This window comes from Hippopotamus amphibius, chromosome 3, assembly GCF_030028045.1.
Source record: "Hippopotamus amphibius kiboko isolate mHipAmp2 chromosome 3, mHipAmp2.hap2, whole genome shotgun sequence".
Lineage (NCBI taxonomy): Eukaryota > Metazoa > Chordata > Mammalia > Artiodactyla > Hippopotamidae > Hippopotamus > Hippopotamus amphibius.
This window is the reverse complement of record NC_080188.1, coordinates 174,615,474-174,759,652: the sequence shown is the minus strand read 5'-3', so window position 1 is coordinate 174,759,652 and position 144,179 is coordinate 174,615,474. Positions and strand designations below refer to the sequence as shown.

The 144,179-nt window shown below is 45.5% G+C and overlaps 1 protein-coding gene across 1 annotated transcript; it reads right to left on the bottom strand.

Annotated features, from left to right (window-relative positions):
* Positions 1-30,747: 30,747 nt before the first annotated feature.
* Positions 30,748-103,948, bottom strand: TNR (tenascin R). Its single transcript, XM_057728123.1, has 20 exons — positions 103,868-103,948; positions 96,965-97,124; positions 93,535-93,650; positions 91,118-91,268; positions 85,461-85,730; positions 79,786-79,971; positions 68,733-68,822; positions 67,392-67,655; positions 66,508-66,777; positions 65,224-65,343; positions 64,174-64,320; positions 61,433-61,552; positions 58,560-58,703; positions 57,755-57,885; positions 56,825-56,957; positions 42,599-42,750; positions 41,040-41,136; positions 36,624-36,785; positions 31,794-31,957; positions 30,748-30,867 (listed from the first exon to the last, which is right to left on the bottom strand). The coding sequence occupies exons 1-20, from the start codon at positions 103,946-103,948 to the stop codon at positions 30,748-30,750; spliced, it is 3,078 nt and encodes a 1,025-aa protein (XP_057584106.1).
* Positions 103,949-144,179: the final 40,231 nt, after the last annotated feature.

The following is a 144,179-nucleotide window of genomic DNA, read 5'->3' as shown; positions in this document are numbered from 1 at the left end:
CCTCCAAATTGTTTTCCATAGTGGCTGTACCAACTTACATTCCCACCAACAGTGCAGGAGAGTTCCCTTTTCTCCACACCCTCTCCAACATTTGTTGTTTCCAGACTTTGTGATGATGGCCATTCTGATTGGTGTGAGGTGATACCTCATTGTGGCTTTGACTTGCATTTCTCTGATGCTGAGTGATGTTGAGCATCTTTTCATGTGTTTGTTGGCCATCTGTATGTCTTCTTTGGAGAAATGTCTATTTAGGTCTTCTGCCCATTTGTAGATTGGGTTATTTGCTTTTTTGGTATGAAGCTTCATGAGCTGCTTGTATATTTTGGAGGTTAATCCTTTGTCCGTTGTTTCATAGGCAATTATTTTTTCCCATTCTGAGGGTTGCCTTTTAGTCTTGTTTATGGTTTCTTTCGCTGTGCAAAAGCTTTTAAGTTTCATGAGGTCCCATTCATTTATTCTTGATTTTATTTCCCTGATTCTAGGAGGTGGGTCAAAAAGGATGTTGCTTTGATGTATGTCAAAGAGTGTTCTGCCTATGTTTTCCTCTAGGAGTTTGATAGTGTCTGGCCTTATATGTAGGTCTTTAATCCATTTGGAGTTTATTTTTGTGTATGGTGTTAGGAAGTGTTCTAATTTCATTCTTTTACATGTTGCTGTCCAGTTTTCCCAGCACCACTTATTGAAGAGGCTGTCTTTTTTCCATTGTATACTCGTGCCTCCTTTGTCAAAGATAAGGTGCCCATATGTGTTTGGGCTTACTTCTGAGTTCTCTATTCTGTTCCATTGATCTTCCTTTCTATTTTTGTGCCAGTACCATACTGTCTTGATCACTATGGCCTTGTAGTATAGTTTGAAGTCAGGAAGCCTGATTCCACCAACTCCATTTTTCCTTCTCAAGATTGCTTTGGCTATTCGGGGTCTTTTGCGTTTCCATACAAATCGTAAGATTTCTTGCTCTAGTTCTGTGAAAAATGCCATTGGCAATCTGATCGGGATTGCATTAAATCTGTAAATTGCTTTGGGTAGTACAGTCATTTTCACGATGTTGATTCTTCCAATCCAGGAACATGGTATATCCCTCCATCTGTTTATGTCATCTTTGATTTCTTTCATCAATGTCTTAAAGTTTTCTGCATACAGATCTTTTGCCTCCTTCGGCAGGTTTATTCCTAGGTATTTGATTCTTTTGGTTGCAATGGTGAATGGGAGAGTTTCCTTAATTTCTCTTTCTGCTCTTCCGTTGTTAGTGTATAGGAATGCAAGAGATTTCTGTGCATTAATTTTGTATCCTGCTACTTTACTAAACTCATCAATGAGTGCTAGCAGTTTTCTGGTAGAGTCTTTAGGGTTTTCTATATATAGTATCATGTCATCTGCAAAGAGTGATAATTTTACTTCTTCTTTTCCAATTTGGATTCCTTTAATTTCTTTTTCTTCTCTGATTGCTGTGGCTAACACTTCCAAAACTATGTTGAATAACAGTGGTGAGAGTGGACACCCTTGTCTTGTTCCTGTTCTTAGAGGGAATTCTTCCAGTTTTTCTCCATTGAGAACAATGTTGGCTTTTGGTTTGTCATATATGGCTTTTATGATGTTGAGGTAATTTCCTTCTATGCCCATTTTCTGGAGAGCTTTGATCATAAATGGATGTTGAACTTTGTCAAAAGCTTTTTCTGCATCTATTGAGATGATCATATGGTTTTTATCCTTCAATTTGTTGATATGATGTATCACGTTGATTGATTTGCGTATATTGAAGAATCCTTGCATCCCAGGGATAAACCCCACTTGATCGTGGTGTATGATTTTTTTAATGTGCTGTTGCAGTCTGTTAGCTAGTATTTTGTTGAGGATTTTTGCATCTATATTCATCAGTGATATTGGTCTGTAGTTTTCTTTTTTTGTGACATCTTTGCCTGGTTTTGGTATCAGGGTGATGGTAGCCTCATAGAATGAGTTTGGGAGTGCTCCGCCTTCTGCAATATTTTGGAAGAGTTTGAGAAGGATAGGTGTTAACTCTTCTCGAAATGTTTGATAGAATTCGCCTGTGAATCCATCTGGTCCTGGGCTTTTGTGTGTTGGGAGATTTTTAATCACTGCCTCAATTTCTGTACTTGTGATTGGTCTGTTCATGGTTTCTATTTCTTCCTGGTTCAGTCTTGGAAGATTGTATTTTTCTAAGAATGTATCCATTTCTTCCAGGTTATCCAATTGATTGGCATATAGTTGCTTGTAGTAGTCTCTCATGATGTTTTGTATTTCTGAGGTGTCCGTTGTGACTTCTCCTTTTTCATTTCTAATTCTGTTGATTTGCATTTTCTCCCTTTTTTTCTTGATGAGTCTGGCTAATGGTTTATCAATTTTGTTAATCTTCTCAAAGAACCAGCTTTTAGTTTTATTTATTTTTCTTATGGTTTCTTTCCTTTCTTTTTCATTTATTTCTGCTCTGATCTTTACGATTTCTTTCCTTCTGCTCACTTTGGGGTTTCTTTGTTCTTCTTTCTCTAGTTGTTTGAGGTGTAAGGTTAGGTTGTTTATTCGATCATTTTCTTGTTTCTTAAGGTAGGACTGTATTGCTATAAACTTCCCTCTTAGAACTGCTTTTGCTGCATCCCATAGGTTTTGGGTTGTTGTGTTTTCGTTGTCATTTGTTTCTAGATACTTTTTGATTTCCTCTTTGATTTCTGTAGTGATTCCTTGGTTGTTTAATAGTGAATTGTTTAGCCTCCATGTGTTTGTCTTTTTTGCAGTTTTTTTCCTGTAATTGATATCTAGTCTCATGGCGTTGTGGTCTGAGAAGATGCTTGATATGATTTCAATTTTCTTGAATTTGCTGAGGTTTGATTTGTGACCCAAGATGTGATCTATCCTGGAAAATGTTCCGTGTGCACTTGAGAAGAAAGTGTAGTCTGTCGTTTTTGGATGGAATGTCCTATAAATATCAATGAAGTCGAGATGGTCTAATGTGTCATTTAAAGCTTGTGTGTCTTTATTTATTTTCTGTTTGGATGATCTGTCCATTGATGTAAGTGGGGTGTTCAAGTCTCCCACTATAATTGTGTTACTGTCGATGTCCCCTTTTATAGCTGTTAGCATTTGCCTTATGTATTGAGGTGCTCCTATATTGGGGGCATAGATATTTACCATTGTGATATGTTCTTCTTGGATGGATCCCTTGATCATTATGTAGTGCCCTTCCTTGTCTCTTTTAATAGTCTTTACTTTCAAGTCTAATTTGTCTGATATGAGTATTGCTACTCCAGCTTTCTTTTGACTTCCATTTGCATGGAATATCTTTTTCCATCCCTTCACTTTCAGTCTATATGTATCCCTTGGTCTGAAGTGGGTTTCTTGTAGGCAGCATATAGAAGGGTCTTGTTTTTGTATCCATTCAGCCAGTCTGTGTCTTTTGGTTGGAGCATTTAATCCATTGACATTTAAAGTGATTATTGACATGTGTGTTCCAATTACCATTTTCTTAATTGTTTTGGGTTTGTATTTGTAGGTGTTTTTCTTTTCTTGTGTTTCCTACTTAGAGAAGTTCCTTTAGCACTTGTTGTAAGGCTGGTTTGGTGGTGCTGAATTCTCTTAACTTTTGCTTGTCTGGAAAGCTTTTGATTTCTCCCTCAAATCGGAATGAGATTCTTGCTGGGTAAAGTATTCTTGGCTGTAGGTTTCTCTCTTTCAGGACTTTCAGTATATCCTGCCATTCCCTTCTGGCCTGCAGAGTTTCTGTAGAAAGGTCAGCTGTTATCCTGATGGGTTTTCCCTTATATGTTGTTTGTTGCTTTTCTCTTGCTGCTTTTAATATTTTTTCTTTGTGTTGAATTGTCGTTAGTTTGATTAATATGTGTCTTGGTGTATTTCTCCTTGGGTTTATTCTGTATGGGACTCTCTGTGCTTCTTGGACTTGGTTCATTATTTCCTTTCCCATGTTGGGGAAGTTTTCCACTAGAACCTCTTCAAATATTTTCACAGACCCTTTCTTGTTTTCTTCTTCTTCTGGGATGCCTATAATTCGAATGTTGGTACGTTTAAGGTTATCACTGAGGTCTCTGAGGCTGTCTTCTAGTCTTTTTATTTTTTTATCTTTTTCCTGCTTTGTGGCGTTTATTTCTTCCATTCTATCTTCCAACTCACTTATTCGTTCTTCTGCCTCAGTCATTCTGCTGGTTAGAGCATCTAGAGTATTTTTAATTTCAGTTATTTTGTTATCCATTGCTGTTTGTTTTTCTGAGTTCTTATGAACTGTTTCTTGTACTTTCTCTAATTTGTTATCGAGATTTTGTATCATTTTTACTATCATTACTCTAAATTCTTTTTCAGGCATTTTTCCTATTTCCTCCTCATTTATTTGGTCTTGTGGGTTTTTTTCCTGCTCCTTTGCCTGCATGGTGTTTCTTTGTTTCCTCATGGTTGTCCAAGCTTTTGGGGTTGCTTGTCCTGGTGATAGAGGTGTTTACAGAAGACTGTCCAAGCCTCAGACTAATGTCCAAGTATTGGATTAGATGAATATTCAGTCTAGGAAACACATACATGTATAAGACACACAATTATTGAATCCGTTAGGACATAAGGCTCTAGAAAGACCTGACAGAACCCCAGTGTGCTATCAGATATTCAGAGAGAAACCCAGCAGAAATTGACAACTGAAACAGAACAAATCAGAGACAAAAGCAAAAGCAAACAAACAACAAATAACACCCTACACATACAAACATCAATCCAGGGAGATTTTGTAAGCTAGGATCAAATATAGAAATGAGCTGGAGTACCACCAGAGAGAATGGAGATTCTCAGAATGTAATTAGACAACTGTACTAAGAACTAAGATAAAGACAAAAGCCTAATATTAATACCAAGGCAGTGCATCATCTGGAGAATAGAGCAAGGAGTCTGAGCAGACCGATAGTGTTGCTTATAAGTATGTTAAGATAAAATACACTTAAAATGGCTGGAAGAAAGGGGAACAGAAGAGCGTAATGTGGTTGGAAATATGCAAAGAAAAAGAAAGGAATAGAAGTGTATAAAAGAAAGGGATGAAAGGAAAGTATGAAAGATATTTTGTCCGTACTACCAAAAACTTAGCTAGATATAGAAGTATTTTAAAAGGCAAAAAAAAAAAAAAAAAAAAAAAAAAAAAAAAAGAGTAAAAAATATCCTTATAAAATTATGTTGTAAAACTTGTAGATCCCTTAGGGCTAAGATCGTATTTAATAAATCAAAAAAAAAAAAAAAAAAAAAAAAAAAAAGAGAGAAAGGGAAAAAAAAAAATCCAGAACTGATCCCCGAATGGACCAGTTCAATAGGTATTGATACTACTATTTCTGTTTCCTTAGCGTCTCAGCTGTAAGTGTCCTTTTCCTTGCCTTGGGTTTTTTTTTTTTTTGCGTTATTCTGTGACCAGCAGAGGTTCCTTTATTGTTCGTCTGTAAGCCTCGGTGTGTGGGGAGGGAGAGGGTGCAATAGTGGCTCCTTCTCCTGGGAGGGAGTGAGCAGTGGCGCACTGTTGCTTCTGTCAGGCTTGGAGGTGCCTGTTGCAGAGGGCGCTGGTGGCTCAGGCGTACACAGAAAGTCTTAGAGTTGGGCCTCTCTCGGGTTTTTTTCTTTTTGATGCTGGTTTTTTTTTTTTTTTTCTCTCGGCAGCCTCCCTGCTGCTGGCGTTGCAAGGAGTTTTAATCTAGCCCCGCCCGAGCGCCTGAGGGTGCTTGTTATCCCTGAGCGCCTTATGTGGCCCCGCAGGGCGTCTCTCCGCTGCCTGTTGCAGAGGCGCAGAAAGAGAGAGAGAGGCTATGCGCGCGGCTCCTCCCCCCCGCCCGGGAGCCTGCAGCCTCCAGCCGCCATCATGGCCGGGCAGCTCTCAGGGATCGGCACTCCTCTCCGCGGACCTCCTCCCTCCTGTCCTCTCGGTCCGTCACCCTACCGGCAACAATGTTTCTCCCCCGAACCAGCTCTCCGGTTCCCACGCTCCCGCTCCTGGACCCTCCGTTCAGCCGCGGATCGATGTCTCGGTCCGGGAACGCTGAGCTGCGCTGCGGACCCTCCGTATGTTTCTCACTCCCTCCCGTCTGCCACAGCTCCGCCGCTTCACCCTCTTTGAGCCCTCGTGGATGCCTCCCTACCGGCTATGTCAGGTTCTCCGCAGCCCTTTCCGGTGTCCGAGGCCGTCTGCTGGTGTTCAGCTGGTTCTCTGTGGGAATGACTGTGTCCTTCCGTGCATTCCCAATGCATCTGTGGAGAGGGATGCACTCCACGTCTCTCTACTTCGCCGCCATCTTTTTCTCCTTCTGTTTCTAGATTTTTTGATGATGGCCATTCTGACTGATATGAGGTGATACGGCATTGTGGCTTTACTACCCAAAGAAATTTACAGATTCAATGCAATCCCTATCAAATTACCAATGGCATTTTTTGCAGAACTAGAACAAGAAATTTTATGATTTGTATGGAAATGCAAAAGACCCTGAATAGCCAAAGCAATCTTGAGACAGAAAGACGGAGCTGGAGGAATCAGGCTCCCTGACTTCAAACTACACTACAAGGCTACAGTGATCAAGACAGTGTGGAACTTGCACACACACGCAAAATATATATATATATATACACACACATATATATATATCAGTGGAACAGAATAGAGAGCCCAGAGATAAACCCAGGCACACATGGGCACCTTATCTTTGACAAAGGGGGCAACAATATACAATGGAGAAAAGACAGCCTCTTCAGTAAGTGGTTCTGGGAAAATTGGACAGCTACATGTAAAAGAATGAAATTAGAACACTTCCTAACACCATACACAAAAATAAACTCAAAATGGATTAAAGACCTAAATGTAAGGCCAGACACTATAAAACTCTTAGAGGATAGGCAGAACACTCTATGTTTTCAAAGCAAGATCCTTTTTGACCTACCTCCCAGAATAATGGAAATAAAAAAAAAAAACAAACAAAACAAAACAAAAAAACACATGGGGCCTAATGAAACTTAAAAGCTTTTGCACAGCAAAAGAAACCATAAACAAGACAAGAAGACAACCCTCAGAATGGGAGAAAATATTTGCCAATGAAGCAACTGACCAAGGATTAATCTCTAAAATATACAAGCAGCTCATGCAGCTCAATATCAAAAAAGCAAATAACCCAATCCAAAAATGGGAGGAGACCTAAATAGGCATTTCTCCAAAGATGAGATGTAGATGGGCAACAAACACATGAAAAGATGCTCAACATCACTAATCATTAGAGAAATGCAAGCACTGTATTTTAGTTGATAAAGTTGCTTCCCAGAGAGGTACAGGTTAGAAATTCTGATACTGGTATATGTGCATGCTGGAATTGAAGAATTAAGTACATGATAGCAAATGGTAGGAGGCTGGTTTCTCACTTATTTACCAATAAGTATGCGGAGGAGGCTAGAATCATTCAGTTGGTAATTAGAGTTGGAGACATTAGTAAGAACTCATGTCTAACCTAATATAAATACAAATGGTGACATACCATTGACACTGGTTAATATACACACATATACAGTGTATTTCTTTGTTTTATCAGCTGAAAGGGCTTAAAAGAAATGATGCCCTAGTAGTAATAAGCATACCTAGTGCCCAGATTTGGTTGTAATACTGTTAATCCAATAAAAGGGGCCAGACTTCTTGGAGAAATGGCTGATTCTAGGACTGGGGCAGGAAATATACAAGATGAGCTGGGAGCATCTTAGAGTGCCAGAAAGTAAGGACATGCTCAAAAAATGCACAAGCAAACAAACACCTCATACTGATGTAGGTATATCAAAGGGGAACAGGAGTAAACTAAAAGAGCTCCTAATGGCCAAAGCTGGAGCAATTTAAGCAAGAGATAAAGTAATATTTGTTTATAACCCAAACTATAAACAAATATCCATGAGTCTGTATTGACATAAATACGTGATAGAATAAATACATAAATGGGATAGAAGAGAGATTTCTCCTATGCAGAAACATTTAAAATAATTTATGTAGATACTGTGCCCTCAAGGAGGTGACACATGAATCTCTACTCCTTAAGCATGGGTGGCACGTAGTGACTTCCATCCAAAGAATACAGTATAGATGGGGGAGAAAAGAGTAACTTTATTTATGTATTTATTTATTTATTTGTTTATCTTCATTCTTTCCCCCTTTGTGTGTTTTTTTTTTTGTTTGCTTTTTTTCCTTGGCTGCGTCAGGTCTTAGTTGTGGCACCCGGGATCTTCCTTGAGGCATGCGGGATCTTTCGTTGTGGCACGTGGGCTTCTCTCTAGTTGTGGCATGCGGTTTTTCTCTCTCTCGTTGTGGTGTGCAGGCTTCAGGGTGCGTGGGCTCTGCAGTTTGTGGCACGCAGGCTCTCTAGTTGCCCTGCGGCTTGTGGGATCTCAGTTCCCCGACTAGGGATTGAACTTGCGTCCCTTGCATTGCAAGGTGGGTTCTTCACCACTGGACCACCAGGGAAGTCCTGAGAATAACTTCATAGTGGAGAAAGTTGATAAAAATTATCTCCATCAAGGGATCAAGGTCAGCATCAACAGTGACGTCATGCTGATAGCAGGTACCCTTGATCTGATGTGATGAAGACGGCACCACTGCTGTGCTATTCATCCCCGAAACAAACTACCCCAGGATAATCATGAGCAAGACAATCAGACAAATCCCAGCTGAGAGACATTCTACAAAACACTAGATCCGTTCTTATGAATACTGTCAAGGTCATCAAACACAGGACAAATCTGAGAAACCATCAGAGCGAAGAGAAGCTGAGAAAAAATTATAACAAAATGTAATGTGGTATCCTGGATGGGATTCTGAAACAGGAAAAAGGTGTTGGGTAAAAACTAAGGAAATCTGACTTTAATAATAATGTATCAATATTGGTTCATCAGTTATAACAAGCGTACCATATGAATGTAAAATGCTAACAATAAGGGCAACCAGGTGTGGGAGACATGAAAACTCTCCACAGTATTTTTGCAATTTTTCTGTAAATCTTATACTGTTTTTAAAAATAAAGTCTATTAATAACAAAAAAGGAATGAGTGCTACAGTTAAGAGAAAAAAAAAGGTCTGATTGGGTGAAATGCAAAAACAATCATGTTCTATTAATAACAGAAACATCCAAAATAAACAGATGTAGAAAGAGTGAACAGAAAAAAGTAGTAAAAAAAAAGATATATTGGCCAAAATCTAACCAGAAGGAAGCTGGTGCAATTGTTTTAAGATCAGAAAATATAGACTTTAAGCCCAGATCCTTACTAGTGCTGAGGACGATTACGTCGAACAAAATAAGTTCAATTCCCCAAAAAGGTGTGATTTAAAATTATGTGTACCTTAATGACAAAACTTCTAAATATTCCAGCAAGTAATGATAACCAGAAGGAGTAATAGACAAATCTACAATCATAGTGGGTCATTTTAATACCCCTTTCTCAGCAATTGATTGGACAAGCAGATAAAAACGTTAGTAGGAATACAGAATGTTTGAATAACATGAAAAAAAAACTTGATTTAATGGGCAGGCATGTGTAATTGACTTGACTGGGATATGCAGTTTTTTTCAAAATACCCAGAATATTTACAAAGAACTGGCTGTATACTGAGTCATAAAGCAAACCCTAACAAATTTAAAAGGGCTGAATAATGTAGATTGGGTCGTCTCAGCTCAATCCAATTAAGAAGGAATCAGTGATAAAATGGTAATTTAAAAAGTATGCTTAGCATTAGAAAACACACTGCTAAATAACCGGTTCAAACAAGAAATGTTTATAGAAATTAGAGAATAATTTAAACTGAATGATAATAAAAAATACTGCCAATCAAAATGTGTGAAATGAAGCTAAAGCAGTACTTGGAGATTTTATACTTCAAATGTCAACATAAGCAAAAAGAAAGGCTCATCAAATTTAACAGCGTATAAAAATGATAATATATAATGACAAAGTTGAGTTTATCTCAATAAAGCAAGGTTTTAACATTGGAAAATTAAATTTGTTTTAACATTACCAGATGAACAGAGGGAAATCATGCAATAATTTTAATAGTTGCAGAAAATTGTTATCCATTTATTATAAATGTTCAGCAACCTGGAAATAGAAAGGAATTATTTAATTTAATAAAGCGTATTGGCAGAAATAGGGGAAGAGGACTAGAGAAAGCATCATTTATAATGATAAAACGTGAAAAACTTTGAGATAAAGAATGAGATAAGAGTACCATCGTCACTTCTCTCAACATTGCTCTAATTTAGCCAGTGAAACATTTTAGCCAGTGAAATAAAGCAGGAAAAAAATTAAACAGAATAAAAGATATAAAGTTTGAATCAAAAGAAACAACATTTCATTGTCAAAAATGATGATTTTATATGTAAAAATCCTTTAGAATCCAAGGATAAGTTATTAGAATTAATGAGTTTAGTAAGATTGCTAGTACATTAATGTGCAAAATTCAATTATATTACTTTATATCAGCAACAGACAAAAAATGAAATCTTTACAAGGTTATGGGAAATACTGTTGGGAGATCCTCCTCTAGGAGTCTTTCACACTCCTGCATGTTCTGCTGGATATGTCAAGAATGCATGGCCCTGACAACTCTTACCTGAGCCTGATCTTAAGGTTGTTTTTGCATCAAGAGTTCTTGAGGGATGAAATAATGTTTTCCTTTGGGCAAAGAGCAAGCTTGCTTATTGATTTCAATAAAATAATGGGTTTCTCAAGCTCAGTGATCCTTAACTGTAAAGCAAACCCACCACATAGATAGACTTTATCTGGGTTCTTCGTGGGACTTGGATCAGGGAAAACCAACGCACATGCTTCTTGTTGGGAGTAATAAGAGTTTTCATTTCTGTAGGAGTCTCCTGTCTTCTACCAGTGTTCGTGAAACAATAATAGGCCAATGTTAGCTTGTAAGGACAGTGAAATCAAATCTCAGAGCCAAAAAGTACCTGGCAGTAAATCTAATGAAAGATGTGTAAAACCTCTTAAGAAGAAAATTATAATCCTTTACATTAGAGACATTAAGGAAGGTATAATAAGGTGAGAGAGATTATGTGTCCACTGGCTAGAGGACTCAAACTGTGAAGAGGCCCATTCTTCCAAATTAATGTGTCAAGTCAATGTAATTCCAAGAAAAATATCAGTTTTTTTGGTGGAAGTTGACAAACTGATTCTGAAGTTTATTTGGAAGTGTAAAAAGTCAAGAATAGCCAAACTCTATTGAGGAAAAGGAACGAGGTGAAAGGTCTTGTCCTACAGATATCAAGTTATTTTAAAGCCATAATAATTGAGATGATGTGATATTGGGTCTGGGATAGACAAAAAGTCTTGTATTAGAAAGGTGGCATTGTAGATCAGTGGGCAAGGATAGACTTTTAAATACATAGTACTGGGAAAAATTTTATTCATATGGAAAAAATGAAAATATACCTCTGCCTCATGTCATATATTGTGTTGAGCCATAGGGAACTACTATTTTGTAGGTCAAATATAGGCAATTTCATATAATTCTACCTAATTAAAAATTTCAGGGAGCTTAAAAACCTAAATGTAAAAGGTAAAACCACAGGTAACACAGGAGAATATATTCATGTCTCAGAAAACAAGACCAGCAAACACCATTAAGGGAAAGATTGATAAATCCAATTACATTGAAGTCAGAAACTCTCTTTATCAAAGACACCGTAAATGAGTGGAAAAACAAGCAACAGAGTGCAAGAAGAGATTTGAAATGCACTTAACTGATAAATGCTTTCTATCTAGAATATATAAAAATAACTTCGAAGATCAATAGGAAACTAACATAATAGAAAACATAAATATAATAGAAAAACCATCCAATGAGTTATGTAGATATTTCAAATTTGACATATTTCATTATACAAAATCAAACAGTCACACTTTTAAACATTGCCACTGATCTCATCAGCAACATTCTTAAGTATTGGGAAGCTGTCAAGCTCAGCATGGTGGATACAAGTTTTTCAAAATTCTAATTTTCTCTTGAGAGCTCAATTTTTATCACTAGCTACAAATACTGTCAATTGTTTTCCTCAAAATGACAGGCTTACTTGGCTCATTTTTAAGAAAAGTTCTGTCAAAGTCTGAAAATCCATAGTTGGTCTGTCAGTTGTTCTTTCAAGTAAAAATGGCATTCCGTGAAAAAAAAAACAACTAGTTCAGCTGGCGACTCAAACAATTGCACGAGTTCTTTTCTTTGAGTCAATTATTATACTCGGGTGTGCTGCAGAAGTGCTTGATGAGTTCTTCCCATTTAGTCACACAGAATTAAAAAGACATGCACTGAGGATCAAGATGCAATAAAATTAATAATTTTTATTTTTTTGTCAAGGACATTCTTAAGTGAAAATGACTCTTTTTTACTGTAAGTAAAAAAAAATACAGCTGTGAGTATAGTTTGTTGCCATTGCCTTGATTTGTGCTAAGGTGCCTGTGGTTTTACCACCATCAATGCAAATGTCAATGTAATGAAAAAGGTAAATAATATCTTAGTATTCTTATAAAAAGAGTTTGGATTTTGGGAGTCCCTTGAAAAGCTCTCATTGACCTTGAAGATCTGTGGACTACAGTTTTTGACAACAGCTGCCCGAGATGAGTGATTTCCCCAATGTCAACAGCAAGGCAATAATATAAATGTCCAGAATTTAAGTGTCCATTTATCTTTCTTTTGTGCTATATGGGGGTCTCTCAGGACCATTCTGGATGAGCTGGGCATCAAGGATATTTTGATGGGTGCTATCTGATGGAACCCTTTTGACATTATCCATTTGAGTAAACAACTGACATGACTTTGGGGATGGACACCGTTGAGGTCAAAGATGGAAAGAGGCAATTTCAACTTTTCTAATTTTTGTTTCAAAATTAGAAGTTATTGGTAGGTATTTTTTAGACTGAGTCAAAAATTTTCTGGGGCCTAAATGTCATGAACCTACTTACCATATTTTCTAGGTTAAGATTCTTTTAGTATCAAATAACAGAAAAACCAACTGAAACTGAAACAAAAAAGAGGATGTATTCACAAATCTAGGTCAGACTGGATTCTGAAACTTAACTATGTAATCAGAACCCAGTTTCTTTCAGTGTCTCTGCTTAGTCTCATCTGGTATTAGGTTCATTCTGTGCCTGACTTTTTTTCATGGAGACAAAAAGGATGTACTGGTTCCAAGAGTCTCATCCATATACCCCATAATTCAGAGGGAGTGAGAGTTTTATTCCTGGAAGCTGCCAAAAATGTCCCAATCTTCTGGGACTGTTGGGACTTGTGTTCACCTTGAACCACTAACTGTGGGCTGGGAGGGGATTGTGCTGCTTGGCTTAGGTCTGAACAACTCACTGTGCCCTGTCCTTAGAGCAGTGATTTTCAAGGAGCAGGGGATGATTTTGCCCCCAGGGGACAGTTTTGGTTGTCAAAACTGGTGTGTGTGTATGCGCGCGCGCGTGTGCACTTGTGCTTGTGTGTATGTGCGCAACTGGTATCTAGTGGGTAGAGGCCAAGGCTGGTGCTAAATATCCCACAGTGCTCCAGTGCTCAGGACATCCTGGCCCCTCTCCCTACCCCCAACAAATGCTGGTGGTTAGGGCTTCAACATATGAATTTTGGGGGGAATATAATTCAGCCCATAATACAGGTTAAGTATGCCTGATGGAAATTTGGCATCCAAAGATGTGCTGTAAAGTGTAAAATATATACCAGAGTTTGAAGATAGAGTAGAAAAAAGGAATGGAACATCTTTTTAAATAAATTCTTTTAGATTACATGCTGAAAAATAGTATTTTGGATATATTGGCTTAAGTAATATATATTATTAAATCTATTTTACCTGTTTTAATGTGGCCACTAGAAAGTTGAAAATCATATATGTGGCACTCATCCTATTTCTCTTGGCCAGTGCTCTTCCCTAAATGGCCTCCCACTGCTGGGCTGATCTCATTTCCTGCTAGTCTCCTTCAGGCTCTACACCGGCCTCACTAGTGCACCTAGAACATGAGCTAGCTCCCTTAAGGTCTTTGTCCTTGCCATTCTTTCCACCTGGAACACTTCAGTTCCAGATATCCTCATGGCTTGCTCCCTCACCTTCTTCATATTCAAATGCCATTCTTTCATTGAGGCTTTCCCCAGCCTTATATGTTTATTTTTTTTAATGGAAAATAAATTGCTGTTATTTAAGCCACCCAGACTGTGACGTTTTGTTATGGCAGCTTGAGCAGACTAATACATCCCCCTTATTTCTTTATTTTCAGAGGCCTGTTACCAGTTCACATACTATATTTATACTAATTTGTTCGCTGATTTCCTCCATCTACCATGATATAAGGTCCACGAGGACAGATATTTTTGTCTCTTTTGTTCTCTGCTATATCCCCAGTGCACAGAACAATGCCTGGAACACACTGAGTTCTCAATACATATTTGTGCAATGAACAAATGAATCCATGTCTTGAGCTTCAGTTACTCTCAATATCCTTCTTGATATCATGATATATGTTCAGGACCCGCTTTACAGTTTGCTGGACTTTATGCAAAATGAAAATGTGGATCCCCTTGTCCAAAATTTCAGGGTGGTGACAGCAGAGCATTAGACCAAGAGTGGGGCTCTTCTAAGTGTGGGGCCTTGTGTGACTGCATAGGTCACATGTCCGTGAAGCTGGCCCTGTATGTAATCCTTGGGGAAATATCTCTAACTCAGGCCTCTCCTTGAACTTAAGACCTATACATGCAGCTGCCCTCTTACTTGGATATCTCAGAGTGCCTCTATCTGACACGCAAAATGGAGCTCCTGCCTTTGGCTCTCACCTAGTGCCTTCTCCCATCCTGTGTGGCTACTGCCCATCCAATCATGCCATCCAGAATCTCATATGCCATCTTTGTGACCTCAGTGTCCTTCACCCACATGTTTGAGTTCTGTCCATTTATGCCCTAAACATCTCTTGAATATGCCTATCTCCCCAACTCTGCTAAAGCCACTTGAGCCCAAGCTATCCTAATTTCTCATCTGAACCACCTCTGACTTTCTCCCCAAGTCTTGTGCACCCCTCATCATTTTGTGAGAGCCACAGCCAACTCTTTAGAATGCGTGTGTGACCATGTCACTCTCCTGTTAGAATCCCCCCCCCATGGCTTCCCACCACTCTTAACAGCAGATCAGAATTCACGTGGGTCTTGCAAGGCCCTGTCTGGTGAGGCCCTGCCCTCCTTCACAGCTGCATCTGTGTTACCCACTCACCGCCCATCTGAGCTCCAACAGCCCTGGCTTTCCACCAGCTCCTTGCACCGTGAGGGCAGACGGGGGGTGTTCAGTGACTCTTTGTTGAACGAGTAAGGGAAGGAATGACTGCACAAACGAGTGAAAGAATGAGTGAATGAACGCTCAAGGTCAGGAACGCTTGGGGGGCTCAGATGAGAAGCTGCACTGAAGGTCAGGGGCTTCCTGTCTGCCCTGCGGGGACTCTTTGGCAGCGGGCTTTCTGCGTGGGGACACGCGCTCTTGCTGTCAGCATGCAGTACTGTGCCTTGATGGGGGAAAACAGCAGCAGAGAGGCTCCAGTGCCCCAGCACATCTGCCACAGTCCATATGCCACCACCAGAGTGAAAACAACTGGCTTGATGAACCACAAATTTGTCTGTGCCCCTGGGTGTAAGCAGGAGCTGAGGACTCAGTGTATATGCGGTAATTTCTGTTCCTCTTCTTTTTTTAGGTCAGGACCTGGGACAGATGAGTGGCTCTGAAGGTGGCTATGAGCCCCTTTCGCCCTATAGCACCAGGCAGAATCAGAGCTGGATGGTGACAAGCTGCGGTCCCAGTTCCATGTCTGGAGCAGGAAGTGGGGGAGAGATGAGTGCTCAGCTCCTGGGGTGGGGAGGGACAGGAGTCAGGCAAGGGCCTTCTCTGAGACACGAAGTGTCTGTCAGTGGGACCTTTCGGGCCCATTCTAAGGAGCAGAAACAGACACTCTTTCCTATGTGCGGTTTCTTTTCTTTCTTTCTTTTTTTTTTCTGGCTGCATTGCACAGCATGTAGAACTTCCCCGATCAGGGATCGAACCCATGCCCCCTGCATTGGAAGAGCAGAGTCTTAACCACTGGACCACCGGGGAAGTCCTGTGTGGGGTTTCTTAGCAAAGTTTGAGGGCAAGGCTGGGTTGAGACGCAGGCATCCAGAATAATGGCCTCTTCAAGTGAATAGTCTTCAAACATGGGTTTCATGTTTAGGTAGACGTGGGGCTGAGGGCCTGAGCCCCATGTCGGGGGAACGCGGAGGGGCTGACGGCAGCGCTCAGCCTCTCAGTCCCTTGGGCGGTTCGGGTCTAGCCCCAGACACCCCACTCAGCAAAACTGAAGCCCACAGCCCCTCAGAAGCCAGATGGGAGCCCCCTCCCTAGAAGTCATCGTCTGTGCTAATGAAGCATAGATGGGGTACTCTGGGGAGCCAGTGCCTGAGCCCAGCAGGCTTCAACCACAGCCAGGTGCGGTCCTCTGGGAGGAGTTTTGATAAATACAGGGTCTCAGTGAGGAGCCATCACCCACACATCTGAGAGAGTGCTATTAAGCATCTCTGGTGGCTGCTGAGCGCCTGCTAGGGTCTCTCTGATTCTGATTCTACGTCCCAGGGTACAGTCTGGTGGGGGAATGAGCTGGAACCAGGCTGTCCTTAGACAGTAACTCTGGAACATACTGGGTTGGCTTTCAGCACAGCCTGATCCTCTTCACCTCTCTCCACCAGAAGAGTCACCGGTGGGGCTGACCAGCTGTGGCTGCTTTGTTCCATTCTTGTGTCCTCTGTTCTTTGTTCTCTGGTTTCTCATCTTTTCGCCCCCTCCTGTTCTCAGGTAGCCATCGGCTGACCTATGGTAGCAAGCTGATGCTCTTACTTTGCCCGGGGCATTTTTTTAAGGCAATAAATTGCTTTAGGGAACTAGGTTAGTGACGTTTTAGATCATAACACTGCTGGGAAGGCATTTGAGGTTTAAGCATGTTTTCAACATTTTTATACCTTCACTAAGTTAGCACATTTCCAGTAGGGAGGACACCTACTTGAGAGCATTTTCTGCACATGTTAGAGTTTGTCTCTCACAGTAGTCTGTGAAGTAGGAAGGACGGCTATTCGTGTTCCCATTTTAGAGATAAGGACACTAAGTTTCAGAGAGGCAAAGGGACTTACCCTGGGGCATGTTACCAGTAAGTGGCAGAAATGGTTCGATCACATAGGCCTCTGACCTAATATCCAGCATTCTTTCCTCCGTTCCTCAAATAGTCTCAAAATATGCTCTTTTAGGGATCTACAGTGAATTTTTACATAATTAAAGCTGTTAATTGAGTCTCTTTTATACACAGATGATAGGACTTATTTGATTCAGGTTACATCAGTTCTATGTTGAGTCCATACAGAGGCCTGGGCTAAATTCTGAGAAGAGAAGTGGAAAACCCAGGCTCTTCCCTCAAGGAGCTCACAGATGAGGGCGATACACTTCTCAGTGGTACTTTCCCAATCCCTTTCCAACCCCCTCCAAGCCTTTGGAAAGAAAATACGCTCTCTACTCTGCCAAACTGGAGGGCTGACTCTTTGGAGTGGCTTGGTCTTAGAAGAGTAACAGATGATCTGGAAATCTGACAAAGTCAGACCCTAATGGAGAGGCACTTTTTGAGCTGCTGCAGTGGCTCTTGATCTGGAGGAAAACTGTAGTGGAAAAGACCATGGTGGAGAGCAGCACAGCTCCTTTGGCACCCAGATGGCAGCCCCACAGTGTCCTGCCTTGCTGTGAGCTCTGCGGCCCTGCACATCCCTGCAGGAAACGGACCTCATCAGAATCTCTCGAGAGACTGAACCAGACCCGGCCCATGGCACCAAGAGAGCTGTCAGTCACGCTTATGTGTTGATCCTCTCCTGATCCCCGACGACCTTTACGAGTAACATAAAAGTACAGAGATCCACGACGGTAGCTGCTTTTTCTAAGCACAGAACTAGGCCAAGTGGCCACACAGGCATGACTGGGACACCAGGGAAGAAAAATCAGCGTGGTGGCTCCTCTGAAAAATCTGGAGGTAAAAATGGCATCTCTCTTTGCATCCCCTTTCCTGTTCTGGAAGAGCTTGTTTGGGAGGGTGAGTTGGGGGAAGGGGTTTAGTGGTAGGCGTGCTTCTCGGCCACGTGTTGCGGTAGATTTCTTTCATGGACGACTATCTATTTTTCCCTTTTGCTCCCTTTCTATTCTTGTGACACAAAGTTCTCCCTGGCTAGGGGTCTGGTTAGCCTTTTGCTTTCCCTAACATCACAGAGCTACCTCTTAGGCAAGTGACTTTGATACACACATTCTCCTGGGGAACATAGGCAGTGATACTGGCCTGCCTTGCTTATTTGACCAGAATCCTGAACCTAAGCAGAATTTTGCGACAAAAACGTCCCTCCTCCTGTCTTTGCTGTCCAACTTCCTCTTGATTTCTTTTTTCTTAAGAAATCTTCAGGACATAGGAAATTGCGAAGTATTTGGGGATCTTGGACAATCAATACCATTTATTATTGTCCTTCAGGTGGAGCGATAGAGCCATAGGTCTAATTTCCTAATGACCCTAGATTTAAAACTTAATTGATTCTTGGAGAACCATGACAAATTGAACCATTGTAAGTCAAACTCTCATTGTCAGTAAGCACCATCTTATAAATTCTGCTTTCTACCTTGGAATCTAATCTTCTCCCATAAAAATACCCAGAGTAATTCCAACAAGATGAAACTAAAACAAAACACAGATATATGATTTTCAAACATTTATAAATTATATAAAAAGAAATTCAATAGGAAACCTACAGCAATGTTCCATTTGGGCGACTCTTTTGTCTTCTGGATTGAAGTGGACTGGCTGAAACTTCTGAAAATGTTGCTTCAGTGAAGTCATCTTATTTTGCGATAAATCTCCCTCGACAGTGGCTGTCAGCTGAGGGTGATTTTACTCTTGAGGGGGCATTTGGCCACGTCTGGAGATATTTTTCTGGGGGGGGGGGTGGTCCTACTGGAATTTGGTGAGTAGAGACCAGGGACACTGCTAAATATTCTGCGCCGCACAAGGCAGTTCCCTGCAACAAAGAATTACCTGATCAAAATGTCAACCGCATCACTGTGTTGAAACCCTGCCCTATAGCAAGGATGGGCATTTCAAACTGAGTTAAAATTCAGGTCATTTCTTTGGGGGAAAAAAAGGGTCAAAAGTAGATTGACATGAGTGTCTCTCAGGATACATGATGGGGCTGGGGGTGAGGAGGAGGGCAGGTGGTTCCACCTTGACCTTTTCCGTGGTGCCTCACTCATCTAAATTAGTAAGGCAGCTGAGTTGCCTTTAATAACAATCCAGGTTGTCATTGCCGCTCACTGTTTCAGTGTTGCTTTGGTTGTAAATACAAGTTTTGGTTATTACTCTGTGGGTTTTATTTATGTGGGGGAAAAAGTCATAAAAAGTGAGTGTGGGTCACAAATCACGCCAGGTATTGCCTGCACGCAGACATAATTTACACATTCCCCCCGAGTTCTCTCTGTTTTCCTTGGATCTTTACATTTCCTGTACAGCTAGCATATTGAATTTTCATAATTGCCACTGCATTTCTTTTTTATACTCATTTCCCAGAAACCTCTAAAGGGCTTGTTGTTTGTCATGAAGAGCAGACCCAAAGCTTTTACACAAGCTATGAATGAGTGCTTAGCAGTCACCTCTGAGCGTAGCAAATCTGACTTAAGGCATTAAAGGGCATCCACATCCGAAAGTACCAGAAACTTTTCTAATGTCCTTTCCCTCCTGCCCCCTCCCAAGGAAGATGCTGTAGTAATTAGTCCTTTCAGAAGGTTCTGTTAGCTTTTTGGATTCAAGAAGTTCCTTAATTGCCACATTTCTTAGTGTTTGAAGTATTTAAAATGTGTCTGAGTTAAAAAAAAAATGTCAAATTTGAAAAGACAGCTCTCATCCTAATTGACAGAATGCTTTTACTGTATATCTCTTTCCAGTTCCTCATGAACACATAAACATACATTTGGAAAACTTACTCTATTTTATTTTAAAACTTTTGAAGCGAGGGGCTTTACTCACATATGTGTGGAACGTTGATGGGGGAGTAGGCAGTTCAGTACCGGTGGATGGAAACAGAAAGAGGCAAAAAGAAGCCAAATCTCTTCAAGGGGGAGGCAGTCCTTTCATCTCTGCACATCCAGGGCCAGCATTGGATCTGGTCCATAGCAGGTGCTTATTGAACTCAGATGGTGAGATGAGGGAAGAGGAATAAGAGATGCAGTTATGGGCCGATTTACGAGTCCAGCGCATGTTTCTTGAAAGCCTGGGCAATGGAGACTGTTGTACGTATCACATGAAAGGAGAGATGCAGGCCCCTTGGGCTCTTACTCCGTGATGATGTCTTACTGCAGACTGGCAAAGAGGTCACTGCTGGGGACGTTAGGGGAGAGAAGATGCTACTGTGTTTAGGTCGGGTTCTTGGTAATCACACTGCTTACTAATGCTGCTAACATTTCTCTTGCTTAATAACCCACTTTTAATTTTACCCGTGGCAGTTCTTCGTTCCCACAACACAGCAATGATTAAATCTGTGTTCAGATGGTTGTAAATGCACCCGGAGGTCTTAAGCAATGGGTGAATTATGCTCATTTAAGTTAGAACACAACGTTTGCATCCAGCCACCTCAGGAATAAATACTAATTACTGAAAGGCCTTTGGGTTCCATTATATCCCTTTAGTTTCCTTTTCCCACATAACATGCAGGATGAGATTCAGGGGATGGGTTTTATCCAAATATTATAAAGATCACTCCTCTGGTAACATAATCCTGACATATGGGTTTCCAGGGTGGCTTATTTAAAATAGGACCAGGAAATGTGGCTTTAAAAAAAAAAAAAAAAAAAAAAAAAGGGCCTCTCGTCTGATATAATAGAAATCTGCTTTTGGGGAAATGAGGCAAAGGAAAGACTAAGAAGAGTGTTCTGCCCCCAGTTTGTGTAGGGTGGCTTCCGTGGGAGATTGTCATGCGGTTGGAAGCTGGGGCGTTTTGCAGCCCCAGGGTTGAGGGGAGCCTGCTGGTGCCTAGAAAAGACTAGGAGAAATAAACCTCCTAAAAAATTATTTCCAAGGCTGGGAATCTGTCCCTTTTTTAAAGTATACTCTATGTCTCACTTTTATTTTATTTAATTATTTTTTTATAATTTATAAAAAAAAAATTATTTATTTGACTGTGCCGGGTCTTAGTTGCAGCATGCGGGATCTAGTTCCCTGACCAGGGATGGAACCCAGGCTCCCTGCATTGGGAGCGTGGAGTCTTAACCGCTGGACCACCAGGGAAGTCCCTGTCTCTCTTTGAGTATGGGGGTGTGGAGGAACGTCTCCCCCTGTTGACCTTGGGATCTGGCAATGCTCAGTCTGTCCCTGTGAGCAGCTCTGTCATCAAACTCCCGCTCAGGGCCCCAGGGAGCCAGGCCAACCTGACTTCTCAGCACTCCTGGCCCTGCCCTTCCGTGCCCTCTGACTCTCATTCCCGCTGTTCCCGCCTCATCTTTCCCTTGGTTAATTCCTACTGTCGTGAGGCCCAGCCAGGTTGACCTCCCCACACTGTCTCCTCCATGCCCCTGCCCCGCCCAGCTGGGAGGAGCCTGTCTGGGTTTATGTCGCCGTCATCTCTACGTCCCGGCTCTGCGTGCCTGTGAAACTGAACTGCGTGGGAGTTTCCCTCATGACCCCCGCTCTTGGGGCTGTTACTTGGCTGGGTCTCACCTAATGTTACCTGGAGGTTAGAGTTGATCTGACAGTGTGCACTGGGTCTGTGTTCAAGGGAGAGAAAGGGAACATGTTATCCCAGGTCACCAAGTCTAAGAGGCAGGTGGTCACAGGAGCTGGAGACTGACTGAGCCAAAGGGAGGCAGGCTCAGCACGCTGGGCCTGTTAGGTATTCTCCACTGGTGCCCATAGATGGCGCTAGAGCCTTGGCCGTCTGGCTACCACTGGGCACTCCAGGCTTGAGGGAGCTGGACGATGAGTCAGTCTTTGTAGCTGCTGAGGGCTCAAAGTTACAGATAGGACCGGTCCGGGTGATGCTGGGGCATCCAGCAGTGACTTTTCCTGATGATAAACACAAAGGGTGAGATGGAGAATTCAAAGTGAGTGGGAGATAGGGAAGGAAGAGAGAGAGACAAAGAAAGGAGAGAGGAGGAGGAGGAGATGGGGAGAAGGAGGGTGGGCAGAGACAGCAAGGATATGATGAGAGAATAGAAACAGGGGAGGGAAGGAACGCAGATGGAGTAGCAAGACGTTGGGGATGTCAGCCTACCTGTGTCACTGTGATTTATAATAAATAAATTATATATTTATTTACATATGTGTCTCCAGGTCCACCATTCCTGGCTCACAGTTCCTAAAACCCTTGGGATTTCCTAATAGTTGAGACGTGATAAAGGTGTCTTTTGTTATGTGAGTGAGGTGACTTTTGGAAGCACCTAAGGATGGGGGCTGGTTGCTAGGAGAACCAACAAGGTGATTTAGAGGGTTGGAACTTTCAGTCCCACCCCCTGGCCTCCAGAGAGGGGAGAGAGAGAGGCTGGAGGTTGGAACAGTCGCCAATGGCCAATGATTTAATCAATCATAGCGATGGAATAAAAACCTAAAAGGACAGGGTGCGGAGAGCGTCCAGGTTGGTGGAGCTTTGGGGAGAGCGGTGTGCCTGGGGAGGCATGGACGCTCCGTGCCCCTTTCCCCATGCCTTCTCTATGTATCTCTTCCACCTCCTGTTCCTGAGTTATATCCTGTTATAATAAACCAGGGATCTAGTAAGGAAAATGTTCGTCTGAGTTCTGTGAGCGGCTCTGGCAAATTAATCAAACCCAAGGAGGGGGTCGCTGGAACCTCCGATTTGTAGCTGGTCGATCAGGAGCACAGGTAGCAACCTGGGCTTGCGATTGGCCTGTGAAGTGGAGGGCGGGCTCCTGGGACTGAGCCCCTTGCCTGATTCTATTCCCGGTTGATAGTGTTTGAGAATCATTTGCAGTGTGGGGAAGGCTCCACACACGTGATGGGATTGGGTCCAGGAACCCCTTCACTACCCAACAGGGTGATGCAGAGAGGATACTTCGGCAGAAGCGACGGGGGGACCTGAGGGGTGGGGGAGGGGGCCCGAGCAGAGGAGAAGGCCGGCCAGTCCAGGTGGGAAGAAAGGCACACCTCCGAGCTTCCCCACAGGACGCGGCAGGAGCATACCATTCCTTCAGGATCTTTTATTAACGTATAGAAAATGTGTTTAAAAAAGGAACTATACAGAGGCTAAAAGCAACCAGGACTAAAAATACGAGTTAACAATGGTTAACAAGCAGAGATTCCAGACTTTGAGCTACAGGGCCATGGAGGGATGAGGGAAGTGGTTTAGTCCTCTCCCTTCCTGTGTCTGTTCTTAACTTTATTTTAGTTCACTGAAGTGTGCATCACCTGAGGAGTCTGTACTCCATTTCCTCTTGTTTTTTTTTTTTTTTCTTCCTTCCAGTCTTTCTTTTAAGTGAATGCTTTTCCAGGCACATTGTAGCTACAAAGTGAGTAAATCGATCTTTGTTATTTTTACCTGAAAAGGCTGTTAAAGGTTAAAACGACAAACTCAAATTTGGAGGGACTGGAGGATTTGGTGTTTATGATTTCTCAGAACAACAGTCTAGAGACCACCAGGGTGGGTTCCAGCTGCCAAGCCCCAGGTAACAGCTCCCTCAAAGGCACGGTGACTTGCTTAGGGTACCTGGGAATTCCTGTGGGCCTGGAGTGTCTTTGAGGTTGGAATGATGGGATGGGGAAGTCTGTGTGTTAACAATAGCTCATGTAGATTCTGAACCTTGGTCTGTGTGGCCATGGTGTGAGTCCAGGCATCAGGGAGGGCGTGGGTGGGGACAGAGAGTTGGCAGGGGAGCACTTGCTTGGCTGACATGTTTTTGGAAACCATGGTGTCTGCTGCATCTAACACCGGGGTGTCACTGCTGCCCAAGCAGCCCCCGCATGGGAGAGGACACTAATGCAGAGCTGTCTCGCAGGAGGTCTATTCCTTTACATATAAATGTTGTTCAAATAAGAGAAAGGGGCTCATTTCTGGAGTTTGGGCCAGGCAGTGAGAAATACAAGTTACCGAGTACTGATTTCCTTCTAAATTCCCCAAAGTAGCAAAGAGAGCTGAGATTATAGCCACTCACCTCTGAGCCCCGCTGCCCACTGGGTGGTGGGAGCAGGTAGGGAAAAGGATAAAGAAACCAGGGAATAAGCAAAATTATCTCCTGCCTTCTTCTAGCCTCGTTCCTCAAAAATTTCCACTGATGTGTCCCTGCAAGGAACCACCTAGGTCCTAGTACCCCTGAGAGCCTGGAAGGAGGAAGCCCAAATCAGTCTATAACTTGCAGGTTTTAGCCTAAAAATTCTTGGCATTTCTGCGTTTGATGCCATCTGCATTGGTTTGAATACATGAATAGTATAATCCTTTTCCTCCCAAATTCAAGAGTAAAACTGACACTCCAGGAACATATACCATGTTTACTCTGGGGCACCCCCTCCCCAGTCCTGGCCACATCTTCTGCCTCAGTTTGAAAAGAATGAGTCTGGAGTTTCCCACTCTTCAAATGTGGGGTGAGACAGAGGCTGCATATTCTCCACGGAGTGGGGTGGGGGAAGCGGGCTTTGTGTTCTGGTCTTTATGTTCCCCTCCCAACCCACTGTGACCCTCTCCTTCACCTCCCAAATTTAAAAAAAGGAAAAGGAAAGTGGCCAGAATGTTTCTTACTTATGATGGTGAGGCTGAAGGTACCCTGGAGTATGTGGAAGAACAATGCAAGAACTCCCTTTCCTTAAAAGAAAGAGAGGAGAGAGGAAGTGGCAAAAGAAGCCCCTCTGTGAGAACATTAGTAAATCCATGATGGTGGCCCCTTGGCTAAATAAATGTGAAGGACGGCAGCCTCATGAAGCAGCAGAAGCATGGACTTTAGAGTTAGACGGAGGGCTTCCAGTTATGGCTCTGCTTAGCAGCTGTGTGACTTTGGGTGTGTTACTTAACCTTTCTGTTCCTCTATGCACTCATCTGTAAAATGATTAAACTTGAGCCAAGGTGTGGTGAAGATTTAACAAAGTCATAGACGTCAAGCTCCTAGCACAGTATCTGGAAAATAGCAGGTATGCAATAAATACCATTTCTCTTCGTCTTCATTTGGGGAGAGAAGACTGTAAAAGCCTATGCCAGATTTGATCTCAGCTCTGTTACTAATTAGCTATGTGAACTTGGGCAAGTTGCCTAACCTTTCTGGGCCTCTGTTTCCCGGAGAATGAAATGAGAGGGATGGGTTAGATGATCTTCAGAGTCCCTTCCAGCTCTGAAGGTTCCCAACATTTGCCTTTTGGAGGCTGTGTTGAGCATATTAGTGTCAAGGACAAGATGTTAAAAAACAACACAAGGTCTTCTTGGGGGCTGCCAAACTGATGACGGGAAGAAAACAATAGTTCTCATCCATTCACTTGCCTCCTGGCTGTGCATCTGGCTCAAACCCTCTCTTGTGGCTTCGGTGTTCCAGGCCTTATGGCATGTTTGCCCTGCCTCCCACGAACCCCTGGTGCCAATGAGCCAACGCCAGTACCTGGGAGAGCTGAGCCCATGGGCCCAGAGGGGTTAAATGAACTGGAAACTTAGCATCAGCCCGGCCTCACAGCCAACACTGTGGAGCTGTTTCATGATGTTAACAGCAGACAGGGGTGTTCTCAGGAACAAGAGCTGTGTTCTGTGGATGCTCTGCAACAGCCTTTTTAAGCTTGGGGAAGGAGGGAGGATTTCCGGTGGGGAGAAAGAGTAACACTGTCCAAAGACCGCGAGGTTTGCCAAGGACATTTGGACAATGGCGTGCTGCAGGTGCAATGAAGTCATGCTTCAGGCTGGGGGTGACCTTGAAAAATTAATCAGAAGTGCTGGAGATGGCAAATCGGGCTTGTGGCTGCTATGAAGAAAGAGCGAGGTCCAGGCAGATGGGTTGAGCAAGCAAAGAAAGCCCTGCTGCTTCTCATCTCTGTGTCGTGAAGGCCTCGGTGCCTTCGTTTCTCCTCAGGTGAAGTGGATGAACTGACAGCAGCTCTGGGGGGAGGTTGGGGGCCAGAACTCAAGGAGCTAATGCTGGTGCCTTTGCTAGGCGCCTCACGCCTGCTCTCCGGTTTTTTTTGTTTTTTGTTTTTTTTTACTGTGGGGCCATCTGTAGAAAGCTGGCTTTTAGTCTCCAATGATCCATCAGCTTCTTTTTAATGTTATTTTGTATTTTACACCTAATTTTTTTCTTCCCAGCTGTTTCTCAAAGCTTGAAGAGCCCAGAATGGACGGAAGTAAATCCAGTGCGGATACAATTAGGATGAACCAGAGCCACTCTTGCAAATCGGACCTGAATCTACACCAGCCCAGCCTTTATCCTAGAGTTTTCTCCTTATTTGTTTTTAGAGGTTTTCATTTGGCCTGTGAGTGCTCATTTGGCCTAGTAGTGCCAGAATGTTCCAGTACTGTTGAGGGAAACCTTATCCTATCTGTGTGGGATTGAGTTATAGAAGAAACAAAGGTTTAGGGAAGCATTTAGTCAAAGATCTTCAGGGTCTTGGCCGAGGGACCCTGAGGTAGAGCCAGAGAGATGCTACAGGCACAATGTAGAGGCCAGCCCTGTGACTCACCTTTCCTCAGAGCAAAGAACCTCTCTGTCATTGCTACTGGGAGGAAAACAGACCACCCTGGGAGGCTAAGCAGAGCTGAGTCAGCAGCTTCTGGTATCTGGAGTTTTGTGCAAGAGGCAAGCCTCTGAAATTTCAGATTCACGGCAGCCCTCCGAGGTCCCAAAGCTCTTCTTGCAACATGGAAAGTTTGAGGCAAGTGAAAATAGATTACTCTACCCTCTTGGGATTATTGAAACGGAACTGAAGTGTGAATCTTTCCAAGGTTCCTCATCAAAGTTTGAAAAATGGACAGTGAGATGCAAATATAGCGCCCCCTTTGGAGGGAAAGAAATTGAAGGGATGAGATTGGATCTGGTGGTAAGAAAGCAAGCCTGGAAAAGCACATGTCCTGAGTAAGTGGCTCCCCCTTTCCTGAAATTCTGGGTGGAGGTTAAAAAAGAAAAAGAAAAATGTTTTCGTGCCTCAGGAGTATTTGCACATCCAGGCCTCCAGCTAGGCTATTTCAACCCCCTCCGCTTGGTATATCCGCAGGGTCCATTTATCCTCTAGAGGAGAGGATCAAGAGGAACTCATAAACCCTCTCTCAACTGATGCTTTTAAAAGGGCTCTTTGAAAAGATTCCATAATGACATTTTGTCCCTTAATCTACAGCTCGGTTCTGGGACTGGATTTTGAAAGTATACGTGTGATTAAGGATTGTTTGGTTTGGCATTGAGCTCATTGGCAACCTTGGTTCTTCAGGTTTGTCTTTGAAATAACAGCCTCACTGTGCAGAGAGCTGGTTGCTTCCCAGGCGGGAGGGCACAGGTGTTGGGTGTCTTACTACTCCTTAAGTAGTGGAGTCAGGGAGCTGGTAGGTGAAGGGTAGGGTGGATTTAACTATAACTATTTCTAAAAGTTTGCTTTGCATTTTCTTCCTGCCATTTTTGTTGTTGTTGTTTCATTTACAAATCAGTTGGCCAGTTTCCCTAAGCCCTGGTTTGGTATGAGTTCTGAAAACCTGGAGGCACTGGACATCCTCAACCCTGCCATCAGGAGGTGACTGAGGGTGGTAAATGCCACCTTGTGGTCACACTTAGCAAGTCTCCCTCCTCCAGTTAAATCTGTCTAAAGGCCAGCAGACGTTTTCCACAGATTTGTCGTCTGCCCACTACCTCCACCCCTTCACCTTCCAGAAATAACCCTGGAGAATGTGAGTTTACTGTGTTGGAAATTATCTTGATCTGATGGGAAAATGCAAAAAGAAGAAACTGGACCTCGGGTCTAGGCAGTGAGTCTATTGTGGTCGCTGGTGGTAGGGTTTTGTTTGTTTGTTTTTGTAAGTATACATCCTGATGTGTCTGCAGTTAAACTGGCTCTGAACAGGGTCTGCTTCTATTCCTTCTGAGTCCCGGGAGGGAAACTTTGGTGTGTGAGGGTGAGTGCTTTAGGGGTATAGCTTAGTGGGTCCACCCTTGGGAAGAGCACAGGCGCTTGGAGGAACAGGATAAGCAGGAATCTGTGAGCCCAGTTATAAAGCTTTGAGTCAAGTTGACCGTGGGCCTTGGGGAGGTAATGGGGCACGGTGTCTCTTAAAAATGCTGAAAACTTGTGAGAAGATCACTCTGCTTAATAAAAGGAATCTATAAATCCTTTTATAGAACGTTGGGTGAGCTAATCTTTGAAGTTCCTTTCTAGCCTTAAAATTCTTTCACGTGAATCTAGGCAATACTGCTGATGCTGTTTATAAAAATGTTCCATAAGGTAAAATGGTTCCAATAAAAGACAGATTTTGGTTTCCACTGATGTTTCTTGGCTTTCACCCGACAACATGAGGACTCATAATCTTTTTCCGTTTCAGTTCCCTCAATGAGGTGGGCTGTACTGGCACTACACAGGTCCCTGGGATCTGCTTTTACGGACAAAATGAGTTCAGCCACTTACTTGGCACAGTCTTTTCTGCAGTGTTTTCTTTGTGTGTGTGTGTGTGTGTGTATGTTTTACTGATGACTTCTGAATCTTTCTTTCTTTCTTTCTTTCTTTCTTTCTTTCTTTCTTTCTTTCTTTCTTTCTTTCTTTCTTTCTTTCGTCTCTGTCTGTCTGTCTGTCTGTCTCTCTCATAAAGCAGGGCTTCTGGTGAATTTTCATTACTTAATTGTGCTCTCTCACCAATGCCAGTTCCCATTTTCAGATCAGAGACTAGCCTTATTGACTGTCAAAACTGAGAGGGAAGTTAGAAGCCATTCTAGTCTAAGCTTTCATTCAGCAGGTAAGGAAACGGAGGCCTCAAGAGGTGAAACAAACTTCTGATGTCATAGCCCCAACAAAATGGCAGAGCTGGGCCTACCCCTGAGAGCCCAGGTTCCTCATTCAACGTGCTTCCTATTGTTCATTGGTGGCCCACTCTCCAGCTAAATGGTATTTAATGAATAGCATTAATTTGGTTAGATTGTGGATGATTCCATTAGAAAACTGCCAACTCTCAGGCTCATCCAGTAATTGGTTGGGAAGGGCCCAGGATGCCCCAGTTTGACTAAATGTGGGCGTTAACAGAAAACAGAACTGGGGCCTTAAGGAAAACGAGAGGAAAGGGAAAAGGCAGCTGCGGAGACTGGGATGGATTTTGGCAGACGCTGCAGGGAGGCTTGTAGCTGACATTTGAGTGGAGAAGTTGAAGGGTCATGGCTTTTAGAGCCTGCAGCTCTCCTGGGTTTAAAAATCAAATCATGCTGGCAAAGAGAGCACCTCTCATAAAATGGAAGGTAGGCCCACACTCCTCCCCTCTTCACCTTTGGATTTCTAGATGTAATTTCCTCTGGCACTTTTCATTTTTCCTGTGAAAGGCAGAATAATAAAAGAAGATGGAGAAAGGCTTCTCATGAGCTCACCTCATTAAGGAGGTCATTCCTGCTTCTCACAGGACCAAAAAAGAGGAGAAACCTGAAACCAAAACCCTAAAATTCCACCTCTTCCCAGGGATTATCAGTCAGGGGAATGACTGCCTGATGGTATAACTTCTTCTGACTCTTACTAAGCCACCCACCCTAAGGAGAGCCTGACTGAAGATAGAAATGAGGCCTTTAGTTTGCAATTCAGGGAAAAAAAATATCCATGACAAATAGGACCAGACATAGGGAAAACGGAGCTAGGTAAGATCCGTGTTCCCCATGGAACAGGTAATCTCGAGGGCAGGGGCCCTGATTTCTACTTCTGGTCTTTCCTCCGTGCCTGACCCCAAAGTGCTATGAACCGCAACTATCTCCCCCTCCCATCTTCAAAGAAAGTTGCTGTCTGACCTGGGGGGGGGGGGGGTAGGGTCTTATGACCCACAGGCACACAGCAGCTGTGCAGCCCAGGCCAGGTGCAGGCAACACCTTGGGAGCTAGAATCCAAAAGAATGCTTGGGCTTGTAGGGCTGTGGGGGTCTAAGTGTAGGATGGAAATGGGCAAAGGATGGGTTGGCTGGAAAAGAGGCCACTACTCTTGAAAGGTGACAGAGGACCCTTGACTGTAAGAGTGTCAGATGAGAATCTTTGGCCCATTACAAAGGACTTGGGTTGTTGGGATGGGGTGAGGTTAATCTATTTCCTTTTAAGGGGACTTGTTGGCAAAGCTTTCTTGCTGAGGCTTCTTCTCTGGGCTGGTATGAGAACCTAGCCATCCAAGGCAGTGACCAGAGCACAATACCTGGAAGTGAAGGGCATCTCAGAAGGAGGGCAGGAAAGAAGGCACGTGCCTGTCACCATCACAGTCTGACTCCAGGATTTGCCTTTGAATTGGTCTTTTAAGAAAACGCCTCACTTTTCCTCCTTGGTGGGAAAAGGGGGGAAGGTGAAGGATGACTGGGCAGGAAGGAGCATGGAGACAGAGGGTCAGGCCCCGGGGCAGCAGAAACCATGAGCTGCAGATTCTCAGCTGATTCCTGCTACATCCTGCTTCCTTCAGACACTCTTAATATGTTGCAAAGCACATTACTATGTCCGCCACCCCTTGTTTCATATTATAAAATACAAACAAATGACAGAAAAGGTCAGTTGGCTCGCAGCCGCCCACTGCTTAGAACTGCAAGGACCGCCGTTTCCTCCCCGCCACGAGACGGTGGCTGTAGGGGCGCATCTTCATTTCCACGAAGGGGATGGAGAACTCATGGCCTTTCCAGTGGTACCAGTTGATCCCCTGGGAAGGAGAAAGATAAGCGTGTCAGATCACCCTTCCCCCTCAATGGAACTGCCAGCTTGAAAAGAAGGGGGTTGATGAGAGCAGGGAATCCAGGATGTGCATTTAGCCAGTTTCCATTAACATGAAGCCTTGTGGCTGAGTTTCCAAAAAGAGCAAAAGAGCAAAGATTTTTTTTTTTCTTCTATCTTTTCTCTTTAGACATGCCCGTGGCCTGGGTCTATAATAGGAATGTGTTGCAGGTCATTCCTTATTGCTGGCTTTCTGGTTTTGGCTTTCAGGATTTGCACACACCAGGTAACTCGTGTTGAATTTCAAATTCCCAACAGTATAGAAGCATCTTGAAGAGCATAAGTGTGTTTGACTGCTCACTCCAGATGGGAGGGTCAGGTGGTTTCCACCTATCAGGTGACCAAGCATCTTTGTTTACCCAGGACTAAGGGATGCCCCTGGCTGCTGGCGTTTCAGTGCTAAGACTGGAGAGGTCCCAGTTGGCCCAGCTGGCTACCCTATCACCCAGCCCAGCCTATGGACCTATGGTCTTTCATCAGGAAATACGGTCCCATTTATACCCGTTTACACTGCTATTTCTGACCTCTCGCTTCCTGGGGCACTCCCTAAGGTCTTTACGGGATAGTCTAGATGAGGAAGTGAGATGGGACTTCACTGGTTGTCAAGGGCTTTGCTGGGTGTGTTCCAGCTCCTGAGTCCAGGTGCTTCCCTCTTCTTCCTCTGGCTTCGACTCTGTCCTGCTTTTATCCCAGTGTCTGCATGACTCTCCTCTTTATGACAGTCCTTCCTTGACACTCTGAGTGTATCTTTTTAAAGGGGAAACGTAAGACCCACCTGTGCACTGAGCACATAAAGCCAAGGGACGTGGGCTGCACGGCTCTGGGTCATTCGTGCAGCAACAGAGCTTCACCCACCTGACTGTGCCTGGACTCCCCGTATTTCCCGTTGAGGTTGGTCCGGTGGCAGTTCTTGTACCACCAAGCCCCCTTGTATGACATGGCACAGTTGGTAACTGCTACGTCATTGTCTCTGTCCTCTGTGGAGAAGGGGCGGCCCTGATGATAGCTGAGGGAGTCCCCTGGAAAAAAAGACACATTCATGAGGCCATCCAATCTGTGGTTCTCTTGTCAGGATGTTCTGGACAGTTGACCCGTTCCCAACAAACCTGGCCTCCCCTTAAGAGATTTCCACTCCCCTCTCTGTTCCTATCCGGCCCCTCAGCCTGGCTGTGCTGAGCTCCTACTCCACCTACCCCTTGGGGGCACTACTTCCGTGCTGTTCTCTCTAACTCATTACAGTAAGTCCCCTACACACGAACCTTCAAGTTGCAAACTTTCAAAATGTGAACGTGTGTTTGCAGGTCCAATCATGTAAGTTAGTTCACGTGTCTGGCGTACATTGTCACACGCGTGCATCCTCTACAAGTGGTTGTGCTTTTGTATACGTTACAGAACTGTCTAGAGCACAGTAATGCAGTATCTAGATTTCTTGCCTGTTCACTCGATGGCAGCCCTGTATGCCAGCTGTTGTACTGTACTCCTGTACTTTTCAAGGCACTGTACTGTAAAATGAAAAATGTTTTCTTTTTTTGTGTGTTTGCTTGCTTTTTATGTATTATTTGTGTGAAAAGTATTATCACCCTATTACAGGACAGCTATATAACCGATTGTGTTAGTTGGGTACCTAGGCAAGCTTTGTTGGACTTAACGAACAAATTGGACTTACGCTCTTGGAACGGGATGCATTCGTATGTAGGAGACTTACTGTATGCCTCACTCCCCTGGCCTTCTGCTCAGAACTCTGTCCACTCAGTGCCACCTCACCGTCCACGTCTGTTTCTTCTGGGTCAGCACTGGGACACAGACAGTCACGGCAACTTTTGTCTCAGAGGAGACAGTGAGGAGCCGTGGTGACCTGCACCAATCTGGGTCACCCCCGTGCAGCCTGGCTTTCTCCATGACTCCTCAGGCCCAGTCAGCTCACACCCAGTATCCTGCCGGTCAGAACTTGGGGCCACACGTGAAGAGGGACATGAGCTAACGAGAGTTCCTGTCCATAGGAAACAGGATGATAAGAAAACCCTAACCATGTCAGAGGAGAAGTGGCTGGGAAAACCAAGGTTGTATCTTGGGGAAGAGCAGGCTTGAAGGGGGAAACAAGGTCCATGCTCACTGACTCCAAATACTTGATGGACTATTGAGTAAACAAACAAACAAACCAACTGCCCCAAAACAAAAACTCTTTGGGAAAGTATGAAGATCGGTAGGTAGAGACTGCAAGGTGGCATATTTTGGCCAAATATATGAGGAGAAATTGCCTAAATATTAGAGCTGTTTATAAATGGGATAGACTACTTGGAGATATGGGGAGATCTCTATTCTTATAGGCTGGGTATTCTCTTGTTGGGATGTTGTGCAGGGGACTCATATGAATTGAGTATTTGAGGTGAAGTATCAGATTGAAATTAATTTATAACTATTGGCCAAACTTCCAGCAGAATTTGTGGTTAGAGATGTTGTGAAGGGGCTCATGCTATTAAATGAATGTTGTCTTAGATGCTTCTGAGGTCCCTTTAAGCCAGGAGAGGTCATAGTTCTGATCCCGTGGCTTCTGAGTCCACACTCATAGTGGCCACTCAGTGCCTCCAAGTGCTTCTGGCCACAACTCAACTCTTAGGAGGATGAGCTTTATTTTATGGGGAAGCCTGATCCCTTCAGGCCATTTGGGTCCCTAAGTCCCTATGTCATTATTTCTATCCCATTCTTTTCACCTTCCCCTCCCAGTGTCTAAAAAACCAGGCTTTGTGTCCACCCAGAGCTAATCCCACCACCTGCGATTCATTCTTTCCCATCTCTTCCAGGTCCTGGAGAAGGCAGAAAAGATGTCTCATTTTCCCCTTTTTTCACATATTTGTATTTTAGCATTTTCATCTCCTCTCACCCTAAACCGTACTCATATCCTTTGTCTTAAAACATCTTGAATTAGTCCTACTCTCTCGAGACCCTTTCTTTACCATCAATTCCCCGATAGGTTGTCTCTACCCACGTTCATATCTTCGCATCTCCTGCTTACCTCCCTGTGATCTAGAAGCTGTCCTCATTACTCCCTTGGAACAATTCTCTTCCGCTTCCACGCTGATGCAGCTTGCTGCTGTCTCAGGTATGATCCTGATGTTTCTCTTTGTCCCCTCCCCAAATCTGGCTCCCCCTCCCATTTCTGCTTCATATATCTACCTCATATATTCAGTACATTATCTGAGTCTTGATTTTTCTCTCTCAAACTGCTGTTCAGGTTTATACTTTTCTCTTAATTCCTAATATCAGTCAAGGCGCCTATGATCTCCTACCAGGATTAATGCAGCAGCTCCAGCTGGTTGCCGTTCTTCACTCAGATTTACTTTATCCTATTTATGGCTGTCACTTTGATCTTCCTAAAACCCCACTTCCATTGTGTCACTGAGGACCCACCATGGCTCCCCACTGCCCACCATATTAAGACGGAACTCCTCTGCCCCCTCGGTTTTCATTTCCTTCAGCATCTGGTTCTACCCTCTTCTACCCACTTTCTTTCTATTCTTTCTGAACTCACACCCTGTCCTGGGCAGCTAGGCCCTTTGCATTTTCCTTCCCTCCACAGTAACTGCTCCTTCTGTGACTTTTCTCCCTGTATTTTCCTTCCCTGGTATGTTTCCCTTACCATCGGGATACCAGCAGCCGCTTTCATGAAGCCTCCGTCAACCACCCAGACGCCCCTTTCTCTGAATGCCTGTTAAACCGGGAGTGAGTACCATTCATCCTGCGGTGAGTTGCTTCTTAATGGTTTGTTTTTTAGATAGATGTTTAGTTCTTGCAGAGGTCATGTCTTATGCTTCTTTTGAGTCCTCACAATTCACACAGTGAAATTTTAGGAGTTGCGCAACAAAGCTTTTATTGATAACTTGACTTGGAGCTTTCAGTTCTAATCCAATTAGAATCCTGGTTAGAGGCTTGGATTTTTGTAGCCTTGAGAGCAACGGAGATGGGAGAAGGGGCTGAACTTGGAATTGGAGGCCATGGGGATGGATTGCTACCAATAGGGCCAGTAAAGATGAGCGACGTATAAGATAAAGGCCAGGGGACTGGGACAACAGTAAATGCCAGAAAGAGGATGGGCTTCTCCTTTCTGGAGACCTTCCCCGTCTGGAAAGAACAACCGTTATGTGACATTGCCCAGCGAAGGGGGCAGCCTCCATAAGCCTAGTTTCTCATCTTTTGAAGAAGATGAACTGCATATATGACATAAGAGGTCGGACTGAAATTCATTTATGATGATTGGCCAGATTATTGGTGGGACCTGCCTCTGAGACGTGAGAGTAGATGCAGTCCAACAGTTATGACCTCCATGGGGCCTGGTAGTGAGACAGAACTGCAACAGAGGCCACAGCAGCTGGGCCCAGGTTCAACAGGTAACGCATAGGCCTGGAGCAGGTGAGGAAGAGGGAGGGAGGGAGGCCATGTGAGGAGGTGGGAGGGCTCGCTTCTCTTTCTGTGGGAGAAATAAGAACCGCTCTTCTGCAGGCACGATTCTAATCTTAGGGAGTGGTTGGTATCAGGTTATTTTTGAAATGATTTACTCCGACATTTTGTGTAATACACTCCATTTCAGTGGCTATTTTATGCCCAAATCGTGGTAAATTGGATCTTTTGTTGGGATACTTCGGGCAGGTCTGATTGCCATTGGGAACGATCTCCCTTATGAACAACAGCTAAGGGAAAAGGAGTCCTCTCTTTGGAGTGACAATACCTGGCTGAGCAGAGAAATAACTGAGCAGACGCAGGGGAGGCAATATTTTGATGATCTTCCTAATTCCAAAAGTCATAAAAATGTTGCTAACTTTAAATCCTAGCATTTAGCCCTGTAACTGGAGTTAATGAAAGGACCAATAACTCCATGTACCGAATAGTGGAATATTTGGCAAAACCGGCTTTAGGGCATGTGCTGTATGAGAACCCTGGAAATAGATTGGCAAAGCCTAAGAAGTAGACTGGATGTTATGTTCTGATAAAACTATGAATGCAACAGAGCTTATAGAGATGGTGGTTCTACGTAGTGGAAGTGCCACAAAAATCTGTACAGAAAATGTGACCATGTATGGGGTTCTTGTGGAGGAATGAAAAGAAATACAGCCCATGGGGAACATTTAGAGCTGTTGTTTGCTTTTTGATGGAGGTGTTATGATGACTGCTGATGGAGGGGGTACAGCTCACAGTGAGGGGGGATCGGTCTTATTTTCATTAGTTCAAAGATGGTTTTCCTAGATGTCATTGCAGGGGAGATTTCTACCAGACAATAGATGATTATGCTTTCACTGGATAAGCGCCCAGATTGATTAATCTAGACAAGGAAAATAATCCTTCACTCTCACATTGTACTTTTTTTTTTTTTAACTTTAAAAGCACTTTCACTCTATTTGTCACATTTTTTTTTCCCCGCCTGCTCTGTGAACTAGGGCATGCATCATTATTAAGGTTTTCCAGATGAGGAAACGGAAGTCCTGAGAAATTGATTTCAGGTCACCTGAGTGGTGAGGGGCAGCCTGGCCCAGAGCCAGTGCTTCCAGCCCTGCACCCTCCGCCTTGGCTAGCAGGGAATTCTCCAACTCTGTGGGCGCTGCCGCGGCCCCGTGTAGCTCAGGCCTAGAACGTGAGGGCCCTGGTCCTGCTGCACACCCACTGCCCTTGAGGGCTGCTCGGGGGCCCAGGTACCTGCAGTGCCGCTGTAGCCTCCTATGCGGAGTTTGTACAGGCTTCTGCTGTCCTCGACAGAGAACTTGTCGTAGGAGGCGAAGGCAGCCTCCTGGCCATCACGCATGTCCACGCGCAGCTCGTAGTGGCCCTGGGACGTGATCCTGTGTATGTTGTCCAGCCCTATGGAGAAGAGCAGAGAATGCAGTGAGCCTGGCCTCAGTGGCTCTGGAAATGGGAGGCAAAATGCAACGATGGCCTCAAAACAGATGTTCTGGGAAAGAGGAAGGGTAGTGGCATTGCCTTCAGCCCTTCCCAGGCTGTTATCAAACAGGCCCTACCAGACTCTGAATCTCTTCCTGCAAAAAGGCCAGCCCAGTTCTGCTGATGAGTTCCCACCGCAGGTCAGCTCAGGGGTCCTAACATCTAGTCATGACCCAGTACCCGACAAGCCCTGAGCCTCAGGATTCTGGGCCCTGTCCCCCGCCACCTCCCATTCCAAACCATGGTGTTAGTTGAAAATGACAAGAGGCATCACGTGGGTGTGAATCCTAGGAAGCAAGAGGTAGGAACACTGATCAGAGGAATTCAGAGGAGGCCCTCGGGCTGTCTGGACATCCTACCATCCTACCAGGATATCTGGACGTCCTACCGTCTCCTAGTAGGAGCAGGTTCTGTCCACCTTTAGGTACACTGCCTCTCCTTCTCTCAGCCTCCTGAGTCTCCCCTAATCGGGTCAGAGAATATTGTCACCTATCTTCTGACTCCAGTTCCTTTCTCTCTGATTTACTTGCTGTATCTTGCACTGCTGCCTCTTCTCTCGTCTTTCTGGGCAGTTACTCCCCCTCACCCACTCTCTCCTTGGCCTCTAATCTTCCTAGGCCTTGGTCTAGTAGATTCTTGTCAGGTGCAGACCCCGTGAGTCCAGAGTTGAGCAGAGCCCAGATGCTCCTTGGTGCTATTTTCTCGTATGTATTTTCTTGTCTCTTTGCCCTTGCCTGGCTGTGCTCTGGGACTTTCTGATTTTGACTACCTACCCAGACTTTGACCCACTCCCCTTTCATTGCTGGTGATCTTTGAGTCCTGATTTCTACCTGCTTACTGAACTGGAGTCCTCTTACTTTGCTGTGACCTTTGATGTCTATCCGAGCTAGTCTCTTTGTTTTGTGGAAAAGGAAGCTGAAGTCCAGAGAGGTGAAATGACTGGCTGAGGGTCACCTGGGTCTTTCTGTTTTCCTATCCTGTTTGAGAGTTAAAGCTTTATGTTTATTATATGTTGAAAGCTGCTTGCTATTTGCTGTTGGCCGGGTTGCTGTCACCCTAGACGTGTGCTTGTGTGAATACGGTGGATCCCGGCGGTGTCCTGCCCAGATGCCCTTTAATTGGACAGTGGACATAGCCCCCAGCTGCTACCAACTCACAGCTGCCTCCTCCTTGGATCATCATCCTTGACCGAACAGGAGTTGCTTCACTCTGGAAGTTACCCTCTCCCTCCCCCAAGCCTTGGGGCTGACCTCCATCAATACCTGATGCAGGGGGTACCAACTCCTGGCCCCCTTGCCCCATTGGGGATCAACTCTGAGGAGTAATTCATGCTCCAGGGCTTCCCTGAGGATCTGACTGAGGCTAATCTCCCATCAAGAACACATTGCTGCACTTTTCCGCTGCTCCATCCTATTCCCCCCACCCCCCACCCCCGAATAAGCCACTTGAACAAGAATCTCTGTCTCAGGCTTTGCTTCTAGGGAACTCAACTTCAGCATAAACCATAGGTCAGAGTGTTACCCCTAACCTGAGTATTGCCACCAAACGACACATCACCAGGATGTGCTTCTATTTAAGAGCTCTCCTTGGCCCCCTATTACCTATGGCGTTGAGTCAAACCTTTTCTTCCCCACTTTAGGTACCACAACATGCCTTCGTTCAACACACCTTACCGCGTTCTCTTCTTTCCCTGAGCTGCATCATTGCTCTGGTTAGATGGTTTTTTCATTGTCCTGTTTGTACATGTCAGAAGGCTCCCTACCTTCCCTCTTTTCTTGTCCCTTTCCCGCCTACATTCTTCTCACTCATCCTTCAATGCCTTCTCCAGGAAGCTGACTCTTCCTTCTCTGAATATCTGTGTCCTTCTTGTCAGTAGCTCATAGATTAGTACAGTGTTTCCCAGTGTGGGAAGGCGTCTCTGATGATATGAGTGGTATCTGAGGAATGAGGACTAAATAACTTTGAACATGTTGGGAGAAAGATATTTCCAAATTCTTTCTTTTTCTTAATAGATTAAGGGGAAACCTTAACCCTGACCCTAACCATAACTCTGTCTCAGTTTGAATCTAGGACTTTGTGGTTTAACACCCAACACTTGGTAATCTCCATTTTTAATATCACCACCGCCAGCAATAACACCTGTCATTTAATAATATTTACACTGTTTTCTTTTCATTGCATTTATTTATGAGGCTCCCTTTTATTTATGGTACATGATGACTAGTTTTCTGATGCTGTAAAGTTTCTTCCACAAAACAATCAATTTCATTAAAAAAACAAGTGATATATTGAAAATTCAAGTGCATGATAGTTCAGATTTCCCAGGATATGATGAAAGTCGTGAATGTGTGTGCAGCGGCTGAGGTCTGGGAAACAGGAGCACTGCCTGCTGTGGGTGCATTGATCCCTGTGCTTTGCACTTATCTCCCAAGCTGTTTGCAAACTCGTAGAAGGTAAGGATATTTTCCTATTTACTTGACTTCTCTTTCAATGTTTTTACATGATTTTTACCTTATATTTTTTATTACGTTCATCAGCAAATACAGATCTGGGCATCTAATAGGCTCTCAGTAAATTCTTATCAATTGATTGATTGATTGATTGTTATCTATACTTTAGGTACCTGCTATCCCCAGCCACTAGGATAGGTAATGAGGTTAAAAGTGAATCTGGTTTGGTCCCAGCCCTGAAAGACGTTTACATAGCATAGTCAAGAGAGACAGAAAGGAAAATGGACACTGATTTGGGGCACAAAAGAGAGTAGCCAGTTCTCCCACAGGCAGAGGGTGAGATAAATGGGTAGGATAGGTTCTGTGGCGGAAGAGGAGGTTAGCTGGGCCTTTGAATATGCGTAGAAGCACAACAAGGTGTATGGGGAGGGGAGAGTTGGCCGGCAGAACATTCTTGCAGAGGAAACATTAGTGATTCGATGGGTTTGGAGTTTGGGGAGGGGAGGGATAAACTGGGAATTTGGGATGAACAGATACACACTACTATAGATACGATAGATAAACAACGGGACCTACTGTAGAGCACGGGGAACTATAGTCAACATCTTGTAATAACCTATAATGGAAAAGACTATATATATGTGTGTTTATACATATATATACACATAACTGAGTCACTTTGCTGTACACCTGAAGCACTGTGAATCAACTGTACTTCAATTAAAAACGAAGTGTTTGGAGTTTGGTGTTTGTTGGGGGTGTAGGGAACAGGAGTGGGGCTCTTAGTGGTGGGGAGCAGGCCCAGGAGGAGGGCCCTGTGCCATAGCGAAGGTGTTCTGCCTTCACCTGCTGGTGATGGGGAGTCCCTTAAAAGCTTTACGAATGGGCTGAGACATTGCTCAGATTTTGGGTGTGAGGGAGATGATTCTGGTGGCCACGTGGACAGTGGGTGGTCCTGGAGGCAGGCAGGCCAGTTAGGGGGTCGTTGTGTGAACATCCAGGAGAAAGATGATGAGGCTGAGTGGGCTAGTGACGGGGAGAGAGAGAGGAGACCACAAATACAGAAGACAGTTATCCGCCTTTCCCCTGCCTCCCTGTATAATCACTATGAAAATCCAACCAACAGAGAAATGCAGGGAAAAATAAATTGACTGCTTTCTGGGATTGGCTCCACTGCCACCTGCCTGGGTCAGGTGTGTGTTTACCTTCTCACACCAGTTCAGTTCTCAATCTACACCTCCTGCTTGTGTCAGACCTGTAGGAAATTGCCGGTCACCTCTAATGTCATTTTCATTTTTACCCTTCCCGTCCCAAGTCGGGTGATAACATTCCTCCAAGGAACTAGAGCTGAGTGACTGCCGCATTTCTCTCCTGACCTGCAGGCTCGCTGGCTGGTGCCTGGCTTCTGAGCGATGACCAGCTGGCTCATTGCCCCCTCCCCCCAGCAGGCAGCTCTCTCCCTTTGTAAAAGTTGCCTCCTGTCAAGACCCATCAGCATAAGAGACTATTAATGAGAATGGGAAGAGACAGAGCAAAGAGGAAAACAAGATAAAAACAGATCAATAGCTGAGCCAAACAGAGCAAGAGGCACTGAAAGCAATTCTCGAGCTGTCAACTTCTCAACAGACACAGGGTTTCTGATAATCCTGGATGGACACGGAAAGGAGAGAGACGGACAAAAAGCCGGAGCAGCCTTCCAAGAGAAACAGAAAGGAGGCGTTACCCAGCCAAAATTCATCCTCCAGGTTCCCGAAGCCAACACGGTACTCAGCCCATTTCCGGAAAAAATCAGTTTGGCCATTCTGCCGCCTCTGGAATACCTGAGAAGAGAAAGGAGTGGGGAGGGAATGAAAAAAGTGCTAAGGAAAATAAACTCTAATGAGTAAAACTGCAGTAACTGAGTTTTATATCTGCAATGACAAAGATTCTCAGATAAGGACCACTGCAGTACAGAGCTCGGTATTTGCACAGCAGTCATTGTAGGAGATGCTCAGAGCCCTTCTCTGAAGCACAGGGGCCCTTGATGAATATGCCAGGGTGTGATGTTGACACTAATTTGCACCCCTGCAAAGTAGAAAGGATTCAGGATACATATCAAGCCCCCAAATAGTCAAGGGAAATAGACTTGGCTCTCATATTAATCTTTTTTGCACCACAGAGTGCGGTGGAAAGCATTTCTCACCGAAAGAACGGGACCAACTTCAGATCAGCTAGTAACTGTCATCATCCTGTTTCAGGCAAAGCAACTGCATATCATTCACTTTCTGAGCTGTTTAAGTGCTAATTTCATTTAACCTCCAATACATCAGCCTCGACTTCAATTTCCAATTATGCTTTAAGAAGAAGGCACAAATATGTCAGAGACATAAAAGAAAACGTCTCCCAAGAGTGGCTGTTAGGCGCACAGCCACCATTTAACTCCACTCAACAGTCATCCATTCTGCACTGTGAAAAAGCCAGCACTGTGTGCTGGTGCTGGACGAGGGATCCGCAGGGGGAGGGTGGGGGGAGGGGCTGGGTTTCCAGCTGCACCAACTCCGCTAATGCTGGGCTGCTTTCGGGCCAGGCTGCCACAGCGCTCCTGTCTTCGTAGAGGCCTGCGCTGGTGTGTGAGGCCATTCGCCAGGCTGCCCTTCCGCTTCTCTCTGCACTGCCCTCCCAGACATGGGAGGAGGGTGGGGACAGGAAATGATGTCTCTCTTTTCCCCACCACTTCTCCTCCCTGAAGGCTATGACAGCTCTGGGGAAGAACCAGAGAGGCCAGGGAAGGATGGGGACAGGGGTGGCCTTTGTCACTAGATGTGGCGATCCTTGTTCTGCCCCTTATCTGCTCCGCCATATGCAATTCTCCAATAGTGAGATCCTAATCACCTCCCCATAGAGACTCACCTCCCCCTGCAGGGGACCCACCTCCTCCGTTTCTTTATTATTGCTGCAGTCTTCAGCAGGCAAGACCCCTGGGCCTCTCCGAGCCACTACTCCCTTTCCCTGGCACCCTTCTGCATGAACTATGCCCCAGAAGGAGCAGTTTTCCTGGGGCCCCCTCCCTGGGCTGGGCCACTGCAGCCTCCATATTCTTATTCCTTCCTCTGCCTGGTCAAGCCTCTGATTGGGCTGCTGGGCAAGGACCCTGAGGACAATGCAGAGCCCCAGATTGGACATGTGGGGGTTGGATGAAAGGATGGCCAGAGGGGGGTGAAGTGTGGATGGATGGGTGCTGAGCCAGGTGGACTGAAGCACCAAGGATACTGGTGTGCACGGCGAACAGCCGCAGGTACTTACAATCCAGCCACCCCCATCGGTGGTCATGTCGCAGTACACCTGTAACTTCTGGCTTAGCTCTCCATTGAGGAAGATGGTGTAAACCCCGCTCAGAGTGTCTCCGTTTATCAGATGCTGGGCACAGTCTTGAGGATGAGGGAAGACCCGGCCCCCTGCGCAGGAAAAGAGGCAATTTCCAGAAAGGGTCCTTCCTCACACTTTGCAGGAGAGCCCCTTGGATGACATTTTTAAAAAAATTTATTTATTTATTGGCTGCGTTGGGTCTTCGTTGCTGCACACGGGCTTTCTCTAGTTGCAGTGAGTGGGGGCTACTCTTTGTTGTGGTGCACGGGCTCCTCATTGCCGTGGCTTCTCTTGTTGTGGAGCTCGGGCTCTAGGCATGTGGGCTTCAGTAGCTGCAGCACATGGGCTCAACAGCTGTGGCTCACGGGCTCTAAAGCGCAGGCTCAATAGTTGTGGCGCGCATGGGCTTTGTTGCTCCAAGGTGTGTGGGATCTTCCTGGAGCAGGGCTCGAACCCGTGTCCCCTGCATTGGCAGGTGGATTCTTAAACACTGCGCCACCAAGGAAGCCCTAGAGAACATTTTAGAGGCCTCATGGTACTTTTCAAGAGTTGCGTCTGTGTGTGAATCCTGCACTGTCTTGTGTTCCCTCTTTTCAATGGATGTTGGGTTTATCATACTCATACAATACACAGTTTTATGGGATCTGAGGACTGAAGAGCTGGGTTTGCCATGTGGCTCCCCCACTCACCCACTTGTTTAGCTTAGGCAAATAGCCTGACTTCCTGGCATCAGTTTTTTTATCAGAAAGATGGGGATTAAAAAAAAAAAAAAAAGAAAGATGGGGATAATAAAAATATTCTTCCACTAAGGGTGAAGGTATGTTAACGCAGCTAGTGCTTGGTTACTCAGGCGATGATTACAGATGCACGGACCACAATAAAACACTGTAGAGCCCACCTTTCAAAAGGATGAGAGGGATTAAGCACAGCCATCCAGCATCTTCACTGTAGCCGTCACAGAATGCCCAAACAAGCTTAGCATTAGCGAAAAGATGGATATCTATTCCTCCTGCAAAATAATCTCCTGATTGGACTAAACAACCAAATGGCCATGTTTCACAGTTCAGTTTAAGTTTAAGGAGAAGGCAGAGGAAATAAATTGCGGCTCATCTTTCAGAGAGAACAGCCCAATTTGTAGAACAATATCTAATTAGCTGAAAGAGAAGCTTAAATCATGAGTCTTGAAGAGCTTAGCTTCAGGGCAGATTTTAATGCTTAACAGGCAAGCCAGAAAGCAGAGGTCCCAAGGGAGGAGCTGTACTGGACTGCAGGAGCCGATGGAGCAAGTTAAAGGTGGAGCAAGTTAAAGGTAGAACTTGCCATGGGAGGAAAAGTGGTTTGGGTGCTCTGTAAATATATGTTCTCTGGGTCAGTGGAAAGTGTGGTGCCGTTGATGTGGTTCTGCATCCTTGTACTGTAGCAGAGCTATGAAGAGATATGGGGTAGGGACCTACAGTGTCCCCTAGCGACAGGACCGGTGAACTGCAGGTGTGACAGAGGGCCGCTTGGAGCATCAACCAGAGCAAGTGACAGCAAAATGCCACACAAGTGAGGTAACATAACAACCTCACTGAAGCATCCTGTGTTAGGAAGAGCTTGTAGGGGTTCAGTAGACTTTATGCAAGGCCTCTCTTTGAGATGTATCAACTCCTCCTGCACAAGGACTATCCAGCTTGCTTCCATACCACTGTCAAGGGTCACTCCCATTTAAGGTAGTTTAGAACAAGGCACTGCCTACTTCAGGTATGTTACACCAGGGAATAACAACATATTCCTATAGAACTAGTATTTTACCAAGTGTGCTTTTATTTCCATTTAATTCTTGCAAGAAATGTGAGAGAAGACAGATTGTTATAGATTGAAGACATTTTCCAGGGAAAGAAACTGTACTCAGAAAGATCACATGACTTCCTCTGTTCGCTTGAACTCAAGTTTTCAGACCCCAGGTTGAGTACTCTTTGCACTCTACTAAAACAGGGAATATAACACATGATACAGTTTACTGGCTCTATATCCAGACAGCAAATTATTAGCTAGCATCTATATTTATCTTATAAACATATAAAGCCCCAGAAGTTAAGGTTACTTCAAAAAGTTCCATGTTCATATTAAATATCTTAACCCTCTCAAAATGTATTTCCTTAATAGCTGCAGAAAAGCTCTCATTGTTCATCTCCAGCCTGTCCTAGAGCTCGTTAGAGTTCCTGATCCTGCCTGATCCCACCTGTTTCAGGGGCAATGTAAGTGAGCGTCTTCTCTTTCCCTGTTGCATTGGGAGCACAGTGATTATTTTCTGGCTTCCAGGCGATTCTCTACCTGGTCTTTGGAGCAACCAGCCTGTCTGCCTTCCTTTCTCCACTCTTTTCTCACTGCCTGAGTTTCTCATTTTAGACCAATACAAAACATGCTTTTGTTCAGCTTACTCCCACCTTATGCACTAATAACCCTTCCTCCTGAATCAACTCAGCTCCTTAAAGGGTCCAGAACCCCAAATTTCTTCCCAGTACCCAACATGTCCCCCACAGAACATCTTCCCCCAAACCTCAAACAACAACCTCACCCAAATACACATATAAAACCAAATCAAACTTTAGAATAGACAAATAAATAATCCTATACAGGCTTCTTCACATTGATAATGTCGATCATTTAATATTTCTGTTATAGATACTTTCAAAAGGTTCAAACATATCACTTGCTTAAAAGGTAGAACTACCAAAAACAAATATAGGAAAATGGGATGAACTGCACTGAAGGAGAGTTGTTTTTAAACATTTGAAGGGCTGTCATTATAAAGTCAGAAAATGGGAATAAAGTCAACTTAAGAAAAAAGTTTGACCTAAGGAGTGTCAAAAGTTTGGATGGGATGAAAGTCCCAGACTGCACCTGGAAAGAGGAGAGGTTGTGTTTTCTTCCTTCTGGGCCATCACATTGGACTGGTCAGTGAAGGCACTCACCAAACGTATGTGGGGCTGTTGCATAGTTGCTGGGTGTGTCCGCCTTACCTTTGACAAATGGCAGGACCACCTGGTGGTTTAGAAGTTTCACTTAACATAATTTAGTCTGTGGCATTAATAGAAAGACTATCAGAAGCATTTTGCTTGTGCAGAATATCCAGGGCGGCAATATTCACATCTTGGGAACTTGGAGATGACATTTACCATGAAACCACTCCTCTCCACCCTGCTCCGGTCCTCAAGACTGCTAAAGTTTTACCTCACACCGTCAGTCTACGATCAAATCAGTATTCCTTTTCACCTGTTGAGAAGGAGCAGGCTCACAAATTTTTCTCAAGCCAGGGACTATTAAAATTAAGCTTCCTGGGTTGTGCAGCAGATCTACTGAATCAGAATGCTGGGGGGTGGGTGGGTGTCAGGAACCAGTGTTTCACCAAAGCTCTTCAGATGAGCCTGAAGACCAGCTGGACTTGAACTCCACTATTTCTCCAATATGTCTCCCACTTCTCAGAGAGTTCAGAGGTGGAACTAGTTAGCTAGATGGTGCCCCAAGGGGTGTGATGGTCTGCTTTCTCTGCTGATATTCATATGGCAGGGTGGATAAACAGACCGAGTGTCTGTCTGTCTGTCTCTCTCTCACCCTCCTTCCTCTCTTTCCTTCTTTTCTTTCCCTTTCTCCCTTTCCTTCTCTTTCTCTTTCCTTCCCTCTCTCTTTCCCAGTAGGCATGTCTTGAGTGGGCTGGTCCCAAGATGTAGATTGAGTGAGAGGGGATAGGAGACTCTATCCTTGAGTTTAAGTTTTGTGTTCCAGTTTTTAACATTAGATTCTTCTCAAGGGTTATTGAACTCAGGCTTAGCTAATAATAAAGAAATCACTGATTCCCAATCTGCTTTGTTCACTGCATGTATACTGTGGCTTCATACATTTTTAAGAGATTGTCAGGGTAGTTTTCAGGCATCCCTAGCTCCCTGGGTGTTATACCATCTAATATCATCAAAAACTCACCCTTAATCCTAGCACAGATCATCCCAGTAATTTTTTCCAAGGCAGAAATTTTAGGATAAAGAGCAAAACTGGAATGCTTTTCTTTCCTTCCCCTTTGCTATAATTACTAGGACCTGGCCTGACAAAGAGGCACTTTTTTTTTACTTTTTAATTTTTTTAATTTTTATTTAGTTCAAGCTGTGGTGATTACCAAGTTAAGAGGAAAACAATGCCAAGTGATCGGTACACTGAAATGTCTCATGTTTAAGTATTTCTAGATGTAATTGGGAGCTCAACAGGGCTGGGGCACTCACTGGAAGAATTGCTCAGAAATTGGTTTGTATTGGGCATCCAGAGGCTGAATGCTGAGTAGAGCAATTGAGCTACATGACACACAGCACAAGTGGAGAGCTCCCAACCAGCTGGGAGTGAAGGGAGAGACTCTTTCTGTCCCTTACTTGCTTTGTGTTCTTGAATGTGGTCTTTAAAGTGGTCAGCATTAATGGCTTTGGAGAGTGTCTGCCCACTGCCAACTCTTAGTGGCCTTAGCATCAGGACCAAAGCCATGATGCCAGTGTTTCTCTCTGAGAACAACCTCAGCAAGTCTCTCTGCAACTGCAGAGAAAAGGGTGCTTCTCCATATTAGTACAGGTGAGACCACCTCTGGCCACCTGCACTTACATTTTTTTCCCCAGAAGTGGGTTTGTGGGTAGCAGGGTTTTGGGAGTCAGTCTGAGACTATGGACAGGGAAAAGTTATCTGTTTAGTCCATGGGGGCTGTCAAACCTACCACCTTAGCCTCCTTCACAGACAGCATCTTCCAATTCATTTACCTGTTCATTCTTTTGTGTATTTATTCAACAAATATATAGGAAGTGTCTGTTGGGGGTCTAAATACTGCTAAGAGATTGGAATATAATGAAGAAAAAGACACAGTCCCATCTATCAGGTTGCTTGCACTCTGGTGGAAGAAATAGACAAATATAACCCCAAGTTCTAAGTACTCTGGAAAAGAGATAAACATAGGGAGCTATGGAAGTGGGCATGCAATGAATTCTGGGGCTGGTGAGGGTAGGGTGAGTGGTGGAGCCTGGTATGGGGCAGAGATAAGCAAGTGCTAATCAGAAAGTGCCTCTTGATTTAGGAATTGATGTAGAAGTTAACCACAAATTGGTGGGAGAGAGGTGTTCTAGGTCTGTGCAAAACATGGCCTATATGGGAAGCTACAGGTTTAGACAGGAAACGAGAGAAAGAGCTGGGTTGGATGGATGAGGGAGAGTTTTGGGGAGATAAGAGGGACTAGATCACGCCATTTAAGGAGTTGGACCTTCTCCTGAAGGAAACAGGATGAACAGTCCATTGATGGACTTCAAGCTCAAGTGTTTAGAAAGATTATTGTCACTGTAGTGTGGAGAACTAATTAGCTGGGGGTGAGAGTGGAGGTAAGGCTCCATTTAGGAGTTAGCAGTGGGAATCAAGGTAGAGAGGTAACAACAGGCTTTAAGGAACCAATGGGAACATAGAATTAACGGAGCAGTAGACAACTTGAATGTCTGTATGTTAAGCAAAGTTGCTGAGGAAGGTCCTTAAGCTCTGCAGACCACCTGCCTTCTACCCACCAGGGACAAACACAACAGGCTTCCAAGTCTTCCCTTCGAATTTACCTTACTAATCCTTGGATTTACTTGTATCAGGAGATCCAATTCAATGGCAGATTAGTTGAACACAGACTGCTAGCTTCCAGCCTGGCCCCTCCCTGTGGCTCTTGACTTAATATGGCAAGGAGAGGGTTGGGTCATCGTGATGCCTCCTACCTGGTCTCTTGCTGCCATTCTGGCCCCACTTGCATCTGTTTTCCATATTTTAACCAAAATAATCTTTTTTATAATGTTAATGTGATACTGTCTCATCCTTTCTCTCACTTACTGAAAACCCTCCAATAGCTTCTCCAGTGCGATGCCTCTGATTGCAATGGCTTCTTGCAATTAGAATAGAATCTAAAATCCTTAACACATCCTATAAATTCCTGCATGCTCTGATTCTGCCTTGTACTCCTCCCTCTTTCTCATTGGCTTTCTTTTAATTTGTTGAACATAGTAAATCTTATCCTCCCTCAAGGTGTAGTAATTACTCTTCTCCAGGCTTGGAATGCTCTCCTTGGGTGATTCACTTTCATCATGCAAGGCCTGGCTCAAATGTCTCAGCTCAAAGGGAAGCTTTTCCTGACTGCCCTAGTTGAGGTCAGGATCTGGGATGGGGGGAAACAGTGGGAAGTAAGTCCCAGTGCAGAGGCAGTAATTTGAAAGAAGCCCAGGTCAGACCCACTTGCTTATCTTGGAGAGCCTCCCAAAGAAGCAGGAGGCAATTGGGGTGCCCCCTGGGGACACAGATGCTAGTGGCATCCATTTGGGGGAGCTTGTCCTACTGCAAGGACACCAGTGCTGGCAAGTGCCATTTTGGAATCCTTCTTCTAGTCTATTAGCACCAGGGGCTTACCAGCCCACTGGTGGTCTGGCACCAGCCTCATATCCCCTGGACCACACATCTAGCCTTGCCAAAACCTGGCCCTGCCCACCATGGGCCAGCAGCCACCATATGGGTCAGGGCCTGGCAGCCAACCAGGCCAGGGGCCAGCTCAACCCAGCAGCATACCCACAATAGTCAGCCCTGCCACAAAAGAGGGTTCCATGCAGCCCACAGGGGGAGCATTCCTAGGGTATATAGCTCTGGTGACCAGAGGGCAGTGTGCTTCTGGGCCCCACAGGATGTCTCTTACATAAGGCTACTAATCTGAGAGTGGTAACATAACTGACCTACCTAATACATAGAGATAAAAACAGAGAATTAGGCAAAATGAGAAGACATAGGAATATGTTCCAATGAAGGAATAAGACAAAACTTCAAAAGAACTAAACAAAGTGGAGATAAGCAATCTACCCAATAGAGTTCAAGGTAATAAGCATAAAGATGCATGATGTTCTCAGAAGAAGAATGAATGTACACAGTGAAGAGTTTAACAAAGAGAAAATATGAAGAAGAGCCAAACAGAGCTAAAGAATACAATAACTGAAGTAAAAACAAAACAAGACAAAACACTAAAAGGAATCAACAGTGGATTAAATGATACAGAGGAACAGATCAGAGAACTGGAAGATAGAATAATGGAAATCACCCAAACTGAGCAGTGAAAAGAAGAAAAAAACTTTAAAAAAGGAGGATAGTTTAAGAGACCTCTGGAACAACATCAAGTGCACCAACATTCACATTATTGGGGTCCCAGAAGGAGAAGAGAAAGAAAAGAGGGCAAAGAACATATTTGAAGAAATAATAGCTGAAAACTTCCCTAACCTGGGAAAAGAAACAGACACCCAAGTTCAGAAGGAACAGAGTCCCAAACAAGATGAGCCCAGAGGTCCACACCAAGACACTTTATAAGTAAAATGCAAAAATTAAAGATAAAGAATCTTAAAAGCAGCAAGAGAAAAGCAACTAGTTTCATACAAGGGGACTCCCATGAGACTTTCAGCTGACTTTTCAGCAGAAGCTCTGCAGGCTGGAGAGAGTAGCATGATATATTCAAAGTGAGAAAAGGAAAGAACCTATAACCGCACTTCAAATCTTTCCTATTTGAAGGAAAGATAAAGAATTTTACAGACAAACAAAACCTAACAGATTTCAGCACCATTAAACTGGCATTACAGGAAATGTTAAGGAGACTTCTTTAAGCAGAAAGGAAAAGACCCTTATTAGAAACATGAAAATTACAAAAGGAAAAATCTCATTGGTAAAGGCAAATGTACAGTAAAGGTAGTAGATCAACCACTTGCAAAACTAGTAGGACGTTTAAAAGACAAAAGTAGTAAAATCACCTATATTTACAATAAGTAGTTAAGGGATACACAAAACAAAAAGATGTAAAATATGATGTCAAAAACATTAAATGTTGCAGGGGGCAATGTTTAAAAAAAAAACAGTGTAGTGTTGGCAAAAGAACACATAAATAGAGTGTAGAATAGAATAGGGAGTTCAGATTCAGAGACAGATCCGTGTATATATGGGAACTTAATATACAATACAGCACCGCAAATCAATGGAGAGTGGATGGATTATTCAGTAAAAGATGCTGGGGAGATTGGCTCACTGTATCTCTACCTAATACTGAAAGCAAAATAGACTAGATATAAAAATAAGTCCAGAGAGTAAATAGAAGAATGTGTAGAAAAATATATTTGTGTCCTACAGACCGGGAAAGATTTTTTTAAGAAAGACTTGAAAAGTTCAAATAATAATACCTAATACTTATCTAGCACAGGAACCCTGATGGAAAGATGGACAAACTATATGAACAGGTAATTTACAGAACAAGGAGACTCAAAAGGCTAACAAGCATATGAAGAGATGTTAAAAATCAAACTTATTATTTAATGAAATTCAATGAGAACAATGAGATATCAGCCTATTAGACTGTCAAAAATTACAAAGCTGGATCATGTCAAGTCATTAGGAATAATGTGTATCATTAGGAAATAGGAGCTGTTGTGCACTTTTGGAGGGAGTGGAGATCAGTACAGCCATTCACAAGCAATACTTAGTTAAACTATATAAACATATACCCTGTGACCCAGCAATACTCTCCTGGATATTTACGTATCCCAAAGGTCTTGCCTCACTGATTGCCTCACACGTCTTTGTAAGTGGACGCGTATGAGGTATTTACTGTAGCACCATGGGAGACTGGAGAAAATGGGATGTCCATCTTTAGGAGAATGAAGAAGTAAAATGTGATGGGTATACACTATGGAGCATTTTGCAGTGGCTGGAAGCAAAAGACTATATACATGCATAACAACATAGATGGATCTTAAAAACGGTGCTGAGCATAAAATAGAATAGGGAATGAGTTATGCAGTCCAATAACATTTACATACGTACATTTAATACATACTCTCGGCAACTTTACAAAAACACATTTGAAAAAACACATTACCACACAAGTTTACAAATTTAACACATCAGAATGGTTGCATATAGAAGGTGGAAGAAAAGATGGGGGTAAAAAGAAATAAATTCAGAGAGGGGCCTTGGTTGGAGATCGACACGGGTGATATGTGATAAACTGAGTGGTGTGATGAACTAAAGCCTCTCATCTGACACCCATCCCTCTGTCCACGTTGGCCATGCATGGGAATGGTTTGTTCAGACGGGATGCTTCGAGCCCAACCGCCTTCCCCACAGCCAGGTCCCAAAGAAAGGAGAAGGTGGGCCTCTCCTTTTAGGGGTTTGCTTGTTTCAGGGAAGTAAGAACTCGAGCTGTTTCTAAGTGGTGGAGTGGAGAGAAGCCCCTTCCGTTCCCTACTTTGGGGAAGTGTGGCTTATACAGGAGTAGATTGCAATGAATAGTGGTCATCACACTTTCCTTCCCCACTGGTAACAACGTGGACTTGCATGATCCACTATCTATTGTCCTAGAACCCAGGGGTTGCCCATCTTCATTACTTTTCACAACCTCAAAAACTGAAGCTTGTGTTAGAGCACACTCTCGGAGTTTTCCTGAAAAGCCCCAGAGAGCAGCTCAGCCAGACTATGGGAGAGCAGGGATGGGAGCAAAGGCAATAAAGAAAACTTTCTCATTATCCATCTCTGGGTTCCTCTGAAAATGATTGTCTTCGCTTAACCTCAAGGTCAAGACAACCTATTTTATAGTGTTCACTGTCTCGGAGGACAAGCTTTAGTGAGCGCCTTGTTTGCTTCTTATAGTATTAAAACAGACAATGAAAACTGCTTCTCAGAAGATCATTTCACCAAGTCCCTGTTGCTCAGTGGGGAATATTTGTTTCCTCATTTATATTCATGTCTCTAAAAGACAAGTAGACCTTGGATGAAATTTCAGGCGACAGTAAATTATAAATAATGTATCCATATTTTTTTTCTCTTCTATAATACTTGTATTTAATTCCCCCCAGAGTCTTGTGCAAACACCAAAGACAAGAGGACAGGAAGCTATTAACATGATGGAAAGAATGAAATGGGCTCATGTTATATGGCAGGAATGCAACAAGGGTAGACATCTTGATCGAAGGCGTTTTTTGAGGTTTTGTGGGAGCCAGTTCTTTTCTTTTTTCTCTCTTTTATTTTTATTTTATTTTTTTAACATCTCAACTTTTTTTCTAGACTTTTAAGTAGGCATCTGCTCTTTGCTTGGCCCGCCCAGGACAAGATGGGGGTTTGTCAGTGGACGGAGGCCACTTTGGGGTCCAGCTTTAAGCTCTTTTGTTCCCTAAGATACGACATAAAAAATGCTTAGAAGAATCAGCTGAGATCAGCCCGTCCTGAGAATAGGATGCTGGTAAGTGGAAAGGCCAGGTACCGTCATTGAAGTCAGAAAGGATGCTGGTTACTAGAATGAAATTAGCCTCTAAATCCATCAGCCCTGGTTTACCATCACATAGGATGCTCTGGTGTTCCTCAGACCTCCTGCTCAGTAGGAGTGATTCATGGGGTTGAGGCTGGCAGCCCGCCAGTCTTTCGAGTAAGTGAAGATACTCTGCTCCTCGTTTTTGTTTCTTCCCCTTCTGTCTCTGTCTGTCTGTCTGTCTGTCTGTCTGTCTCTCTAAAGCAAATAACAGGATCCTGCAGGTGGAGCTTGCAGGGTGCACTCTGTGGCTTTGGGGGTGTGAGGGGAGTAAGTGCTGATGGAGGGGCAGGGAGAGGTTGGGTTGGGATGTGCTGAGTGTTGGGGGAGGGGTGCTCAGAGAATGGCAGAATCAGACCCGAGGCGCTGCTGCCCCAAACCCTCTTCCCAGAGGAAGCTCATTCGGAGGGTATCTCAGGAGCTATCCGGGGCAGACAGGGAAGTTCTGGGGTGAGACGCACCTGGGTGCCCAAGTGCCAGAGGCCTCTCTTTCCAGACTCCTCCTAAAGGAGTCAGACTCCTGCCACCTGTCAAGTAAACCCCAGTTCTTCTCTTCTTGATAACATCTCCACCTCCACACTTATGAAGCTGGTACCTTTGTATTCTCTTCTTCTTTAATAAAATTTGCTTTTTTGGTGGGGGTTCGGGGCATGGGGGTAGAAAAGGGTGGAGGGCATGGCACAGGCAATGAGGACTCATCAATGTTGACATGCAGATAACTCTGTAGGCTTTGTGTAATTCATTCAGGGAAATTTACATGTGGGGTGGCAGAAAGAGCCTGCAATTAGAAGGACATTGGGCATCATACTCTGCAGGCAGTCCCTCTTTGCCTGTGTTGTCCCTTTGAAGGATACTGAGAATCCTCTCCTCCTATGGCTTTCTTTCACCAGGAACCCCTTTTCTGTGCTCTGTGGCTGGGATCTAGCTATTCCACTCAACCAGCATTTATTATGTCTGCTCTGTGCCAGGCTTTGTGTAAAGTGATGTTACACGTATTACTTCTGTCCCTGAACTTTTCATTCTGTAACTGGTCATTTCAGTGGGTTCTGATAAATCTCCAAGACAAAGCCAGCAGGGTTTGATATGCATCAGTGATTGAGATTTAAATTTGAGCTTTCCAGTAAAATTCCAGGAAAACTTCTAAACAGGGACCCATCTTTGCAACATACCACTGTAATTGTAGCGGCAAGTCCTTCTCTGGTTCCCCAAACTGCATAGAGAAACTCAGGCAGTAACTACACCAATGGTACAAGCAAGTGGACTCTTCAGTGTTCTCCTTTCTGAGGAGTATTGGTTGTGCTGCAGGGGCTCAGTGTCAATTGAAGTCTCATAAAAACAAATGAACAAATACCTAAATACATCCTGACGGTCCTCCTGTGCTATCCACCAAACAAAACTACCACCCTGGGCTCTTCCCCAGATTTCCAGGATTTGTCAACCGTCTGTTTATTGGATCTCGCTGGAGCCCCAGCTGGATTTGGGATTCTAGATTCAAACTATCGTACATCCGCTGGGGGCAGCTTCATCTAAGAGAGGCCAGCGGTGGGCACAGAAGCTTGCATACTTTTACAGCCTAGGCGGATCTGGAGCCAGGCACAGCTGCAAGATACCGCAGAAACCTCAGGCATATTGTCACCCTGCTCACAGTCACTAGCTATGGCATTACCAGGGTGGGAATTGAAAGCTCATACTACACTGAGCAAGCGATGAAACCCATGCATTTTGGGAATGAAAGATTAGTTTAGACCTAATAAATATGCAGATCAGGGGCTCTGTTTATGTTTCTGTCATCTGTGTCCTTTTTAGGGAAAGGAAAATTTTAATTCAGTGAAAAGCTCCAATCCCTGGGTATTGGGGTGGAGGCTTGGGAAAGGACTGCCTAGAGGACCTTCTAATTAACCCATGAGTATGCAGGGAAGGACTTGACTTTGGTTCTGAGAGAAAATACCCCTAGAAGGTCATGGAGGGTTAGTGTAATTGACTTCAGACCATAAAAGAGATCGAGTGTCCTCCAAATACCACTTGACAGGGATCCATCTTGGATTCATGTCTTGGTTGTGTGACCAAGGTTTATTTTTATTTTTTAATTAAGAATTGTTTTTCTGATTAATGTGCTCATTGTAGACACTTTGCAAGGTATTGAAAAATATAAAAAAGAAGGAAAAGGGGGCTCATTCATAATCTCACTACCCTAAAGAATTACCGGTGACGGGCTTCCCTGGTGCCACAGTGGTTAAGAATCTGTCTGCCAGTGCAGGTGACATGGGTTCAATCCCTGGTCTGGCAAGACCCCACATACCACAGAGCAACTAAGCCCATGCGCCACAACTGCTGAGCCTGTGCTCTACAGTCTGTGAGCCACGACTGTTGAGCCCATGTGGCACAACTACTGAAGCCCGCACGCCTACAGCCTGTGCTCCACAACAAGAGAAGCCACTGCAATGAGAAGCCTGCACAACGTAACAAAGAGTGGCCCCCGCTCACTGCAACTAGAGACAGCCTGCGCGCAGCAACAAAAGACCCAACGCAGCCAATACATACATACATACATACATAAATTCATTTTTAAAAAAAAGAATAACTGGTGACATGTGGATGTGTTTGTCCTGCTTCGCCGTTCAGAACAAGTCTAGCAGGGAAGGCACTTGGGTAGGGATGTGGGGGACCTCCTGTCACCTCTCTCTGGTGATGGGAGCATGGGCTCTGGGGTGCGGACAGGAATCCAACCATCCCGGCGCTCTAAGATGGCAGGCAGAAGTGTGTTTAGGGATAAAGAACATGCCTACACTCGCCCCACACTGTGTATAGCCACCCCCCTCCGAATATGGGGCAGAGAGAGAATTCAAAGTCTGGACTGGGCAGCCCCATGGTACGGACTGTAGAGAGGCACTGCAGGAAGTGGTAGAAAACGCTATTGACAGCACAGACTCCAGAGCCAGAACAACTGAGGTCAACCCCAGTCTCCTGCTTGAGACCTGTGGGATCTTGGGTGAGTTACCTCTCCGTGGCCCAATTTCCTCATTTGTAAATAAGGATACGAGAACATACCTCATAGGCTGTCATGAGAGTTAAGTTAGATAGGACACATAATGCAGTTAGAACAGTGCCTGTCCCTCAAAGGTCAGGTGTTAGTTTATTTCCTGGTATACACATTAGGACACCCTTATCCCTTAAGGGCATTTCCAGTATCTTCTGCTGATACTTAAATGAGGGAAGGCAGGAAGAATGCTGGATTTGGAAGGAGAAGACCTTAGTTCACGTTCTGACCCAGCCATGAGTACCATGTTATTTAATTCCATGCACCCGAGTTTCATCACCTGAGATAAAGTAATAAGGCCTTTCTCACCAGCTGTTATAAGGATGAGTTGAGACCATAGAAATGCAAAACTGCTTTGTGTGTGGAGAAGAACCACAGATTTAATACTGGGGCTTTACTCCTGCGACTTTTACTAGGTGAACCTGATTACAGGCAGCAGAGAAAGGAAAGCGGGAAGGACAAACTATGCTGGAAAAGCACTTGCAGAAAATCTAAACAGGAGCCTCCCACCTTACGTGGTGCATTTAGCTGGTGCAGGTGGACCAGGAATTTGCGCTGCTGGCTCCCATGGTTGCCTTGGTAATGAGAGGTTCCTGGCAGGGCTGGGGAAGTGGGGGAAGGCGGGAGTGGAGGAAATAACTATCCTTTGCAGGAAGAGGCAATTGAGTTTCTCTGATGGGCTCCTCCCTGGCCAAGTCTCAGCAGAGGCGGCCAAGGAGCCAAACGCCACGCAGGGGAGGAGAAGGCGTCAGAGTGGCGGTAAATGGCTCACCTGTGGTGAAGGTGGTGGAGGTGACACTGCTCCGCTCCGTGTCCTGGGCCGCCTGCAGGAGCACCATGTAGTCTGTGCTCTCGGACAGGCCCTCCAGGCGGATCCACGTGTCCTCTGCATCCACAATCAGCTCCTGCGGGATGAGCGGAGGAGGGAGGCAGAAGGGGGTGACCAGAGGGGTCACCGTGGAGGGGAGCAGGGAAGGGAAGGCCAGACCTCACGGTCAGTATTGCAGTGGCCATTTTCATCCTTTACACCCCACACTATGTGAGGAGGAAACTGTTCCAATCAACAGAGAAAACAGCTCCTTTGTGAGACTGAGGCTGGCTCCTGCCTCACAGGTGCACATTGGGATAAACTTAGACCCTGCATTATTGAACACAGAGGTTTTCAGATTGCACGGGGCCTCCTGGAGGCCCGAGCATGCAGGAACCTAGGTCTCCCTCTTCCACATCCAACAGACTAGATCCACTTAAATCTATCCTGTGTATTTGGTCTCTGAATATGATTTCACTTTAAAAAAGGATTCCACTATGAACAAAAATTTGACAACCAGTGCTCTAGGTGGACTATTTCAACGGATCACCTAAAACTGAAATTTTTCACCTCTTTACTGTGGACTGTATAGCTGTAGCCTTTATAATGCTTATCTAGAGGCATACGAGACTGGCGAATTTGGTATCCAGCTCATGTTTACTTGGCCCTGTTAGTGAAAAATCATTCCAGTACCATGTACTTATATTGGCTTGGAAGCTGCTGTGTCATCATTTTGGTAGCATCACCACAACCAGGTGAAGTTCAGGGTAGATGCCCCCATTACCTAGAGAAGAAACTGAGGCTCAGAGAGGTTGAGTGCTTTGCCTCAACCTGTATAGAGAGTAACAGTGGAGGCAAGACTAGCACCCAAATTGCTCTCCAGAAAAAGCTCACCTTGCGGCTTCCATCAGTGGATTTGTAGGTCAAGACATAGTTCTCAATCTCTGCTCTGGGAGGCTGCCAGGAGATCAGGGCACTTTGTCTGGTGACTTCACTGGCTGTCAGATTTGCAGGCACGTCCAGGACTGCGAAGAGGAGAAAATGCCAGGAGTGCTCGCCCCTCCAGCTCCTCCCACTGTGCTTCCAGGCACGCGGATCAATTTGTCCACCTGTGTGGTCTCTGGGCTGCTCACAGGCTGACCCCAGTTCTAGCTTGGACAGGAGCCTACAGGACACTCCTGGGTCAGAAGATAATCGTTCGGTGTCGTGATCATTCCTGCAGCTGTTCCCCCTTCCCTCCCCTGGCCCTCTGGGCCTAGATGTGACACCTTCCAATCTGACCCTCTAGGTCTGAAATCATGACCTTGTTAAACCTGCACGTCTGTGAGTTCACTCTTGGACTTCTAACTCTCCCGCATCTCTATCTTTGTCTACTGTTCTCCTGGCTATGACCGCACCCAGCGACTCTCTCCCCGATATTAAACCCTTTAATATCCATCAGACCTTTCTGGGCCAGATGCATTCCCAGTACTGGCCTCTCTTGGCCTGGTTCTACTGCCGTCAGCCAGACCCCGGAAGAGAATTGCAAATCACTTTCACTGGCATTTGGGCTGCAGTTAACTAAAATAAGAATAGCTCATAGCTGCACTGTCCAAAACCTACAGACTATATCTGGTCCAGCACATGGAAAATGATCATTTTCAGGATCCAGAAAAGCCTCCCAGGATACTGGATACTATGTAGCTGAACGTGTACTCACGGGTGGAGAAGTTAGTGCTGATGGTGCCACTGGTGAGAGGCCCGCTGGTGGCATACATAGTGACGGTATAGTGGGTCCTAGGAAGCAGGTCAGCGAGCTGGAATTCCTCATTGTCTCCATCAACCAGGATCGTCTCTCCGGCAACTGAAATCAGATGGGTACAGATAAGCATTGAATAAGGCTCTTCAACTTAGGAAAGACATCAAATCCAAAGGCATTTCATAAAGATGCAATATTAGAGAATTTGGAAAAAAGTCTTTTAGAGGTTATTTAGCTTAGCATTTTATTCCATATGAAGCTCTCCTCTCATCTTGTTTTGCATCTTAACTGAGAAATTATTTGGAGGCCGAACTGTCTTTTGTATAACTTCTACTCGGGTCTCTGGAGTTACAAGAATAAACCAAATCCTTTATCTGCATGACCCCTTCCTGCCCCCTGCTCTTCCTAGTCAAGTCTTCTCTCCTCTAGACTGAGAAAATTCAGCTCCCAACCCTCATTACATGTATGTGATGATTCTAAAACTGTCACAATCCTGGCCACCTTTCTTTACACAAGTAACAGTTTATCAGTGTCCCTGCTGAAATGCAAAACTTAGGAGAGAATTGAGATGTACTGACAATGAAACAGTCAGTCTCTGCTTCTATTTGTGCCAATTATGTATATTAATTCATAGGTTTTGAGACAATCCTGGGATATTGTTATCACATGCTGAGATTATTACTCATCAAAGATCTTCTTTATAACCCCCTCCGCAGCCTTACCTTGTGTAATTGAGTTTAGTTGATTTTTTGCACCCATGAGAAGAGCTTTGCCTTCATTTCTACCGCATTTTGCTTTGTTGCTTGAGTTTTGGGCCACTGTCTCAGTTTATGAAAATATATCTGAATTTGGATTCTATTGATCACAGTTTTGTTTTATACACAAATTTAGTATTCATGTCTTCCCTGTATTCATTCAAGCTGTTGATAAAACTGTTCATTAGATCAAGGCCAAGCCTTTTATTGTGTCTTGAGAATGTGCCTGAGTCATTCAGCATTTAACAGAGTTTACTAGGCACTTCTCCAGACAATGGAGGGGCGCTGGTTTCAATTTTTTGTGGTCCAAAGGCATAGAAAGGTATGCAAACAAGTTAAAGCCTAAACTAGCCCTTTGGAAGAGCTCACATAATGACTCTATCTTTTTAATACCCTCCTTTGCAACACGCTGCCAACAGCGCTCAAGCCACACAGGCTGCTCTTTTTCTTGGAATTCTCCTTCTTCTCCTATTCTCTTTCTCTTTAACTTTATCTAAGATCTGCCTTATTTCTTCCCCTCAACGCCTTCACCCTAAATCATGGTGGCCCATCAGATATGGCACATTGGTGTTTTGCGCTTGCCCAAATCATGGCACTGCCCACACTGGCTTGTAACTCTTTACTTGTCTGCCTCATCACCAGAAGGGAGTTCTGCAAAGACAAGAACTCGTGTGTTGTCTCTGAATCACGATAGCCTTAGAGAGTGCATGGCACGTGGGAGGGCAGCAAGGGTAGTTGTCGAAGAATGGAAATAGCTGTGATGGAGCTCTGCGCTTCATATCTGTGAGCAGGTTCATCTGACTGCCTTAGATGAAGAGTGGAAGCTGTGATAAGGAGACAGTGTTGAAACTAAGGCTTCAAGGATGGGTTTACTAGGGAGATAAGTAGGGAGAGCATTTCCTGGTAGCGGAAAGAGCATGTGCAAATGCATGGTGGCTTGAGAAGGCAGGTGAGAATTAAGAAATGCAGGAAGGATCATAATGTGTAAGGAGGGGTGGTAGGGGTTGAAGTGGCTTTTGCGTGTACCTGGGGGCGCGGGGTGGGGGGCGGTTAGGATGTATCCATAGTAATGATAATTCATTCTCTGAGGAGGGTCAATCATTCAATCAGCGATGTAACTCCAAATGCGATCCACCATGTATTTTTCCATCTAATCAGTAAGTGGGTCTTTCTAATGCCTTGCTGAGATACTAATGTGCTAGCAGATTTGCCAATTAAAAAAAAAGGACATAAAGTGGTTTTGGTAAAACTCATACTTAGTGAACCTGTGCTGGTATGTAGTAATCACTAATTCCTTTTCAACTTATTTAACAGTCTGTTTTGGTTTTTACTTTCCCAAGCTTTGACAATCAGTTTACTTTGCAGATTACAGAATTGACTTAATCTGTCATTTTTGAAAATTAAGACATCTGCCTGCCTTCTGTCTTCTGGTATCTTTATCCTCTGGATTCCTGCCTATAACCCGCAATATTCTGTGAGCACATGTATAATTTAGGCAGGGAAATAATTTTTCTGGGCCTAGGCCCTTGAACTACTCAACACTCTTTTGCTATGGGCTTCACTATTCAACTTCAAATAGTGTTAAGGTGAACAGGTATGGTGAAGAAGGCGTTGAAACTCAAGATTTCATGTTGGCTCAACCTTTGGGGTTGGATATGAGTAAAGAAGATCAAAGCAACAGAGAGGTTAGTAGTTCTGAATCCTTCATCCCCTGTTGTCCTGCATGGGGTCCTTTAGTGTTTTCCTCGCTCTGTAAATATCTAGAAAAGTCAGCTTTCTTGCCTGTAGCATTTTGGGGCAAATTCTGAGTTTTGTCTTTCAAGTGCTATTTCTATTTTTGTATTTGCCCTTGGTTATATGCCCTTCTTATACCTTTTAGATTCAGCTCTCTCAATTCTCATCGTTGATACGGTTCACAGAGTTTGGGTCATATCTTGAGGGCTTTATGGTGAAATTAAAGCAGGAAAATTTCTAATTTTCTCTCAGATGGATAAAATGTTTTGCTTTTTAATTTTCATGCTAGTCTTCAGCCCCAGTCCCCACCATTCCTACCAGATGCATAGACCTGCAGGCACCCACCTGCAAAGTGTGTGAGAACAACGACGTAGTTCTCCACTTCGCTCACTGGTGCCTTCCACCGCAGCAGGGCTCCTGTTGGAGTGATGTTGGTGGCAGCCAGATCCACAGGAGTGTCCATGGCTGAAACAGTACAGGGAAGTATCAGGTAGAGGTAAGGGGAACTGCAGGATGGAAGAGCAGAGAACTGTCTCCTGTAGTTTCACCCGGGATGCATGTCTGCTGCTGCACTGTACAAAATAATGAAGCGAGTGAAGACCTCTTTCTCCCCTTCTGATTCCAGCAGCCCCTTCCCCTTCTCCTGTTTTTACTTCCTCTCAAGCAGCCAGTGCTCCTCTAACTGCCCTCAGATGTTTCTTTTAATTCATTCATTAATGTCTTATGTTCAGAGCACTCACTGTCAGGTGTTATGGGGGAGTTCGAGGTGTGCCTTGTTGTGACTTAGACATTTAAACCTAGATGGAGAAACTAAGAAGATATAGAAACTCTTATATTTCTTCAGTTACTGAGCTAATATGCTTCCCAGGCTCTTTGTACTTTGATAAATACAAAGGGTGTGCCTTGAGGAACAATCTCTTTTGATGAATTTCAGGAAGTGTGGTGGGAGTTCCATGAAGTCAGGGAGTAACCCCAGCACCTGGAACGTAGAAGTTACTCAGTAAATACTTGTGGAATAAAGAATGGAACTCAGGTTGCCTTTAAAGTCAGATCTGATGATTGGATTCTTGCTTTGCTACTCACGAGGCTGACTCTGCACTGAGTCCCGGGATCCTTTTCGTGGCATAGAGTCAAGGGACTTCATCCAGGCTTAAAGCCAGGAGTGCCTGTTGAGGAACAGAGGTTGCACATCAAAGCATCATGTTCTTCTTCTCACTTGCCCAGGCTTCCTGCCTTTGTTTCCTTACTGAGCTCCCTTCCAGATAGTTGGGATTTATCTTAGAAATGCAGGTTATTACAATAGTTTAGGCATCAGCTCACCCTCCATGTCATGTAACTTACTTTTGAGGACCAAGATATGCTGTTCTTATCGCTTGTCTATGTCCTTCATTTCAAAGAAACAATCATAAAATATGTTTACAATTTTAACATCTGAATTGTATCCATAATCTGTGCCTTGAATGAGGTCTTCAAATGCAACTTCATGAAAGAAAACAAACAAACAAACAAAAGTCTTATGAGACTATAATTAGCTTGACCTCTCTGAGATTGACCATGAGACCTCAAGGAGTACTCATTTCCAAAAGTTATAAAATCATAGACGTCACATTAAAACAACAACAAGAAGCAACAAAATAAAACCTTTCTATGAGTAATCTGGTTTGGGGAGTTGCCAAAATAGCTCTGCCTGAACTTGAAGGAGGGCAGTTTCCGTTGGTGCACTATTGAACACCTGCTTTAGAGATACTTGCTTATGGCCAAGAACCCAAGGAATGAGTTTTTGACCCGAGTTGTTTTCTTTTACTTCCAGGGTAGGAAGCTCTTAAAGTCCATTTTATTGTCCTCCCTGAGAAAAACCCTAATTTCTTTAACATGAATTTCGAAGACTTTGAGGAAAGTACCAGGGGTGCTTCTTTTTACTCATTGGGCGTCACTTCAGGTCAATATCTGTTAATACTTTAATGGTCATAGATATCTTGATAGACAGGGTAAGACTGAATCAAAAACATAGCTGCGTTATCTCTAGCCATAGGCGTGGAAGGAGATCTGGGAAGATTAGAACATCCTGTGGTGTCTTTAGATGAATAGTTTTTTGAGTTTCTGAAGGAATGTTTCTTTGGCCATGGTCTTAGAGGTGCTCTTTCTGAGCTAGTGAGCCTATATACAAAAGCAGCGAGGAGTTCCAAGTTGCCCTCATTCAGGAAATACCATTCTTTGAGGGAAATAAGCAGCCTCAGGAAATCCAGGCATTCTCCTAATGAGGCCGGCTGGATGCTTTCCTCTGTGCTACAGGAGCAAGAGCTTCACAGAGTTAGGGCTGGGGTTGGAGGCTGTTCCCTCTCATGACCTCTGTGGCAAATCTTTCCTAGTTCTGCTTGATGGGCTGGCTGAGGGGTCAGAGAAGGCGGGGAGGGGAGCTGCTACCAGAGTCCCGTCCTCGGGCCCATCGTTTTTCCAGAGAAAAGCACCTCCTTCCTCCTCCCTGGAGCATAAAGCAGAAGCAAATGCAGCTACTTGGTGGTTTCTGGTCATCTAGGATGAGGAGTTTCACGACCCCAAGGGTCATTACTGGAATAACAGCCCCCTTTTGTTTTTTCTCTAAGGTAAAGTTTCCTTGTCTGAGTCTTTTGAAACCTTAGACGGGATGAATCAGAATATCTGTTGGGCAAGTGAGAATAAGAACAGGGCTCTGTGGTGTCTTTAGGCACCCCCCAGGGGGTGGGGTTAGCCTTGGACTTCAATTCTCTCTGGAAAGTGCAGGGTAGTCTGGATGAATCAGATGTCATGAGTCTTTGGAAGGTCACTTTTCATATTGGAAATGTCATGAAAATGTCTGACCTAAACCAGTAAGACTCTGAGAGGGTGTGTCTCTAAACTCCTAGTGTTACAGAAGAGGTCAAAGGGAGAACTTTGCAAATTGCTTTGCATAACAATGTGAGTCAGAGGCGCACCCAGGAGAGGAGTCTGGGATGCCGGAACCAGCGACCTCTGCATTAGCCAGGACAGCTTCACTCTTTCCCTCTTCTGTTGGTCGCAGGTCCTCAGCCAGGGTCCTGACTCAGCCCATGACCGGGAGACGTGCCCACCTGTGTGCACAAGAGTGCAGATCCGCTCACTCTCCTCCCTGCCCCGCACACTGTTGAGGCTGATTTCATATTCGGTAGCTGGGTACAGCTTGGTGATGGTGAAGTCTGTCACCGTGTTGGGTACCACTGAGCTGTCCAGTCGTCCCACTAAGGAAGAGCAGAAGCCACAGGTCAGGTTCAGTGGATCCCGCATATACGCAGCTCATGACACAGGAGCTTCCAGTGGCACTTTGTCATGAAGCCCAGATGGGTGCAGGGCTTAGCACCCAGTTGGGGGACAAGGGTCTGGGAATGTTGGAACTTGAAGAGACCTTGCATGCTGATCCCACCCCCTCATCATACCAGATCCCAGGAGCAAAGGAAAAAAAAACTGTTAGGTGGTTTTCTAACAAGCTGGTCTTAAAGCAGTATAGAGACAATGGCTGCAAAGAGTGGTCCATGAAGCCCAGAGACAGGGTAGTCTGGAAAATTATCCCACCCCCTCACTGGAAGTGAGTATACCCTCCACTTCTTTAACAATTCCACGTGCACCAGCAAGAACTGTCAGGATGCAGGTGAGGTCTGGGCCAACTTCTTCTGACTCATAACTCGGCTGGAGTGGCCGTAATAGGACCAACGTCATTGTGGTTCCCTCCAAGGTTCCATCTGGCTCTGAGGTGTCTTTAGGCATCCCCCAGGGGGTTTAGCCTTGGACTTCAATACTCTCAGGAAAGTGCATGTGATCCTGGCTCTTGGTAGATTCTGTTAGCGTTCTTTGCTTCTCACTACACTATCTGGATGATGGTCCCCAATTACCACGGTTCACTCTACCTGTGAAGAGCCTGCTTTCTGAGTGAATGTAATCAAGGCTTTTGTGAGAGGAGTTGGTGAGTTCTGGGTTCCTTGGCTGCTCCTCATCTACCCGCTCTCATTCTCATGGAGCCTGCTACACAAGGGAGGGGCACTGCAGGCACCAGGGTGGTATCCCCCGGGACACCCTAGTTCTCCCATAACAATCTTCATCCAGCTCCAAATCCCATTCATCTTTGCAAAATCAAGTAACTTCATTACCTTGTGTTGGCCGATATGATACTCGGTAGTAATCAAAAGATGCAACAGGTGGGCTCCAGGAGACCATAACTGAGTCCTTGGTCACATTGCTAATTGTGATGTCTTTGGGGGGATCAATTCCTACAAGCACCCGGGTGGTTGTGCGAAAAAGACAGAAAGCAGAGTGTGAAAAACAAATTCCTAGTTCTGGTTTTATGTGGAACAAGAGCTAATGGTGTCCCAGGGGCAGACAAGACCTTACTTTATACCAGGGCAACCTTCAAACCATGATCAGGCTGAAATCTCATCTGAAACCTCATAGGTATGGCCAGAGTCTTGCTCCTGGAGAATATGTTAACAACATGAAGTCAAGCTGTCAAGGTCTACGCCTGTGCAGCAACTATTACCTATCTGAAGGCCAACTGGGAAATTTTCTTTAAGTTTATATGCTTTGTTTTGAACTGGGAATAATGGCCACTTTCTCTGGGGGAGCTTCTCTTGGGCAAACCCAACTCTGTCTCTATCTCTTATTTTTTTTATCAGCTACCTTTTGCTCGATTTGGAAAAAGTTGCTATTGACTGTAGAGGGATTTCAGAACACAAGTCCAGAACAAATCCACTTTCCTAAATTGTATTTTATTTATACTGTATACTTTGTTTTTTTGACTACTGGAAGATTACAGGGTCAAAACAAGGTTAATCCCCTTGTTCAGTTTGTGAGTTCTTGTAAGTATATAAGAAACCACCCAAACACACACGTCCTCACCCACATGCACACTCATATTTGTGATCGTATATGAGAAGGATGAGATGCCAGTGATCCAATTCATCTCAGACAACATGCAGATCAACCCCATTCTCAGAGTACCAGGTCCCTGTATGGTTGTATGCTAGTCCCATATGATTCTGAGGAAGCATCATTCACATCAGTGAATTTACTGGGAAGTCAAGAGATGGCTCTCCAGAACAGGAACAGATGTCTCCTCCAAGGTTTCATCTTGGAGACTAGTTCTCTCCAGGGCTTTCTCCTAAGTTGCAGTGGGAAAACCTCTGGACCCATGCACTAAAGCCCTGGCCTCCTCAGGACATCGAGTCCATCCTACCTTCTAAATGGAGGTTTCCCATCTTATACATTTTATGCGGCCCTGGAAGAGGTGGCTATTTCAGAACAACTCATAGACCCTCTCTAGATAAATGAGGCAGTCCCCTACTCCTTGGGTGTTTCTCTTTGTAAATTCCATTGACTTGTTAAAGGCTACTGTGGGAACCCCTGTCACCACCTGCTGTCAGGTCCTCCAGCCTCACCTGTGGTGATGGAGCCCACGATGGGCTCCGAGGTCACTGTGCCGTGGACTGCCACCAGGTTCACGATGTACTCGGTGGCTGGCTGAAGGCCCATCAGGACAGCATGCCTCTTAGTGGCATCCAGGGAGACCTCCAACATCTCTTCCTCGTCATCCCGGGGGCTGTAGTTCAGAATGAGTCTGTCTGCCGGAGGCGATGGGTCACTCCAGGTGATGTTCACACTGGAGGAGGTCACGTGAGAAAAGTGCAAGTGGGAGATGGGGCGGAAGCCTGCAAAGCAGAAGACATGCATGGTTCTGAAATACAGGTGAGGTGGTGGGGTCACTGGGATAGAAGAGCCATTTGACTGAAGAGAGCTCCTTTCCTTGCTGATAAGGATTACACCTCCACCTGTTAACCCAGAGCTTCCAGATCCTCACCCTCCTGTCCTGTCCACTCTCCTTTCTCCAAGCCATACACTGAAAAATGAATGCCCTCAGCAGTATAAAACCAGCATTACCTCTGTGAGTTATTCATAATACTGATCTAGGATTTAAAACCTCTATCCTGGAAGGAATTTAACATGAATCCACGGGTCCTCTGAATGCCTACTGACTTAGTGCAGGCAGGGAATGGTAAACAGAATCAACCACTATGTCCAACCTATAGGAAACCAGACACAAAATTTCAGGCATACAGGTAACCTTGTTCATCTTTCCCCTTTACCTCCAACCATTCCCTCTTGAGGTATTTATTAATTCCTCCTCTATTTCTTCTTTTTCTACCTACATTCTTCCTTTCTCTAAAGGACACGGGGCATTGGAAGAGTGGGTGGCCTAGATGACCTTCTCACACTAAGATCCATTGATCCCTGAACCCAGCTGAGATTTCTGCTGCCCTGGTACCTGTGAAGGCATCCACAGTGGAATCCAAGCTCTGCTGCCGACCCCTCTCAGCCGTGATTGAAATGATGTACTCTGCCCCGGGCTCTAGATCTGTCAGTGTGTATGAGGTCCTGTCCTTGGGCACAGTGACTTCGGAGGCGATCCCAGAGGATGGGGTGAATGTAATTCGGTAGTGGTCAATGGGGCCACTGGCCTTGGTCCAGATGAGGGAGATGGAGGTTTCCGAGGAGGCTGTCACCATGAGGTCCCGAGGACTATCGAGTTCTGTGGATCAACAGAAGGGGCCTATTTTACATAAGTTCCACACGAGGGCCAGTATTTACTGGAATTGGACCCCCGGTGGGTTTCAAAGCTATCAGCAGGTGTGCTGACCATGAAGGTTGGCCTGTCATTGCTGACACTTATCTCACACTTTGTTAAGCACCTTCCCTTTGAAAGATGGCCAGGGGCTTGGCATATAGATGAACAATCTGCAGGAAGGCATTAGCAACTCCCACACCGCTGGAATACACCTACCTCTGGGACGAAGCTGACTGCTAATGTTTAAACGCTCCATTTCCATTTTCTCCCATCCTTTCTCAGTCAGCCCACCAGGGTGAAGCAGCTACCAGCATCGAGCAGGGCTACGCCATTCCTGGCAACCACAGCTGCCTCTGTTCCTGGTGCTGCTTTGACGGACTTGGCCGTGGGCATGCAAGCAACAGGATCTGAGGACTCCTGGGCACCCATGTCCACGTGGTTCTCTAGAGAGGTTGTCCAGGCTGGACAACCTTGGGAAGGGGATTGGTTCAAAATCCCCAGCCCAGGCTTCTCGTACCTAAGTGACTAAAGTGACTTTGGCATTTGCCTGGGATTTGGAAGCAAAACTGCTGGGTCCAGAATAGCGAGGGTCTCAGTGGGCTTCTCCATTGCCCTTAGATTGAGTGGGTTGTTTCCAAGTCTAGACCTTCACCCTGTGGCCTTTCTGAGGGCCTCTGTCCTATGCGGTGAGGAGTGCCTGCTGTGGGGTGATCTAGAAGGAAACTTGCTATGACACCAGCCTATTTGGGGTTTTCCACTTCTGCTCTACACAGCTGTGGGCAGCTCTTCAGACCATGGGGACCATGTGCAGATCTGTGGGGAGAGGGTGAGAGTCCACCCTGCCTGTCAGATGTCGGAGGGTAGTCAAGTTAATCAATGAGCTGCAGGTAGATGGTGTCCTGAGGCTGACAGTGACAGTGACCAGGGACCTGTTCTCAAGGGGGCATTGCCTTCTGACCAGTCCTCACCAGGCCAAGCCTCCATGGCCCCTCAGCCCTACAGAGTGTCCTGGTCTCCTTCCACACCACACTTCCCACTCACCAGTCCTGGCGTTCATGGTGGCTGGTACACTTTGCTGCGAGTTCATGATGGCGGATATTCCAATTCCATACTCAGTGCCAGGCACCAGATCTGTTGGTAGAAGCAGAAACACACATTATTCTGTGTGTGTCAGAGGCGGGGAAGGCTGAGGGGAGAGAAGTAAGTGACCCTGGGCCCCTGGTCAGATCTTGTGTTTAGTCCTTTCTGACTAAACCTAATTTCACCTATTAGGAAATCCCACTTTCACCACTTAGGAAATCCATGCCAAGGCAACAGGACGAACTGGTCAGTGCAGAGCTTCCTTCTTGCTGCTGGTCTCCTTGGGAGGGCAGTGAGGCTGCCATTGTCAGGGACCTTCAGAAGTGTGCTCTGCTGTGGAAGTTCTCCCCGAGGTAGAGTCTCAGGTTGGCTACAACTGGTGAAGGATTTCTTGCTTACACTGTGAACTGGGGGAGTGTGTAAATCAAGAAGGACTGTGTGGACATATGCCTTTAAAGCATTTCTTAAATGTTGTGGATGAAGACCGAGCTGCACCTTTTATAGATAGGGACCAAGGCCATCTGGGGATGCTTGCATCCCTTCTGGAGAGCAACTGTGGGTGGACTGTCTCGCTGAGCACAGGGCTGTCAGGCCTTTACTGGAGGGGCATGCAGAAGCCCTTGCTGTGGGCTCCCTACCAAGGGCACCTGAAGCTGTGGATTCAATGTTAGGATGACTTCTGAGGGACCCTAGATGGCTGGAGAAAATGAAAAAACTGCCTAACTACAGGGGAAAATTTTTTAGGGTTCATTACTGGGGTGTTTCCCTACCTTCTCCCACATTCATTTTCAGATTAACTGGTTTGACCATTATATTAATTTCCTATTTCTGTTGCAACAGATTACTACAACCTAGTGGCTCAGAACAATACACATCTATTATTTTACACTTCAGGAGGTCTGAAGTCTAAAATGGTTCAGCAGGGCTGCATTCCTTCTGGAGGCTCTAGGAAAGAATTTGTTTCTCTGCCTTTTCTAGCTTCTAGAGGTTGCCTGCATCCCTTGGCTTGTGGTGAAAGTCAGTGGTATAACATTTTCAAATCTGTTGCTCTCTCAGCGCCCTGCTTCCACGGTCCCATCTTCTACTCTAACTCCGGTCTCCCTGCATCTCTCTTATAAGGACCCCTGTGATTACATTGACTGCACCTGAATAGGACAGGCTATTCTGCCCATCTTAAGATCCCTAACCTAATTACATCTATAATTTCCCTTTAGTCATGTAAGATGACATAGTCACATGTTCCAGGGATTAGAATGTGGACATCTTTGGGGGCCTTTATTCTCTCACCAAACTAACATCAAACTCATCCTCATTTATTAGGACTGGAATTGTAGGAAAATGCAACAAGATCAAATGATCACCTGTGGGGCCCCTCGTTGTCAGAGTCCTTCTCAGAGGCTCTTTGTGGGGCCCTGTGTGGGCTCGAACCAAGGCCGATGGTCATGCTGTTCTGCATTTATATAACATTTGTTCTTTTCAAAATGCCTGACTATGTTTTGACCATCACCACAACCTTGTGAGGAATGTGGGATGGGGAATATTTTCCCCATCTGTGTTAGTTTCCTGTGGCTGCCATGACAAAGGACCACAAGCTGGTTGGCTTAAAACAACAGAAACATATTCTTTCACGGTTCTGGTGTCTAGACGGCCAAAATCAAGGTGTTGATAGGGCCCTGGTCCTTCCAAAGACTTTAAGGGGGAAATCTTTCCCTGCTTCTTCCTAACTTCCGGTGGTTGCCTGCAATCCTTGGTATTCCTTTGCTGGCAGTTGCATCCCTCCAGTCTCTGCCTCTGCTGGTCCGTGGTGTCTTAGTCTGCTTGGGCTGCTATAGGCCAGGTGATGTAAACAACAAACATTTGTTTCCCACAGTTCTGGAGGCTGAGACATCCACGATCAAGGCACCAGCAGATTTGCTGTCTGGTGAGCCCCTGCTTCCTGGTTCATAGACCATCTTCTCGCTGTGTTCTCATACAGCAAAAAGAGCCAGAAAACTCTCTGAGATCTCTTTCATAAGGTCACTAGTCCCATTCATGAGGGTTCCGCCCTCATGACCTAGTCCCCTCCCATAGGCCCCCATTTCACATTGTGAGTGAGGATTACAACATACAAATTTGGGCAGAGGGACACAAACATTTAGTCTACAACACATGGCATTCTCCCTGTGTCTGTGTCGCCTCTTCTTATAAAGACACTGACTGCATTGCCTTTAGGGCCCACCCGCCTCTGTGATAACCTCATCTCAACTTGATTTCATCTGTAAAGATCCTCTTTCCAAATAAGGTCATATTCACAGGGTTCAGGTGGACATGGATTTATTTATGTATTTATTTTTTGGGTAGTTGTTGGGAGGACACTCTTCAAAGCAGTACATTATTTCTTTATAAAAAGAAACTAAGGCAAAGAGTAAGTCTGTGACCAGCTGGAGACAACCCTCCGGCTTCAGGCCTGAAGGTTTAGGGCTTTTAGGACTGAATGCCTTACCCTTCCCTTCAGTTCATCCCCAGGAGCAGTTGTGACTTCCCCAGGAGCCCTGGGGTAACAGGAATGATTTTGACAGGAAATGCACCCAGCAGCCTTTCCTTAACAACGGCTTGGTTTACGGAAGGCGGATGCTGCATGGGAGCCAGAGGGTTCTACACCCCCTCCTCAGTGTGGCTTCAGCACAGCCTGTGCAGTGAATCTGCCCGAGGACGGCAGAACCTACCAGGACTTACTGACCAGGCTCTCCTGATGGAAGGTGTTAGAATCAGCCCTCTTTTCCCCTTTCCAAACCAGCTCCGTTCATTTCCTAACCTACGGTTCTTTCTTTCTCTAAAGTGTCAACACTGGTGGAGTTAAGCTTTAACTTTGAGATCTGCCGTACTTACATTAATATTTAGGCTCTGCTACTTTCTACCTGCGTAACTTGGATTTCTTCGCATCTTAGAGCCTCAGTTTCTGTAGAATGGGAAGAGTAATAGTATCTTAGAGAGTCCTTGTGAGGATTAAATGAAAGTACAGTGCCTGGCCCGCCTTGATGGCAGCCCACAGTATTATAACCTTGCTCAGAGTCCTTTTCTGGTGAGCCCCAGGCAGGTACAGGTTGGTCCTCAGCACACCTGTTGTCGGTTGGCTGAAGCTTAGCCCATTGGCTCTGATGAAGCCATTGAGTTAGGGAGTCCAGGTGTCAGCGAGGAGCTGGCCCCTGGCTGGGTGGAGAATCTACGGCTACATTGAGTCGGGTGAGTGCAACACCTCCAATCCGTTCAAAGCGCACATTTACCTCCGTCAGTATGTTCGGCGAGGCCCAGGTACATCCTTGGTTGGAGAAATTAGATTACCTTTGGGACATAAACTACTTTTCTCAGACAACTGATTGAGACCTTCAATTGCCTATAATGAAGTAGAAATTCTCCGACGTAGATGAAGGATGACAGATCGAGGGAGGAAGACAGAAATTATATGTTGCCAAACGGATCTAACATGTAACGTTTTCATCCGAGTTTCTTATTTATGAAGCTTAAATGAAATGTTCAATAATTTACAACGGAATCATCTTCTCCCAGAAAAGTGCAGAGCAGAATTTAAAGCACTCTCTTCCCAGGCTTTCTGTCTAGGGATGGGGAAGTGGGACTTGCTTATAGGTTCCTGCCTGCTGCTTTCCTTTGGTTTTCAGCAGCTTTCTTCCTGTGCTACAAGTGAGTTGTTGCTTTTTGCCAGCAGGTAAAATACACTTCTGCTGGAAAAGAAAATGTGTATCTGACGCATATCCAGTACACTTATATATGAGCACCTGGAGGACTCCTAGGGATTTCTCACTTTTTAAAGACCCCATTGCTCTCTCCCAATGCTCCGTTTATCTTTCCATCCAACTCCTGCAAGTAGTAGCATATGAATGGCTCTGTTCCCTTTCTTAACAATAGCTCAGAAAATTCATCTCATAGGAAACCACCACTCTCTCTGCATCCCTTATAGAACTTCCTTTGTTCAGCTCAGAGGGTGATGCTTTTCTCCACTCTTTCCCTGCACACTTATTCTTCTTTGAATTCCCAAAGCTCACAGTTCATTCACTCAACAAACATTACTGAGGGACTCCTTTGTGCCAGCCACAAGGTTGTGTCCTGGGGATACCAGGGTGAGCTGAATGGAATCACCCTTGTCCTTGATGAGATAGAAATCTGTTCTGAAGAAGGAAATTAATTACTTATTGAGCACCCATAATCTGCCAAGCATTGAGCTGCATACAATAGGTAACCTAGAAGAATAATGAAGGAAAAAGAGAGGGATGAAAGAAGGGGTAAAAATCAAAACAGAATTTTGAGTGTCTGGTGACCAGGAGGTCTATTATTAACTATAGTTTCTTAGACATTCCTGCATGTTATCTTGTTTTCCTCTGCAGCTCTGTGGGGGGCATTTCTCATGAGCAAACAGAGGATCTGAGAAGTCGATTTCTTGACCAAGGTCACAAAGATAATATACAATAAAACTGGGTTTGGAACCCAGGTTCCTTGTTCCTTCTCACATATCATAGCCTGGTCCCTGTCCCTAAGAGTCTTACGGGCTAGGAGAGGGGAGGGGAGTAAGCAAATTGGAATTCGAAGGTGATTTCATACTACACTATGGACTGCTAACTGAGAAAACCATTTCAGAGTAGGGGTGAGATCAGCACGGGCTGGAGAAGCCAGAGAAGGCTTTCTAGAGAAGGGACTTGAATTGAACCTTGAAAGTCAGCCAAGATTAGGAAAGGTTGAGGGCTGGAGCTATGGAATTCTCTGGTGGGCAGCATGGGGCACAGTGAGCCGGAAGAAATTAATTAGAGCTAGAGAGCAAGAGGAACTAGTAGATTCTCACCTGCACTTCAAGGACCGTGGGCGGGTGAAAAAGGCAGGATGACTGAGTGCCCTCTATTTAGGAGACCTATTCTTCATGCTTCCTGCTGATAGCAGGAAAGTAGTGGGAGAAGGAGGCCCAAGAAACTGAGATGGCTATGTCTTGCCAGCAAAAAACATGAATAAGACACCTGGGGTCTGCAGGCTTGGTTGGGTTCAGATGGACGTGCAGAAATACAGACTCTTTCTGTCTTTAAATCCCTGGGCCCATCTCCAGAATATCTGTGAAGTTCAAGTCTACCAAACTGGGGTTGGGGATATGGTTGGCTCTAGCGCATTTGAAGGACATCTGCCTTCAAAGGGAGGGGCAAACTGATGACCCTGTCCACAAGGAATTTGCAGTCAGTCTCTTAGTTTTCATCACAGTCATGCTATTATGTTGCTATTGTTAGCTTTCTTTTCGGTCTCCTCACTAGACTTTTAGGACTTTGGGTCAAGGGATTTGATGTTTTTGTATTTTAATTCAATATGTAGTGTAGTGAAAAAAATGTATAAAGCATAGAAGCGGCGTGGTGGGGGCATTGGGGGAGTTGGGAAGACATCTCTGAGAGAATATCTGAGCTGGGTTTTGAAGAAATGGGGGACATTTGGTTGCGGAAAGGGCACTGCAGGCTGAGGGAATAACATATGCAAAGGTATATCTGGTAAAAGAATTCATGAAAACCAGGGACCTAACATAAGGCCCCTCACAGGGAAATTTCCAGCAGGGAATTCCAGTGGTTTCATAGATGGGGAGATATTTGGAGACAGAGGATCTTCTGGGAACCCCCGAAATCATACCGCATAGGCAACAATCTACTTTTTATGTACTGAGGTCTAAGCTCCCAGGCTCCCCATTCTGATCCTCTTGGTTCGTGGTAGACGATTCTCCAGGGTTCCCCGAATGCGTCAGGTTTGGAAGAGGAAGACCTCTCCCTGCCTTTTCGGTGAGGATGATGTCAAGCCTCAAGAGAAGACTCCATGCTGACTTTAAGGAAGGGACTGGTCCTACAAACTTACAATTAACAAGAAAATCATAATGCTCAGGACTGTTCCCAGATGCAGCTTTCTTGTTGCCAGTGGGATGAATGAGAAATATGGGTCTTCATCCCCTGTCCTCCAGGAGCATCCCATCTCTGGGTCTTTACTGTAAACAAGCATTCACTGCTGAAGAAGTCAAAGCAGAAACAGAAAAAGTCCCACCTGGCTTTACTCTTGGTTCCCTCGCACCAGCCCTTTAATGCAAATAGGGGACAGATGCCAGCTGTGAGGAGGAGGGTGTGGAAGCCTCCGCCCCTTCTCTCCTCTCTCCTCCTTGGGTCTCTGCAGCCCCAGGAAGATGGTGCCTGCTCAGAAGGTGCCTTACCAGAGTGACCACTTGGGGTCACTGTGACTTCGCCCAAAGCAGGTTGATTACCATCTGGCCCAGGCCCCAGATCCATTGCCGGGCTCCTGCTCCTCAGAGGAGCCTGCGGGGCGTTGAAGGTCTGGCACTCGGTCTGGGGCTTGTGCCCTGGCACGTCAGGGAGTGCAGACAGGGTGAAGTGAACACCAAGTGCCTTGGTCAGCGCGGATTTGCCAGCTGGACTCCTCTGGGGGTCTCAGATTTCTTCACGGAAAATCCTCCTGTGGACAAGCACCACACGAGCCCACCTTCTCACCACGAGACCTCCATTTGAGCCCCAAGGAGACAACGCAGGATTTGGTAGAGGCCTCGGTTTCCTGTCCTGAGCAACCAGGAGCCTGGAAGGCCGCAACTCGCAGGGCCTGACTGGGGCATGCCTGCAGACATCAGCACGGGAGAGTGTGTGTGTGCGCGCGTGTGCGTGAAGGTGGGGGGGCGGGGGACATCATGTGTGGCTGGCTGCAGGCCTTTGTTTCCTTGCAATCCAATGTTGCACCGTGAGGTCTGCAGGAATCTTCAAGCCCCTGGGTTTCCTAAGCCCTGTTGATGGATTTTCTGATTAGCAGCTTGTTGACTGGGGATCCAGGTAGCTGAGCTGCAGAGGCAGCTGGTTGGGCAGCATCATGAGGAGGTGGGTAGCGGGTGCCCCATGCAGTGGGCAGGGGAAGTGATGCCGGGCCCCGGAGCTGGGGGAGAGCCCTGTGCTCACGCGGCTGTACGGGCCAGCTCCTGCCATTCTCCTGACCTCAGGGCTCCTCAAGTGCGGGAGGACCAGGCGGGAGACCGTAGATGGCTGAAGACAAACCCCTTTCCCCTGTTCACAAAACACTGCAGCCACAGGCCTTTCTGAGGACAGGTTAGTAGAGTCCCCTCAGACCCAGGGCCAGAGCAGCGTTTATAATTTGCACTGGTCTCAGGCAGGGGTTTGGTTTTGTCTTTTTGTTTTTTTTAAACCAGATGCTAGTCCAAAAACAGAGACTCTCCTCCCTTTCCTCCCTCTCTCCCTCCACGAGGAGTTTTCTGTATGGTTTATGGCTTTTCACCACGACTCAGAAAACAGTGGTGGAGCCAGGCCCCGGCTCCGGCAGCCGCTTCTAACCCAGAGGGACCTTGGTGAGCAGACGTGCTCCAGGCTGAGAAGCTGAGCTTAAAAAAAGACGTATCACTAGGGACCCAGAAGCCACCAGAGCACAGAGAAAAGTCATTGCAGACACTGAGTCTGTGGTTGAGAAACAAATTCATGCTCCAGAGGGAATTCGCTGGGCATCGCCGAGAGAGAATCATGGAAGAGAAATGGTTGTTACTCGGTGCCCCAGCCTGGCCTTTGTGTTGCAATGCGGGACGCTGTGAGCCTTCCCTGTGACTCTGAGCCCCGAGTCAGGAAGGGCCTGTGTTCCGAGGGGCTTGTAAAATGCAGGCTCTGATTCTGTAGATCCAGCAGGAAGAGGCCGCTGACATCTCCTGGGGTGATGCCCTCGCCACTGGTCTTCATGCCCCACTTTGAGAAGTAGGGTCTGCACTCTGCGCCGCACTTATTACAGGGCGGCGTCCCGAACCATCAGTTAGCTCACAGGCCTCCTCCTGTGCCTCCATCACCATCACCCAGGTATCGAGTACTTCGCTATGCTAGAAGAATGGCCTTAAGCTCATTAAGACGTGATCTCATTAATGCCCTATCAAATGCTGTGAGGTAAGTGGCATCATTTCCCTTTTACTGGTGATGAAACAGAGGCTTAGAAAAATCGAGTCAATGTCTCCAAATCACACAGCACGTGACTGGGCCTAGATACAGAGTCTAGAGTTCCAGGTCTTAACATGTCCCACAGAAACAAGCATTCAGATAAAACTGGGGCAAGAGAGAATGGTACCTTCTGCTAGGGGTACAGTTATTTTTCACTAGCGGATATGAAGGACGGGGATGGGCAGAGCTGAAATCTCTAGTCCTTTATGCTTTTTCTGGCCAGGGAGGAATTGTTTCAGATGAGCCCGGAATGCCCTTGCCACTGAGGCCAGGGTCTTGTTTTATATATACAAGCAAATAACTTGTTTGGAACCAAAAGCAAACAAACGAATGAACAACTCCACCCCCCAAAGTGAAAAGAAGTCTTGGAAGCTGAAAAACTCTCCTCTTTTAGCATCCAAGTTGGAGGGTGAGGGAGAAAACACAACTATTTAGCACTGGGATCAAACGTCTCCCTCTTTTTGCCTTCCCTCCTTCAAGGTCCTTTCTTCTTTTTCCACATTCACCACGGCAAGAGTGCCACCAATCCTTGTGATCTGCATCTCAGCAAGTACAGACATACTTGATTTCCTTACTTGCCTATAATCCCCTTTTAAATCACATAAGGCTATTTGCCTTTATAAATCTTCTCAGCGGTGAGCTCCCTGGGATAATTATGTGTAATATATATTTATAGTTTTATTTCATAAACCCAACTCAAAAAAAAAAAAAAAAACAACCTATCTGAGCTCACTCCTCAATAATTTTCTATTTCCTGTAAGTCTGCAACATTTAAGTTTTGACTGTTCCTTCCATGTTACTTCTTTAGTAGAAGCAGCCGTGAAAAGTGATGCGGACTTTTGACTAGGATTCAGAACTGTCTTTGAGTCACAGCCCCCTTGCTAGCTTTGTGAACTCAGGCATTTCCAAACTCTCTGAGCCTCAATTTCCTCATCCGTAAAATGGGGATGCTGACTGGGGCAGCTGTAATGTGCTGTCTGATGGCTGTGACATCTTTCATTTACTGATATGGCTGGTGATATTTTAGTTCTCACGTCCCTCATGAGTTGTTGTTGTGAAGGTTAAATAAGCTAAAACTACATGAAGGTGCCTGGAATAAGAGAGATGATAAAATGAATGTAGAATCTTCTTTTTTTTTTTTCCCCAGTAATGGGAAATAATCACTAGGATGTGACTGAGTTCCTCTCTATATCTCATCATTTTATAGTGTGTCCTCTATGCGAACAACTAGCCATCATCTTTGTAAAATTGCTAATTGCCAAAGCAGCCTGTGGCTCTGGGCAGAGACGGGCTACGCCTAGAACCAGTTCCCTCCTGTATCATTGCAGCTTTTTTTGTTTAGCTTAATTTTTGTGAATGTTTCCAGCTCTCTGTAAAGGCCCTATGCCAGCTGGTCTGTTCCTGCTATGTTTAATTCACCCCCATTAACCTGCTTGGTCAGCATATCTTTCCATTTCCTTGCTGTGTTTTCAGGAGTGCGTCTGTCTGGAAAAAAACATTTATTATATTTACTTTAACTGGCCTCATTTGGCAAGGCGGTCTGGGATTTCAGTTCAGGAGGAAAACAGCTTTGATTATACTGCCCTTGTTTACTGTACGCACTCTTTGCTGTGGATCCCTTGTCTAGTAAGACGACACATGCTTTTGCAAGAAACCAAGACACAGGATAAACAAAGTCTCTGCGAGCACACTGGTGGCCCCTGGTCCATGGCTGCTTTGCACAGCCTCCATCTGAAAACTGTGCCCTGCATTTCCAGCCATCTACGTTTCAGCAAAGTCCAGCAGGTAGGTTTTCCTGGATGAGTGTGTCTAAGGCCCCAGGAGGAGCACTGGTTGGGCCCCATGTCCTCATGGGACAGGGAATGCTCCCCAGCCAAGCATCATGGTGACGTAGGGCATTGTCTTAGTTCACACCACCATTATCTTTCTCCCTATGACTCCAGTACAGCCTCCTGATCACTCTCTGCCTTTGGCCTTATCCTCTTCCCATCTGTTCTCCACACTGTAGCTGCACAAATCTGGTCACTGCATCATCTTATTTAAGACCTTTCAACAACCCCCCACTCATACTCTTTATAGGGTACCGAGGCATGACCAGGCTCTCACCTTATCGCTGGCCTCTTGTAGTCTATGCCCCAGTCACAGTGAACATGTGCAGTTTCTCTCAATCATTCATGCATACATTTATTCATCTGCTCATCACTTATCCAGGACCTAGTAAGTGCTAGACGCTGTGCTGAATGCTGGGGGGTCATGAGGAGCAAGACGATATATGGTCCCCCTTTCACAGAGCTTTCGTCTAAGGTGGAGACTGACAACCTGCTAATCACACCCACAAGCATACAGCGATAACTTGAGGAGCGCTGTGAGGTGAGTGGTGACCAGCAAGATGAGGCTGCCAGACAGGATGACCTGACCTTGCCTGGGAACCAGGCAGGGTTCCAGAGAAGTGACAGGTGAGCGGAGAGCTGGAAGGGCAGCGGACATCACGAGGTGAAGTGGGTGGTAGGAGAGCCTGGCAGGCAGAGGGGACAGCACGTGTGGCAGGAGGGAGAAGGTGTTTGAGGAACTGAAAAAGGGAGACCTGTGGGCCTGGAGCACAGGGAGCACCAGGGGACGCAGGAGGGAGAGGAGACTAGAGAAGATGGTGGGGAAACCAAGGCCATGCAAGGGTTTGGAGTTTATCCCAAGAGCACGTGGAGTCCCTGAAATGGATGCACAATGGGACGGCATCATTAGAAATGTACTTTGAAAAGATCACTGATGGAGTGAAGAGGAGAGTAGAGGGGCCAGGAGAGAATGTGGGGAGGTTACTGCAGGGGCGACGACAGAATGTGATAGTAGCTTAGACCAGGCGATGGTAGTGCCGTGGAGAACAGCGGATGTATGTGATAGGTACCCAAGGGATTAAGTCAACGGGATTTAGCGATGGTTGGATGTGGGGTTGGAGGACTGGGGAGAGAGCTGGGAAGGTATGGACTCAGGAACTGCTATGCCCCCAGGAGCCAGGGCTTACTCACCTGTGAGCATGGCTCTAGAGGTTGGACCACTGCTCTTGGGGACCAGCAGCTCATGGTACTGCTCGCCTGCCAAGGTGCTGTACACAACCTTGTACTCCTGAACCTCTGCTTCACTGTTGTCCCATTCGAGGTCAAGGCTGGTTGCCGTGCGGGAACCAACCCGCAGGTTCTTGGGGGCGTCAATCTCTAAAAAAAGACAGACATCACCAGTATCACACAGGATAATGTGAATTTGTCATGAATCTTGAACTTGAATAGGCTTTGGGGTGAGCCACATCTCCTTTGAGTGAACCTGGGGGCTGCCCCTTAGCGTTTGGTCTGCCAGGTTGGCCATGACAGATTCCATGAGCAGGTTAGAGAGTTTTACTTGGGAGTTAGATATCAACACACTTTCTATGTCCCCCATTCGCATTCAGGAGTTCTAGTGGTGTTCTAGAAATTGAAAAATTTAACCAGTTAGTATCATAAGGTTGAGACTAAGCATGGGAAATCCTGGAAAGAGGAAATCAGAGATGGCATCCAAGTGCTAAAGATGAAATAGAGTAATTTCAAATTTGATCACTGAGCCAAAAGCAGAAGATTGACTGAAAGATTTTGAAGTATAAGATGTCTTCCCCTGGATTTACTTGCATAGACACTGCTGAAAGGTTTGCATATAGAGAGGGGATGTGATGTAGTGCAAATCAGTCAGCTTTGCAGTCAGGTCTCAATTTGATCCCCACTTCTGACTCTTATTGTAATGGGACCATGAGCAAGTCTTCATCTCACTGGGCCTTGATGGCCACATCTGTAAAATGGGCTAATAATACTGCCTTTTCAGGGAGTTGTACAGATTAGACAATGCATGTAGAAGTGCATAGCATGGTGCCTGGTACAAAATTAGGTGCCCAAGCCCTGGGCTGACTTCCTGGTGCCTCCAAAGCTCTTCCTGAATGCCAACAACCTGGCGCGCCCAATGCTTGCTCCTTGGGGTTCCAAGAATTCCACAGCAATGAAAAGACCACTGGCATTGGGGTCTTTCCCACAATTGTGGGGGCTGGTTCTCTCTTGCAGGACTGGTCATCTTTTCAGGCTTATTTGGGCAGAAATAACATAAGCAACGAACAGGTTAAGAAGGTGTTGTCTTGACAAACTGCCACTTAAAAAGTTCTAAATAGGTCTCGACTTTGAGACTTGAATTTAACTTTGGGGTGGACCAGCCGTTTGTTCTGGGAAAACCTCAAGTGGACTGTTTTAATTTGCAAATGCCAGGCAAGTCTCCACCGATTGTTCTTTCAGAAGACAGGACTGCTGTGAATCAATCTGAGTGCAGCTGCTACAGAGTGAGAAGTGTTCTGTTTAGTGATGTAAATTGGGTGAATCTTTTAGCAGATTTATGCCTCTCCAGCTTATTTTTCTGAGAAACGTTTCCTTACTCAGTGTGGGTTTAGCATGCTGGAAACTGTGCTTTCTCCACGTGCGGTGTGTGGGATTTCTCTAGCACTTGGATGGAGAGAGGAGCTTGAATAGAGGGGCGTGTGGGAGGAATGCTCTGGACTGCAGGTCCCTAAATCTCACATCCCTAAATCTCACGTGGGAGGAGAGGCTCTCAAAGGACTGGGCAGGGCTTGGAGTGTGTGTGGCCTGAATTTAACTGGAGCAAAAAGAAACTCACTTAGGGTTCAGGTTGAGTCTTATATTTACCTACTTCTCTTCACAGCTAAAGACCCCAGACCTTGGAAATGTTAGACAATGGTTTCTTGGAAATGTTAGCCTATGGTTTTGTTTTCTGCTGTTTTGGCCTTAGGGCCTGTGCCCTGTGGCTAGGTGGCCGTGTGTGCTCTGAAGGGACTAGACATTTCCAATGTCAGTGATCCCCAAAGAGACCAATCCTGAGAATGAGGGCTGGAGAAGGCGGGCATCTTAGGACTGGGGTGGAGTGAAATGGTTTGCTTCCCGCCCCGCCCCGCCACTGCAGATCTTGACGCCTGACCTCTAGGAGGGGCAGCTGAAGGGCACCCTGGCAAGTGGGAGCTGGGCTGGTCTCTGCAACACACCCGCGAGCCAGGGCAAGGCACAGCCAGATCTCCAGCGGGGGCCCTGTGGAGGGGCTGGGGCTGGGGCCTCTCCCCTCGAAAACGTAAATTAGAATAAGCAGGTCTCCTGCTGAAAACCTTCTGCTGCTTCCTGCTACCCACTCCTCACCGTGGCCCGCAGGGCTCTGCGTGATCTGGCCCTGCCTGCGTCTCAGGGGGCGTCTCGGAACATTCCACCCTTCCTCACGGTGCTCCAGCTGCACTGACTTTTTCCGGCTCCTGAATCACAGCAGGCTTATCCTCACCCCAGGGCTTTTGCACTGGCTGCTACTTTTGCCTGGAATGTTCTTCCCCAGACCCTCACATGGCTGAGGTCACTTAGGTCTTGGCTAAAACTTCAGCTCCTCAGAGAGGCCTTTCTGACTATTCCCTCTATATCATCCACTGCACTTTTAGCAGAGTTCTCATGATTGAAATGGTTCCATATGTTTCTTTTCTTCTTCCTTGTCCAGTTTCCCCCACTGGGATGTAACTCACATGAGCTGGGATCTTGTTATCTTGTTTATTTGGCAGCCTCAGTGCCTAGGACAGTGCTTAGACCTTCTAGATGTTCATTAAGCACGTGTGAAGTGACCTAGTGAGTACTGTCTTGTCTGCTCCCTCAAAGCCTTTGCAAAAGTCTGGTTAAATATTCCAGCTGGGGACTTTGAGGATGCTTGGGACGAGGGGTGCAGGGGAAAAGAACAGCTTTGATTGAGGGCAGCTGGTCTTGGCTGGCTGACAAGGACCATCCAGGTTGAACTTGTGGAGGCATTTCCTGGGGATCCCAGGGGACGGTCCCTGCCCAGCAGGTGGGAGCTCCAACTGTTGTGACTTGGGCCTTTGTGTGAGTTTCCTGGGGCTGCTGCGACCAAGGGCCACACACTGGGTGGCTTAAGCAATGGAAATGTATTGTCTCACAAACTGGAAGTCTGAGATCAAGGCGTTGGCTCTCTTCCCAGGATGGTGAGGGAGAATCTGTTCTGTGCTTCTCTCCGGTGGTTTCCAGAAGAATCCACTGGAAGAGTGCTAGGGATTCCCCCAAGAGGTCAACTGCAACCAGAGTTACGGAGGGCAGGGTGGCTCGGGAGACTGGCCTGCAGAGCCACCTGGAGACTGGGCTGCCTTCTCTCCAACCACTGGCTTTGATGGGCTTCCATCGGTGCTTTCCTTTTTCTGAGAGGCTCTAAGACCCAGGCAAATATCCCAGTCACCACGCAGGAAGCAAATCTCTGTTTTAATTGCCTGTGCAATTAGTGCGCGCCTAGTGTCGAAGCCATCACCTGGAAAAGCACTTTGGCTAATTTGAATTTAAGCGGAGTTCTGAAATGACTGAGGGCCCTGCCGTGAGGATCCAGGCACCCTCTCATCATTCAACCAGCACCTGCCAACCCTGGGGCCTTGAGAGCTGGTCAGCAGAGTTACCCGCAGCTCCCCCCGCAACCCCTCACAGCCCCTCACCCTCTTCAAGCAGAAGGGGCAGGTTAGAGGTCCAGGCTGCTGCATGGAGAAGACAGCACCTAACAGCTGCCCATCAACCAGGCAACCAGAAACAGAGAATCACGCAATGAACGGAAGCTTCTAGGAGGCAGAATGTAATTGTCTTGATTGGAATTTTCCTGGGCCACCTGCCAATCCTGCTTCCATCTTGTCGACCTAAACGTCAAGAATTACGCTTTTCGTCCTGCCACCCGAGAGCTCTCGTCTCCTCTTCTGCCTCTTCAAACTCCTTATCTGAGTAAAGCACAAAGAAACCACTTTTCACACAAAAACTATGTTGAAATTAAAAAAGAATGCAGGACGCGTGGCCCTCAGGAGGTCCCACCGCCGGAGCAGATGGCGTTGTGGGGGTGTGAGGGCTGGCAGGTGGGCAGGGCTGACTTTGAACTTACCAAGAAGGGACCTTGTGTGAGGCGCTGAGCAGTTTTGGTTCAGTGAGGGAAAAGAAGGCAGGAGAAACGGGCAGAATGTAGTTCCTTTATTTTGAAGATACATGCTCAGTCACTGGGGACCCCAGCATGTGTTCAGTAGAAAATCTGCCCAGCGGCCCCTGCCTGGGCTGGAGAGAAAACCTGAGAGAGTCTCTTTCAGAACCAACTGCCTTCTCCATTTCGTCAATGTCCGCACTTGCTCCCTTGTAACAGGGAAGTTTTCTCCCCCTCCTAATGTTTCCCTTGGGGTGGCTGGGAACCTGTTATGAGATTCCTGGCCTCTCTCTTTCTTCTGCTGGGGAAGATGACCTTGCTTCCGTGGTGAGCGTTGTTGCAGGCCCGGGCACGGCCCTTCTGCTCCCCTCCCTCATGGGAGCCACCTGCCCATGGAGATCAGCCTCTGCTTGGTCTTCTGTGCTGTAAGCCCTAACTGGAGTAGCCTCCCAACTTCCGCCACACAGAGGTCTTGCCCAGGCCTGCAGGGACCATCAGTTGGCAAGACCATCTGACTCTAACACTAAGCTACATGCTCCAATCAGGAGACATTTTGGCCTCCGCCTGTCTTACTCTTTGCCATTTTTATAGCTGATTTTAAACACAGGTGGAGGGTAATGGTGCTGTTTATGGAACCTCCCTGAAGCCCCTTGGCTGGCTTACCCCAGCCCGTAACAGGCTCTTAGGCCACCACTCAATATGGGTGCCTGAATTAGTGAGTCTCCTGCTTTACCCAATCAGGAGATGCCGGTTCTTAGATCTTACAGATGCCGGCAGTTTCCTTTGATCTCTGCGACAATTTAGGAGTTGGCAGAGACATCCCTTAACATGTGACCTCCCTAGGGCAGAGGGGCCGAGACTGGGTATCTGGGTTAGATAGAGACTCACTGTCTGATCACAGCCCCCACTGACCCAGTGAGAGCACCAGGGAGACTGTTTTAGATGGTGCCTGACCTACTGGTCCACTGGCCCGATGGGCTCCGAGAGAGCCAGGGAGCAGGTTGGGAGGTCTGGCCTTTCCCGACCGTTGGTGAAGCTCTTTAAGAGTCCTGCAGCCTTGGGAAGGGGCGGCTGGTCATCTCGCAGGGCAGGTGGCACTGATATGGGCTTCACTCAGCCTGCCGTCTGTGGGAGCCGGGTCTACATTAGCCTTCTTGCCGGTGCTCACAAAAGACAGGATGAGTCACAGACTCTCAGACAGAAGGCCTGCTTCCAGGCACACAGGCCAGGCTCTACACGACTCCAAGGGCGCCATCGTGCTGGTGTAGTCACTGTGGATTTATGGGATCATGACGACCATTTCTGGCAAATAGCAATAAAGCGTCTCCAGGAAGGGGCACTGAACTCTCACAAAATTGCCATTTGGGCTAGCAGTGGGAATGCTTAAGTGACTGTAGGACAAACTTCATTTTATAAAGGAGAAACCTGAGACCCGAGGGGAAGAAACTTAAGTCACAGATCTGGCTGGCAGCAGAGGTAGCATAGGAATCCAGTGCTCTGCGCTCCTCTGCCCTGTGATGCGACCTCACCAGGACGCCCAGAAACCTGTTGCTTCTCTCTTGCAGTGTCTGTGATACGTGGATGCCCAAGCACACGGCATCTCTCTCCCTGGATGCCCTTCTTGCTGTGAGGATACCAGCTAGTCCAGCACCACCCTCTCCCCTCCTCAGACCCCGCTCCCTCCGCACAGCCTCACCTGTTGTGAACTGGGTGGTGGTGGACTCGCTCTCGTTGGTTCCACGGACTGCGCTGACCCACACCTCGTATCGGGAGCCGGGCCGCAGGGCCTGCACCGAGTACTGGCTCAGGGGAGGCTGCAGCCGGAAGGTGGTCTTCCCGCCTTCCCCGCCCACCAAGCCATACTTCAAGAGAATGAAATCGACTTTGGCTCGAGGTGGGGTCCACTCCACGAAGGCCACGGTGTCAGAGACATCTCGAACCAGGATCTGCGTGGGCCCATCAATGACTGAATGAGAAGGATCCAATAGAAAAAAAAATATGAGAAATGAGCCTTTGACTTGAGCTCTTTCCTTTCCTTTCCTCCTTACGTTAGCGGGTTGGCCAGAGAGAGGATGGGTGTTATCCCATTTTCCAGAGAGGAAAATGATTCACAGTGAGATAAAATCTCTTTCGCGAGGACACGTGGTTTGTCAGTGGGGTAACAGACGCTGGATCTTAGGTCCCCTGAGTCTTGCTCTCACGGGGCTGTGGTTTTTCAGGCTTGGCGTTTCCCAGTTTGGGCAGGGGCAGTTTCCTGGCTTGAGAGGGCCAGCACTGGTTATGGGACAGAGAACAGAGAACTGTGCTTCTCGTGTGTGCCTAGCTGCGCAGCTCTCACCTTCTTTGAGCCCCAAGGAAAGATGTATTAAATTAGCAGCCCTATCGAAACATCTGAGACTTCCACCTTGGTTGCCAATGAGGGCATCGTGAGTATCCAGAAGATGTCCCAGCTCAGCCAGACTGACAGCGCAGTCAACCAGCTGCTAAGACAGATCAAAAACCCAAAAGACATTTGTATCTGTAGACATGAAATATGCCTCCTGGGGAAACGTGCTCTTCTGTAGAAACGAGGATCTCAGTTTTGGAACAGCCTCTTGTGGGCTATTCCCCCCCCCCCACTGTTTCTTGCATATCCCTGAGCCAGTGGGCACTGCAGTCACACACAGTCCCCCCGGGTTATTCCGCACGTGTCCCCTATGAGTCCTGGCCTCTGACACCGAGTGGCCAAGGGGAACACCACTGTGGGATGGCGTTACCTGGAAAAAGCTGGTTGGTTTCCTAGGGGGCTTACCATCCATGGTGCCAGCACCCACTTAAGGTCCTGTTCATACTGAATTAGATGATGGTGGGGCAAGGTGAGAGAATGTAGAAGGAAAAAACAGAGAGGGCTCAGTGAGTAGAATAGACAGTGGTGTTCTCGACTCCTCATGGCATGTCTGCGTGGCTGACGTGCCCTCCTTTGAATTACTCACTGTCTTCTAAAAAGAGTTGGCTCAACTTCCATGTTTTCATTCATTATGGACTACACCCCTCTAGCTGGGGCAGATTAATGTTAATATTAATATTCTTCAGGGATTTGCAACTGGAAACACAGACTCTGGCTCTCTGGTTAGCTGGCTTTCAACCATGTAGAGCCAGGGCTGGTGTGGCCATTTTGTAGCATTTTCACACATAAATAGAAAACATCTGCTCCAGAGAGAGGGGTCGGGGGAGAGAAGGGGGAGGGGGGAGGGAAGAGGGGAAAGGGGAAAAGGTGATTTATAATAAATACATATCTGGTCTTCTTCCCCTTCTTAGCACAGAGCTCCTGAAACGCTTGGAATTTTCTAAGTGATGAGAGTGATGAAGTTGTGTCTTGTTATGATAATGAAATGAGGATGGAAGCTGGTTGCTAAAGGGACCCAGCCAGGTGATTAGAGGGTTGGAACGTCCAGTCCTGCCCCTGACATCTGGTCAGTCCATCAGTCATGCCTGTGTAATGAAGCCCCCATAAAAACCTGAAAGGACCAGGGTCAGAGCTTCTTGCTTAGGGAACCAGAATGCTTCCACGTGCTGCCGTGACAGGCCCCAGATTCCGCAGGGGCAGAAGCTACTTTGTTCGGGACCCCCACTGTGTAGCTCTTCCTCTAGCTGTTAATTTGTATCCTTTAATATCCTTTGTGATAAACCAGTAATTTAGTGAGAAAATGGGTTTCCTGAGTTCTGTGAGCTACTCTAGCAAATTCGTCAAACCCAAGGAGGGGGTCGTAGGAACCTCCTCAGAAGGTTCCGTCAGAAGCACAGGTGAGGACCTGCACTCGTGATGGCATCTGAAGTGGAGGGAAGTCTTGGGGGACGGCGTCCTCAACCTGTGGAATCCGATGCTCTCTCCAGGTAGAGCATGTCAGAGTTGAGTTAAATGGTGGGACACCCAGCTGGTGTCTAAGAACTGCTTGGTGTGGGGAACCCCTCCCTCAAACACACACACACACACACACACACACACACACACACACACACACACACACACACACACACACAGGAATCGGTGCAGAATTTCAGGAGCAAATGTACAGACAGATGCAGAAATGAGTGACCACGTGGAGCTTCCAGAAGGATATAGAGAATACCTCGATTCTTGAATTTCCATTTTCTGGTTCAAGTCTTTTGGGAGACTCAGATGCATTTCTGGCCCTGGGGTTCCATGAGACACTCTGTGTCCTTCCAGTAAATTCTCTTTTTTGCTTCACCTAGTTTAAGACAGTTTTTCTTCCTTGTTACCAGAGAGTCTTGACTAAGACTCTTTTTTTAACCAATCCACCCTGGACCTCCTCCTCATCTGTCTTCAGGATGGAGGGTCTCCCTCAGGACTGTGTCAGCCTGACTTTGAGCCTCTCAGTCTTTCCGAGTTGGGCCTTTCACTGGGCCCCCCACCCTCTTTCTGAGTCTAGCCCAGTCCTGTTCTCCATTATGCAGCTTAGGATTTTGGGTCTGGCACCAGCCAAAATGAAAATCACCAGACCATTTTGGTTTTGGTGCCACCTGGTTTGGAGTTAAAATGAAGTTCTGTTTTTCATATTTGGAGTAATAATGAGATTTAACAGAACATATCCAGATGTTTTCTACACACTGTATTTAGTGGTTTTAGATAACTTGGGCCTTTAAAATTTTATTTGATTTAATAATGAGATGGGGGAAATGGTATCCTAGCTGCTGAATAAGCATAATGCCTGAAACATAGTAGATACTCAGTAAATGGGTGTTGAGTAAATGAAAGGAATGGATGATTCTCTATATCCATGAGAAAGAAAGAGAAGCATTTCAATAAACTGGAGCTTCTTGAAAAAAAAAGAAAGAAAAAAAACAGATGTCACAAAACCTCACATGACCATGTAAGTCTTTTGTCCATCAGTTCTTTAAATCCCCAAATCCTAATCATAATGATTGCTCATATTAGGATGTGATTGTGTAGCACCAAGAGCTCTGGCTGCAGGAGGCCTTATAATTTGAATTTCCAAAATGGCCTGCCTGGAAGAAGCCAGGCAGCGTGCCTGGTGAGGACTCAGAGCTTCACAGGAGGAGGCTGGTGTGGGTCAGACCTTAGCAGAAGGAAATAATAACAGTCGTTTCTTAAAAACAGCAGACGGGGCTGGGAGCCAACCGTCTTTTCTGCAGCCACCCTTGGACTCTGCCCTTCAGTTGGCCATTTGGTAGCCGTGGCCTCTTCCAGTTAAGGAGGTATCAGCTTACTTTCAACTTAGGCCCTAATTTTTAAACAAACACACATCCTACTCAAAAAGTAAACTGGAATAAATATTTTTCTTTCCATTTCTTTGTGATTCTGTATACAATCCCAAAATATGAACTAGGACTTTTTTTTTTTTTCTTAATTGAAAAAAATTTCTGCTTGGCTTTACCACAGATGACTAGATTGGGAACTTTTAATTTTAATCTTAAGGAAATTCCAAACCAAAAAATACTTCAAATTTTGTCAAAAAGTGGTTTAAATAGAAGACTAAAGCAGAGTCAGACTATCTCCTCTAAGTGCTGTCAATACGGGAAGAAAAGCATCCTACATCTGTAATGCCCTCTTATGAACCATCGCTTTCCAGACTTTTTTTCCCCTACTAATACTTTCTTAATATCAAATCACAGAAGTGATCTGGGGACCCTGAAACATTCTGCATCAGAAGAGGAGAATCTACACATGTTACCAAATCACCTCTTTAGGGTCCAGCATAACTTTGGGAAGCAGAATTGGGGAAAAACTCTGGCCTCTAGTGTCTGAAGAGATTCCTACAGAGCACTTGTAGGTTTTATGGCTATAGAGTTTCTTCTGAAACATATTTGGATTAGTGCAGTGGTTTTAAAGCCTTTTGGGGAGGAAGGGGGGCTAATATTATTTTTTAAAAGAACAAAATCGTAAATGACTGTACGAAATGTAAAACAGATACAAGTGGAGCTGCCTCGGTGGGAGGGTGTGAGGGGCGCGGGAGTGGGAGTAAGTAGAGGCCTGGATCTCCACTTCCTCCTTGCCTTGAGGCACTGCCATGGAACCCTGGTGCTCTAATGGATCATAATCTAATGCCATAGTAGTTTTAAACCAATGTTTTCTAGATTGAACATAAGCCTCAGCACCTGATGCTGTTTAGCCTGGATCCAGTTAACAAAGTTTGAATCACTAATCCATAAACATGGGCTCATTAGAGAGTGTTGTGGTTCCCTTTGCTGCCCAACTTGGCCTTTGTCCTGGACTCATGACTGGTTTTCTTAGGTGTCCGTTTCCGTTTATGAAAAATAAAGCTATACCAATATTCGCCTACCTCAGTCTCTGCTACTAACAGGGAGCATTGCTTAACCTTCGAGTCTCAACTCTCCCATCAATAAAATGAGGACCAAAAATGATACCAGAAGCTATTTATAACTTTTGAGAAATTCTTGGTGAGGGCACACACACAGGCATCATAATCATTAATTTACAGCGTTGAGGTTGAACATCCTTTGTTAGCTAAGGAAACAATAAAGCACAATGTGATACAGTTAATGAATCAAACCTAGAAACATAATGATCTTGCATGAGGGGAACTGTGGGGATGAAATAATAATCAACTAAGTCGTCACCCTGAACAGTGACTCAACCCACACTTACTGACTTTGAATGATGTGTTTCCTGCTCTCACTTCTAAAGGTGTTCTTTAAGTATGTGTGTACACAAAAGGTATTGAGCACTCACTGTCATTGACACAGCGCTAATCACTCTGTGTGCTGTCTCTGATTTAATCCTCATGTCATTTCCATGAAGGAGGTATTATTGTTCACGATTGTCAAATGAATCGAGGTTTGGGAAGGGTCCGGTGACTCTCTGCAATCTCACAATAAGTAAGAGTGAATTAGCTCTTTCTGTTTCCAAAGCTCAAGATACTAGGGGCTGACAAATGAGGCCTCCTTTATTTATTTTTTTATTTTCTTATTTTTTTTCTAGTTTTTTGGGCATGCACCATGGCATGCAGGATCCTAGTTCCCCAACCAGGGATTGAACCCTTGGCCCCTGCAGTGGAAACGCAGTGTCCTAACCACTGGACTGCCAGGGAAGTCCCTGAGGCCTCTTCACGAGTAAGATCAGAAGACATACACTGGATAGCTTAACAAAGAGTTTCCCTATAGAATACTTTTCCAGATTTCTGTGCTTGCAAGGATAAAGAAGACATTCCCTTAAGCATCTGGTAGTATAGCGCCATCACCAGGTACCAAAATTAATCTCAGCTGTGGGAGAAATCCTAGCATCCCTTTGTCTGTCTGCTTCCCAGGTGAGTCTGCAGTTCTTCCTGCGTGACCTAATGGGTGGCCACAGGGAGAAAGGTTGGGGGCACTCACCAGTGGAGACGCTGGCCGAAGTAGGGGGGCTCCGGGCTTGCTCTTTCAGAGCCACCACATTGACAATATATTCCTCCCCAGGCTTTAGTCCTGTCTGGTTGAAGGATGTAACATCACTGGGGAGCTGGGCGATCACCCCTCCTTCATTGTTCTGGAGGGTGGGGGGAAGGGAGAAGCAGAGAAAGAAAAAGAGGAAATCAATGGGCGGGAAAAGTGTGGGACACTGATTGTGCATGAAAGATGGGGACCACTTCTCTGCCCTCCAGGCTGACAGCTGAGTGTCTGAGGCCAGGAGTGACTCCCAGCAGGCTCAAGAAGAACGCCACCATTCCATGAGGATTTGGCAAATGGAGAACCAATTTTCAAGAACATTTCTTTGGCCTCTCCTGAGTCTACTGAGTTTGCCAATAAAAATTAGTCATGAGGTGACGTAGACTGGCTCTTGCCAAAAATGAAATGTCTGATGCTTACCATCTATCAGATTTTTTTGGCATTTGCCGTGGTGAGCGTGCCCTTGGCTATTTAGAAGAGTCTAGTTGTGCGTGTGTGTATGTGTGTAAACATCTTTATGTACCCGACAACATATTTCAAACTAAGACATTCCCAGTCTTATAATGAGCCAGAGCTATTATTTTGCTGTAGCTGGCGTTTCTCATGGTGTTACATTGGTTGCAAATCTGTCCTTGTCTTGCTTCCCCTTTACCCCGATGAGGTAGGAATCAGTGACACAACCAACTGCGCAGTACAAAGAAGAGAGAAAGGGTAGAACAAAGAATAATACAGTGGAGAGAAGAAAGAGACAAACTGGTGGGAGAGGAGGCGAAAAAGACCAACTCGATGATGCTGGGTCCAGGACTTAGTACCCTCTACCCACCTATCTGTCATCTATCAGCCTACACGTTTTCTCTGTGTGCCTCTGGAAATGGAGGTGACAAGAGGGCTCTTTTTTGTGGCACTGCCCTTCTCCCCTATTCTTTGGTCTCTGTTCATGTCACCTGGAGTGCCCTATATGTAATTTATAGCCACACTCATATAAATCAACGTGACAAATGGCTCCTACTGGCCTCAACGTACAGATCATACATTTATTCTCTGTGGCCGTATATTTGACCTTGACTTGTCCTGACTAGCTCCACTGTTATTTAGAGTTTTACATATTGGAGGTAAAACAGGCAAACCAGGCACTGTTTTTTTTCCTGCCTGAGCAGCAGAGTGACATGATTCTCTCTGCCCTGTTATAAATCCATTTGCCCACCATACTTGCCATTTTAATGCAGATAAGGCATATAGGAACCTATGTATATAGAATGTCTACTTAGATGTATTTAGCTTGTCATGACATGACTATATCCACATAAGAGAAGGGGATATCCTGTCCAGTTCAGGGGACAGAGCTCTGGCATAGGAAGTGGAGACCCAGTTCTTCTTTTAAGCCTGCCACCAACTAGCTGTCTGATATCAAGTTCACTGAGTCTTAGTCTATAAGCTAAACATACTGGATATAAAATGAAGGGTCATTCTCTGTGAACTTGAAAGTCTTTTGTACTTCCAACAGTCCATGCCTCTAAGAATTTTGAAGTAAAACAATGGTGAAATCATAGTCTTGTGGGCCAAAAATGTGCCATCTGTCGTTAAGTCTGATGAATGACTGAACAAATGCTCTTTGATGTTGAAAGATGAAGGCAGAGGAAAGGAGTATGATTAAACATCATACTCTCATGAGTGGTATAGTTAGGGAAAACGTCAGTGACATTAATAAATCCTGGAAAACTAGAACTCGTCAGGCATCTCTGGCAACTTAGAAAAGATAGTTATAGGGTTAATAAAATAAAATACTACTTTGATGAATGGAAAGGAATCTTAGGATCCTTTTTAACTTTGAGACTAATAATATAATTTGCTTAAGGAAAATATTTTTCAATGAATAGGTTATGAAAGGTGGTTTTGTGTTACATCTCCGACCTTTAGAGACTGAAGCCATGCAAGCTGACTTTGGGGGCATCTGTCTGCACAGAAGGAAGCTGTGGGTTGACTATGAGACTGATTCGGTTTGGCTTTTCTTATGTCCTAAGGAGAAGCCCCAACTTTTTGAAGGTCTGAGTTTTCCGAGTTGCTAAAATTACAGCTTGCTAAACCCTAGAGCTTTCTGAGAGGAGAGCTGGGGCTGGTGGCTGCCTCTGCACTCTCCTGTCATCCAAGGCCAGGGGGCCAGGCTTGGGGCCACTCTTTGTTAATGACTCTTTACCACACCTTTGGGAAGGAAATGTACTGCAGTCCAGATACCCAAAAAATACCCTTGTGTCCTTAATGGCATAGAGAGAGAGATTTGGGGGGTGCTTTTTTGCTGCCCTGATTCCAAGTTGAGGGTACGAATACTCCAAATAAGGCTGCTTGGCAGTCTGACAGGTGGGGGTTACCTTTGGAATGAAGCTGATCTCCCACCCATCGAAGGAGAATGAGAAGGGCTCCCACTGCACCTCCACGGTGGTCTCTGTGATCGTCTTGAATCGTAGCCCTTGAGGCGTGGAGAGATCTGGAACACAGCAATATGGGTGACAGTGTCATGGCTGTCCCGGCAGGGGCAGAGGGCATCCCCTGGGGCTCCCTCCACGCTGTGGGTGTGGTGGCGTGTGATGGGCTATCCCCATCTCATCACACAGGCGGTGGGTTCCAGCTGAGGGATCAGCCCATGCCGCTGTAGTCTTAGCGCTCAGTGTGGATGCATATATGAGTAAACTTAACAAACATAACCGAATACATACTTTTTTATGCTTTCTATCACATAATAGGTTCGTATGAAAATGCAAAAGTCACACTTTCCTCACTAAGGTGGTGAATCTTGGCATTTAACATAACACCTTTTTCAGAGAAACCGAACACTGTCTTCAGAGGCTTGAAGGGTTCCCAAGAGGCAAGGTAAAGGCTAACATCACTGCTCCCATATCACCCAGGAAAGGGGGGCGCAGAGAGAGTTAGTGAAAGACACGGAGGAAGCCAACTTCAGAATAAAGTCCGGAAGGCTTTTCTTCATCATGTGATGTGGACTGAGACTATCTTGTTTAGCTCACATCGCCACGTCTAGGATGGTCTGAACGTTTTCATCTCATGTATACAAGCAAAGCAAGGGCACAGTCAAGGGACAGTAGCAGACACTGAGGTTTTTGCTCTCACGCCACTAGCTCCTTCTTTTCTCCGTTCTCTCTCCCTTCTCTCCCTCACTCACCTTTGCCTCATTTATCCTGTTTTTAGTTCCTCTCCTTATCTCCCTCTGTGTCCATTCCCCACCCCCTCCCCCACCCCCACCCCCGCCGACACACACACACATGCACGCACAAGTGGAAATATGTTTGTCCTAATGGAGTTCCAATTACCAGCCCTGAAATACGACAGCATGACTTTTCTCAGTTCTCCCGGGAGCCTGCTCCCATTTGAGCTGCGCCTCTCCCAGGATAGTCCCACTGGAGAATGGACAGATGCTCATCCTTCCTGTATGGAAGCTTCCTCCTGCTTCTTGGTGAAAGTCAGGGCTGATCCTGAACCCGCTTGAAGGCATGTCGGGTGAGTTTACATGATTCTGTCCTTGTCACCTGGGAGCCTGCCTGAGGGGATGCCCTGAATTGGCATAACAAATGCCACGGGAGATGGAAACTCATCACGGCGTGTGCACGGGGATCAGAGAAGAGACGCTTGGGAGTCGGGCCAGGCTCTTGCTGTAGTGACTCATCCTGGAGCAAGGTGGGAAGAGCGGCAGATGGTGACCTGCCTCTCCACACAATCCTTGCAGATATTTTAAACTGGTTCTCAGGCACCAGAGGAATCGAAGAAAAAAGGTCAAATGTAAACAGAGATAATTATAGGCATATTAAAAAAGAAAAAGTCTGCATTCATAGGGGGAGTCCAATTTTATAACAGGATCTTTGTCACCTGAAAAGCAAGGGGATAAGATGACTTCTTAAATCCTTTCTCCTCTGCCTGCCCCTGTGCTTGCACCCTTCAAAGTGCAACTCAAGTCCCTGGGCCTCCATGAAGCCTTGAAAGCCAACTCTTCCTACTGCAGCCTCTTCTTATTCTGAACTTTCATGGCATTTGTTATCCAAATACCATCTTGTCATTTGAGACCTACATAAAATGGGCTCAGATCTCTCATCCCATATTTGGTGATAAGTCCCATTTACCAGTCCAGGGGCTTGTGTTTCACAGTCATGTCTTCTTCCAGTTTCCTGCTACTGCTAAAATCTCTGCATGATGTAATAAAAAAGAAGTATTTGGTTTTTTGTCCTGGCACACAGCTCCTAAAACCCTAGGAATCCCCAGATTGATAAGAGTATCTTTTGTGTGATGATGAGATAACTGGTAGCTGGGAACTCCTAGATAGGTGGTCTGCAGAAAAACCCAGGCGTGATCTAGAGAGAGTGTTGGAACTCCACCTTCTAACCTACAGGGAGGGGAAAAGAGTTGACTTGAGTTAATCACCAGTGGCTAGTGGTTTCAGTAATCATGCCTGTGTAATGAAGCCTCCATAAAAAACCCCTAAAAAATGGGGTTTAGAGAGCTTCTGGGTTGGTGAACACATAGGGGTACTGAGAGGGCTGCCTGTCCAGAGAGAACATGGAAACTCCACATCCCATACTTCGCCCTACACATGTCTTCCATTTGGTTGTACCTGAATTGTATCCTTTATGAGAAACTGGTAATAGAGAGTAAAGCGCTCTCCTGAGCTCTGTGAGTTCTAAGCAAATACCAAGAATAAGGAGGGGTTGTGGGAACCCCTTAAATTTATAGCTGATCAGTCAGAAGCCCTGGTGACAGCCTGGGACTTGTGACTGGCAACTGACATAGAGGCAGCCCTGTGAGACTGAGGCCTGGGCTTGTGGGATATGATACTAACTTCAGGTGGATGGGTATCAAATTGAATTGAATTTTGAATTGAATTGGATTGGATTGGGTTGGATTGGATTGGATTGGATTGAATTGTAGGACACCCAGCTGGCATTTGAGAGTTGGAGAAGTGGTGTTGGAAAGACAATTGAAGAATTTGGAGGTGTATAAAGAAAACGAAACAACAGCCCCTTCCCATCTCTCTCTCATTCTATTCTTTGATGTAGTCAACATTAATAGTTGGTATGCAATTTTTAAAAAATTTTCTGTGCTTAAATAAACATACAAAATATAGATACATACCTATAGCAGTTTCTCTGTTATAAATAAAAAACTTCCGTTTCTCATGGAGAAGAGTTTAACTTGCTCTCTGTCTCTGTCTGTCTCTCTTTTGCCCCACTGAATCTTTCTAAACAATGCTTTAGAGTCTCAACATTTATAATCAAAATGGACTATTAGGCTATCTTACTAAACAAAAGATCACAAAGAAATAATGCTATAAGGAGAAGTGGGTGTTTCCAGTTGTGGTTTTAAATAAGATTTTTTCCCACTCTGTTATACACTTACTATCTGTAATATACCATTTAGCACTTGCTTATTATACATCCCATTTCATGTCTCCCGTTTTCTAGTCTCTAACTAGATTTGAAGGCTATGTAAGTCTCATACTTTCCTTGACTTCTAATCAGACTCCAGCTTATAACAAGTCAGAACTCAATAATTAAAGTACTTTTTGTCCTTTTGGTTCTGTAATTGAGAGGGGCTGCCTGGATTTGGAAATTTTTTTGGAAGTGCCTTTTTAACAATGTACCCTTTCCTAAGTGGGTCACGCTGGAAGCCCTCCCCCTCAAGAGCAATGATTATTGCAGGCATCCCTGAAGAATTAAGAAAAGACACTACTATCATGAATGCCCATGATCTCATGTAGGAGAAAAGAAAAATGAAGCAGGACGGGGAGATGGTACGTACGGGTGGCCACCTTGGCAGTGATGGGAAGGCTGAGGATGTTGCTAATGACAGCGTAGACGCTGATGTTGTAGGTGAGACCTGGCTCCAGCTCCGAGATGGTGACACCACTCCAATCTCCAGGAACCCGCTGCTGGAGCTGGAGGCCCCCCAGGGCCGTCGGCTGGTAAGAGATCACATATTCCGTCACTGCCATCGGCCCGTCCCATTCCAGCTCAATGGACCTGTCGCTGATACCAGCCACTCGCAAGTCCTCTGGAGGGGCAACTACCAGGAGGCAATACACAGACAGCATGAGCTCAGAGGACTGCCTTCCCCATCCTGGACCCCGCTTCCTTCCTCACATCTCTCCCCACATGCCCTGCCTGTATGCTCTGCTCAGCTCATTGGCTTTGAGTGATTGGCAATTCCTTTTGCAGGCAGGTTCTAGTCTTTTCTGTGCTCGGTACTCCCATCTCTGTAGGGCCATGAGTTAGTGGTATGCTGAGGCCGGCTTCTACCGGCTTGGAAAGGTTAATTGTCAAAGTCTGCAAGAGGTTTTCAATAGTCATTATTAAAGATTAAATTGTATTCAACATTAACTTACAATTATGTAAACTATCCTAAAAACAAAAGTAATAAATACTCCAAACTTATCACTGGCAAATGACTTCAATATATTTTACTATTGTCTATGCCCTTGAGGCAATTTATATGTATTGTATCTCTCTGGTAGAAATACTATATAATTATGTTCTAGTGCACAGCTGTTTCCAACTCTATGTTTAGTGACTTCCTGTTGGTAGTTTGAAATTGGCCACGCAGGGAGTATTTACACCATGGAAGTTGGCAAATGCTACAAAGGAGGGCTTTTTTTTTTTTTACCTCAGAGAGCTAGTTGTTAGATATTTAACAGCATACATTGGCTAATATTTTTGGTAGTTTAATAAGTTATTGTTACCAGATTACCCTGGGAGCCAGTATTTGATTTGGCACGTGGAAATAAAGGCTTATTCCTGGTTATCTTGCAAAATACAAAAAGCTGAAACAGTAAAACCTGGATACCATGGACTGATGAAGACATCCAATAACCCTTTATTGCATCATTTTCCCTGTTAAAAGGAGACTGTTTAAGTTTTGAAAGAAATGTAATGTGTGTTAAACAAATTTTTATTCGCCTTGATTTTGGGGATGATTAGAAAGGAGCGTTCTTGAGGGCTTTGCTTTTCTCTCTTGTTCTACTTCTCAAATGCTATTCGAAGAATCACCAAAAATTAAACCTCATTGAAATAGCCTTTCATGTATGGTTCCCTTGGGAAGTGAAGATTCACCAGTAGTGAGGGTATTAAATAATTGAAACTTTAAGACCAATTAGGAAGTTAATGCCAGTGTGCCTGTAATTGGACCTGTCTATAGATTAAATCAAAGATCAGGTCAGTATTTAAATAGTCATAATTAACTTATAAATTTATACGTCGTGGAGGCTTCAGTTAGTTTAAGAGTTGTCATTGAATTTCTCCTCTGAGAATTCTCTCTTTCACCTTTACGAGAGCAGTGAACTGAGACAGCTGCCAGTCACAAGGCCATGTGAGTAGAAGGTGCCTGCCCTCTGTGGTGCTCAACCTCAGATCCTCGGCGGAGGTATCAGTGAGGACTCAGAAGATGGAAATTAGGAACATATATTTGCAATGTTGGGCATTTGCTTTGATCGCTTTTGCCCCAAACTACTGATGGTATAAAACGACCTAGATAGCAGAGCTTCCTCTGATTGAAGATGGCGAATGTCGGTCAGAACAAAACAATTTTTAAGTTATTTTTCAAAATATACAAAACTAAATGAATGTAAATGAGATTTAAATAAACTTTCAAAGCATGATTTATAAGGCTATATCATTTCTAACTCTGACGTGATTAAGCTTTGCATTTCACTAAGATCTTTGGGATAGCCTGTATAATGCATACTGAATGACTCCTGGACCACGGAAAGAAGAGTTGGTATAAAGAACCTATCAGTATTTTGCACGATTATACTGAGCATGTATTGTGCACCAAGCACAACGCTAAACGTTCTGACATGGATTTTCTCATTTCAACCTCTCACCAACACTATGGAATTGGTATTATTTTTACCCCTGTTTTATAGATAAGAAAACTGGGTCACACAGTCAACAAACACAGAAGCTAGGATTTGAACCCAGCACAATGACTCTCGAATCTCTAAGCCAGTGTGCAATACCACTTTACATTCGCATAGGATTTCAGTCTGTAAAACATGTTTAGACACACCATCCAACTAGAATTAAAACAAAACAAAAACAAAAACACCTCTACGAGCAGCTCTATGAGGTGGACTGGGTAGATATAATTATCCCAACTTTACAAATGAACAAACTAAGAGCCAGGCTCAGGGACTTGCCAAAAGTAAGGGAGCTGGGTCAGAGCTGAACGGATTATCAGACCCAGACCTTTGACACCTAGTGTGTTCTTTCCCCTACAATTTGTAGGACAGGTTGTGGACTGTGCCAGATGCTTTCTTTTATTCATACACAGCCCTCATACTACATCCACGAATAATTCTGACTCTCTTTTAGGATGTGAATTCCAGACTTATCCTGGAGGTAAGAAACTTCTTTTAAGAAAGATTCTCTAGGGCCTGCCTTTTGTGATTCAATGTGTTGACTCCAAGTTTCCTGTGTGGGACTCCTCCCGTCATGGTGATAGAAACATCCATTTAAAATTTCAAGTCACCAACAATTTTTAGGGCATTCGGGACAAGTCAGTGTATTCATTTTTGGTTCCTTTCTCCAGAAAATAAAGCTAATCATGACAATGGAGAATGATCTAAGCAGAACAATTGGGGATTTTAAAGTAAAAAAGAGGTACAGATGGGTGAAAAAATCATTTCAACAACTTAACTTGGCAAATTTTTTATCTTGAGACCTGAGCCTGGTGGTGGTAAACACGGCCTTCACATCTGATGAGAAAAAAGCAGTGGTGTCGAAAGTGGAGGAACCATTCTTTTTTTTATTATTATTAATTAGTTTATTTATTGGCTGCATTGGGTCTTTGTTGCTGTACATGGGCTTTCTCTAGTTGCGGCTAGCAGGGGTTACTCTTCATTGCGGTGTGCAGGCTTCTCAGTGCGGTGGCTTCTCTTGTTCTGGAGCACGGGCTCTAGGCACACAGGCTTTGGTAATTGTGGCATATGGGCTCAGTAGTTGTGGTGCACAGGCTTAGTTGCTCCATGGCATGTGAGATCTTCCTGGACCAGGGCTCCAACCCATGTCCCCTGCCTTGACAGGTGGATTCTTAACCAGTGCGCCACCAGGAAAGTCCAGGAAGCATTCTTAAGAGTGGTGGCTCAATGGAGAAGACCATCACCACCCGCCCGCTGACTTAGCAGCAGCTATGTACTTCAGGTGTCAGTAATTCTTACAAAATGAAATGATACTGGACTAGAAGGCAAACTATAAAAGAGCTGTATGCCTTGATTCTAGGAGCTTAGTGGGGGCGGGGTGCAAAGTATTCTTAGCCATAGTTTCTTCGGGGCTCTGACTTGGAAACTTGGGGAAGAGCAGGCAGTTAAAAAGGAGTAGACTGTGTGTAAAAAAACAGATGATTGAACCTGGTGTACCCCCCAAAAAATAAAAAAAATAAATAAATTAAAAAAAAAAAAAAAAGAGTAAACTGCAGCTTGAGGAATTGGAGTTGCCTCTCTGCGAAGATGCCATGCTGTTTACTTTTTAGATCTCACATCAGTTTTGCACCTATGTGATGAGAGCTGCTGGAATTAGTTGCATGAAGTGTCGCGCTCAGAGGAGTGAGTGATTTCAGGTGCCAGAGGTCAGGCTGGCTGCAGTGCTGGCAGACGCAGAGGCTGATGTTTCTGAATCTCTGCAGGTCTGACTGAGGTCCAGGGAAGAGCTTTCTGGACTGTTTCAAGCCCCTGCTCTGGTGGTTCTTTTATCCTGCTGCTTCACAGGCAGTGGTGGCCAGCTCACTGGCCAGCCCCCGCACTAACCTCCTTCACTGGGGACAGATGTGGATAAATGGTTGAACATGCTTCCCTACCCCATCTCCAACACCTAATATTTTTTATCGTTTCACAGAGCTCAGCTGTCACACCAAAAGACTATTTCTTTGTGTATGTGGCTTTCAAAATTTTTATTTTCCGATTCTACTCTACTTAGCTCCCCGGGGAGGATTAGAGTGCTAGAAGTTGGTAGGAGACCAGGGTTCTTATTCTTCGTCTGCCATTCATTAGCTGTCTGGCTCTGGAAAAATCTTCCTGTCTCTCAGGGCTGCTGCTTTTTCAATTTGTAAAATGAGAAGCCCAGAGTAGCTTCTTTCTAAGGCCTGTTTTAAGGACTCATATTCCTGAATTTCTTTGGTTCTGTTATCTTTACCCGGCCAGAGAACAGAGGCAGAAAGGTTGAGATCTGGTCCCATGGCCCACTGTGAGAAAGATCAAGGCTGGGAGTCAAATAGAGTGGCCTCGTCAACGCTACTCAATCGCATTCAAGCTCTAGTGGCCTAAGGGGCCTCAGAGTGACGTCTGCACAGTGGACAGCCATTTTCCGTGCCCTTGCCAGAGAGAAAAGAATGACCTGCGAGGAAGTGCATTTTGTGGCTCTCTGTGTTTTCACCTTCCCCATTCTCCTCTTTCCTCTCCTCACTGCTGTTGGTGAGGGGAGCAGTAATGCCGGCGTGTGTGCATCTGGCCAGAAATGTCAAACAGTGGATAAGCAGCCCGTCTCCTAGAGCCATCTCACAAAGAGCAAGCAAAGTAGCACTTTAGATAATGACCTAGATACTTCTCTGGAAGAGACCCATGGCATTTGGTTTAAAAGACAAGCCTTGAGAGCAGCACCTCCTGCAATGAGTGGTGGCTCCACGGTTGCGATAGAAACAGAGGAAGATTATGCAACTGTCCCTCCTCACAGGCTTTGGGAACCTGTAAAGTAATTTATCTGGGTGTCTAGAAGTCTTCCTCAAACAGCACAGAGGTAACGTGTTGGAGGTGATACGTGCTCATGGTTTGGGCTCAACCCAGTTGTAGTTATCCTGGCAGCTGCTGAGTCTTCCCTGAATGGCCAGAAGGGCTTCTCTCCAGTTCAGTTTGGACCATGGATGAGATTATATATATTGGGACTGCCATATATACATTACTCATAAGAAAAAAATATCAAGTTGTACACTTTAAATATATGCAGTTTATTGTATGTCAATTATATCTCAATAAAAGTCTTAAAAAAAAAGATTCTGTTTGCAAATGAACCTATCCCTGTGGAAAACGAGGGTCGAGAACCCCACAGAGATCGATTTTATTAAGAAGGATGTGGACTATAGAATGGCCATACGTAGAGAAGGGCCCAAATGGACTCTTAGCATCCTCCGATGGGGCCTCGTGGAGTCTTGTCCTGTGGGTAGGAACTAGCGTGATGCTTTAGCTTCCCCTTCCCAGCCATCACCTAGGAACTTTGGATTTGGAAATGATGAAACTTAACTTCTGCTTGAATTTTCCTTCTGAACAATTGGTAAAATGACTATATTTTCAGAAAGATGTTCAGTAAACAACCTTAGGAGGCTAAATGAAATCATTGACTATGGAAAAAAATGGAGGAACGTGAAAATTTTTTTTTTTCCTAAGCAGCGAGTTGTTGTTTTTCTTTTGTTGTTGCCATTGATCTTTTCAAAGAATTTTAAGTTGAAGTTGCAGGTGCAGGAGACGCATCTGACTGGTCTGGTACTAGGGGGGGAGTCACTGATGATGCTCGAGAGAAAAAGGCTGGTGAAGCCGCCCTCCCAGGATTTCCCCCTTAAACTGAGGTCAGAAGGCTGATCAGAAAATTGCTAGAATCAACCCATCAGAACGGTTAAAATGTTTGTTGTTATTTTTTATTTTACATCTTCCCAGTGAGCACTCTGAGCCCACAGTTGCAGATGGAACTGTTTCCATTAATCACTCAATCTGTACTGTTTAAAACACAAATTTATCAGCGAGTCACTGATTTAGTCAGAAGAGGATGAGCCATAATAGTGAGATAAGGAAAATAATCTGATTTTAGGCAAGAGAAAATGATCTCCAGTGAGATATTGGTATTTTCCCGCAGATGGATTCAGGTCCACCTTTTGGGACATCACCTTTGTATGGCTTCCATGGTGTAGACACATATGGGGTTGGTTCCAACTTGCTGTTTGTCATCTGGAACAAAGGGACTCATAGCCTTTTAATATTCTATACTAATGGCAGTACAGAATATTAAGTTGTGAGTTAATATTTGTTAGAATATTAGTTAGAATTGTTAGAATGGGAGTTGCTGTTTGATGCCTTTAGTATTTTATTCCTGTTTACGCGTAATTCATTGCCTATAAAAACTCTTATCCATGTGGACACTAGATCATTTCCTAAATTAGTAACACTTCACAGTATGTAAGCTCCAAAATAACCAGAGTGCCTGGTTAGTCTGGTTATCTCACGCCCTAGCCCTGTGGAAGGATGTATCCCCAGAATATGGCCACAGGCAAGGAGGGTATTTTGGAGCAGGTGGAGCTCTGGGAAGCCCGCTGAGTTAGAGAGTGGTGCCTTCCCTAAGGTGGTCCCATGGCTTGACTCTCTGCTTTCTTCCATCTCAAGGACAGTGAAATGCTATCACCATTATTACCGTTGACTTTGTTCCCGTCTTGGGGTAAGATTCAACGTTCATCCTGGACTTGGCCTTTTCTGGTTTCCACCCGTCACCTCCTTGAAAACACCTCGTCGATTGTGATGGACTCAAGAAATCGGCTCTCTTGGAAAGCAAATGAGCACGACCCAGCGGGGAATTCTTTGGCCTAAAGTTCACCTTCCCTCCCATCTCTCTTCCCACCTCCAGCTAGGTTACTGGGCCACGCTTGCCAAAGGCCGCACGGAGCTCCCCTTCCTACCTGCCGAGCAGTCAGGGCCCCGGTAGCCCTCTTCACAGAAGCAGAGCCCCTCCTGGCACTGTCCTCGCCCACTGCAGGCATTCAGACACCGCCGCCGGCCGCAGTCCTCCCCAGCGTAGCCCTCCTGACACAGGCAGGTACCGTTGGCACATCTGCCCTTCCCCGAACAGTCCCCGGGGCACCTCAGCTCGCTGCAGTCCTCGCCCATGTAGGGCTCTTCGCAGACACACTCCCCGTCCACGCACAGCCCCCTGGAGCTGCAGTCTGTCGGGCACCGGAGCTCGGAGCAGGCGTCCCCGCTGTACTCGCTGTCACAGATGCACTGGCCGTCCACACACACGCCGCGACTGGAGCAGCCCAGGGGGCAGTAGGGCTCCGAGCAGTTCTTGCCAAACCAGCCTTGATCGCAGATGCAGCCACAGGACTCAAGGCTGAAGTTGCCGTGGCCGCTGCAGTGAGGGGTGTAGTCCAGTTGTCCTGGAACGGCCAAGGAGAAGGTCAAAGGGCAGCCGTGGAAAACCTCCTATAACTGGGGTCTGGGGAGGGGTTGCTGCAGGGAGCTGGGTGGCTTCTACGAGTGGGATTTTACCAGCTTCCTGCCGGGTTCCCTGGCAGATGTGAAAAAAATCTACAAGGAAGAGCTATGTGAACCAGGGTCAGTGTAGCATCCTCACTCTCTGATCAGATTCGTGTTGCTGAGAATGAAGCTCAAGCTCGTTAGGCACATCCTTGACCTCAGGAATGTTTTCACCTAAGACAGGTTGTGCCTGGCACAGGGCTGGGGGCGAGGATGAGTGAGATCAGGTCCCTCGTCCTTCAGGGGCTCACCTTCAGTGTGTCTTGACTTGGGTTCCCTAGAAGCAGACCTGAGATGAGGCTTCAGGTGAGACTTATTGGAAAGTGCTCCTGGGAAAAACTGATCAGGGAGAAGGGGAGACTCGGGAGGGAGGAGCCCAAGCCAGGCACATTATCAGGCAAAGTCCCAGGGAGGATCACTTGGATTCAGTCCTGCAGAGTCTTCCGGCCACTCTGTAGGCCCCACCCCAACTGGGAGGAAGGGCTCTCCCTGGAAGGTGTAAATACTCAGTCTCGGGCCTCGGGGCAGGCCCAGGAGGTTCTCACAGCCCTAGGACGGCCCCTGACCGTGACACCCAGATGCTGGCCGTGGGAATTGAAGGGGATCCAAGGGCATGCAGGCTGAGTACCGGGCCTGTGATGCAGGGCAAGGTCACATGTGATGCAGACACATCTCACTCCCTCTCCTCCCACCATCTAACTAACTGCTCATTCATCACAGCTCAGCGCCAGGGTCACTTCCAAGGCTTCCCAGAACTTGTCTCATTTGGTGACTGTTTGCTGTGATCTTTTTAGGATTCTAAGCGTATCGCCTGCCCTAGCCCTTACCACACTGTAACTCCAGTGGCTAATTTATCTGTCTAGCACAAACCAAGCAAACACAGAACCGGCACCTGTTTGGCACCCTTCTGCGCACCTGGCCCTGGGGATATGAAGTCAAGTAAGTTACATCCTTGTTTAATTCTGCCACGTCACGCAGTCCCCAGGGCCTGAAAGGATGCGACACTGACACTGGTTAACATAGCTCTTCCTTGTAGATTTTTTCACATCTGCCAGGGAACCTGGCGGGAAGCTGGTAGAAAGCCCACTCACAGAAGCCGCCCAACTTCCTGGGCCACAAAGACCCCCGTCCGTGGACACCTGTGCCCTCCCCGTATTCCCCAGCTCCACTGAGAGGGGGAGCTGACCTAGCAGGTCTCACGGAGGAAGGAGAGACTGAGCAACTGGACTTTGTCTTCTCAGCTTCAGGTGGTTTGTTTGTAGTTTTAGTTATGAGGAGGAGAAGGAGGTGAGAGAACCCAAGGAATATTTCACTCCTCGAAGACTGCCCCAATCTTGGTGTGTCAGAACGAATGTGTTGCGTATGCCTCTGGACACATGGGCCATCCACCCCTGTTAAAGTGTCATTCCTGCCACTGGTTTCGTCCCTGGGCAAGCTTTCAGGTATTAGACCCTATAGGGATGAAAGCTTGAACCCACGATAGGAAGACACAGTCCTCTTCTCATTAAAGAATGAACTGCATGGGTCCAAGGTACCTTTGGGGTGAGACCCGCTGGGCACGAAAGGGAACAGACGCGCTTCCTGCTCATTGTGGGTCAGCTGATAATAGTTTTTGCACGTGAGGTACTTACGAGAAGCCAGGCTTTCATCTGAATGGAATTCTTTTATATTTAATAACTCCCTGTCATTCTAGTCTGTCACCGTTCGTCGATGGGGAAAGGAAGGCCTGGGTGATGTAGCTTGCTAACGTCACAGGCTAGGAAGTCGCAGAGCTAGCATTTGAAGTCAGGAAGTCTGGCTCTGAAGGTGAGAAGACGTCTCCCAGATAGTCATTCATAAGTGTTCCTAGCCGGGGGGTGGGTGAGGCTAGAGGTACCAGTCCTGGATTCTCAGCCTTTGGTGGGGAGGGTGCTGGAACAAGCTCTGCGCGTGGGTGTGTGTGAGCACGTGCGTGTCCCCCCACCTGTGCTCCCGGAGGGGGCAGGGGCGGAAACTCCCACCTTGCTGGAGAAGAGGGGGCCAGGCCCTCTGAGACTTTAATGAAGCTCATTTACTTAGATGGGAGAAAGGCTGAGATGCAGGGAACAGAGTGCCTGCATGCCTCAGTCCCTCAGGTTAACACGGATAGGTACCCATTCTACAGCCTGTGAAAACCAAAGATGAATGAAGACAGACGTCAATTCCCTGCTCACCACAGAAGTTGCTGTGCTGAACCGATGTACCATGACCTGACTCATCCCCCCCAAAATCAGGTTACTATATTTCAAACCGGCTAAGCGCTGTAGAGCATCCCTATGCCAAATCCCCCGGGAAGGACCACATTTAGATCTTAGAGAGGCATGAGCAGAGAGCTACAGACTAGGGCCCTCTTTTCCCTTCTGTGTGAAGAGGTGCCAGATTTCGTGGGCAGGGGTGGCTCACCCTCACTCCCTCTCCCTCTCTGCTCAGCACCCTCCCTCCCCTCCTGAGACCCGCTACAAACTCCCAGACGCTACCTGTGGCTGCACTTTCCTGGCAGCAGTTGCTGGCGCACTGGTCCCGAAGCAGTGACACCTCCCTCTCCAGCATCTCGATTCGGTTCAGCAGCTCCTGCAGCACCTGGGCGGAGCTGGCGCACGGGCAGGCCTTTTTGGGGAGGTTGATCCTGTGGGTGAAGGTGACCTGGCTCTCGTGGTCCAAGGTCTGGCCCGTGTACTCTGTCATCACCTCGTCTTCGGCACTCACCTCCTGCTCGGCCGAGGCCTCCAGCCCCGAGGAGCAGAGGCTGTCCAGGGGCACGTTGATGTTGTACACGTGGTTGAAGACCACCGGCTGCTCTTTGCCGGATGTGTTGTAGCTGGCAGTGCCTCCTCCCTCCTCCACCGCCTGTCTCTGGACCCGTTCCGTGGTGACCTCCAGCTGACACTCCGAGGGCTTGAGCATGGAGCCCAGAAGGATCAGGTTGACGCCAATGAGCATGTTCTTCAAGACCGCTCCCATCCTCTCCGCGGAGCTCCGGGTTCAAGACCGGCCTGCAGCAGAAAGCGTGGAGTTGTGAGAATCTGCCAGAGAAACCAAGGAACGCACAAGGTGGTCTCTGCAATCTGTGCCTGGGCGCCACACTGTGCACAGTCCTACAAAGCTAATGGCTAGCAGTGAAGATTTCAAGAGGAAACGTGGGAAGTGACGACCAGGGTCATGAAAGCCCAGAGCTTTTTGTCCCCTAGAGGAATGAACCCCTGAAAGTGGACACTGCTTCTGCAGAAGGGCATTTTGCTTTCCCAAAAGGCTTACCTAGAGCACATGAGTTTGGCCCCACCGTGGGCAAGTGGTTCCAACAAAGAGGACCTGCGAGGACTCAGGGCAGGGGCCTGTGGACAGGCTAGTTCTCCGAGGAGAACTCAGAGCTTCCTTTCACTTCTGGATGAGAATTGGGATGAAGGGTACTGTGGAGCCTTAGGCGTACCCTCATATTTCCCCAGATGTTTCTTATGAAGGGGTCCCGCCAGCCACTTCAAAATAACTCAGTAACTCTTCTAGGCTCATCTGTTCAAATACACGTTGACTTTAGAATAACCACCCAGGCAGATAAGATAGTTCCAGGTCATTGTGGTTGGTAATAATCCTTGGGAACGTTTGTGATTATCTGGGACTGTGTGAGGCGAACTTTCTTTTAATCTTCTCATTAGTACAGTCCCAGTGCTTTGTGACCACAGGGTGCCTTTCTTCCAAGGTCCAGCTTCTCTGCTGGTTACCTAGTCACCAAGAACCGTGGAGAACGATACATTTACTGTAATGCAAATCAGTTTTACAGAAATTATATTTCTTTTGTATTCCCTGTGTGAAAGAGAAAAGAGGCTTACACATTTTGGTTCTCAAGATAACGTTAGAGCGAAGAAGACTGAGGAAGAAGGAGCAGAGTGACAGTAAATATGAGTTTGGGGGGAAGGCAACATCAGCTGACTGTGTGCCGTGTACACACTGCGCTCGACCCTTAGCACACCCCTATGATGGCATGTTATGATTTTCCCCATCATGCGATGGACTGAATTCTGCCGGAAAAGCTTCAGATTTGAATGCGGTTCTGACGCCAAAACCCGTGTTCTTAACAGCTATGCCCCAGTGCTTGTCTTAATAAGCATGCTCAATGTTCTATTGTCTCTGATGGAAACTGTGTTAGTTACAGGATCTTCCCAGGAATACTGAGATTAAAACGTTTTGCTAGGGTCAGATCTAGTGTTCCTTCCTCCGTGAAGCATTCTGCTCTCACCTTTTTCTTCCTGTTCCTTCAGGAGGCTAAGACGCATCCACAGCACAGGTTGTTTATCCCTCACAACTTTTTTTTTTAAATCCATTTATTTGTTTATATATTTATTTACTTATTTATTGGCTGTGTTGGGTCTTTGTTGCTGCGCTTGCAGGCTTTCTCTAGTTGTGGCGATTGGGGATTGAGGGCTACTCTTTGTTGCGGTGCACGGGCTTCTCATTGCAGTGGCTTCCCTTGTTGTGGAGCACAGCCTCTAGGTGCACAGGCTTCAGTAGTTGTGGCACACGGGCTCAATAGTTGTGGCTCGAGGGCTCTAGAGTGCAGGTTCAGTAGTTGTGGCACATGGGCTTAGTTGTTCCGCGGCATGTGGTATCTTCCTGGCCCAGGGATCGAACCTGTGTCCCCTGCATTGGCAGGTGGATTCTTAACCACTGTGCCACCAGGGAAGCCCCAACCCCTCACTCCTTATAAATCCCCTCTGACAGCATTCGCCACACTAGATTGTGGGTTTCCTTTGTCTGCTCCTGCCCTCACCAGCCTCGTCCCCTGCCTCTCCCCACTGGCCCCGAACTGCTAAGTCAGTTTTGGTCAGACCACATCTTATCCACAGTATTTGATGTGTACTTAGGACAGCCAAAGTGCTGCATCCTGTGGTTGTCATATGAATAAGTGGGTAGATACGTGGAAGGATGAAAAAACAGAAGGATGAATTTGTGAGTAAATGCCCGGTGAGCAAAAGGTTGAACCATTCTCCAACTCATTTACTCTCTTTCCATTATCCTCAAGTTATTCACTGTTTTCTTCAATTTCAGTTCAACTGGACAATTTCTAAGGGTTGGTTTTATTAGGAGTAATCTGGATTAGTGACTATTATGAAAACCACGTCTTATGATTCAGTTTTTATATTATACATTGGACTAAAATATATCTCTGTTTCCAATATGAAGAGGAAGCAGGACAGAGTAGAGCTGTTAAGATTCTGGACTCTGGAGCCAGACTGCCTGGTGCTTCCTTTCCCCAAGGACTGCCCTGAAATCACCGCAACGTGTGAAAACTCTCCTGCATCATTTTGGACAGCCGGAAAGCCCAACCTTAGCGTACCCTTGTCCAAAGAAGGGTGAGGTTCTTGGAGTGATGTGGGAGGTGGTGATCCACTGGTTGCAGCCAGGCGAGGTACACCAACGTTGGGGACAGATGGGGTAAAATATCTGAACCAAATTGCTCTCATGACCGTACGCTCTTTCCAAGCCCCTCTCGCTGAGGTATTACTTGCCTCCCCATTGGCAGGCACTCTAGGCACTGCATGCTTGCAGTGGCACCCTGCCCTTGTATCATCGAAAGCGTCCCACGAATGGCTCTGATAGAAGTCATGTACACTGACATGTACACTGAAGGCTAAAGAGCCTCAGCCACCTCCCTTGCTAAACTTTGGTTGCTTTAGCTCATCCATGTTGATATTGCTGAATAACTTTTTTTTTCTGAGACTCATCAAATCATGCTGTAACACCCTTAGTGTTTAACAGAGCTTTTTGCACAGAGCAGACACTCAATAGATAAGTGAAAGAATAAATGACATTCTAAATGAAAAGGAAGACAAGTGACAGGAAAATGAAAAGGGAAAAATGTTAGATTCCACACAAGTCCAAAGCAGCAACTATAAAATTATATGTGGAGATAGAAGTGTAGTTTTATCTGTGAAACACCCAAGATTTTAGTCAATATCCAAACTGACTATGAATTGGTCAACAGTGTGATTTTTGTAACCTCCAAAACCTTATTTAGACTCAGGCTTGATGGACTGATTGATGGATTGACTGATTGAAGTATAGTTGATTTACAGACTCAGGCTTTGTATTAATTGCAGCATAGACTAGGAGGAGCAGGCAGCTGTTTTGCTCTGAACTGCACTCATCATTGATTACTTCTGGGTGGTGAGGATGCTGAAGGTACTGAAGATCTTGTCCTAGGAGAGGGAGGAATTCAGCATTTTTGTGCAGAGAAGTGACGACTTTGGAGGTATTGTTCCTTTATTCCTCATTCCTTTGACAGATATGGATTGAGTACCTACTATATGCTGGCTCCTTTATTCACAGAAGTTATATTTTGGGGGGGGGGGAGTGTAAGGGGGAGGGCAGACAATAAGCAAATACCCACAGTAATTCTGTACATCATATATAAGGTATCATATAATGCATGTTCTATGGTATTTAATATATGAGAACGTAACATTTATGTGTGTGTGTTGTGTCAGCAAGTGGTAACTGCCGTGGAGAAAAAGAAAAGAAGGGAGCAGATGAGGCACCAGGGCACGGAAGTCACGTGGGTATTTTGTAGAGCCCAGAGCCCAGGCAGGGAAGACGTGTCCCGTGAGGCGCGCCCTGAGCAGAGACCTGAAGGAAGTGAGGCGGGAGCTCAGCAGATGGCTGAGGAAGTGCATCCCAGGCACAGGGGACAGCAAGAGTGAAGGCTCTGAGACAGGAGGCGGCCTGGAGAGTTTGAGTGACAGTGAGACTGGGGCCAAGTGAATGCGGGAGCGGATGTGGGGAGATGAAATCAGAGGAGGATTGGGGGCGAGATCAGAGAAGGCCTTGTGAACCCCTGTAAGGACGTGGGCTCTTCCCGTGAATATAGGGTCGCTGTCCTCAAATGCACCTACGTACCAAATATTTATGAGGACCTAGTTCTTGTCCTTGAGAAACTCTCAGCCTCGTGAAAGAGATGGAAACACAGGGACAAGTAACGACGATGCAAGGGGATCATCACCATGATCAACAGACACAAAAATGCCCCGAGAGGGCTGGAGGTGAGCCAGCAACTTTGCCTGGGGCGGTAGGGCAAGCTCTGCAGAGGGTGTGGGGTGATCGTCAGTGCTGTTTGCTGAGTATTTCTGGCCTGACTTTCCAGACATGTGGTGGGACTACATTTTCCAGGACTGTGTCTTCTGGCCCCCGGTTGGTTAGGTGAGGCCATGTCACTAGCACTGGCCAGTGATTGTGAGAGAGAGTAACGTGGATCGCTGCTGGGTGGGGGCGTTCATTGCTGACGGGGGACCCTCCAGATCTTCCTCCTTCCCACCGATGCTGACTGGCAGTGTTCAGGATGGTGGCCGCTTTCTCGGTCTGGGTCCCTGAGTGACCATGATAAAAGGTACCCTGGCTGGGTACAGTGGATGTGTAGTGCACGGGAGAGAAATAAACTTTTGGTTTTGAAGCACAGATTGTGGTATTGCTTTTTCCTACAGCATAACCTAGTCTATCAGAAGATAATACCAAACTAGATTTTAATAGATGACTCTTTAAGTAGAGACGACAGAAGTTCATTATAGACAAAAGACATTGCAATTGCTAAAAGTCTGATATGTGCAAGAATGTGGCTTATCTAATGAATGCAAGTATTTGAAGGGCTGTTAAATGCTACAGGATTGAACTTTTATACAGCAAAAGGTCCTGCAAAATTGGGGGAAATTACAGGTAAACAGATTTTGGTTCTATGTGAAGAACAGCTTTTCTAGTGGTAGTCAGAGCTACTGGGTTGTCATGATAGGTAGTGAGTTCCTGGTCACTGGAAGTGTTCAAGCACAAGCTGTAAGAGCACTTAGTGAGAATGCTGACGATAGGCTTTCAAGCATCACATGAGAGATTGGACTAAAATGCATATTAAGATCTTCTCTTTCCTGATACTTTATGAATTCATGTTCTTACATATCCTTTGAGGAGTCTAACCCACTATAATACTGTATTAGATTCCTAGGGCTGCCATAAAAAGTTATCACAAACTGGGTAGCTTAAAACTATAGAGCTCAATTCTCTCACAGTTCTGGAGACTAGAATAAAAGGCCCAGATCAAGATGTCATCGGGGTTAGTCCCCTCTGAGGCTCTGAGGAAAAGTCTATTTCATGCCTCTCTCTTAGCCTCTGGTGATGGCGGGAAATGCTTGGCATTCCTTGGCCAGTAAAGGCATCATTCCAGCCTCCGCCTCCATCCTCACACTGCACTCTGCCTGTTCATGGGGCCATCTGCCTTCAAGGACATCGGTCATCTTGGATTAGGGCCCATCACTCCAGTATGACCTCAATCTTGACTGATTACATCTGCGATGACCCTATTTCCAAATAAGGTCACATTCTCAGGTACTGGAGGTTAGAACGTCAACACTATCTTCTTGGTGGGATGCAGTTCAATCCATAATATGTACCACTAGCAAACTGAGCATTTACCAGGCACCAAGCTAAGCGTGCTCCTTACAGCATTTCATTCATTCCTGACGACACCCCTATAAGCTAGGAGGAGTGACGTGTAGGAGTCGCGATACTTAGCGACTGGTATGGCTCAGGAGAGAACCCATCGGCATTCAACAACAAGACCTGCTGTCAACACCCAGCAGGGCTGTGTGGTGATCTCATCAGGATGGTAGGTCCTCTTTCAAGTTCCCTTATTGGAGACAAGGAAAATGAGCTTCAGGAAAGGCCAAGGAATGTGACCAAGATTGCACAGCTAATGAGCGCAGGAGCCAAGACTGAACCCAGATCTTGCTGACCACGGTCGGTACTCAACTGCTGTTCTTCAGCCAGCTGTAATTAGCGGCAGCATAGCACTCTCATGAAAAGACTTAGCGCTCTCACAAATCAACACTCTCCTCTCCCGGGATCAGATTTAGGACTTCCTGACAGCGATGACTTTTCGCTTAAAGTTTTCTTCACCAGTCCAGGCTACTACCCCAGAAATTGCTTTAGTCTCTCACCCTGGAGGGAAGGCTTGTCTGCTTGCTCTTTATTTAAAAGTGCCCAGCCTCCACTGTGTTGTGAGAATGAAGAGCAATGCTAAACCAGTAACCCTGGATCCTAGAGGGGTCAGGAGGCGTGTTTTTTACACGTGCACTTTTCTAGGACAGTTCCCCACGGGTCAGCAGTTACAGAAAACCAGGGCTCACCCTGGATCCCGCTGGCCTCACTCACTTCTCTGAGCACCTTCTGCTGTGTCCGCAGCCGGCTCAGTCACAAGCCGTTGTTTACCACAACATGGACCTCTCTGCTTCTCTCTTGTCTGGGGATGCTTTCTGAGGGCAGGCAGGAGGGCGGGGTGGGGGGGATGGACGGCACGGGAGGCTTCATCTTTCTCATTTCATCTGAAGCCTGCTGGAAGGGAGGAGGGGAATGAAACCCATGCTTATTTAATGTGTACTTAATAAAGGTGCCCTTAGTTTTGCTAAGCTCATGTCACTTAATAATTATTTCAGAGTGGCTTTTCTTGTGTCCCTGAAAGCTTCCCTTTCTGGCTTCATTCTCTACCTCCACCTCCTGTTCCTTTGGATCACAAGGAATGCCGACTGTTCTTCAGGCAGTCTCTTTCCGTGGCATTCTTCAGCGGTGCTGCTGGGCAGATTTTTGCAACTTCCTACGAGGAAGGCCCGCCCTTATCCCGTAGCATATCCAAGAATGCTGCGTTCGAAGTGCTCATCTCCTCTAGAGGGGTCCTGCCTGCTCTGAGACCCGTGATCTGGCTTTGGTGTCAAGCGGCGGCTGCACCTCTAAGCAAGATGCAAAATCTCCGTCACCAAGAGCAACTTAGGAGGCTGGAGGGGACCAGGAGAGCTCCTCTCCTCCCTCACTCTTTTCCTGTCTCTCAGATGAGTCATCTGACTAGAGCTGTAAGACTCCAGGACAGAAGGAAAATGGGCCAGTCGGAGGCTGAAGTGGTGGTGGGAGAGGTGTGAAGGGTCGGAAAAGCAGAGAAGATGGAGAAGAAGAAATGTCAGAGCGCCAGGCTGGCGAGAGAAACAGAGCTCTACAGGTAGAGGGAGAAAACATAAACCTGAGGATCAGATAATACACTCAGGGTTCGATGATACACTAACAGTTGTGAGCAAGACAGGTTGTTGATGACCCTCCAAATGAGAGTCCAAGCCAGTTGCAGACATTCGGTAGAAATCCGTGCAGTGCCATTGATTCATTTCCTCCACTCCGGCCTTCTTACCAATATAATTATTGTGCGGGCACCAGAGGTTTCTCTGGGTCATTTGCAAGGGGCAGGCAGACAGCTGGATGGTCCTCCAGGCCCAGGTGGTGCCATGTTCCTGGGGTGTGCCCTCCTCTCCTGGGTGGCCTGCAGGGAGAGCGTGGGTCACCCCTGCTCGGTCAAGCCTTGCCCCAGCTAACATTGTTCTTAAGTAACTTTTCTTTCCCTTGCCCTCCTTCACATGCCTTCTCCTGGCTTTTTATTTCTTCATGTTGAAGAGTTTTGCTACTGTTATAGAAGAACATTCTGGGAGTCATCACCTTTACACAGGCTCGGAGGAGGAGAGAACTGGTCTCAAGAAGGTGGGATGTGGGGTGGGAGAGGAAGGAGGAGGTGATGATGAGAGAGAGAAAAAGCCACAAGTCATTTGCATTGAAGCTATGCCTTTGTGTTTTTTCCTTTTTTATTTTCTCCTAGAGTCAGAGAGGGAGTGAAAGAGACAAACACAGGAACTTCAGGAAAAAAAAGAAAAAGAAAGAAAAGAAATGTGTGTGTAGGTTGTTGAGCAGGTAAGGAGAGGTGATCTCCAGGGCGGTGGGCAGCCAGTGCTCTCTTTAGATTTTCTAGCTTCTGCCAACCTTAGTCCCCCGCTGTCCCTGGGGGTGATTTATAAACCAGAACCAGAAAAAATGACACTCTTTTTTTTGTGCTTTTTTTTTTTTAACTTAGAATCAGTTTAAAAATAGTTCCCTCCCTGCCGTTGGGATGCTCTGTCACTTGGAGAAAGAGGGTAATTATGAAAGACGAGGCTGTAATGTGATTACCACCGGCCTCATTGTGTCAGTGGAGGCAGCGTCAGGGCTGCTGGGAGGACTCAGGGTCCGCTCGTCTCCATCAGCACCGGGCCTTTATTGGGCTTGTCAGGTTTCTGAAAAGAACCCGAGGGCAGAAAACTCCCCACAGACAGGACTCCATGGCTGGCCCAGAGCTGTCAGGCAGGACGCGGAGTGGCACAGGAGGAGCTGCGAGGCCAGGCCGGGGTGTCGCCTCCCCCGGGACTGGCCGCCCCGTGCCCAATCCAGAACCACATCCCTCCATGTGCTGCCTCGTGGGCTCTGCAGGAAGGGTCTTTGGTTCAGAATGTGACGGAGCCACATTCCATTTTTGGCACAAGTGGTCAGCCCAGTATATCCATGTGTGTCCCTGCGGGATGAAGAAACCACACTGGCTGGGTACAGGAATCTGGCTTCTGGTCTCATCCTCTGGCTCTGTCTTGTGCTATCTATGAGAATTCCAACTGGCCTGGCCTCTCAGAGCAATTCCTTCTTCATCTGAAAAGTGGGGTCTTGAAATTCCATCAAGGGACTAACACCAAGGGAGTAATAACATCCCCCGATTGGAAGTGAGTGTGAGGCCATCTGGGTTTGAATTCCTGCTTTACAATACGACGTGAGAGGCTGGGCACGTTGTACCGCTGGGGGCGCCTGTTGCCTTTTGGGGCAGCTAAGGTTGTCAGTCTGCCTCCAGGTTGCTGCATGATTTTCGGTAAATAGAGATCCCATTTAGGTGAGAATTTATCCAATTTATATGGATCCCAGAGAATTCTTAACATCTGTAGAGCATTTGAGTATATACATACATAAATACATATATATATAACCATATATAGTTATATATGTATGTAAGTGTGTATGTATACATACATATATGTATATATATATGTATATATATAGAGACACACACAAACACACACACATATATATATAGAGTCATATATATATCTAAAATACAGAGGCCCATTTAATCCTGATAATAGTCAATGGGTGAAAGAAATCAAAGACTGTACAAACAGATGGAGAGACATACCATGTTCTTGGATTGGAAGAATCAACATTGTGAAAATGACTGTACTACCCAAAGCAATTTACAGATTCAAAGCAATCCCTATCAAATTACCAATGACATTTTTCACAGAACTAGAACAAGAAATCTTACGATTTGTATGGAAACGCAAAAGACCCTGAATAGCCAAAGCAATCTTGAGAAGGAAAGATGGAGATGGTGGAATTAGGCTTCCTGACTTCAAACTATACTACAAGGCCACAGTGATCAAGACAGTATGGTACTGGCACAAAAATAGAAAGGAAGATCAATGGAACAGAACAGAGAACCCAGAGGTAAACCCACACACATATGGGCACCTTATCTTTGACAAAAGAGGCAAGAATATACAATGGAAAAAAGACAGCCTCTTCAATAAGTGGCGCTGGGAACATTGGACAGCTACATATAAAAGAATGAAATTAGAACACTTCCTAACACCATACCCAAAAAATAAACTCAAAATGGATTAAAGACCTAAATGGAAGGCCAGACACTATAAAACTCCTAGGGGAAAACATAGGCAGAACACTCTGTGACATCCATCAAAGCAAGATCCTTTTTTGACCCACCTCCTAGAATCATGGAAATAAAATCAAGAATAAACAAATGGGACCTAATGAAACTTAAAAGCTTTTGCACAGCGAAAGAAACCATAAACAAGACAAGAAGACAACCCTCAGAATGGAGAAAATACTTGCCAATGAAGCAACGGACAAAGGATTAATCTCCAAAATATACAAACAGCTCAGGCAGCTTAATACCAAAAAAGCAAATAACCCAATCCACAAATGGGTGGAAGACCTAAATAGACATTTCTCCAAAGAAGACATACAGATGGCCAACAAACACATGAAAAGATGCTCAACATCACTAATCATTAGAGAAATGCAAGTCAAAGCCACAGTGAGGTATCACCTCACACCAGTCAGAATGGCCATCATCAAAACATCTAGAAACAATAAATGTTGGAGAGGGTGTGGAGAAAAGGGAACTCTCCTGCACTGTTGGTGGGAATGTAAGTTGGTACAGACACTATGGAAAACAGTTTGGAGGTTCCTTAAAAAACTAAAAATGGAACTACCATATGACCCAGTAATCCCACTACTGGGCATATACCCAGAGAAAACCATAATCCCAAAAGAAACATACCATAATATTCATTGCAGCACTATTTACAATAGCCAGGACATGGAAGCAACCTAAATGCCCATCAACAGATGAATGGATAAAGAAGATGTGGCATATATATACAATGGAATATTACTCAGCTATAAAACAGAATGAAATGGAGCTATATGTAATGAGGTGGATAGACCCAGAGTCTGTCATACAGAGCGAAGTAAGCTGGAAGGAGAAAAACAAATACCATATGCTAACTCATATATACAGAATCTAAAAAAAAATGGTACTGATGAACCCAGTGACAGAGCAAGAATAAGGATGCAGGTGCAGAGAATGGACTTGAGGACACGGGGTTGGGGGGCGCGAAGGGGAAGCTGGGATAAAGTCAGAGAGTAACATAGACATAGATACACTACCAGTTGTAAAACAGATAGCTAGTGGAAAGTTGCTCTATGACAAAGGGAGATCAACTCGATGATGGGTGATGCCTTAGAGGGCCGGGACGGGGAGGGTGGGAGGGATTCGAGGGAGGGAGGGAATATGGGGATATATGTATAAATACAGCTGATTCACTTTGGTGTGCCTCAAAAGCTGGTACAAGAGTGTAAAGCAATTATATTCCAATAAAGAGCTTAAAATAAATTAAATAAATAAATAAATTGAATATTAAAAAAAAAAAGTTAATGGGATTATTCCAATTGTATAGACAAGGCTCAAAGTCTGGGAGTGATGTGCCCAGTTATACACAGTGAGTTAGAGCCAAACTAAATCCTGAGTCATATTTCCAGACTCTCAGTTCCGTCAGAGATGCCGCAGCCTCCCTCTATCAGCCACCTTTGTCCTTTGGAAGTAGGTAGGATATAAATAATGAATTCCTAATTAATTTCCACCATTTTGGTTCAAAAATTCTTCCAAGAGCCTGACCTTTTGCTATCATTAATATCTATTTTTCATCTGTGTTTCCCGAGCTGGGAGAACAGCATGTTACCATTTGCTCTTCAATTATTCTTCTTGAACAGTCTTCATCCTGCTTTTCATCTTTCTCTTCTTTACATTTAATAAAACTGCAAAGCAAAGTCTCTTCTAAGAAAGATAACCACTTGGACTGCAGCCCAAATCAATGCTTTTTTTTCTCTCATCCAAGATACCCCTTAGAACAGGTGGAGAAATTGGTTTAGAATATAAAAAGTGGTCTCTGCCCTCCTGAGGCTTATAATATAGTTGAGAAGACTGGACTCATACACGTGAAACTGAATGACAAGGCAAGGCTCTTCATTTGTTTTGTTAGTCACTTACTTTCAGTTTCATAGGTGCTGCTCACAGTGTGAGAGAAGTGACCAGAAGGCTTCCTGAAGAGGTGGTGACCCAGTCCACGTGGAGGGGTGGTGTTGGAAATGTGGATACCAGTTGTGGGGAGTGGGTGGGTAGGAGGGCAAAGGGCACAGCCTAAGAGGAGTTGATTAAAGCATCGAGGCCAAATGCAAGGAAGTTCTGCCTCTGAAGGGGCTATCTTCAGTCTTCACAAAGGTTTAAAATCAATTAAAACTATGTTATGAAAATGTATGAAAATAATTCCCGCGTGCCCTGTGTGTGCCTGAGATAAGGGAGCTGGTCACATCTTAGGAGTGCTTCCAGGGCTTTATGTCCAGGAGGCCAACCTGGGGTCAGGCCAATTTATAAACAAGGGCTCAGAACTTCTAATTAATTATAACTATAAATGTAGGAATTGTTTGCTTGATTACTTGGTTGTTGAAACCCTTTAGAAACATACAAATCTTAGGAGTAGTTACCTGTAGAAATTATACTCACCCATGTCCAGAAGACCAGATAATTCATTTGCTCTTAAAATACCTCATGACAGATTCAAATATAAAATTCATGCTGTTTCCAATTACATGACACATCTACATTGGAATTGATCCTTCTAGTAGGAACTGAAGAACTGTTTTAATATGGGATATCCATTAATTTCTCCAGATGACATGCATGTTGGAGGTGGCAACCTATGAAAATTTCGCTCTCGAGGTCTAGAGGAGTTATTTACTTTATTGTGCAAATTATCAATATGTGTTTTCAAGCATGAAAGAGCACCACTCTGACCCACAGACTACACACAGGTGCATTCTATTTTCTAGTGCATGAAATAACATTTTCTAACTGAAATTTGAGGAACCTCCGAGGGTACTGGTATATGGTTAATTAAATTCAGTTGCACACTGATTGCATGCCAGGGACCGGGCTAGGTTCCATTCAAGATGTCAGGGGTGAGCTAGAGAAATCTCAGGTAACTCCCTGTGTAACTAGGAGAAAGGTATTTACATAACAAGAATAAATAGCAAACCATGATAAGTACCACATCCAAGGTATGGAGAAATTTTTCTGGGAGCCCTGTAGAAGGAGCCATTTCAACTGCAAGACTAGAGAAATCTCGATGGAAAGGTTGCCTTTTAGCTCAATCTTGAAGATTTAGAAGGATTTTGAAAGGAGGAAGCATAGGAAAAGGCAGTAAAGTGAGTGAGGAGTAGAGGAAGGGCACAGTTCCTAGGGAGGTGGCATAGGGGTGTTTGTGTGTGTTTAGGGTTGAGGGGACTAAGAAGATGTCAGAGAGCCTTGTTCGGCATCTTTAGAAATTTCCTCTGTATTCTGTGGGCTGGTTGAGACTCAGTGTTTTTTAAGCAGGGCATGACATGATTAAAGAAATCCTTTAACATCTGCAGTTGTAATTGGCCCCACAGATGAATTCTAATCTGAAAAACTCAAAAGATTTTTTTTTTTTTGCTTGTTGTTGATCTTATTTTGTAGTTATTCAGTTGGTAAGGACCGGATTAGCCTTGCTCATTTCTTTAGAGAGTGCTTTTTCAGGGTACATAATTTCTTAACTTCCTTTTCTCTCACTCTCTGTCTCAACAAAATGCATTTTGCTCTCCATTAAGTTATACCGCATCATCTTGGTTCATTATTGCTAAAAGGGGGCTTCAGTGGAATTCAAATGTTGTTTCATTAACTGCTAAATCCAGGATATGTATTGTAAAATATTGGACTTTTTAAATGTTTTCAATCTGAATAAAGACAAAAATTGACCATGGAGCTCCAAGCAGCTGCCTTTCTGACAAACTGAGAATGCGGACAGCACTGAGTCGGCTCTGAGTGTTTTGCTCAGCAGGCTTTGAGGATTCCTAAAGTCCACGATTGATTCATTTAAGGTATGAAACAGCCCACAAGAGGATGCAGAATGTCCCCGGTGGGCTGGGGTGGGGGCCTGAAGTCACTTGTGCGTGTCGTCCTCTTCTCTTTGATGGGAGTTCTCCTTCCCCAGAGCAGCTCTCCTTCCTTCCCAGCCTCTGTGCGCACTGCCTGGGCCTGCCTTTCCTGCACACAGTTCTGGAGTTCTCCCTTTGCCCCTCCAGACCCTCTCTCCATCCTCCTTTTCCCAGATCTGATCTCTCTTCCTAGAGAGCTTCCCATTCAGCTAAAGGAGCTCCCCAGCAGGGGGGCTGCAGCTCCAGCCAGAGGGGAGTGGGGTCTTGGCTTCCCTCCTGGGAGGTCACCCCTGACAGCTGTGTCTCAGCAGAAGGCCATTGTTTCTCTCAAGGTGACCCTCCCAGCAGGACGGACTCTCTTTCCAGCTGCCGGTAACCTCTCTGCCAACTCCCTTCCCGTCCTTTGGGGCTTAAGGATGGCAACAGCTCAGCTTCTCCTAACCCCAGGTGGTCTGGGTGCTGCGTCCTCACTGACTGACCATGGCTGTCTAGTGCTTGTCCCTACAGGGGCCTGCCTTCCTGGGAAGGGCTGTTTACCTCAGACATTTCCTTCTGGCCCCAACTCTGCTTAAAACGTACCTGTCCTCTGTGCCGCATTCCCACAGTAGTCAAATGCCAAAGTGATACAAGATACAGTGTTGGCAATAAATTAGTACCTTCTGAAAACCTATTTGGAAACAGGTAGGCCTTAGACCGTAAATAACAGTGACATTTTCATTTTAACAACAGCCTTCAACTCACCTAACAGTGGACATGGTTCAGTGTGGTTTCATGCGGTAGCAGAGAATAAGATTCATTGCCTGTAAAAGGTTTCAACATTTTTTTTCTCACATTGATCTTTCTACCTTTCCCCCGTTGAAAAGCACTAAAATGAGTCAGAGTAAGAGAACACCCGGCATCTGCAGGGCTCATTATAGTTTTCAAGACACTTTCATGAATGTAACCTTGGTTGATCATTCTATGAATTTTGTAACGTATGTAAGGTGTGGCCCCACATTACAGATGAGTAAACTGAGGCTTATTCTTATGAATAACATGCCATAAAACTGGCACTCAAGAAATCAGATTTTCTGAGGAAAACTTGAGAAATTTGTCTCTGAGAACTTTCGTGTTAAAAGGAATTTGGCTCACACCTTCTTGAGTTTGTTTTCCTGATGGGGAGACTGGAAAAGTACAGTGATGTTAAAAAATAATAATGGGTGCTTTGTGACGACCTAGAGGGGTGGGATGGGGAGGGTGGGAGGGAGGCTCATGAGGGAGGGGATATGGGTATTCATATCGCTGATTCACTTTGTTGTACAGCAGAAATTAACACAACATTGTAAAGCAATTACAGTCCAATAAAGATATAAAAAATAATGACAATGATAAAGGCACAGGTTTATTTATTCCTCAGAAGAACGTGTCTCTCTGAGTTAAAAAACGGTTCCAGCCTTCTACTTTTTCAACTCTTCGGCCATTTATAGGCACTTTAACGAGCAGTTGGTGGGGTAGGGGTTTGCGGGGGGTGTGGGCAGCCATTGACTCTTGGCCAAAGGACTGGGGGTGGGGTGGGGTGGGGTCTGGCAGCCAAGGGTGAGAGGAGAGTGAGGGAAGAGCCCAAGGTGGTCAGGGCAGAGGAACCTGTTTCTCTCTGGATTTGCTCAACAACTCCCTTACTTGAGGGTTGGAGGACGACACCCCAAGAGGCTCTCAGAGTCCCCAGTAACAACTCAAAAGTGAATCCTTTCTCTGGAGTCTGTAATGGGAAAACCTATCCCTTTGATCCGAGTTTGCATTATCAAACAGGATTCCCACAGGGAAATCATTATGAAAGAGTTCCCCCGCTGAGAAAGGCACCAGCCTGATTCTCTGAGTGGGAAGCGCCACACAGGTGAGCTGTTTTGCAAGCCGGCCCTGAGAATCTTCCATGCTCTATCCTGTGTTTGAAGATAATTATGAAGTAGGCAGTGACATGCCTTTCTACTGCTCTGGAATATTAGTTTAGACCCTAATGTGCAGAATGATCCAAACTTTTGATCAACAGGATGAATTCACAGTATTTAAATCAACAATGAGTGTGTATTGCCTTTCTCCAAAAGAGCAAGACTTCTGGGCTTTTCTTTGAAGACGGAGGATGTGGGACCGGTGGCTGGGTATGTGCAAACCAACTGCTTTTGGTTCGGAAGGGAAAATCCCCTCTACCTTCACCTTCACATATAACTGCCCGACCCAAGATTTGTGCATTCAACTGTATTGTGATACATGTGCGGGATGGATTGTACTATGAAGGAAAGGAAGGGCTTTCTCTGACTGACACCTACATAATCCAGGCACGTGCCAAGGGCATTATATATTAACTCATTTTGTCCTCACAGCAACTATACAAGCCACTATGATCGTCCCCATTTTACAGATGAGGAAACTGAGTCACAGAGTGTTTAAGTGGCTTGTCTGAAACCACAAAGCATTTAAGCAAGAGCACCAAGATTCAAATGTTTTTGTCAAGGGATGTATCCGGTGGGTCTGGAAGCCTCCACACGAGAAAGAATTTGTAACAATAATCTCCCCCTCTGAGCTCAAGCAGAACTTGTTATGACACTTACCACCACAGTTACCTGCAAAGTCGTCCCCCCACCCCCAACCAACAGAGGGGCCCTAGAGGGCAGGGCTACGATCTGGTTATCTTTGGTCCCAACGTATAGCACAGATTCTGGAGTCTAGTAGATTCTCTCTCTCTAATACATGCATCCACAAACATGGGATGTGGTTCCAGCCATCCTGACCCACTCGGGCGTCTGCACGTCCCCACAAACTGGTTTTTCCTGCTGCTGAAGTTTCTGAAATGCTCCTCTCTGCCGAGTCGGCGAGGAGAACTGCTGCTGGGAGAGTGTGAGGTGACCCCGAGGGGACCGAGGACACGTCGTGCTGCTGGCCATCAGCACAGTTTGTTGCTAGGGTAACAAATGTCCTGCCTGCCCACTTCCAGGCTCCCTCGCCGAGAGCTTCAGGACCGTAGGTCTTCCCCCCACACTTATTTTGATTACTGCTGCCTGTCACATTGTTTCTTATTCTTGACCTTGGTGCCTGTCAGACCGTTCACACCCCCTAATTGTCTTTACCTGCCGCCCGTCCATCTTCACTGAAAGCCTGGTTTCTCTGATGACTCAGGCCCTGTTGGTTTCTCATGGATTTCCTTGATTCTTCTCAGAGGTGGAGGAGTGCTTTGTGGCCTTCTTTGCCTTGGACTTGATGAAGGTTGTTGGCTGTGAACCGAGTCATAGACGGTCCTCTCCAAAGGGCCACCTCAGGGAGACTTTAGACAGGGCTCATTGCCTAGGGGGCAGGGCCCTGCCTTGAAGACAACATCGCTCTGGGTCTCCTGCCATTTTCATTATTGGCTTTCTGAGCTTGAGCGAGTCATGAGACTGCTCTGCGTCTCAGTTTCCTTCTCTGTGAAGTGGCAATTATTTATAGTGAGAATCAAGTCTATGCGAAAATACTGCTCTCTTGAAACAAATCTTCTCCTAGGTACCGCTCTCAACCTTTGAGACCCTCGGTGTCAGGAGGAGTTTAAGAATTGTGTCCTGCGTAGAGAATAGACTTGTGGTTGCCAGGCGGGAAGAGGGGTGTGGGGGGTAGGGGCATGGATTGGGAGTTTGGGTTAGCAGATGCAAACTATTATATACAGAATGGATAAACAACAAGGTCCTACTGTGTAGCACAGGGAACTATATTCAATATTGTGTGACAAACCGTAATGGAAAAGAATGTACAAGGGTGAGTCAAAAATTATCTGCACTCCAGTTATATGAAAACTTCTATAAATTCTACAGCCAAAGTGTGGATACGTTTTGACTCACCCTCATATATATATGTATATGTATGTATCACTGACCCTCTTTGCTGTACAGCAGAAATTAACACAACATTGTAAGTCAACTATACTTCAATTAAAAAAAGAAAAGAATTGTGTCCAGGGAGGGGGAGGCAGACTATTGTATCAACTATGAAGAGGCACGTGATCTGTGGGAAGGTCTCAGCATCACTAGCATGACAAATAAAGAAGCACATGTTCTCCATTTCTGCACGGATCAGAGATTGGTTATTTGACATCCAGCCACGGAATTGTATTTCCTCCTCAGTCTTCCCTTAGGCCCAGCATTTAGAGGGGACACGAGCAGGATGGGGAGACCTCACTGGGTGCTCAATTAGTAATTGTTGGACTGAGCGGACCAGAGGATGCTCAGGTGGTGAAGGGTGACAAATCCCATCGTGGCATTTGTGGTGCCTCTTCTTGACCCGCGAGTATGGAGCAGGGCCATCACTCCATGTGGATGATCAGCAACCCCCGGGGAATGGTCTGCTTTCCAGAGAGGGCTTGATTAGAATGTAAAGAGAGAACTCAGTCCCCTAGGAATCACAAAGATTGCTGAATTATCCCATGGCTGTTCCTAGGCTGAGTTTGCACCCTGACACTGGACTTTAAGAAACCAGAGGGACACCAGGGGTCAAAAGCTATTCACTTGGTTACAGCAACCGGACATGAGGCCTGAGAGGCCAGCTTTAGAGTCCAAGATCAAGGTGGGGCTGTCGTGAGATGGACAAGACTGGGGTGGATGATGTGGTGTATCCAGGGCACAGCCGGGGTCAACTGGAAGTCCCAGAGCTGGATGAAAGCCACCAAGGTCAGAAACTAAAGGAGAGGAGACACATGAACAGAACCAGGATGTGAATCCCACATGCCATAGGGGTGAAGCGGGGTGCATGCCAGCCAAACATTGTAAGTCTTGGGCGTTACAGTCCCCACACTGATGGCCAGCAAGTCTCTATTGAAGCTAAACCAACAAGTCTCTGTTAAAAACTTTTTTTGATTAGAAGAAAAATATATATTCATTATAAACTAATCAGAACATACAGGTTGAATTTTTGATAATCTGACCCAGTGAAAGTCACTAGTGTTTTGGTGTATTTTTCCCCAATTTTTTCTCTGGGTTTAATTTGCATAATTGGGTTTGAATACTATTTGAATAGACACTTTAAACCAATAAATTTCTTGAGCTTGTTATCTTTGGGGAAGCACCACCCAGCGACAGTTCAGGCAGGCCCAGAAGGCAGATCTAAGGCCTACTGGGTCCCCATCAGCTGCCAGGCCACAGGGTCGTGCAGGTAAGGCAGGTGCCAGGCCTGGCCAGGCAGTGGGGGGGAGCTGGGCAGATCTCATGCAGGGAGCAGCTTCTGTACTTCTCCCTCCTCCCCTGGCACCAAGCACATTTCTCTGTGCGTTGGGAGCCTGGGCAAGTGTTGACAGGGTGACTAGCTTCCCTTGCACAGTTCTCCTCATTAACACATGTGCGGAGTCGTGTCTGAATACGTGGCTGTTGTGGGGGACACGCTGTTTCAATCCTGATCAGAATAATGAAGCAGGTCCATCGGAGAGTCCTGAGGGAGGGCAGGTGACTCCCGACTCTGTGGTTTCTGACCAATCTGAGCAGCAGGGCCCGCAGGCAGGTGGACCTGAAGCTCTGGACGAGAGCAGTTTCAGGAGGGTGGCCGCGCCTGGGGCACAGAGCGGACGTGGTGGGTGGGGCTGAAATCGCCGGGTTCCCACACGCCACCCTGCACCGCGAGGCTCCATCCGAAGGAGTTAGGAAGGGCCAGCGGCCAAGTGTGAGTGGAAGACAGAAGCCACTGGCCAAGAAAGTGTGCTCAGAAAGAGCTTCAGGTTCTTTATTGGAACCTGTGATGTCAGTTCCTGAAGCAGTGTCCTTATCAGCTGTGAAAATGGCCTTTGGTGACAACCACTGAGCAGGATAAAGGGCAGCTGGCAGCAATGGGATGTGTTTGCATCCTTTCTCCTGATACAATGCCTGTGGCCACTGCACTTGAATTTGCAAAGACAAGCCTTTTGTCAGCAGCCCCATGGACTGAGGCCTGGGAACATAAGACCCCTCTGACCCTTCTTCCCAGGGCTGAGACTCCTGGGGCAGAGCTGGGGTTAAGCAGCTCTTACAATACAGGGAGCTGCAGCTTGCGTGGCTTCTGTGGCCTTGCATCACTGGGCGAGGTCAGGACCAGCCCCGGGGCGGGCCTCAGCCTTTGCCACCAGTGAGGTTGTTCAAACCACAGCTCATTGCTGTGCTGCTGTGGGGTCTTAAATCAACGTGGAGCTGGCCTTTGACTTCCAGAGAGTGCTGCCTCAGAAGCCTCCTGAGATCACTGAGCCTCAGCCTCCGGAAAGTGCAGGGGGTTGCATTTTTCTAATTTAATTACCCGGTGGGAAGAGGTCTTTGAGTTTTGGATTCCCTGACTAGTCCAGAGAGGAAACTTCTCCAGTCATTCTGGGAAGTACTGAAGGAAGGAGCAGACCTCGATGGATAAATTATTAACACAAGGTCTAATTTGCCTTTGAGTGGGCATTACTTCCTGCTCCTTGGGGTACTTGAATGCCATTTGCCCCTTGCCTTCACTGCCAGGGACCCAGGAGCCCTCAGGGAGTTGCAGGTCAGTGTTTAACTGCTTTCTCCTCAAGCCTCTGTAGTTACATGACTCACAGAGATGGGTTAATGGCCAGTGTAGGTGCCCTTCTCTCCCACCTTACTACAACATCAGGAGAGGCTGTGAGGTTTCCATGGGCAGAACTTAAAAGTTGTAGCATCGACCTGATTCATGTCTGAATCTCCCTAAGTCAGATACAAATTGTATAGCCTTTGTTTTTATGCCGGAACATTCTGACCTAAGGAAGTCCTGTCTCATCATGGATAATTTAGAAAAAGAATGTTGGAACACTTTTTTACTCTACTAGCAGTAAAAAATATTTCTTACCTTGTAACTCAATACGTCATGCATAAATTCTATAAACATATAAAATTGAAACCAAATTTCACAAAACAGTGCTTACTATCTTGACTATGTTTCAATCCAATCTATTACAGAATATATACTCTATTCTCCTTCATTAAGGAAGAATAGATTGTAACCCGCTAAGCCGGTTTCATGCTCCACTAATACACAACCCACAATTTGGAAATCATTGCTTTAGTGCAACACTGTTCAATAAACGTATAAGGCAAGTCACTAATGCGAGCCACATATGTCATGTAAAATGTTCTAGTTAGCCACACTAAAAAGGCCGAGATAAACAGGTGAAGTTAATTTTAGTAATATGTTTTCTATAGCTAAAATATTATGATTTCAACACGTAATCAGTATTAAAAATTATTGAGCTATTTTCCTTTTTTATACTAAGGTTTTGAAATCTAGTATGTACTCGATGCTCATAGCACATCTCAGTTTGGACCAGCCACATTTCAACAAGCTCTCGATAGTCATGTGGGGCCGGTGACTCCTCTTTCGGCCAAGTTTAGAGGATACTTCAGGAAAGAAGAATCAAGTGTTTATCCCGGTGTTTACAGGGATGCGAGGTCCTAGCAACCTGAGTTTTTGTTTTGTTTTGTTTTGTTTTGTTGTTTTTGTTTTGTTTTGTTTTGTTTTGAAGCTGTGTTTTCCAGGCACCTCTCCAGCACAGAGAAATATATTACAGCAGAATGGACTTGGGCTTGGTATCTGGATTTATTATTAGAACTCCTATTTTTTCTGTAGTTTGGGGGGGCATTCAAGGAGGATGTTAAGGCGAACACCATTCTACCTCCTAAGTAAACGTTATGATGTTAAGTTAGCTGAATTCAACAAACCATCACTGAACAGTTACTGTGTATCAACTGTAAACTGATGTCTCAGCATCTAAGTGTTTTGGGGGGCTCTTTTCCTGAGCCAGAAGGTGATTTGCTTAGGGATTGCCCCTGCCTTGTCCCTAGTGGCCTTTCTTTTCACTCTTTCTGTACCAGGGGCTTTCTTCTCCCTGTGAGCCTGCTACTGCCCAGTGTCCTCTACTCAGGGTGTGACTCGAGTGGAGACCCAGCTGAGAGATCTGGTGTAAACTGGAACGCTGTGCTTCAGATTCAGCTAAGTTTATTATTGTTGATGATGACAGCACTAGCAGCTGACATTTACATCAGCCTTTAAAATTAACTCTCACAGATACATCAACTGATTTAATTTTCACAGCAACCCTGGAAGTTGAAACCACTATTATCATCTCCATTTTATATACGAGCAAACAAAGCCTCAGGGAGGTTAAGTAAATTGTTCAAAATCGAACCTTCATTTGAATCAACATACGTTTCTTTTGAGCACCTACCAGGCACAATATTATATGCTGACCTTATAAGAAGGAATAAAGTTCTAGGTATTGGGCTCAAATGAAAATCTCTAGTCAAAATTTCAAGCTTTTTATGCCATCCCACACTATTCTCATTTTATGGAGGTGAAAATGCTCACCATCTATGTTAGTTTTTTCTGGGCTTGACTTGACTCAACTGGATATCATACATCATGAATAACTTAAAAAATTCCCTGGGAATTCAGGGATAGCATCCATTCTGTTCTCTGCACTTCCCAAGTCCCTTTAAACTCATTTAGGACCTGAAAAATTAGATAACTCTTATATGGATTTTGAGTTGTTGGGTTATACTAACATTGCTCTGTGTATACTAATATCACTAATAATGGTAAATAAAGCAGAGAGTGGAGTCTAGGATTCAAGATTCTCATCCTTCCTTCAGAAAACCCTCAAAAGCATATTTTCATGGTGCTCTAGAAACATCCTATGACATGAGTTGTTAGTAGAAGCTCAGAAGAAGGGAAAAAGTGTCTATTGCGGGCCTCTCGTGTCCAATTAATTTCGAAGTCACTTAGACAGAGTTAAACAGATTACAGAAGAAATTTTAAGAGACTTTAAGATGCTAATGTGACTTGTGAGTCATGAAGGTAGATATAGCTGTAGAGGTAAGTATAGATTTACGGTATATATGTAGATAAAGATACACATTATGAAGATAGATATAGAAATGGGAGGCAGCATGATGTAATGGTTAAAAGAATGGATTCTAATTCCAATAAAGAGCTTAAAAAAAAAGAATGGATTCTAGATTTGGATTTTCTTTTTGAAACTTGGCTCCAATATTTGCTAGTTGTGTGACCTCTCTTGCCTCAGTTTCCTCATCTGTAAAATGGACATTATGGTAAGATTATTGTGAGGACGACTTAACTAATACACGCAAAGCACTTAAAGCAAAATTTGTGACATGATGAATGCTCAATAACTCAGAGGAAAATGTTAGTTATATTTAGCATGTAGCATTTCCCAAATGTCAGATCAAAAGCCCTTCTTTTAATAGCATCTTCTGGGATTAAAATTGTAGGAATGCTCTTTGTAAAATGCTTCTCAAGAACTTAGAGCACAGGTTGGAACTGGAGAATCTGGGCAGGAGCTGGGAGCTATGTTCTGGGAGATGGGAGGAGACTGTAGTGGGAGATCACTGGTGGAGGAAGGATGCTGTCACTGGAGGCATGGCGTCCTCACCATTGTAGTTTCATCTCCAGGAAGGCACAGCTTGGTTGTCCAAGAGCCTGGGGCCCAGGGACAGCAGACAAGTTGCACGTGTGTCGTTACTTCTGTCCTCCTCTCTCATGGCAGACTTTGCTGACTGATCATGATGCTCTCTCCTGCCAACCTTCTTAACACGGGACTTCGTGCTTCATGCATCTCTACAAGAAGGGTGGAATCTCCTGGGGTCAGTCAGCATTTGGTGGTGAAGAAAGTAGCAGTGCTTCAACACAGCTGCTTGCTGAAACCCCAGTGTGTGGGTCAGACAACGAATTCTACATAGACACCAACTTTTCAGCCAGCTTTGTTTAGACTTGGCTCTGTGTAGAGGCAGAGGAAGTCAACTAACAACAGAAATCATGGTAGTTACCATAAGAGTAAAAGTGAGAAAGAAATTGGTGGGAGATGGTTGAATGGCAACTTGGAGAGCCTTCAGGAAATAACTTCTGAAGAATGAATTAAGTCAGGGTTCCTGAGGCAAGAATTAGACAAAAGTCTTCGTGCGAACATTTGTTACCTCCTATTTCAGGCTAGAAGGATCATTCCAGTGGCTGAGATTAGGTCCTGTTCAAGAACTGTTTCCTGTACTCCTCATTCCCGTCTCCGTGTACTTCCAGTGGGTTCAGACTCTGAGTGGCATCAGCAGGGTTTAGAGTTCACTTAAGACCTTTCTGTTTGACAGGAGAGAAAGCAACCCCATTCTCAGTGGTAGATCTGAGATTAGAAAGCAGATCTCCTGACACCCGGCTCTATGTTCTTTCCACTGTACAAACTTCCTCCTCAATGCAGTGTCAGAGTTTTCCTTTAAACCCAGTAGAGAACCATGTTTTTCATTGGAATCCTTCAAATTTGTCCTTTACTTCCCTTCCACAGCCTTTAGATAAAAGTTGTTTATATCTACGGTATGCAGAAGAGGACCCAGTGAAACATCACTATTTAAAGGGAAATTATTACTGCAATAATGAATTCTTTCATATTTTGGAGTGGAAAAAACCCAACGTTTTTGATGAGGAGAAGAAAAATTTTGTTTCAGTGCCACTCCAAGTATTTTAGAGTCTCTCTTGGGCCCAATTTGGGCATCCTTATTTTGCAGGTATAGATATGAACTGGGGGAGATATTTGACCTCATCATCTGCTTTTTCTCATATGAGTACCTGTTCCAGGAACGAAATTGTTTACAGCTCCCCGTAGAGCCTGGGGAAGCAGCCTGCATTTTTGCATAATCACCTGTATGACATCCAGCCTTGGACATCCTCAAAACTGCCTTTCCATTTAGGGACTGTACCAAATGGACATTGAGGGACTGTACCAAATGGACATTTAGGGAGGAATGAATCAGCTGGGAGAAAAATCAGAACCGGAACCTTTTCCTAGGAAGTTTTTCATGTTAACTTATTGTTTAAAAAAAAATTAAGCTTTGTGTCTCAGCTATATGGAGCTGAGAAATTAGACATTTTCTCATATATTTATTTAACAAGTATTATCAACTGTCTACCACGGGTGGAGAGCACTGTGTTGGTATTGAGGGTAATATAAAATAGATGTAAGATCTCAGTCTCTGTTCTACAGAGGCTTGTGTTCTAACTATGATGATACCATACATGACATCCTCCCTTCTCCTCTTCCCTTCCTTCTACCTGGGGATGGACTAGCCTCCACCCAGTGCTTTAGGTTCTAGGAGGGTCCAGAATAAAAATAATTTAATCAGCATGGATGCTTTTCCTCCCAGGTGCCCAAGAGCGCTTCTGCCGACTGTGATGTTTCTCTTCTACTGGGGCCAGGCCTCAGGCAGAGCAGGAAAGAACCAGTGCCTCTCAGCACAGTCGTAGAAGGGGGTCAAGGCCATGATGGTGGTCTTCTGTTCCTAAAGGGAGGGTCAAAAGCTAAGGAAAAACAAAGCTTGCCTCTGTGAAAAGTGACTGTTTCATAGGCAACCTAGTAAGGGCATCAGTCAGTCTTCAGCCCTCACTGGGCATCCACATTCCCTTGTCTTTGGACCATAATCTCTCTCTCTCTCTCTCTCTCTCTCTCTTTCTGTAGGCTACTGGTGGATGGGACAACACCCATGCCCTCTGCCTAAGCTCGATGCATTGCTGCCCCAACTGGCAAGATGCAAAGAGGACTGTGGGTGAACCTCTTCCTGTGTGCAGGGCTGGAGAGGGGCTGGGTGGCTGACTGGGAGTCTTGATGCAGGGGCTGCATGTCCTGGGTGAAGGAGGCAATCACAGGGACCACCATGTTGCAGAGGCTGGTCCGGAAGGTGCTAAGTTAGCAGCAACTTCCACACTTGAGGTGTGCTTGATCCTACAGTAAAGAACCCTGCGTATGTGGATCGTGTACCAGAATGCTTGGTTTGGTGAAAGCTCACGGTCAAGGGCAGCCCAGGGGTGGAGGAAGCTGGCTGGCCCCATTTTCTAGGCATTGCAGGAGGAGCGGCTGGAACATCTATGGCTACAAGCAGAGGCGGAGAGCCCTGCTCCCAGGAAGGCACAGGAGAAGACCCTAGGCTTGAGAAAGAGGAAGCCAAAACTTCCCCAGTAACAAAAGTCATTCCTGAAAAATGGAAAATGCAAGCACCATGAAACACCTGGGTTACACTTTCCTTTCCCTCCTTGCTTTAACCCTCTTTTGTTTCTCCTTTTTTGCCTGATTTCCAGCTCTCTTTTCTACTCTCCATTTTTCTCCTTCTTCCTTTCATTTCCTTTTCCTTCACTCCTTGATCATTCTTTCCTTCCTCTCCTCTCAATCCTTCCATTCTTCTAGGACTCGTTCCCCTTGTGGAGTATATGCTGTTATTTTAGGTTCCATGGTATCATGTTAGGGGCTAGGGTCTCCTGCGCCTCATATTATTACAACGTAACTGTAGCCAAGCCTGCTGGACTACACCCAATTCTCCTCTTCTCTCTTAGTGGCAAACACATAATATTATTTGGGGCCATGTTGCATCCAACTAAAGGACTACATTTCCCAGTCTTTCTTGCTAGGAGTGGCCAGGTAATCAAGGTAGGGCCAGTGAGATGTAAGCAGAGTGTTGTGTGGAAGTCTGCAAAAGTTGCCTATAGGAAGCTGACCCGATGAGAAGTGCATCCTTCTTGCCCTTCCACCTTCTTCCTTCCATTGATTGGAGGATAGACGTGATGGCTGGAGCTCCAGAAGCCATCTTGGACCATGCAATGAACTTGATGATGGAAACTACACAATACGAAGCATAGAGAGAAGATAGAAGGAGTCTGGGTTCATGGTGACACTGTGTGTCTGCTATACCAGCCCTGGACTGAATGTCTTTGGCCTTTTTATATGTGAGAGAGAAATAAATTTTTAAGCTGTTTAAGTCCTTGTTATTTCCAGTCTTTGTCCTACAGCTGAACTCAGTCCTAAATGACCCACTAATCTCACCAAAAACTGTTTCCTGTGCTCCATTATACCCTCCTTAGGCCATTGACCCTTCTGTCTTCACTATCAGGTAGGATACGGGGCTTTAAGGGCCACTCTGGTCATTCTTACATTAGATGGCTCATCACAAGCAACAGAGCATCCCTGACTCTGTTATCCATCCAGCAAATCCTTCACAGGCACAGGGTAGAACTTTGGGGAGTTTGGAATTGTAGCAGCTGAATGTTTGAGTCCCTTGTACCCACAGCAGAGTGTACTAGAGAAATGTCTTACGGGGAAGCAAAGGCAATCTGTCTGAAGCTGTCAGCTGTCCAGCAGCCCGGACAGGGCGACAATTTATGATGCGCCTTCAGACACTGAATGTAAGAGAGGGCTTCATCAAGCAGATTTTGCTGGCTGTGTTGTATGTACATTCACAAAGTAATTTACAGTTCCCTTGGAAACATGAAATAGTTTGGGTCTAAATTTAGAGTGTTCATTCTGAGCTGTTGTAATGAGCTCAAAGAATATTCAGGGTGAAGGAACAGAAGAAAGGGATATGGGACAAATCATCTGTCAGTCTAAGCACCAGCCCATCCACTGGGTCACAGAGAAAGGAGTTGCTCCTGCAGGAGGTCAGTACCCCTCACAGTCCTCTCAAGTCAAGGGGCAGAGGGGAGATGACCATTTCTTTGCCTGCCCTAGGAACTCTGGTCCTAGCGCTTTGGTTCTTGGTTTACTCCTTTGCCTTCTCTGTTGTGTGAGGCCCCACGACATTTGCCATCTGTTTTCTGTTAAATTTTCTTGCAAAGTGTCTCGGTGTGTGGTCCCAGAGAACCAGCATGTGAAACTCTCGGGATGCAGCCAGATTGAATTTTCAAGATTCATCTACATGCTGGTTTCCCAGGAAGGTTCTGGCAGCCTGTGAGGTAACGTATATCCATTTCCAGAGAGCAGGTGTGAGATGAAGCATGGGAAGAAGAGTGAAGATTCCAGATAAGCTCTACCTTTTATGATCACAACATATGGGGTGTTGACTGTCTCTGAGAACACCGTTCCTTCCCTGGGTTTGACAATGTACCATCTCTTGCATGAGTTGGAATATGAGTCTTCCAGCTGATCTTTCACTGCTTCCTGTGTGTCTCCCTCCTAGCCATGCTCCACACTGCCGGGGAAGTGACCTGGCTCAGATTGCATTCCATTCCTCCCTGCTCTGTAGCTGCTCACTGATATCCCTGCTGGACCGCAACTGTGACTGCAGTGCCGTTGGCCCAGCAGTTGGCACACTGCCTATATTAACTCAAAAGAAGTTTATTGAGTTCCTGAGTGAGTAACACCATCGTACCTCTGCGTATAACCTTGAAACATCTCACCGTCATCCACGTCCCAAGCTCATTAACTTGGCATTGAAGGTGCTCCATGATATGCCTCTCTTTAGGTCTCCAACCTCATCTCTTACCACTTGTGGCCTCTTGGTTTGTGCTTCGGAATATGTTTATACCTTTTCTGGTTCCCACCACGTTCTGGCAGGCAGCACAGAGTTTCTGAATTCTCCGGATTTGCTCCCGCTGACCCTCTGCCTAAAAGCTCTTGACAGTTCTTCCCCATTCCTTACTCTCTCTTTCCACCAATGTCTCTCACCTAGCTGACTTCTCCTCAGTTTTAAGACTCTGATTATCACCTCTTCCAGGATGCTTTCTATGATCTTCCCCAATTTGGAGTAGTAATTGTGTCTCTTTTTTGCTTCTAGAGCTTTCTGTCATTGACTTTCTACATTGACTTGTGAGTGTATTTTATATTTCTGTCTGCTCTGCTAGACTATGAGCTCCTTAAGGGCAAGAACTGAGCTTGTAATTCTGTTCACTAATCTGTATTTATTGAGTATCTAGTATGTTTTATGTAATGGGGACACTGCAGTGAACAAAGTAGCTCCCAAGGAACTTACACTCCAGTGGTGGAAGAGAGAAAAGAGATACATAAATATAATATATCAAGTATGATAAGTGCTATAAAGAAAGTTCAAATAAAGTAAACATGGATAGTAAAGCGGTGCTAGGAGGTCTCAGAACACCTCTGATGAGAAGTATTTAAGCAGAGACTTGAAAGAAGTGGTGGAACAAGCCATGCAGATATCTAGAGGAGAAACATTCTGGTCAGAGAGACCAGCAAGTGCAAAGACCCTGAGGTGGGATTATATCTGAGATATTCTGAGAATAGTATGAAGGCAAGTGAGGGGAGAGTGACACAAGATAAAGTCAGAGGTGTCTGAAAGCAGTGCCCATTACGTTGAGCCTTGGAAGCCACGGTTAGGACTGCAGGTTTTCTCTGGGTGGGATGGGGAACCATTGGAGGGTTATGAGCAGAGGGGTGACATGATGTGATTTATGTAACATTTGGAAGGAGGAACTAATGGAGTTTGCTGATGGATTGAATATGGTTGATGAGAGAAATAAAGTGTGAAAGATAGCACCAAGATTTTTGGTCTCTGCCAACAGAAGGATGGCAATGCAATTAACTAGGATGAAAAAGACCAGGAAGGACCAGGTTTAGAGCCCTGAGGTTCATTTGGGGATGTATAAAGTTAGCAGTAATTATTAGAACTCCAAGAAGTCATATTGAGGAGGAAATTGGATATGAGTATCTATAATTTGAGGAAGATGTTGAACTAGAGATATAATTGAAAGTTATCAGGGAATATTCATGGAAGTGGATGGAGTGTGTGTATGAGGAGGAGAGGATTCCAAGGATGGAAGCTGATGGTGCACTGACATTTAGGGATGTAATTAATGATGAGGAACCAGCATAGATGAATGAGAAGGAGCACCAACTGAGGCACAAGGAGAACCAAGAGAGAGTGGATTCATCAATATCAAGGAAAGACAGTGTTTCAAGGATCAGTGAATTGTGTTAAGAGCTGTGAATCCATCTGTAAGATGAGAACTGAGACTTGACCATTGGATTTGACAATGTGGAAGTCATAAGTGACTTCAGAGCAGAGGAAAATAGATGATGCAGAACAGAGAGGATGTTCAGTGGACTGGTGTCCTTAAGGGACAAGAGAGGAGGGATCCAGTATTCAAATGGAGAGAGCTGGATTTAGATAAGAGCTTACGGTGGCTTCCCTGGTGGCCCAGTGGTTAAGAATCTGCCTGACAATGCAGGGGACACAGGTTTGAGCCCTGGTCGGGAAAGATTCCACATGCCTCGGAGCAACTAAGCCCACGCACCACAACTGCTAAGCTTGCTCTCTAGAGCCCGTGAGCCACAACTATTGAGCCCGTGTGCTGCAACTACTGAAGTGTGCAAGCCTAGAGCCCATGCTCCGTAACAAGAGAAGCCACCGCACTGAGAAGCCTGAGCACCACAATGAAGAGTAGCCCGCACTCACCACAACTAGAGAAAGCCTGCGTGCAGCAACGAAGACCCAACACAGCCAAAATAATAATAATAATAATAATTTTAAAAAATAATAAAATAAAATAGATAAGAGCCTAGTCACTGGAGGGAAGGCAGAGTAAAAGCAGGTGGGTTGGTACGTGGGAAAGTGGGAGTGGATAGAATTTCTCTTCTGATTGCTTCCATTTCTCAAAGAAGTAAGAAGTTAGGTCATCAGCTGAGAATGAAGGTAAAGGCATGTATCTTATTCACTTCTGGGTTCCCAGCAATTAGCATGGTGCCTAGCATATGGTTGGTATTACCACATGGTGGATGAATTAAGCTCTATCCAATGACTTGGCATTTTCTGCTTGTCTGGGAAATGAAACATCACTCTAGTTTTGTGCTCTTTGTGTGGTCAGAACACTTGCTGGCATAGTACAAGATGAGAAGATGGGATACCATGGGAGAAACAAAATGCTTTTTGATCATATATTTGTGTGCATATTCATATACTATACATAAATATGTTTACTTCTATATACACATACATATTACATGTATGTTACATATACCTAAAAAAATTAATCCAATTTAGACATTATAAATTACTATATATTAGATAAACCCATCTTAGATCATTGTTCTTCTTTGTAATATATGTGGGCAACATTCTACCAGCTGTAGAAATATACTGACTTTCAAATGATTGTGGGAAGGCATGTCTGTGGGAGGCCAGTGGAGGAGCTATGGTGGGAAAAGGTGGCCTTGAGGTAGCCCCTTGAGCTACACTAGGGAAATCACTACATCTCATCCACCCAGCCCTAACACTGGCTGGGGAAGGACCTGGTCTCCCTCCCTAGCTGACGATTTCCAACCAGCTACTCATCAGTGACTTGGTCCAAATATTCCTGAAACACTACCATCCTGCCAAAGAAGAATATGAAGAAGCGCTTTTAAAAAGAATCAAAAAACAAAGGTGGGGGTTAGATAAGCAAGGAAAGGGAGTGTGAATGACAACAACAACAAAAAAAACGAAAAATAAAAGATATGTCTAAATGTGACATATTTTGCATTTGGGAGTCTTCGCAGTCCGCAACTAGCTGCACTGGGAACAGAGGGGCAAAGCCTGACATCTGTTGGCTGACGGTGGCTTCTTGGGGATGCTGTGGCTTCAGTCTGCAGCGAGGCAGCATGTTTTTGCTCTCCGAAGTGGGAGCTCTGGAGGAATGCATGAGGTAACATGGTGTAGTAAATTTTAGTTTGCCTCACGGACCTACATTTTTTTACATCTTATTTTCCCTTGGTTTTTTCCCCCTCTCCCTTCTCCTTCTCCAACCAGTTCATAGAATTCACAGTGAATAGCAAGCAGCAGGGCATGTAAACTAGCTTCATAAATTAGGACAAGATGACTCCCGTCAGTTTGACTTAGAACCACAAAAGTGATAGGAGACTTAAGCAGAAACAAGATGAAAGTGAATGAAGATAGACGAGCTCAGGGGTCACGCCTGACCAGAGGCTGTAAGATGGGAGAGAGCTGGTTTGAAACATTGATGTTGAATCCTAGGCTCTGAAATTATATTGGCTGGATTATTAGCACATTCAAAGTGAGAGGGTGGTCTCAGAGCCGACTACAGAGGTGAAGAGAGATTGTGTTTGGAATCCCTGGACCATAACTAGTTGTATTGTCTATCAAGATAGATGTATACAGAATGACCAGAGGGGAGAGGCAAAAGCTTTCACCTGCATTCTTCCTGGCATATCTTAGCCATTAGCTCTTCTGTTTCCAAGTGGTAAAGTACAATAAATATGAAAAGTCCTGTCAACTGCCCTAAACCACCTTTATTCAAATCAGCCAGAAGAGGTTTTTAAAAGTAAATGTCAACATATCAGAAAGATGCAAGAGATCCGGGAAAAAGAAGTCCTAAAAAAAAAACTTCCCCAAAGCATTCTCATACTCTGACAACTGGTTTATTTCCAGGATCTACAAATTTACCCATGCTGGATACTTTGTTGTAAAATACCCATACCTTTCCAAGTACTCAGTGCCAATTTGGTTTCCGAAGACCTAAGCAAGTGCGGAAATGAGTTGTAAAGATAGAAACATATTCACCCATAGATATTTACAATGCATTCCTGTGGGCAACTTGTAGCTCAATGGAACATTTACTCTAGCATAATTTTTCAAAAATATTACATGCATTAATAAAGGTAATTTAGAAAAAGCCTCGTAAAGTCACTTGACTTTTTTGCCAATTGCCAGAGTAATAAAATGCCTTTACACTCCGCTGCAATAGAAAAGCTGTGCCCTTTTGCTTGATTAAGTCCCTTCCACGTTTACAACTGGATGTTTGTGTGTCACTTTATTGCCATCTTATTTTAATTTGAGCTATGGATTTCCTGTCTCTGGATGGCACTGCCCTTATAGTTTTGGAGAAGGGAACTCTTATTCCGCACACCAGGAGGAGCGGGGACGTGAATGCTAGCCTAGAATGTTCTCTCGCGACCAAATGCTCATGATAGTTACACTTTACCCCCAGGACTTGAAGGTCAAACAGGTCTTTCAGTCAATGGTCAGCAAGTGTTCCCTCTCATCTACTGTGTGCTTGGTACTTTGGAAGAGACAGTGGAGGATACTGAAGCGAGATCAGAATCTGAAGTAAGACGTTTTAAAAAGGCTTGGCTACGTTGAGCTTGGAGTGGAGGGTGAGATACCTCTCATGCATGTTTCAGCTTCCAAAGACGATCACTACATTTCTCTGCCAGAGCCGAAGAGAATTGTTTTGGTCCTGAGAACGAGGGGGAAAAGGAGAGATGGCAACTAAATGAAGGGGGGGTCCCTGAGGAAGGATGATGGAGTCTGGATGGAGCAGTTGGGAAGGACTTGAGTAGAAGGGAATGCCACAAGATGGGTTCTGAGATTGATTGCTCCAGGAATTGAGATATGATTTCTTTCTCTGCGGTTTCTAAAACCTCCAGGAAATTTTACTGTCCCTACAAATGTTCTGTTTGGGGGTTGAATTTTTGACAGGAGGGCCTCTTCAAAGGAATCTTTGAAAAAGAAAACTGAATCAGTCGTTGACAGGAGCTTGAGGCAGAGGGATTCGTGAAACCACAAGCCCATGGGAGAGCATTAGAATGCATCTGGCCATGAACTTGTAGGGTGGGTAGGATCTGTGTTCACTAAATCTAGATTTCTAAGGATAGGGAGGTGCCAGAATCAGAGACTCTAATTAAAATACTTACAGTCTGATAGGAAAATCACAACCAGCATACAAAGCCAAGGTGCCTGGTAGAGACAGAACACAAGTGGTGAAGTGGGTGTGAGAGCCATGGTTGTTAGAGGGAGAGGAAGGAGCCCTGCAACGCGAAGAAGGTTTTAGGGAATCGCTTGACTTTTTTTTAACACTGGAATTTTCTATACTTTATTTTTTTTTAAGTTACACATGTACGTGTATCTATTCTTTTTTCAAATTCTTTTCCCATTTAGGTTTTACATAATATTGAGCAGTTTCCAGCACTATACAGTAGGTCCTTGTTGGTTATCCATTTTAAATATAGCTGTGTGTACACATTAATCCCCAACTTCCTAGCAACCCCCCCCCCCCCCCCCCCCGTAACTATAAATTCATTCTCTAAGTCTGTGAGTCTGTTTCTGTTTTGTAAATAAGTTCGCTTGTATCATTTCTTTTAAAGAATCTCTTGACTTTCTGACCAGGGAACCTAGGACATTTTTAAAGGAGGAAGTGAGACTTGACCACAGCTTAGAAGAGCTAAGGATTTTGAAGGGCTGAGGGGAACTGGGTGCATGCTAAAAGAGAGGCCCATGTAGACAGTGCAATGGGGGAGACACTAAGTACAGCTGGTCCACCCCTGGGTGCCTTACCTCTTGGCCTGTGGGCAGAGCTTCCTAGATTCTAATCCCTGTGACTGTATCATAGGTCCTGACTCAAATCTGCCCTTTACACATTACATCCAAAAAATAACAAACAGCAACAGTGTGGTTCATCCACCCATCCATTCATTCATTCATCAAGTAGATGGCAGATAGTATTTTTCTTGATAGAATTACAGTGGTAAATAATGCAGACACAATCTCTGCCATTCTGTCCCCTGGGAGAGACAGAGGCCTGGCGTGTAAGCCCACAACTAAATCACTCTAAATTGCAAGCAGAGACCTGGAGGAAACCAACAGGATGCTGGGATGAATACTGCTGGACAGGCAAAGCTACTTAAGAAAAGGCATTCAGGGAAGACCTCACTGAGGAGGTGATATTTAAACTGAGACTTGAAGAAAGAGAAAGAGAAAGTCAAGCAGGGAGTGTGAGAGTGGAGATGAAAGGCTCAGGGAGTGGTGAAAGCATGTGCAAATGTCCTGAGTTGGAAAGGAACTTGGCACCTTTGAAGACTTTTTAAAAAATTAATTAATTAATTGGCTGTGTTGGGTCTTCGTTGCTGTGCGTGGGCTTTCTCTAGTTGTGGCGAGCAAGGGCTACTCTTTGTTGCAGTGCATGGGCTTCTCATTGCGGTGTCTTCTTTTGTTGTGGAGCACGAACTCTAGGAACACAGGCTTCAGTAGTTGTGGCACATGGGCTCAGTAGTTGTGGCTCACAAGCTCTAGAGCACAGGATTAGTAGTTGTGGCACATGGGCTTAGTTGCTCTGCAGCATGTGGGATCTTCCCAGACCAGGACTCGAACCCATGTCCCCTGCATTGACAGGCAGATTCTCAAGCACTGAGCCACCAGGGAAGTCCCCTTTGAAGACTCTTGAAGAGCAAGATGGCTGATGCAGAGTTGGTCAGGTAGCAATAGACCTGACACAGAGTTGGGAGTCAGCTCAAGGAGTCCTTATAAACCAAACAAAAGGGTTTACATTCTATTCTGATTGCAATGGGAATTCATCAAACGACTTTGAGCACAAATTTTAAACCTGCTCAAGGCTCTTTTCATTTCTTGGTCTCTATAAAAATGTTCAATAAGAAATTCTCAATACTTCACAGGGGTGTACATGCCCCAGCCACTGTGCTACAGAAGGTGGCATGAACTTACTAAGGTTTACTCATTACAGGTCCCTGAACAGCCAACAGATGGATAATAACATTTAGCCATTGCAGACCGGTAATTACAGTATATATTTAAAGAAGAAATAACTACATTTCCTGCTTCAAGCTCTCTCTTATGAAATGGAGAACCAATATCTCCCAAATTGTATACCAGAGACGCAATCCATAGTTCTCAGAACTGATAGAAAACTCCCTGAGGTTAATAATTCATGCATGACCTGTGATTGCAGTGGTACGTTTTATCTGTTTTCATTAGATGTTCTCCTTTATTGAGTTTTCACAGTGCACATCAGTAGCCTCTGTGTGCCCCTGTTTGAAATAAGCTGCTTGCTTTTAAAATGTTCTGGACAATAAAATTTCATCTGAACCATTATGGGGAACACATGGTTCCTGTGTGTCTGGCTTTTTAAATCTTTTCACACAGATCTCTAAGACTGTGGTGGGATGTTGATCTTAAGCTTTTGGGGGTCTAAAGAGTTGTGGCTCTCGCTGCCTTAGGGATCCACTTCCTCTTCCTGCTTCCCAATGCAGATCTCTCCGATCCTGAGAGGAGGGTTTCTAATTCAGGGCATTTTGCAAGAAGGCATCGCAGGTACTTGGAAATGAACAAAGTCCCGGGTCTGCAAACAGCAGGGAGAGAATGACATCTCAGCCCCCCTGGGCCTGACGCTGGCACCCAGAGCACCCCAGCATCAGGACCAGAGCTCAGAGTCTGGCCTGGTCTGCACCAAATCCTTGGGTCAGAAGCTGGGCTCCATCCCTTCTTTCCCCTGAGGTACATTCTTCCAGCCACAAGATGGCTATTACTTTTCCTTTATTTTATCTTTATGGGACTATATAGAAATTTCTGAACTAAGGGCAGCCTTGTAATTACCAGTGACCTAGTCTAATTTATGGCTATAGTCCTTCTCAATCTCATTGTAAAACCTATTGGAAACTACATTGCTATAAAAATACCCCTAATTTGGATAGATCTGTAGATAGACATGCACATACACACAAATTATTAATAGTGCCCATCTCTGGGTGGCAGGATTTTAATTATTTTTCCTTTTGCTTATCTGTATTTTCTTTTTTGCCATGCAAAGGTTATTCAGGTTATAATATACTGAATTATTTATACAATAAAAAGGCAAAGAAAGAAAAACACTCGCTCAGTCAGTCTTGGTACCCAGAGCAAGAGACCTGGCCGTCACAGTAAGCTAGGGGAAGGAGAGAAATGACAGCCCCTAAGACATCCTGCAGGACCAGCCACCCCCACCCCCAGGTACTCAGGGTGTGTGGGTGCCCCGGACATTTGCTCTGTGTGTGTGTGTGTGTGTGTGTGTGCGCGCGCGTGCCTGTGTGTGTGTTCCAGAGGCTCAAAACCTCCCTCTGCTGCTCCCTGAAACATAAACCCAGGAAACACTTCTGCTGGGTTTCTCACATCTTCTGGAAGTAGTGGTGGCATGGAGGGGATGCAGAGTGGTTGCTGAGAGGGTGGGGAGGAGAGAGTCCTGGCTCCTCTTGGAGACCCACACCAACAGTGAATTTGGTTCCTCTCCTTTCTGGTCTTCCCCCTGCTTCTCTGTAGATTGTCCACTTCTCCCTCCTCCTCCTCCTGCCATCCCTTTTTATTTTATTTCTGCTCCTTTTTTCGTTTTGTTTTTTTTTTTTTGACTGGGTGGGGCAAGGCATCGTTCTTAAACTGTTCACCATCCTGCCTTCTTCCCCAAGCCTGCTGTTGGCGGACTCTTGCAGCATCCCGTCCCTCCTGCTCTGAGTCTTCATAATCAAAGGCAGACTTTTGGAACGTAGAAAATATTTTCTGTTTGAAACATCAAATCAAAACGTCCCAGTGCTTTTGTCAATCCAAACCCCTGGGACTTCAAGACTGCGGTCTCTGCTGTGATTCTTACAGTGCCTATTTGGAGACACGATCAATTTCTGTGTTTTCTGTTTGTTTGTTAGTTGGTTGTGTTTTGTTCCTGATTTTGTACTCCCCCCAGCCACCATTCGTGGGCAAAGCATAGCTTCAGAGGCAATGAAGG

Coding starts and splice junctions, on each gene's coding strand:
- TNR (XM_057728123.1), bottom strand. CDS start 103,948: ATGCCTGCAGTGGGCGAGGACAGTGCCAGGAGGGGCTCTGCTTCTGTG. Junction 85,731..91,117: donor TTCGGCCAGCGTCTCCACTG/GTGAGTGCCCCC, acceptor CTTCTCATTCAG/TCATTGATGGGCCCACGCAG. Junction 79,972..85,460: donor CACCACCCAGTTCACAACAG/GTGAGGCTGTGC, acceptor GTCTTTTTTTAG/AGATTGACGCCCCCAAGAAC.